At 37.3% G+C, this 108,617-nt stretch overlaps 1 protein-coding gene across 2 annotated transcripts; it reads right to left on the bottom strand.

Moving 5' to 3' along the window:
• Positions 1–2,529: 2,529 nt before the first annotated feature.
• Positions 2,530–74,209, bottom strand: LOC106075202 (uncharacterized). Of its 2 annotated transcripts, none has more exons than XM_056029954.1 (4): positions 73,776–74,209; positions 63,647–64,529; positions 4,230–5,147; positions 2,530–4,104 (listed from the first exon to the last, which is right to left on the bottom strand). In XM_056029954.1, the coding sequence occupies exons 2-3, from the start codon at positions 64,506–64,508 to the stop codon at positions 4,420–4,422; spliced, it is 1,590 nt and encodes a 529-aa protein (XP_055885929.1). In that variant the 5' UTR covers positions 64,509–64,529; positions 73,776–74,209; the 3' UTR covers positions 2,530–4,104; positions 4,230–4,419. The 2 variants fall into 2 exon arrangements, with proteins under 2 accessions (XP_055885929.1, XP_055885931.1); XM_056029956.1 differs by lacking the exon at positions 2,530–4,104 and adding an exon at positions 4,108–4,129.
• Positions 74,210–108,617: the final 34,408 nt, after the last annotated feature.

Below are 108,617 nucleotides of genomic sequence, written 5' to 3'. Positions count from 1 at the left end.
AGCCCACAGTTCATGATTTTTGGAAGGCTAGGGCGACATTCATTGCTCAGAAAATAATTTTACATTCTAACCCACCTTTCCCTTTCACCCCAACGACTTTCTTTCATTACCCTCTTGATCATTTCTGCTTCACATTTTTTCATTATCTCGCTCATTACGTCTGTCAGTGTATGCCAAGGTTACACTGGATAAGTCCCGGGTTAACAAGGTGCGAAGCAAACATTTCAGCACTTATCTTTAATGGAAAGGATGCGTTCAGGTCGAAGTTATTTCAGCACTTTATCTATGAGGAGTCTCTTTTAGACGTTCTTAATACTCTAATTCATTATCAGATTAATTTTCACACGACTTTTTCTTGTGTTTAAAGGGACAATTTCAGGTCAGAAATACCCAGGCAAATATCTCTGATCGGTTCAAACCATGTAGGTAGAAACTACTTTAGCTCTTTTAGTAGGAAGCTATCAGGTCAAACACTTGTCTTTGATTACAATATTATTGTGCAGCAATAAGGCCGTGCGGTTGAACTTAATAATGCAGTTTAAAATTACTTTAACATTTATAATCCTTAAGTCGATGAACAAAATGTTGCACGGAAAATGTAGATACTGGAGAGTGTTTACGACTTTGTCCAATTTAGAAAGCATGGATAACTTTGTCCTATTTTTTCAATCGGTCATTAGGAAGCAAAATTTAGTAAAAATTTAGTAATGACTTGAAGGTCTCCGATGCTTTAAGGGTTGTCCTGGCTAAAACAAACCAACAGCAGTTATTGATAAGGTTTGTATGTTTCCAACTTTTTTTTTACAGAAGAGTGCGTTCTTAACATTCCGCGTCGGGTGTTGACAAGTCAAGGCTAGAATATTGAACACAAATTAGCCCTTCCTGTACTGGGTATCTTCACTGGGTATTAATAGCTTATTAGTTAGGAAGGACTTTGAAACTTTTTACTAGACAAAGTGAGTTGATGTAAGCTTTGAAAATGTTGAAATTCAATTTATATAGATTATAGGCTGTGTTACTTATTGTTTAATAAGCATATATTTTTAGGAATATTTTTAGTAGTTTGTACTTTCGCTAAATGACATAATAAAGCCATAAACAATCTGCATTCTACTGGTATTAATACGCTGACCTCAAAGCCAACGAGACCCAGTGAGATGAGATAGGTTACGAGATCTGAATGGGACGGACAGACAAACCACACAAAACTAAAAGCGTGTTTTCCCCTTTCGGGGGCCGCTAATAAAATTGTAAAGTTTCTCTGTTCTTAGAGATTTTCATTCATGACGGAAAAAGCTCACTATATATGGTGTCTCCGGTGTACAGACTAAAGAACTTGTTGATACGCTATTCATTTTAAAAGGTCTAGGATAATGTTATAGGCACGTCTTAGCACTGCGGATCTTTCAGCTTCTACGTTTGCAGCTCAAATACATTTCAATAGAGACAAATATTTGATGTTCACTCTGTGACTTAAGACTTACTTAAACAAAAAAACAAACAAAAAAAAAAAAACGGACAACTAATTAGCCATTAAAATAAAGATCAAATTAGATCTCAATTTTTTTTTTGATTTGGTTGACAGCAATGAGGCTCAGTTTGGCGTCCTTGACATTGTTTCATTGATTGTGACAATCTCCAACACAGTCTAAGAAACATCGGTACAGGAGCTAGGACAGAATGTACCTATTATATAGATATATATAATTTTATTTTAGCTATTTCTATTTAAAACAAATTAGAATAAAATTATTTTGAAACTTTGAAAGCTGGAGACTATTAGATTCATTTCAACAACACATTTTTCTGCAGCTGTTCATTTTCGACTGACAGTTTAAACATGTTTTTGTAAGTATTTGTGTAGGCCTAAGTGTGTGTGTGTGTGTTTGTGTGTGTATTTATGTAAGTGTTTGTGTGTATTTGTGTGTTGTGTGTTTTTTGTTTTTGTAAGTATTTGTGTAGGCCTAAGTGTTTGTTGTGTGTGTTTGTATTTGTGGGTTTTTTTTTCTGACCAGCCGAAATAATTTGTTTTATATATGAATTTTATTACACTAATATTTGCACTGGGTTTTTGTGCCTCCTTATGTGGCTGGTGCATTTTATGCGCTATGTGAACCCGGAATGTTCGGCTGCACACTGGGTAGGCTATTCCAGCTGGAGCTAGTGTCTTTGGCCTTGCTTTTTTTCTCTGGCGCTTTTCTTCTGCCAGCGCTGATCTCTTCTCCTCAGCAATTTATTTGCCAGTTTTCACAGTGCGACGTCATGATGCCCTGTCATGTGCTTCTGTCGACCAGGTGTACCTCAGCCCCCTGGATGACATAAGTGGTCATCACCGAACCACGATGGACGAACTATATATATATATTGTGCGTCCTTAGGATTGTGTTCTCAATATTGAAAGACTGGCAGGGTTAGATCCCGGGACCATCGAGACAACAGCCCGGAGCGCATACCACACGATACTATATACTATTATGTCAGATGGTTGTTGAACACAATAATGACCGTTTCAATAATGACAACAATGGGTTGAAATGAAGGTTAGACTTTAATGAATTCATTCTGTCTACAATCTACTAAGATCGTCCACTCACAAGCTCATACCCCTAATAAACTGTTGTAATAGTTGGCAAAGAGTTAACAAATAATAAAAATGTAAAAACTGACAAAACAAATGTGTACAAAGTTGTACACCTAACTGTACACGTCACTACATTTGAATATCATTAGACTGACATCTCATTAGTAAATACGACATTGGCACATTATACACACACAGTCAATGGGAACTACAAAGACTTTGTGATCAGTTTTAAGTTTTGTAAGATTTTTTTGTAACATTAAATAGTTAACATTTGTCCAAGAAAGAAAATTAGAAACAGTGTAGAAGAAAGATAAAGAATGAGCAGGGCCGTAGCTAGGAATTTTGCATCGTTTGTGGGCCCATGGGGGGGGGGGGGTTGACCTCTTTGGGGCCCCTGCATTTTGTGTAATATTTAATTTTGTATGTAAAAAAACCCACTCATTTTCAAATTCCCAACTCCTCCCCCCACCCTAGCTACACCAATGCGAGAGAAAGACAAAAAAAAAAGAGAAGCGAAAAGACTTAGTGAGCGAACAAAAATAAAAAGAGTTTTAAATAGAAATCCAGAAATAAACAAAGATACATAGAAAGAGAGCGAGAAAGAAACAAAGAAAGAAACAAAGAAAGACAAAGAGTTTTGTCCATTAGAAGAAAAAAAAGGTGAAAGTAAACTATAAAGAAGTAAAAAAAAAACAATTGAATGCCTGAATATATCCGCCATATGTTGCCACCATTCAACAATTGACTGTGTCATGTCGTATTATTTTAAGGCAAATTCTGTCTTACAGCGATCGGGCCATTTTGTAGACTTAATAGTTTTAAAGAATAATTGGCAAAGTACATAAAAGACATTCTCTGAGAAATCAAGCCAAATTTACCAATTCAATGTAATCTAAACATTTTGAGAACCACTATTCTAGAACTGCTAGTTACGTCCTAATCACTTTTTGAAATTTTTCTAGTACAAGAAGAAAGTACACTTACGCATGTAGACCTCCTGATCAAAGGTCCTGGTCCTTACAGGTTGACACATAAATCTAGACACATAAATCTAGACTATTTAACAGTCAACTATTGTCGCATCATATTCAACAATAAATTGCCTTAGCTTTATTTCAAAGTGTCCAATAGCAGAAGGGAAAAAGAAAAACAGAGAAAAAGAAAAAAATGTACCATTAGAATGTGCGTGTTTGAGACAAGACTACCACTCTTTAATTAGAGAGAAGTCACCATGTGAGAGTACTAGAAATAAATAACATTGAAACACTGTGTTTAACGTATAGAAGCGTTGACGTCAGTTCATATATCGAAACAAATAAGATTTATAAATGTATTGAAATCACATGCTAGAACCTCAAAAAGTCTTTGACAGTCCCTTCAGCAACAAAAACTTAGGATCGAGCCAATGAGATAAATAAACAAGATTGGATAATTCAATTTAATTTAAAAAGCACACATCCAGTTGGATTATTGAAGAATTACTAACAGTATGCACCTGGGGGGATTAGCCCTGTATACACCTGGGGGGATTAGCCCTGTATACACCTGGAGGGATTATCCCTGTATACACCTGGAGGGATTAGCCCTGTATACACCTGGAGGGATTATCCCTGTATACACCTGGAGGGATTATCCCTGTATACACCTGGAGGGATTATCCCTAATCGATTGAATATTGTCACTATCAACAACATCGCAAGCGCGATGGTAAGACAAACATCTCTGTGATGGATGGCCAGATTTTGTTTCAGATGAAGGAGAAATTTAAAAAAAAATTGTGTACGAATAATGTTAATATAGTTTCAGAAAAAAGAAAATGATTTACGTTGAAATGATCATGACACTGAGTCAATGTCCTGGACCTTGTCCCGTATCATAGAACCACTTCTCAAATTGTTTTGAAGGATAAGGTCAAATTTTTTCTGAATGTCCAGTTTGTCGTCATCAAGAGCATGACAGAAAGATTTCTTTGACGGCTTGACATCGCAGGAGTTAGGTCGCTCGTCCTCACTGAGATCATTGTCAATTTCTTCGTCGGTCTCATCACAGCAGCGTGTGTCCATAGGCTCGTCGGATTTCATCCTGGACACTATCAGATCGTCGTTCAGCTCGCTGGTATTACCCGGACTGTGGCCGGGCGTGACATCCTGGCAATCGTCGCTCAAGCTTGCCATGGAGGAAGACGGCGACTGGAGGCCTCCGTTGTTGAAGCTGTCTCTCAGCGTCTTCTCTTGGACTTTTCTCAGCTCAATCTCAGCGATGGAGCCCGTCATCGTCTTGCTGAGGGGAAGCTTTTTGGCAGCCGTCACATCGTTTTTCAGTTCTTCCAAATCTCTCTTCAGCTTGGCACGACGGTTTTGAAACCACGTGATCACCTGAGCGTTGGTCAAGCCGAGGCTCGCGGCTATCTCGTCCCTGTCAGCTGGGGTCAGGTACTTCTGGTACAAGAAACGTTTCTCAAGTTCGTAAATCTGTTGATTGGTGAAGGCCGTCCTGGACTTTCTTCGCTTCTTCGGAGGCTGGTGCTTACCAAAAAGTGTCGCTTGATCTCTTCGTTTAGCATCTGGAGAAAAAATAAGTAAAAAAAATAATGAAATAAAACAAATACAAAACATATACACATCTTAGAAATTTTTTGCACTGTCTTTAATCTATAACAAAATAAAAAATTGTGACTTTGGCAGCACTCTTGTGTCCGGAATTTAATGTCAGTGATTGAACTCGTGATCACTAAAGCAATTGATTTTATCAAGGACATCATCACTACTAGAAAATAAAGGAAGTTGGTCACCTACCATTGTACTCTTGTGTACGCTACTGCATACACAAATATATTCTAGTTGACATCACATCTAGTATTTAACAGACTTTTTTTTTCCTTGCTCCTAGAAAATTGTGTGTCTGTGTGCGCACGTACGTGTGTGTGTGTGTGTGTGTGTGCTTGTGTGTGTATGTGAGAGACAGAGAGAGAGAGAGAGAAAGAGTCTATTGTATTTCTAAGTGCGATTTGAAATGGGATGAAATTTAAAAAAAAAAATGTTTATTAAGAATATATACATTTCTGCTACGCTAACATATTAATTAGTGGTTTCTTAGTTGGGTATTTTAAACATAGATTTAGATATTGACATTTGAAAGGCACTGATTTATAAAAAAACACTATTTGTTCATTTTTTTTTATTTTTTTTTGCAAGCTTTCTGTTTTAAGGATTTAAATTGATAAACTAGTTTTTAAACTTTGACAAAAAAGAAGAAAAAAGAGAATCTATGTACTTTTCCAAATAACTAAACCACTACAGATCTTTGTTTAATGTGTGTAAATGACCCTTACAACAAGCCAACATGTGTCTAAAATAAAAATTATGTGTTGTCCAAGTCACGTGCAGGTTTGCACATAAAGGAGAATCGAGTCGATTCTCTCCTAGTGATATAGGCGAGCTTTGATCAAATAACATATACAAAATGATACAGCATAAACTGTGAATATACTGTCGCCCACAAAGTGTCACGTCTGAATATGTCTGTCGCCCGGAGGATACGGTGATATAGACGAACATGATTCGTGGCAGTGCTTGTAATTACCCGGCACTGTTAATTGATTAATGTAAGCCATTGTAAGGGACATAGAGACAAAACATTAGATAGCGGATATCGACACGCGTCTCAGCCGGCTGGCGCGCGATAAAAGTATACCTGTTATGTTAATAATATGTTGGTAAAAAATCTTCGCTGAATATATTTGATCAGGTTGTTTCCCTTTTTTTTTGTTTCTCTGGGTTTTTTTTTTCCTCCCTTGCGGATCTCTTTATTTATTGCCCTTACCTACGTACACTAACACGCGCACACACACACGCACACCGAATCTCTGTTGACGTTGGTCATACGTTGGTGTAAATGAATGCTTGATGGTAGGGGCGTGCTATCTAATAGATATAGACATGGCGCCCTTTCATTGTTCACACCCCTGTAAACTAGAATGTGGTCTGCACTATACAAAGTCTCTATTCCTCGGTACGCTGTCTAAACCTCAAGCTGCTTCATGGTGTCACAGCGCGCTCGAGGACTCGAAGTCGTGATATTGTCACTAGAGAGATCAAAATCATTTACATACAAGAGTTCACACTCTCCGATAATTCTCGTTCTTTTGCATCCCATAATGTTATATCTTTTCTATTTCATAATGCTCTGTCTTTTCCATCCCATAATTCTTGATCTCTTTCATCCCATAATGCTCTTTATTTCCATCCCATAATGCTCTATCTTTTCCATTCCGTAATGCTCTGTATTTTCCATCCCATAATGCTCTTTATTCATTCCCATACTGCTCTATCTTTTCCATCCCAAGATGATTCCTTCCCTTTAAAAATCTCTATCTTCACATCCCATAGTGCTCTATCTTTATTCTTTACATCCCATAGTGCTCTATCTTACCATCCCCTAATTCTTTATCTTTTTCATCTCATAGTACTCCATCTTCTCCATCCCATAATGTTTTCTCTTTCAACAGTGTACTCAGCGTGCTTGTAAAGATGTTCGCATAACAATAAATGGTCGTCTGCCAAAATCACCGCCATTACTCGTCAATAGAACACGTGTTTCCGTAATTCTCTCTCTTATCAATCATAATTATCTTTCTGCCTAAAACTCTAATTCTTCTCCTAATGAAACCTCTTCCTCTACTTCGATGTCTTCGAATAGTTCTCCTTCTTTCCATCACTCTCCCTTCCTTCGTCATTCATACTTTATATTTTATTAAAAAAAAAAGGACACACTTTCCAATGACCATCAATAGCCGTTGTGCCTACAAACATGAAAGAAACACCAAGAAGACGGTACCGAAATTGAAACTACAATCATACTTAAAGAATGTTGATAGGCTATAGCAATGGATATTAGGCTTATGGCTTTACACTTTTTTCTTATCTTGGGCAATGCAGAAGAGGTTATGTGCCTCAGTCTTCAAACTAGTCATTATAGCGAATATTTATCTCTGTAGGCTGATTTTAACAGTTCTAGGGATGTTTTTAAATTTAATCCTTAAACCGGACGACAGATATAGTTTCTCTCTATTCAAAATAAGCTAAATCAAAAGTGGATGGGTACACACACAAAGCAGAAAGCACCATAATTCCTTTAGTCTTTGTTGTTTATATATTACATGATGAAGTCAGTGTTACGAAAAAAGGACATTTTGATCAAAAGAAACGCAAAACACCTGTGTACTAAGCGTGCTGGTAAAGTAGGTTCGCATAACAATAAATGGTCGTCTGCCACTTCACCGCCATTACGCGTCAATAGGACACGTGATCAGTTATGGCAGCTCTCGTTGACAACAGTGTTAGAGTCGTGAATTATTCATCACCACATAAAACTAAAGCGATCGAAATCTGACTTAGAGATGAGGATGTTACAGATGGAATACAAGATGTTTCTGGTGAATTACAAGATGATGTTTCAGGTGGAAAACAAGATGTTTCTGGTGAATTACAAGATGATGTTTCAGGTGGAAAACAAGATGTTTCTGGTGAATTACAAGATGATGTTTCAGGTGGAAAACAAGATGTTTCTGGTGAATTACAAGATGATGTTTCAGGTGGAAAACAAGATGTTTCTGGTGAATTACAAGATGATGTTTCAGGTGGAAAACAAGATGTTTCTGGTGGATTACAAGATGATGTTTCAGGTGGAAAACAAGATGTTTCTGGTGGATTACAAGATGATGTTTCAGGTGGAAAACAAGATGTTTCTGATGGATTACAAGATGATGTTTCAGGTGGAAAACAAGATGTTTCTGGTGGATTACAAGATGATGTTTCAGGTGGAAAACAAGATGTTTCTGGTGGATTACAAGATGATGTTTCAGACGGAATACAAAATGTTTTTAATGGATTACAAGATGTTTCTGATGGATTACAAGATGTTTGTAATGGAATACAAGATGTTTCAGATGGAATACAATGTTTCTGGTGGATTAAAAGATGTTTCTGGTGGAATAGAAGATGACTTTTCTAATAATGGAATAGAAGATGACTTTTCTAATAATGGAATAGAAGATAATATTTGTAATCCTGGAATGATGATTCTAATGATGTAATAGAAGATGATGTTTCTGATATTGAAGATAACTCGTCTGGTGAAATACAATTCTGAATTTATGTCTTTGTTAAATATGTGAAAGCGCTTAGAGAGAGAGAGAGTGTGAGAGAGAGAGAGAGAGAGAGAGAAGAGATAGAGAGAGAGAGTATCGTTGATTAACTGAACTCAATGCTTGTAATGTGCAAGTTTTATCTCCTCTTTTTCTATATAAAAACTTATTACCACTAATTGATTGATTAACTGATTGGTTAATTTTTTTTATTGATTCATGTGTTATCATCGACAATGAAGAATTGTTCGAACTTTCAACTTGATCCTAGAATGGGAAGTGGGAGAAAAAAGAAAGTAGAAGAGAATCTACCCAGACAGACAGACTTGGAGTGAGTTGATAGACGCTTTGTACAAAGACGCCGGCCCACGTTCTAGATTACTCCATGGGCAACACCCATATAGCTTACTGGCCAGAACCTGAGTAAGTTATCAGACGTGTACCGGTCCTCCTTTGTTCTAGACATGTCTATTGTCATGGGCGTATGGACGTCGTATGCTAATAAGGTTTTTGGAGAAATGGGACTAGCAGTTTATTAACATTAACTCAGAAAAAAGAATATTGACACGAATTTAAATAAAACACTATCAACATCCCACGTGATCGTCATTCATATTTTCATACGGTTCTAAAACATTTGGTCAAATATAAGCTTAATGATATTTTAAACCATCTGGTTAATTGTATGAATGTTCTAAATCAGCTGGTTAAATGTAATGGTGTTTTAAATCAGCTGGTTAAATGTAATGATGTTCTAAATCAGCTGGTTAAATGTAATGATGTTTTAAATCAGCTGGTTAAATGTAATGATGTTCTAAATCAGCTGGTTAAATGTAATGATGTTTTAAATCAGCTGGTTAAATTTAATGATGTTTTAAATCCACTGTTTGAATGTAATAGTAAGCTACTTTCTGAGACAGTGCCTGCTAATAGGTTTCTACACTCCTCTCTGTATGAAGCCTTCTACAATTGAGACAAGCCAGTCTTCTATATTTTGTCCTAACTTTCCAATTTTGAAATGTCTGCGTGTTTCCTAATCTTCTAACAGACAATTTGTAACAGACAATCTAACAGACCATCTTGTCCAGTTATAGAGCACACATAACAAAGACAAAAATAAATAAATAAAATTATACAATTAAACACAGCTGGGTTTTTTTTCTTTTTAATTTAAAATTCGTAATTCTGACGCAATTTCAGAAATGAAACAAAACAGTCAATGACTGACGCTAGTAAAGCGTGTCAAATACCTGGTCGAAAATTGTTCACTTGGAACTAGAAAACGAGATCAGTTTAACTGGGGTTTTAATGGCATCTAACTTTATAAAGTATTTGATGCATTACTGGCTGTTTGTATGATAGGAACAAGAACACGGTCAATACAAGTACATGAACAGTTTTGTAATAAAACTATAACTAACAAGTTAACAGCAGTATACACTATACTGTATTCCATAGATCATATTTGTACAGCTGACCTCATATCCCATAGTCGCACTTAGAACTTAAACTTGCTTACTCCAAGGGGAAATTTTATTTGGTCTTTTGGGAGGAAGACAACTGGACGGTGACATGCCCTTTGATGCTGTCGTCAGACAAAATGCTTTCTTTTGATATGTGGCCTAAACACAACAGGGACAGGCTCGTCACTCAGCGTCTAAACACAACAGGGACAGGCTCGTCACTCAGCGTCTAAACACAACAGGGACAGGCTCGTCACTCAGCGTCTAAACACAACAGGGACAGGCTCGTCACTCAGCGTCTAAACACAACAGGGACAGGCTCGTCACTCAGCGTCTAAACACAACAGGGACAGGCTCGTCACTCAGCGTCTAAACACAACAGGGACAGGCTCGTCACTCAGCGTCTAAACACAACAGGGACAGGCTCGTCACTCAGCGTCTAAACACAACAGGGACAGGCTCGTCACTCAGCGTCTAAACACAACAGGGACAGGCTCGTCACTCAGCGTCTAAACACAACAGGGACAGGCTCGTCACTCAGCGTCTAAACACAACAGGGACAGGCTCGTCACTCAGCGTCTAAACACAACAGGGACAGGCTCGTCACTCAGCGTCTAAACACAACAGGGACAGGCTCGTCACTCAGCGTCTAAACACAACAGGGACAGGCTCGTCACTCAGCGTCTAAACACAACAGGGACAGGCTCGTCACTCAGCGTCTAAACACAACAGGGACAGGCTCGTCACTCAGCGTCTAAACACAACAGGGACAGGCTCGTCACTCAGCGTCTAAACACAACAGGGACAGGCTCGTCACTCAGCGTCTAAACACAACAGGGACAGGCTCGTCACTCAGCGTCTAAACACAACAGGGACAGGCTCGTCACTCAGCGTCTAAACACAACAGGGACAGGCTCGTCACTCAGCGTCTAAACACAACAGGGACAGGCTCGTCACTCAGCGTCTAAACACTACAGGGACAGGCTCGTCACTCAGCGTCTAAACACTACAGGGACAGGCTCGTCACTCAGCGTCTAAACACAACAGGGACAGGCTCGTCACTCAGCGTCTAAACACAACAGGGACAGGCTCGTCACTCAGCGTCTAAACACTACAGGGACAGGCTCGTCACTCAGCGTCTAAACACTACAGGGACAGGCTCGTCACTCAGCGTCTAAACACAACAGGGACAGGCTCGTCACTCAGCGTCTAAACACAACAGGGACAGGCTCGTCACTCAGCGTCTAAACACAACAGGGACAGGCTCGTCACTCAGCGTCTAAACACAACAGGGACAGGCTCGTCACTCAGCGTCTAAACACAACAGAGACAGGCTCGTCACTCAGCGTCTAAACACTACAGGGACAGGCTCGTCACTCAGCGTCTAAACACAACAGGGACAGGCTCGTCACTCAGCGTCTAAACACAACAGGGACAGGCTCGTCACTCAGCGTCTAAACACAACAGGGACAGGCTCGTCACTCAGCGTCTAAACACAACAGGGACAGGCTCGTCACTCAGCGTCTAAACACAACAGGGACAGGCTCGTCACTCAGCGTCTAAACACAACAGGGACAGGCTCGTCACTCAGCGTCTAAACACAACAGGGACAGGCTCGTCACTCAGCGTCTAAACACAACAGGGACAGGCTCGTCACTCAGCGTCTAAACACAACAGGGACAGGCTCGTCACTCAGCGTCTAAACACAACAGGGACAGGCTCGTCACTCAGCGTCTAAACACAACAGAGACAGGCTCGTCACTCAGCGTCTAAACACTACAGGGACAGGCTCGTCACTCAGCGTCTAAACACAACAGGGACAGGCTCGTCACTCAGCGTCTAAACACAACAGGGACAGGCTCGTCACTCAGCGTCTAAACACAACAGGGACAGGCTCGTCACTCAGCGTCTAAACACAACAGGGACAGGCTCGTCACTCAGCGTCTAAACACAACAGGGACAGGCTCGTCACTCAGCGTCTAAACACAACAGGGACAGGCTCGTCACTCAGCGTCTAAACACAACAGGGACAGGCTCGTCACTCAGCGTCTAAACACAACAGGGACAGGCTCGTCACTCAGCGTCTAGTTAAAGTACCCCGACATGTTTTATGAATCAAAACCTGGGGAAAACACTGGGTCATGCTAACTCAAACGCGCAAGGGAAGGAGCCGAGGGCGGGGGGATGGGGCTAATGTTCACAGTGAACAGGACCGTATTTACCTAGAAGGCCCCAAGAAATATTTAACACTGGCATATAAAATCTGGACTTATAAAGGGCCACTTACGTTTCACATATCTTAAATGGCTCACAGAGGCTTCTTAAGTACTGACCATAGAAAGGGTTAATAATTATACATATATACAAACGCTCATGGTTTGAAACATATAATAATTTTCATTGTCAATGTAGATTTTAGCTTAATAAAGATTTTAAACTCTAATAAATTTCTAAAAGAGTCATCATTTTCATTTTAGAACCGTTAATAACCTGGATTTCAGGTTATCATCTATTGACACTATGCTGTCAACCAGGCCTGGTACAATTTAAAAATATTACACAAATGGGGACTTTAAACTACTGATTCTACGATTGATTATACATTCTTATTGGGATAAAGAAACATTTTGTTCCAGCAGTCCCTGAAATGAAGTGGACATTGACATTTCAATGTTTCTGTGCGTGAAAACATGACATTACACACATAGACATGCAACTCACACACATAGACATGCAACTCACACACATAGACATGCAACTCACACACACAGACCCACATGTGTGCTTGATCCTTACCATTGAATAATGAAGCATTATTGTTTGTATACAATCAAACATTCCCTACTGCTAAACAAACAATTTATATATATATATATATATATATATATATATATATATATATATATATCAATATCTCTATCTATCTATCTATCTATCTATCTATCTATCTATCTATCTATATATATATATATAAATTCCTGTATAATTTATGCAACTTTACTCTATTTTATTAAGGCAGAATCAATTGACAATTTACCAAACTGATAAAGTTTATCTAAAATACGAGAGGAGATAATAGATTTTTGCTAATGTTTATATAAGTTATGAAGAACAATAGAAGCCCAGTAATTCATACAGGCTTAAGGTTAAAGTTAGGAATAAGGGAAAAAGTCATGAACCAAACAAATCTAATTGTTGTTCAAGCTTTATTTAGATGGATTATTTTGTCATCAAAACAAAAAATTGGCCAATAAATGACTGAAGAAATATGATAATGAAGAAGATGCTAATCTGTTAATGACGTCAGAATCTATTGAATTATAAGATGAAAGAATAGGGGCGGTATCGTGGGGAGGTGGGGGTGTGGGGGGGAATGTCTTCATAAATGCAAATGCCTAGAGAAACGACAGCTATTGTTGTTGTTGTTGTTCCTCTTTAGAACCAATGGTGTTACATTGGTTAAAAATAACAAGACAATGTGATATAGAGGTCGTTTTGTAATGTAATGACCACTAATGTTTTTTTTAAGGGGAATGCGACTTTTCTTTTGTCTTTTCAACAGCTCAAGTTGGTGAGGGTTTGAACCCTGGTTTTCTCCCCCCCCCCCCCTCCAACCAGAAACGTCGTTGACTTCATTAAGGCTACTAACTAACTGGTTGAATTGAACGCGTCTTATCCCACGAATTGTCGAGAAAACAGTGTCCTGGTCCAATGTATTCCCTGGACAATGAAGGACATAATGCCACAAAGCTATTGGTGCATCATCAATCAGCGAGCTGGCCTCCTGAACTACGACCCCGAGGCGATTGCCAATCGGGGGGATTTACCTTTGCGCTCAATACCTGTCCATCGATGTTATTTACAGTGGGCAGATAACTGAGAACAAGATCAGACCTTCAATGAGTTATCTACTCCTACTGCCCCTAATTAATCATATAAATGCGTAGTTGAGAGTTCATTGTCTGTACACAAAGAAAAAAAAACTTGATTTAATGTGTGAACAAAAGAAATGAATACAATAGTCTACATTAAACTGAAACAAACTATACATATAAAACTGAAAAGTATACCAAACTCTGAGATGTTAATATTGAAAAATGAAAACCTACGGCGATACAATAGACACTTTTTTATTTTAGCTATTTATATAAATCTACAGCCGATACTAGTGTTCGCTTTAAGATTCTATATCGCAATTGTTAATATCGCTTGCAAAGACTTATATGTAGCTTACAAAAGCCCATACTGTTGGCTACAGTCATTTTGTTTTTATTCGAACGAAATCTTTTGTCAGCTTTTGAAATTATAAGTAGGAATTTAATTGGATCATTTATAGATGTCGTGACGAGATTAAAGCAAAACAATATTTTAAAATCCAATCCAATTTGTATATCTAAATTAATTCGTCTTGTTGTGAGAGCGGGGAGGGGGGGGGGGACAGATAGATCACTAAACTATAAAGTGACGCTGGCTATCTATTAGATCAATCGAAAGTGTGTCTGAAATAGACAGGAAAATAAAGTTGCTGGTTCAGATTATTAATGATTGCATGAATGATGAATCAACTAGACAAGGTCAAGACCAACCTGGTCTGTGAGTGGAACGCATCAAATAGTGTATTACTATCAAGACGTCTAGATAATTAAATAGATAAATGAAAATATGCATAATGTCTTAAAGTCATAATGAAACATTAAAGGGCTACGTTTGTTCCCGTGTTTCTGGTTGCAATAATATACAACGCATTCGAAATTACAAATCTTGCTGAGAAATGGACCTGCCATTTCAGTCCGGAAAGAAGGGAATTAGCTGTATTAAAACTTGACCACTTTTTTGGGGGGCAGGTTAAAGAGTTTGGTGGTTATGACAACCATCTAATCACTACGTAAGCTTTTGTGCGTTCACGTGGTAACAAATAAAATGATGTGGGTATAACTTTAATTACGGCGCAAGAAAATTATCAAGGTGTCAAACAATATACAGAATAGACTTGGCGACTAGGGGACTGTTTGTATTTAAAAGATAAGTGACATCTTCTATTTATTGAGATGGAGTTAAGGCTCGAGATAGTTGAAGTCGACTCCTATCTGTCCTACCATTAATATCTGATATAAAGACCAAGAGGTCAACTCCAGTGTGCACTGACACAAGGAGACAAAGCAAAGGAAAAAGGAGAAAACACACACACACACACACACACATACACACACACACACATACCAATATATTATTATTATATTTAATAACAAAAAAAAACACTCTTTGGACATTCATGTTTAGCATTTCAAATTGAGTCCATGGCAAACAAATGACATTTCTGACAGTGGCCTAGCCCTAGATCTTCACTTCATTTGATCATTACATCAAATATTAATACATTCATTTTACAATCTCATTTTAAACTAGAGACAAACAAGATGCACGGTGGGGGGAGGGGAAGGACACACACACACACACACACACACACACACTGGCGCTCGTGTTATTGACATTATCCATCTTAATATGTATATTTGTTTTTCGAAGGGATTAGTTTCTATTACTGATTAAGAACATCAATATGCAGTGTTCGGTCTCCCCCACGCCTCCTCCTCCTCGAACAAAAGTTCCCAAATTGTTTTTACGTCTCTAGTCTCCCCCCCCCTTTTTCGCCCATATTTCGCCCTCCCCTCCCCACTTCTCCTCTATCTCAATTCTTCACTAGTAGCGTCAGAGAATGTTGTCAAATCGAGTCTATGATTCATGCGTCAGCGTTGGACTTGACTCAGTGGGCTTACCTTTGAACTCTTGACAGCCTGGTATGCAACTTGAAAGAAACTCAACATCTACAGCAATTGCTCTCCCCTCTCCCCACCAGCCACCTTTCTTCACTTTTATCATCATCTGTAGTTCTATTGTATGTGTATGAACTGTGTATGATATATGTCGCAGTTTAGCTTGTCACTATCTAAATACTTCAAAAATATAACTCCTTTATTACTCATTCCAACCACACACACACACACAAATAGTAAAATTCGAACACACTTGTGCTTAATGTTCTCTTTATCCCCTCGAGAAACTTTTTAAAATGTTCCTGGGTTCGAATCCCTCCAGCCCTGTCAGCTTGGAGGAAACTTTGTCTGAACTAAACATAGGACACGATGACCTTCTGTACTTAGCATCTGTATCTACTTTTCAAACGATTTATACGACAGATTAGTTATAAGTGGAAACAGATTTTTTAGTGGTTTTTGTTGTTTTTGTTTTAAGGTGATTCGATTCATTTGTGTTGATGGAGACAGTCCTTATTAAATAACCCTTCTAATAAGGTCAGATAATGTCATCGTTTTTTTTTTTTTTTTTTTTTATAGATTTCATCGTATGAGAAAGAATTTTAAAAAAACGTAGAAAAATAAAAAGGGGGGCGGTCAGAAGAGGTATGACTACTGTTTATTGACGACTAGGGGGGCGGTCACAAGTGGTATGACTACTGTTTATTGACGACTAGGGGGGCGGTCATAAGTGGTATGACTACTGTTTATTGACGACTAGGGGGGGGGGCGGTAAGAAGTGGTAAGACTACTGTTTATTGACGACTAGGGGGCGGTCAGAAGTGGTAAGACTTTATTGACGACTAGGGGGGCGGTCAGAAGTGTTATGACTACTGTTTATTGACGACTAGGAGGGCGGTCAGAAGTGGTATGACTACTGTTTATTGACGACTAGGGGGCGGTCAGAAGTGGTATGACTACTGTTTATTGACGACTAGGGGGCGGTCAGAAGTGGTAAGACTACTGTTTATTGACGACTAGGGGGGCGGTCAGAAGTGGTATGACTACTGTTTATTGACGACTAGGAGGCGGTCAGAAGTGGTATGACTACTGTTTATTGACGACTAGGGGGCGGTCAGAAGTGGTAAGACTACTGTTTATTGACGACTAGGAGGGCGGTCAGAAGTGGTATGACTACTGTTTATTGACGACTAGGAGGGCGGTCAGAAGTGGTAAGACTACTGTTTATTGACGACTAGGAGGGCGGTCAGAAGGGGTAAGACTACTGATTATTGACGACTAGGAGGGCGGTCAGATGTGGTATGACTACTGTTTATTGACGACTAGGAGGGCGGTCAGAAGTGGTATGACTACTGTTTATTGACGACTAAGGGGCCGTCAGAAGTGGTATGACTACTGTTTATTGACGACTAATAAGTAGTCAAAATGAAGATTAAAGCCGATAGAAAAAAAGAACGAACATTAAAATTTGGTAGAAAGAAAGAAAATAAAAGTCGGTAAAATAACGAACATAAAAGTCGATAGAAATAAACATTACTCAGAAGAAATCCTTTCGTTTCACAAAACTAAAACATTGAATGTACAAAGATCATGAAAGCCAGGGCGGCCTTAGGCCACTGCAACCTATGCGGCCGCAGTGGCCACGCAATTTCAAAGGGCCCGTGCTAATTCTTGGTGTAAATTATTAAATGAAACCATTGTAGCTTATAACAGGGTTCCAGCCGCCTCCTGATTTTCCAGGAGCTCTTGGAAATGTCCTGAAATTGCAAAATCGAAAGATTATTGGAAATCTTCTGAAATTGTTGAAAATCTCCTGAAAACTCATAAAAATCTCCTAAATAAAAGTAGACAAAATTGTCATTTTGTGGTGTCCATCAATATGGAAAACTCCAATCCTACGAGCGATAAAAAAAATCATTGACAGCTTTCATTTAAGAAAAATGTAATGCAAAGAAATGTGTTTTCTAATACAAAATCTTAATTTTCATTTATTTTCCTTATCCCTACCCAGACTGGGCCCGAGCAATCCGGTTCTCATAGGGCTACGCAGTAGTTAGGGCCGGCCCTGATGAGAGCAACTGTTTACTAGAGTGTGACTAGAAAAGAGACAAAAAGCCTTGAGTGTAAACGGTCTTCTTCAATAAGACTTCTTAAAATTAGGAATGCAATTATTTGTTTAAATCTGGTGTTCAAATGACCTTTTGGCTAAAGGCATTCCCTCACATTTAGAACAACAATAAAAAAGCTTTTTTTTTTTCTAAGTGGAAAAATATTATATTTAATTACGTCGTCGTAGGGCCAGATTTGGCAACCCAAATTTAAGACCAGGATTAAAAACAATTAATGAATACATGAATGAATATAATACATAAGATGGAAAACATCATTTCTGAGATTTAATTCTAACCAACAAATTAAAAAAACAACCTAGTCACTGTTTCATATAGTCTAATGACACTATTTTTGGTTAGCAGTTTAATGATTTGACTTGGAAACGTGGACTTGGAATTACTTAATAATTTGACTTGGAAGTTCTCAAACGTGCCTTGAGAAATGGAGATTACATTTATTACATCTCAGTCTAATCTAATACAGGACAGAGGGGGATTTGAACTAAGGACCACCGCGACGACGGACCTAAGCGCATACTAGACAATTAATTACGAGAAATGCTAGGTTATACGAGAAATAGGTCTACTCATGTCCCGTCCAATGATTGTATTAAAATCAAAACATAACACATTTGGACAATCTGTTTAACTTTCTGGTAAAATGAAATAATGTTATAAAATGACAAAGTTAAAGTTACTTCTTGCCGTGTACCAGAACAAAGTGAACGCTAATTCTTGCAGTGTACCAAAACAAAAGTAAACGATAATTCTTGATATGTACCAGAACAACATGTGGCCAACCAATCAATTACTTTTCAAAGTTAATTTCAGGTATTCTTTCTACAAAAAAGGCTTAAAGTGATCTTAAATACAAGAATCGTGGTTTGATTGATTCAGTTTATTCAAACACATTTTCTCATTGGCGCAATCGGCCATTACATCCGCCTGCTAGATCTAAATCTAGGCTAGAAATAGATCTAATAAAAAATATTCAGTAGAAAATCTGTAGGCCTCTAGATCGAAAACCGTTTTTAGCGGCCCCTGAAAGGGGAAAAGACGCTATTAGTTTTGTATGTTCTGTGTGTCCGTCCCGTTTAGATCTCAGAAACTAGAATAGAAAATGAAAATCGGACATCATCATATTTTAGATCATTCAAAGTTCTGATGCAACGGCTACTTTTTTCTTTTCTGAAAGCGAAAAATCTAATTTTTTAAATCAATTATGCAAGCAGTTTTTTCATAAAAATACACCATTTTTACAACTATTCAATATTAATAGTAACAAACACACTGGAAGCTCTTTAGTAAAGGAAACAGGCATCTACAATTTATTCAACACATTTATGCAAATGGTTTTAGATTTTTTATTTAAAAAAATATTATGTCTTACAATTGTATTGCTAAGCTATGTACGTTCTGTCATACTAAATACTACATTTACAAAAAGAAAATGTTAAATTTTTTTAAACAAAATAATCTATTTAATATGCAAATAAGTTGGACATAAGTTTTCATATTATCACGTGACCTGCATAGCATGCGCATCTACATAGAACACAAAACTAGACCAATTTTTTTATTATTTTTTTTACGGAAATATTTTTTTTTCTTAAGGCTTTGAATAAGAGATTGTCCCTTTACAAAAAAATTAGATAAATTAGATACTCATTATAAGACATCAGTTAGGCCAGGTTCACATCTAACTTCACATTCACTTTGACCTATCCTTTGGCCTGCTGGACCGCTGGGGCACCACACAAGATCTGTCAACCTTCCTTCTCCATTCTTCTCTGTCATTTGCCTTTGATAGAATTTCATTATGATATTCTTTCTGAAAATATTGAAACCTGCTTTTTTACCTGCCTGGGTGGACCACTTCTGATAGAATTTAATACCGATATTCTACTGAAAATATTGAAACCTGCCTTTTTTCCAACCTGGGTGGACCACTTCGGGGACGGTTTTGAGTTTGTGGTTCCACTCAAACTGTCTTTGTAACCTTGTTTGTTTGTTTTTTTGTTGTTTTTTTTGGTCGCGTAAGTGCCACCTTTGTATTTATACTGTCACTATTTGATTTTAAAATTGTATATAGATGCTCTTATAGAACGCCCTTAGTGTTATCCATGAAATGAAATTATCTCCAAATCTCTGGGCACATCAAACCAGCACCGTATAATCGAGGCCTTTTGTTACATAGCTCCATATGACGTGAACACAAAAAAAAAATGGAGTTCGTTCGTGACTGCATGAAATGTTAAATACCGGAACGCTCGAGTGTCGATGACTCAGGTCAAATTTCTTTTTCTAGTGTTCGACTTTCAAGAAAGAAATTATTTTTAAAAGTTTGGTGTAACTTAATATTCAAGTATACGGTCGACTTTATTAAGAATCCTATTAAAAGACAGTAACAAAGATTTTTAAATAAAGGAACTGAATGGGGGCACTCGCTCGCATCCTTATCGCTTTGGAAATTGCTCTTTTAATGTAAAATATATGTCTCTTCCAAGCTGCTCCTCTGGGGTCTCTCTGTCTCTGTCTTTACCTCTCTACCTATCTTTCTTTCTCTCTCTCTCTCTCTTTTTCTCTACCACTTTCTCTCTCTCTCTCTACCTTTCTATATCTTTCTATCTCTCTCTACCTCTTTTTCTACCTCTCTATCTCTTTCGACCTCTCTTTCCACCTCTCTCCCTCTCTCTCTATCTCTCTGTCTACCTCTCCCTCTTTCTCTCTATCTCTCTGTCTATGTCTATCTACCCCTCTCTCCACTCTCTGTCTCTCTCTCTTTCTCTCAGTACCTCTGTCTCTATCCTTCTCCCCCTCTCTCTCTCTCTCTCTACCTCTTTCTTTATATCTCTATCTCTCTATCTAAATCTATCTCTTTCTCTCTCTACCCCCCCCCCTCTCTTTCTCTCTCGATCTCCAAACGCTATGTGATTCACTTTTAGTTTTCAATCCCTCATGCCGCCATTGAGAAGTACACACACACAAAAATCTGTGCATACTAAATGGCGCTTACCTAAGGGTGTCAAGGGGAGGAGTAGGGCGCGACGTCTCCTCCCCCCCCCTCCACTCAGACACACTTTTGTTCCCTAAACTTTTGCATTTTCTCTTCCACTGAGCTGCACTGGCCTATGTAGGAATGATGATCACTGGTACAGATAAGCTGCCAGGACTTAGACTCCCGCCAGTATTCAACTATTCTTCAAGGAAACAGAGGATCTCGACGACGAGATGTTTGTTCTTTCCTTCTGTCCAGTTTTTGTTTTGTTTCGATTTGTTTGTTATACTGAACTATATTTTTAACAATTATTTCTTCGCTATTATTTGCCTTTTATTTTGGTTCTTCCCATTCTTACTATTTCAGTACAAGTTTTATAGTGAAGGCGCAAGTTTCAAATCAATGACACTGTAAAGATTACTAGCACAGGGATCTGCTGTCAAACTAGATCTAAGACTAGATTCAATATCTTTGTCATTAAGTTAAACTAGATCTAAGACTAGATTCAATATCTTTGTCATTATGTTAAACTAGATCTAAGACTACATTCAATATCTTTGTCATTATGTTAAACTAGATCTAAGACTACATTCAATATCTTTGTCATTATGTTAAACTAGATCTACGACTCGATTCAATATCTTTGTCATTATGTTAAACTAGATCTACGACTCGATTCAATATCTTTGTCATTATGTTAAACTAGATCTAAGACTACATTCAATATCTTTGTCATTATGTTAAACTAGATCTAAGACTAGATTCAATATCTTTGTCATTATGTTAAACTAGATCTACGACTCGATTCAATATCTTTGTCATTATGTTAAACTAGATCTAAGACTAGATTCAATATCTTTGTCATTATGTTAAACTAGATCTACGACTCGATTCAATATCTTTGTCATTATGTTAAACTAGATCTACGACTCGATTCAATATCTTTGTCATTATGTTAAACTAGATCTAAGACTAGATTCAATATCTTTGTCATTATGTTAAACTAGATCTAAGACTAGATTCAATATCTTTGTCATTATGTTAAACTAGATCTAAGACTAGATTCAATATCTTTGTCATTATGTTAAACTAGATCTACGACTCGATTCAATATCTTTGTCATTATGTTAAACTAGATCTAAGACTAGATTCAATATCTTTGTCATTATGTTAAACTAAATCTACGACTCGATTCAATATCTTTGTCATTATGGTAAACTAGACGTATAACTATGTTCAATAACTTGATCTGCTGTGGTGAAAAACTGCGCCCCTTGTGACGTGCCACAATGAACATACACACACACACACCAAACACATTTTGTGTAGTTTTGAAGTGGGTCTAATCGCGTTTTTGCCTGTGTGTGTAAGTGTGTGAACATGTGTGTGTGTGTGTGTGTGCAACATGGTATGATTGATGGGTTTCGGCGCCCCCTTGAAGAAATGTTAAAAGACAATGAGGTCACGCCTGGGTCGCTTTCACCGTTCACGCTTCATTTTCGGTTTAAACTACTAACTCCTCTCTCCCCAGCCCTCTCTGTTTCCGGTCACTATTCCCCATTGAAAGTTAATTTTAAAACAAGCAAAATAAAAAAAAAAAAAAAAAAGCTTATATTAAGTATATTAATTAGTTTGGATCAGTCATGTAACTAAAAGTGTAATAGAACTAGACTAACAATCATAAATCTGTGCGATTAGAAATATTTTACTAATTATTTTTGTTTAGTTATCTATTGTTTCTATTTCATGTTAGTGTTCACTAAGCCTCATTCGACGACCTGTAAAGGGGACTAATTCAAGTTATACAACCACTTCAATTACTTTCCCTTGTTTAAGATACCAAACAAAAAATATCAAACATAATGATTAATACCACTAGTTAATTAACTTATTGGTTTTGTTTTTATTTATTTATTCTTGTGTTGTCTCGTAAAAGAAATAATTGTGCAAAAATTTCAACTTAAATCCGAGATTGGGTGTAGGAGAAATAACGTGCACAAACCTTGTACCAGACAGACAGAAGGCACAATTTCAAATAAGATTGTGCCATTTTTTTTATTTAACAAAAATAATCGTAATCATAGGTGTAATAGTGTAGTAATAATAATGTGTTTTTTTAACTTATTTTTGTACTCACTATGGGATTCCAGCCTTCTGACTAGTGATTGAACTTGTGACCAATCTATACTCAAAGCTTTCTTAATGTACCGGTATATTTTTTAAAAAAATAAAGAAGAAAAACCTAGACTACGTAAATCAATAGGGTAGGAAACAATTTTCTTTTTATTATTATTTCAAAAGGTGGTCCATTAGAACTTGAAGATTAGTGTGTCGATACATTCAAAGACGACGACCTTATTTCTAAACCAAATAGTGAGAAAGACACCCTCGGACCGCGGTGATTGTCTGTGAGTATGAAAGTAGAGAAAAGGCTAGGAACTCCTTGTTGCAGAGTCAGTGCATTGTGTCCCCTTAGCTTCCCACATCAGTGTTTAATCTTATCGTATTGGTTGAAGCGTCTTACTATGAAATGTATACTTTTATTGTGAAGAGTTCTTCCGTGAATTTATTCTTTACAATTTTACTGCCTACACCAAAACGAGATCAAATAGATGACCAAGACAAGAGAGGCGAGACGTACTCTGCACAGGGCGTTAGAGGACCAGACGCTACCGACCGTAGTTTGAAACGCCAAGTCAATTTTTACCCTATAATAACTTGTTTTAATCCAATATAATTACCAGTGTGAACCGGGAGGATTACTTTTATTAGCGCCCTAACGACCTGTAAGATACGGTTTTATAATCTTCGACTTCAAGTATTTCTATGTGGTGATATTTTCTTCGCCCTCAAAATATTTTAAGTTACCGCAACTATTTAGAGAAAAAATAAAGGGGGGGGGGGGGGTGAATAAAAACACTTTTAAAATGTATAAAAGATTTTTTTTTCTATAAACGGCACACTACAAGCTGAACCAACCCATCTGTAAATCTAAGTGTGGTTAACCGCGGTTATCTGCCCAGTCATCTGAATAATGTCCCCCTTCTCCTAGCAACAATATGTTATGCGTTTAGTTGTTGTTTTTTTTAAACGCGCCCATCTATCCGAGAGAGTGAACTGGTTGAGATGATGTATGCTCATAAATTCTGCTAATCAGATCTTCAGACCAAGCAGATAGAGCGTAGATTCGAACACACTTCCACTTGAAATGTAATAAATCTAAATTTATATTAAAAGAGAAAAAAAAAAGAGGAACAAAGAGATAAAGATGAAAATAGAAACTAGGTTCTAGACAAGTCACATGATCAGTGAGAGCTTCATTATCGCCTAGAGATCTTTGTCGCCTGCTTCATAGCTTTATTTGCACCAGTTTTATATTTCTGGAGCGTAAGAGTGCCTTTGTAGGGGTGTTCGATACTTTTTTTTTTTAATTACTGGTTACTTCAACGAGTTGTTTACAGCCCGTACCTGTTGGGCTCAAATATGCGCCCGTGCTACGCTCTTCTTAATCCAGATCAGATTTGACCTGTGTATTTTTTTTTAGAGGAAAAAATGATTTTTAACTGTTAAGTCCTCAGTGCCGATTCAAAACATCTAATTGAAAGGGGCGCTTAATCCACCACCGTAGATATCGTCTGCAATAACGACTTGGTAAAAGACGGCAATGTGTAGTCTCCCCTGTTCCCCTTACCTTTTGTATTCTTCCGCTTGCTACGGACCCAGGCCCAGGGCACCAGTTTGTGTCCATTCCTTTAGATTTGGCCTGTTTAATAGTAATACGACAGTTAGGGTCATTTCTCACTTTCGAACAGCATAGTCTCACCAGCTGAACTGACCCCTTGCATTTACATAATTTTTCTAAAGTGAATTTTTTTTTAAAGTGATTAAATCCTGTAAGTAAAAATAACCAGCAGTTTAAAGTGATTTAATACTGTAAGTAAAAATAACCAGCAGTTTAAAGTGATTAGAATCTTTGAAAGTGAATTAGATATACAGTTGCAAGAACTTCTAAGCTGTGAAGAAAACAATTACTTTAAGAGAAACAATGTACAACGAATTGTTACAGAAATGCATAAAGGAATCCCTTGTCTGGATATAGATCTAGTAACTATTAAATTGCTCTAATAAACTTTGCATTCATGTTCTTCTCTCTATCCTATTATCTTGACTTGATTTTTCTATTCCCGGTAGTTTTGTTTTAATTAACATTTGCCGTCCGCTTTTCTGCTGGTTCCATTCTCGTTTAATTGATATCAAACCAATCTCATCCACCACCAATATGTCATGGCATCCAAACCTATTCTTAACAACGATATTCAGGGTGTCATCCCATCCAAACAACGCTATCAAGGATGTCAGGATGTGGTTGCATCCAAACCATTTGCAAACGATGCTATGGAGAATACCAAAGAATGCAATCTAGGATGTCATTGTTTCTAAACGTCACCATATGGCATTGTATCCAAACAAACTTATCCAAGATACCATCGTATCCAAACAAACCTATCCAAGATGCCATTGTATCCAAACAAACCTATCCAAGATACCATCGTATCCAAACAAACCTATCCAAGATGCCATTGTATCCAAACAAACCTATCCAAGATGCCATTGTATCCAAACAAACCTATCCTGGATGGCATTGTATCCAAAAAAAAAAAAAAATTTCCCGTGATGTCATCGAATCTAAAACAACGCAATCCAGGATGTCATCAAGTCCTGAGTTCAAACCAAAAAAAAAACCCTAAAAACTTTTTCATCGACAGGATTTTGTTATCTGGCCAGCAGGAGCACGCCCCTCCTGCTCTTCATGGGACCAGGAGCACGCTCCTCCATCTCTTCATGGGACCAGCTAACACAAGCAGGACAAGACGCACGTGCACGGATGAGTTCATTAGTCTATTGAATTCAGTACCAGATAAGATGTGCCTGCGTCAGTGGTAGATAGTGAGACTCCACATGTTTCTCACAGATTCACTTTTTTCTCTTCTTTACTTACACATTTTTTTTTCTGTTTCACTTTACAATTTAAAAAAAAAAACGGGGGGGGGGGTTCTTTATTTTTATTTTTTTTATTTTCCTTTCTCCTATTTCCAGTTTCAAGTGATAGAAAGCTTGCCAGTGACTGCAAAGCTGAAAGCTGGCTTTACATTGAACTAGAGAGAGGACTGATGCTGTTGTTGTCTAGGGAGATCGTGTTGCCGCTGCTGTACGATGGCTAGAGAAAAGATAACCGGATGCTTCATTGGCTCATAATGAAATGATTTTTTGTCAAACGTTTTTATTACTTCAAAGGTTTCTTCCCCCCCCCCCCCCCTTTTTTTTTTAAAAGTCACCATACTTTAGTTCATATAATCTGAACACTTTTTTTTTTCCATCTTTTAAATAGAACTAAGAAGTGTATGTACTGTGTACACATTAGTCAATCAATAATTTATCTGAATAACTGCAATTATTCATGCGAACATTGAAAAGGCTACAATTCCTTTGGAATGTTCCGATACTTGCTGCTAGGTCCAGAATTCTAGTCTACACTACTCTCTGTATGTTAATAATTCTGGATCTATATCACCAAATTAGAATTGTAAAAGCGCTGAGTAGATTTATACATGGGCGTAACCAGGATTTTTGTTGTGGGGGGAGGTGCAGGAGTCTTCCTTTTTTTAAATCTATTATTAATTATCCATTAGTTATTAAGATCAAAGTGATGGACCTTATAAAAAATGTCATCAGCTTCATAAAAAAGGGATTTATTTTTAAAATTACATTTGGCTTACTTGATTTTGTTTTACTAATGGTTGCGTCAATTTTCTATGAACTCACAATGTGTATTTGTTATTCAATAACTGAAACAGCAGAGGAGTCGATGATGTTTTGGAAGAAGGAGGGCCATCCATACCAAACAAAAGAATCGCCACACTATATATGTTTCAATTCTGTTGGTTGGTTTACACTTACAAACCCGAAGCAAAGAAATACTTTTCAAGTTCGCCTTTAAAAAAAAATGACGCGAAAGAAAACACACACACACTCACTCACTCACTCACTCACTCTCTCTCTCTCTCTCTCTCTTGTTTAAGAAGGGGAGAGAGGGTTACAAAGTAGAAAAGTACATGGTCAATATCTGTGTCACTCATCCAGCCCATCAGTGCTCACTTTCACTTGGACCTCATCACGCCGCCTCGTAAAACAAGATTAGCGAGCCTCGATTAGACATGTGTGCAATCTGTAACCTTAAGACCGGCACCGAGTATTCCCAGAGCGATCGTAACCCATCATGTGACTTGTGGTGACACAAGTGATTTGTTCTCATTTATCTAGCCAGCTACCGAGGAGTGCTCCTCTGTAAGTAACTAACATGTCTCTCATCAACTCTTTCACACACACTCTCTCTCCTATCTGACCCTCCCTATCTCTACACCTCTGTCCATTTTTGTGTCTTTCTCCTCCCATTTCTCTTTCTCCCCTCCCACTATAAAAAGACAATAGTTTGTAAGATGCTCCAAATTCCCCGATACATGTTAACTCCTCCTTCGTCTTCGTTGTTGAAGATGTGCGCAATGTCGAAAGTCCGACTTCGCTTGGAAGATGTGCGCAATGTCGAAAGTCCGACTTCGCTTGGAAGATGTGCGCAATGTCGAAAGTCCGACTTCGCTTGGAAGATGTGCGCAATGTCGAAAGTCCGACTTCGCTTGGAAGATGTGCGCAATGTCGAAAGTCCGACTTCGCTTGGAAGATGTGCGCAATGTCGAAAGTCTGACTTCGCTTGGAAAAGCCCATTCCACTCAAGGCAATGGCAGGCTGGGCCTAATGCATTATTGTCTGTCCCAATGTATCAATAAGTTGCTAAAACGTTCAAAACTTATTTAAAAAAAAGATGTAAGTAATTTAGCTACAGTTGACTGTTTTGCTCTAGTCTTTGTAGCTATCATTCTTTCTTAGCCCAATAAGATTGTTCAACAATTGTATTTTCCGAGGTCCGATTCGTGCATTCAGTTTCTTTTCACCATTAGTACTTGAGGAATGTTTGGTCTGATTCCTCACAGTCTTGCAATCTTGTATTGTTATTATTGTATGGGTCAGGTTTTTACTAAATAACACAATGACCTTCCTACTAAATAATTCATCAATGTTTACGCAGTCTAAGACAGTGGAGTTTGTATTACATAACAAGGATGCAAGAACATGTTTTTGGCCCCGATAGGAATGCTATTCTTTTTTATTACAATAAAGCTCCACAAATCCACATGAAAATAACATATGGCATGAGGGCGCAGTGGCTGAGTGATAAAGCGCTTGGCTTCCGAACCTGGGGTTCTGGGTTGGAATCTCGGTGAAGTCTGGGATTTTGAATTTCGGGATTTTTAGGGCGCCCTTGTGTCCACCCAACTCTAATGGGTACCTGACTTTAGTTGGGGAAAGTAAAGGCAGTTGGTCGTTTGACCTAACATCATCTGCCCCAAAGGTCACAAGGTCTGAAAGTGGAAACTTACTAACTCTTGGTAACATATGGCATCTCTTAAAGGTTCAAGGTGTAACGGACCCTTTAAAAACATTTGAATAATTTACTCGCTCGTCTCGGCCTTAGAACGTCCTTTTGCTAAGACAGGCGCATGCGCATTGACCCGAAACTTTAGCCACCTGTGATGATGTTGAAGATTTCATAAGGAATTTATTATTGAATATGATGCCAAACTAGAGAAAGTTTTCTGCTTATCAGATTGTGCCAACGTTTCACCAAAACACAATAAGTTAGCCGAGGTTCGCTGCATGAGATGATGAGAATCAAATAACCAGATGTCTACAAGTTCAATGCCATATACTAGTGTCTATTCAATCTTGATAACTTGGTTATTTCATAAAACGCACGAAGCTTAGCTTAAAGAATGTTAACAATAGATTGGCTATTGGACATTATCTTGCTGCAGCGATTTTAAGCTAGACGTTTCTTGCTGTGAAAACAAACTTTAGAATTTTAATGACTAAAGTGAGGATGTGGAAGTGATAGAGCGAATAATTTCTAATCGAGCGCCATGAATTCAAATCCTGTAGGAGAATGGGATTTTGTTTTGAATGTTTCAGCATGAGCCTCTAATGCTGAGAGATATAAAGTCGGTTGTGCTGGTCATGCTGTACTCTCGTCAACTCAAGCGTACAGTGATTTTTGCATCTCATTTTCCTGGCTTACTTTGTCACGAGGGAAATGTTCGTTTCTTCAGATCAGCTTTTAATTGATAAGAATAGCAATTGAATATCGATGAGTTGATTCTATAAATATAATATTTGAAACCAATATAGGCTAAACGTGTAACGTGTTTTTTTAAAATATCTGTACGACTATTTGATTGCATAACTGATTTTGTTTATATATATATATATATATAAAGTGTAAGCGATCCGTTTATAACTTCATAAAAAAGAGGACTAAACTCTAAACATCTCTTATTACTCTGTTCCCCCCAATCCATGTCACATTTAGGTCACGTTGAAGTACCACGAGGGGATGTTCCTTGCGTCCTTCTTCCACCGGTGTTCCTAACTCTTTTTTTTCCGTGAGATCTCCACGAGAGAGTCTAGATTTCTCATCACTTTACTTTGTAATCAACACCTCCGGAAGCTTAAACATGTTTTATGAGCATTTCGTTGGCGAGAAGGGAACACGGGGGGGGGGAACCTACGCGAACTGGAACCGTGTATTATTTAGCTTGAGATAGTGATACACTTGATGTACGACGTAGCCAACACTTTGAAATGGGCCAATAGAGGATCAGCATAAAATTCAGACAACCGTGTTATTTGCATGAAATGAGTGCGGGAGGGAGTGGGGAGGTAAGAGCAGAATCGATTGAACGAAGAGTGTACAATTGCAGTAAAGGCAGCACAGGAGAAGTTACACTGTCAAACATTTTGTAAAGTCAGGAGGGGAGGCCACCCAACAAGCCCCCCTCCCCCCCCCCCCTCCGCGTTCCTCGATACAGCAGTGAGAGTAAAGATGTGCAACGAAAAAGAGGCAGTGAACTTATTACCCTGGTGATAATGAATGCAGTTAATTAAGAGTGCTTGACCACTGGTCTTAGGTCTGCCACTGTCGACATGTCAAACAACCCCATCCTAAGCCGGTACGATTTATTGGACACAAATTACCATGCGCAGCGAACAGAGAAAAGGTTCCCTTGGTCAATGTCTGTCCGTCCGTCCGTCCGGTTTAGATCTCGTAAACTATATAAGATAGTGAATATCCGATATCATAATATTTTAGTCCATTCAAAGTTCTGATGCAACGGCTACTTTTTTCTTTTCTAAAAGCGAAAAATCAAATTTTCTAAATCACTTATGCAAGCAGTTTTTTCATAAGAATACACCACTTTAACAACTATTCACTATTAATAGTAATAAACACGGGAGGCTCTTTAGTAGGGGACGAAAAACCATACCATATTTCTAACATATTTATGCAAATGGTTATATATTTTTTGTTAAAAAAAATATATATTACATTTGTATTGCTACGTTATGTAAGTTCTGTCGTACTAACTACTACATTTACCCAAAAATAATGTTTACTTTTTATAACAGAAAAAAAAATCTATTTAGTATGCATATAAGTTGGACATAATTTAAAAGAACAATTAATAAGTAGGTTTTCATGTTATCGCGTGAACTGCAGTGTCATCACATAGCCATAGAACACTTAACTAAAGGAATTTTAATTTTTTTAACAGGATTAACTCATTACAAAACAATTAGATCAATTAGATATTCATTATAAGACATCCGTTAGGCCAGGTTAGTATTTAACTTCACATTCACTTTCACCTATCCTTTGGTCTGCTGGACCGCTGGGGCACCACACAAGATCTGCCAACCTTCTTTCTCCATTCTTCTCTGCCATTTGTCTTTGTTAGAATTTAATTCTGATGTTCTTTCTGAAAATATTGATGCCTGCCTTTTTACCTTCCTAGGTGGACCACTTCGGGGCCGATTTTTTGAGTTTGTGTTTCCACACAAACTGTCTTTGTAACCTTGTTTTATATTTTGCTTTTTGTTTTTAAATAACTCATTTGTTCTTACTTCATGAGAACTACGCCACTGACTACAAAGTATTTCCAACCTTCTGCATTGCATTGTAGACTTAGACATTCCAAACTTACTTTGGTGATTTGTATCAACGTATAGAATGTATATGTAACTTGAAGAAACGAGAGATCACAAATGGAAGAATTAGTAAATAAGAATAGACATAGCTTCAGGTTTTAGCTTCTCCAGCAGAAATTGAACACAAAAGATATGGAAAGAAAATATTGTCTTCTGACACCAAAAACAAAATATCAAGATGGAGAAGCTAAAGCTTGTAGGAAAGTGAAACCCAATTTGCTGCACCTGTGTAGAAAGATAAGTCTTCAGGCACTTCTCCTTATTTCACGACTTGGTTAAGAGTCTGCGTAATAAACATTATTTGAGAACTCCTTTAAGTTGCCTCGGTGAAGGAGGAGTTAACTCACATGTAGATAAATAGTCTTCAAGTATATGCATTCCAGATTCACTCACTTTATACAAAAAAAAAATCTGTTTTTCAAATAATTGCAACGTGTGAAACTGATGCAACCAAAGCCTCGCTGTTGGCTACGTTAATTCTCTAATACATCTAACGATTTTCAAATGTGAAGTATGATCATTAAAAAAACGTGAAGTTTTGTAGTTTTCTTTTCTCTTTACAATTGATAAAATGACAAATAAGAAACTTCCAAGTGCCTACTGATTTTTTTTTTCACACACAAAAAAAAAAAAAAAAAAAGCTCTTGCCACATGAGTATCATCGTACCATTGATTGCCTTTTTTTTTTAATTTTGTTTTTACAAGTTTCGGATGTGCCTTCAGAAATGACCTAACCCTAAATCTCCTCCTAAAGGTTGGCAGTTGATGATGCAGGGGCGGATCGAACTCGGAACCATCAGGTGATAGTCAGAAGCACACAACTGCACACCATGCAGCCATGCCAGGAAACCGAGCATTCCCATAACTGTCCTAACAGCAACTATAATTACAATTCAAGAAGCTTCATTGAACATTGAATTAAGTTTCCCAGTACAAGCAAGTGAGGACACAGCGTCACTCCATGACGCAGCGCAAATAATTTCTTTTACTAAATGTTGGGTTGTTTTTTTTTACTTGTGTCATTATGCCCCCCCCCCCATTTTTTTTTAAATTCTCACCTCCAACCCTTTCCCCTTCCTTTATTTAGTAATAAGGAAATTACTTCGCATAAGAAACATACGAAGGTTGGGAGGGGGGGGGGGAGGCTTCACTCTTGGTGCTCTCCCCTGTCTTTTATTATTTATAGACTGATGGTATCTTGGCTTTCGAACACTAGAATAAAATAAAAGGCTTTTGTGGGCAATGCTTATCATTGGGGTCGAGGGGGTGGCTGCTGGCTATAGAGTATGACGGTAATGAAACACCTGGTAATTATCAAACATGTGGACTGTGTCATGGCAAGGGGGAGGGAAGAGAGACACACAGGAGCTCCTCTTTAGCAAAGTGATTCTCAAACTGCTAGAAAACAAGTAGTTATAACTGTATTGGCAGAGAGATAGAGTTAATCGTGAGTAGGACCTACTGCAACACGTAACACTAGCCAGTTTACGTGCTGTATGGCAGTCAGTTGGGTCAACTGGACAAGGGACAGTACTAGTATGGACATTACATGCAAAAAATCACCCGTGGTTGGTCATGATCCAAAGAGAGACAGAGCGTGTAAGGCAGTTTAGTTTAGGACAGCAAGGCGGTAAGGACAGTGCAGTAAAATGTGAGTTCTTGAGAAAGTAACAGCACGAGACCATGGTAGACAGATAGACTAGTACAGTTTAGTCCGGCAGTTCGGTTATGTACAGCTAAGCATTCGTAGTTAGTGTGTCGTGTAGCCAATAGTGTAGTGCCGTATTGGCTGTTATTGATTAGATATTAAAGTACTACCATAGACTTATATATACTACATCTAGACTGTACATGGATACTTTTAACACTACATCTAGACTGTACATGGATATTTTTAACACTACAAAAAATGTCGTGAAAATTTTGTTTAAAGTTGAAACAAGGCGTTGTTTTGTAAAGTAGTCATGAGAAGTAAAGTTGTTGTTTTTTTTCAACCCTAACCTATGTAACATATAATTTAATTTTTATATCTAGATCTAGTAATTGAACATCAAAAATAAGAGTACTATCGTCTCATAATTATTACTTTGCAATTTTTTAGATACATAATCTATAAAGATCTAGATAATCAATCTATTTAAATGTAGATAAGATGATTAAAATCAACAGACATGAATTATTTCGATCTAGGTTTTTTGAATCATTATCTCAATAGAAACTAACAGGAAATGGCTTTGTTTCATAAATTATCGTGAATATATAGTTCTGTGATTAATAGCCCATTCTAAAGAAAATCCGAGAAATGCTTTTGCATTATTTCTAAACTTTGAAAACTAAGACAGAAAAGATTGATTGGGGCGACTTCCCTTAGAGCTTGAAAAAGAGTTTACGTACATAAAAATCTATATATATATAGGTCTGTGAATCGATCAATCGCGGATAAGATTTCCAGTCTAGTATAATATATAAGTCTATGAGTACTACATTATTTTGGAACTCTTGTTGTCAGGTTCTTGAGTTAGATGTGTTGTATTGAGCAGTGTTTATAGAAGGTCTGATTAGGAGAGAATCATAACAATATATATACATACTGGAGTGAGTCTGTGGTGAAGGCTAATATGGCACATAAAACCAAACAAATAATTAAAACTTAAGCAAAAACTTTAGAGAGAAGAAACTGCATGACGTCAATTGTCTTAAGATTTAGTCCACAAACTAAAGGTGCGGCATACTTCACACCGCTTTGAGACTCGCTGAACATTTAACACCTCTTTATAAAAACGATATGGTAAGATAGCTTGTCAATCTAGATGTGAGACTAGCAATACGACTCTCTTAACTTTTAAACGGCCCCGCTATCTTGATCTATTTTCAGACTCTCACTGACACGGAGAAACGGAGAGATGATGTTGAATGCAGTTTTATGCATCGCTAATTATTGCCCCCCTCCCCTCCTCCATTTCAAGTCTCACTGGTGAAATGTAATCTCCCTTCTTTTATTTCGCCCAAACACAAACGCAAATCAAAGAGTAGAAATAATCATAATTTTAATCATAAAAAGCTTATAAGAAGAGAAAAAAAAAGTCATTTCAATAATAAAAAAAAAAGAATGTAAATGGATAGGGAAAATATAAGAGAATGGGATATTACGCAGAGAAGTCAGAGAATAAAATCGCGACTTGAAAATTGTTTAAATATTATTTACCTGGAGATTTGTTGGTGGTGTATTTTTGTTAACTTTTATCTATATGTGTACGTCATTTTCAAATAATGTTTCCTACAGTTATGGTAATTAGTTTTAATGTACTTATTAGAGAAGCGAGTAACTGTTCCGATTGTCGGTTATAGGAAGATTCACAGAAAGAAACTTAACGCTTCAGAATTTAAGTTTTTAATAATCAAACAGTTACCAATACTTGTCTGTAAAATCAACTTGGTGTTTTAGTATATTAGTGTCTGCCTAGTTTAAATTGTAGATGCGCCCTCTATATGCAGCTAGCAGATGAGTTATTTGTACTGTAACACCAGGCTATACATTCAGGATATACATCCAGAGTTAAACGGTATAAAAACTTACAGGAGGAAGAATAGTGAGAGTTAAGGAAAAGTGAGTGAGAGAGAGGGAGAGAGAAAGAGAGAGAGAGAGTTGATGGATGCAGCTGAGGAGACCTCCTGAAGGCAGAACATAATTAACTCATCTCACTCCGCTCAGCCGACAATCTCACCCGGGACGTCCCGAGCTTCACACACGAAACATCTTTCAGCGCGCATATCTTATAGTCTCATCCGCGTCATTTGCTACATTTTCCAAGCCTGATCTTATAGATTCACCCCACCCCCGTCATTTAGTAAACTTTCCTAGCCTGATCTTATAGAGTCCAGTGATTCCCAAAAGTGGTCTTTATAGACCCCAGGGGTTTACGAAAGTGAAAAAATAAATTGGGGGTCTACTATAATATAGTAGTATACTCTGGTCTGTAACTATATTTTTCACATCCCATTTATGTAATTATTTCATACACTAATATATGGTTTGTACCTTAGTTATGCCTTTAAATATTTATTATTATTTTACTAATGTTTAACAAAAAGAATTGTAGACTGTACAGCGTTGATTATTTAAAAATGGGCTTCATATGACAATATGAAACTAATTACGCTGGAAGATCATTTGAGACGATGCCACCCTGATAAAAAAAAAGCAGATTTTAACAACTTTCAAACTCTCAAAGATAAAGTTCAGAATAGACCCACAAAATCTCTCTTCAACATCAAATAGAGAACATGATAGTTTGTGAGCGTGTTACAAATTCTTTTTACTTATAAGCCAAAGCCAAATACGGAAAACATTACAGATAAAACATTGATTTTACCAGCCGTTGAAGTAGATTTAAAAACTGTTTTACACAAACCTACATCTAATATTATAAAATGAATTTCTTTAAGCAACAATACAGTTCAAGGGCACATCGGTAAAAAACCTTCTTATGTAATTTTTTGTAAACGACATATACAGTTTGGGATCAGCGGCGTCACAGGCTCTGACAGTGTATAGCGCTGTGTGCTGCAAGCTGGCTTAGGGTCACCGCTCCTTATTTTTCCCCAGGGTTGAAGCACAAAAACTTTCCCATGTTTGGATATAACTTCAAGGCAGCAGAGGTTTGAATTCAGTTCTCCTTCTGTTAGGAGGGTTGCAAGCTATGGCTAATGAGTCCTTCCTGCCCAAAGATTACTGGTTTAAGCACCAATTACTTGCCTTCGCCCCTACTGTTATTGAAAACAGTTCCACGGTACAAATATTTGAGCCAGACATGAAAGATCAAGAAATACACAAGAAACTGCTCCTTACGAAAACTTTTACAATGATACTTAAGGCAAATTAATTAATTAATTAATATTTATACAATACAATATAAATTAAGCAAGATGTCTACCGAAAACCAGAAAACAAGGCAAGGGGTCTATGGGACAAAAAAGTTTGGGAACCACTGGTATAGATCCCCCCCCCCTCCCGTCGTTTAGTAAGTTTTCCTAGCATCTTTCACCTTCTCTTCCCCTTTTCCTTTTTTTCCGGTCCAGTTTCATCAGATTAAAAACCGTGTCTTGATTGTAAACTGCTGCTGGGAAAACAAGCTTATTAAAAACTGATAATTAATTACTTGAGTGAGCAGTAGGTCATGTTGACAGAAATACCTCACTCCCTCTATCCCCCTCCCTTTTTTTTTCTCCACCGTACCAACGAAATCCTGCTCTGTTCACACACTCTTTTATTCACGCACTCCCACACTTACTCAGTCACAAACACACACGTACAGTCCATCCCAGCCCTCTCCACCCTAGTCTCATTTTAACTAGACACACACACACATATTTTCATGCATCATTTGCACTTTCAACTCTAACCTTCACTTGCCTCCGCCTTCTCTTCCCTTCCCAATTGATCATTTAAACCACAAACCCAGCTATCTTTCTGGATAGTCTTTTTTTCTAACTAAAAAAAAGAAAAACCACAAAAAAAAAACTACAAAAAAAAAAAAAAAAAGATGAACTGACCATAATAAAAAAAAGGACTACAAAATTTGAAGAAATCTTTTCTGACAACTTAACAACGTCTTCACGCGCCTGCGTGCAGTGATGAGTGTACTCACCCTGCTTTGTTTATGTCCGCGCGCAACGAGGGAGATGAGTCGAAGGTGGTTAGGGCAACAAAAAAAAAGGAGTCCGGGCTGGGGGGGGGGGGGGGGCTGCATGAAATGAAAGGTAAACACCCCCAGATGCCAGAGATGGAAACATATCTTTTGATTTGTGGACGTCTTCGCTTTCTGTCCCCCCATTAATTACCCCAGTCGTTAAGTGTTTAAGTTGCTGGGGGAGGAAGAGATGGAGGAGAGGGGAGATGTTGGTGGAGGGCTGGAAATTAAAGGATGCTAAAATGTAGCTAGAGGAACTCAAACGAGGCTCCGCTGTTGAGTATCTCTCCCAAGAAATGTTTCGAGTTAGACGGCTTGGATTTTGATGTGACAGGGTTTGTTTCCAGAAAAAAAAATGCAATTGGTTATTGATTTATAGAAAGCCATCCTCTTAAAATGTTGCAAGGACGTCATTAAAATGAACATATGTGTCTAAAATGTCGGACTAAATCGACAAAATGCATAAGAAATGTGTTCACAAGTATACTCGTTTTAACTAGAAAAGATGTCTTTAAAAAAAAAAAGCATTTATGCTCAGCATATTACAAACATTAAGAATGAATGGTATTCCTGGCTTACTTTTGGATAATGCCCTGTCGCATTTGTCATAGCAGTGTTTCCCAAACTGTGTTCCGCGGAAACGTAATGTTCCGCGGCGCCTGAATAGGTGTTCCACAAACTACTGGAATATCTAACTTTTAGGCAACCATGTGAATTAATCTCACTAAAAAAAATAAACAAAGTGTTCCGCTAAATAGTCCGAATGTGCGAAGTGTTCCGTTAAATAGTCCGAATGTGCGAAGTGTTCCGTTAAAGAAAAAGTTTGTATATCTATCCATCCATAGTCACGAAGAATCTGCAGACTCTTTACATCTGGTGTTCCCTCGTATCGTCCTCCATGTTGATGCTACCTTTAGGACGCGTGATTCATTCTGTCGGAGGACCTGTCCCGCAAACCTCACGCGTGATTCATTCTGTCGGAGGACATGTCCCGCAAACCTCACGCGGGATTCACGCAAACCTCTTGCCACGCTAGATCGCATCCTAATTAAGTGGTCGAGTACCCGTTCGGTAAAGGATCTCGTTATTGGAAAAGAATTTTATATCTGGCCGTTTATTAGTGCCCATTGTTTAACCTTCTAATAATGAATATTCTGAATGCATTAAAATGTGTAGAAATGTTTCTGAATACTTCAATGTTAAAAAAAAAAGGGATTAATCTTTACATGTTGCTCTGAATGTATAAATATAAAAACAATATAAATAAATATATAAATTAAAAAAAGACCTGTTTTTAAATGTTACGCCAGACCAACTAAACATAGAACATGAGACATGATATACCCAACTAAACATTGGACATGGGTAATAATATACCAAAAATAAGCATTCACGCGCGTATCTAAATGTCTAAATGACGACTCCCAAGTGCTGTGGGAAAAAAAAAACGGATGCTTATTGCTCCAGTAGTATCCTCCCTCGCCCCCCCCCCCCCAAACTCCGTTGTGCCGCCCATTGGCGCAAATAATATGTTATTCTCATTGACTTTCTTTTTATCTCCCCCTCCCTCCCCCTCCTTTTCCGTGCTTTAAAGAAGATCCTTAAAAAGCGTCGGTGATGGATCCCCGTGACGTCGGTAGAGGGACAAACCGAGGGTTATATTTACGAGCGCGAGTTGAGCTCGAGAAGAATTCTTGCCCTGGTCTTTGAGGCATCAAAGCGAGCGCGCTAACTCAAGTTACCTGCAAAAGTAATCAGCCACCAAGTCGTGATAGAGTCTTTGGAGGGTTCGGTGGGGAGGAGGGGGAAAGAAGTAAAAGAGATGAATAATTTGTTGTTTTCACTCTGTGCTGGTCTTTGACTGAAGTTGTGAAGTGAGAATCATTTCAATTCATCTGGTACTGTGCAGATCCTACTTATGCATATTTATAAAGAACTATTTAAATATATATCCATTCATACTTTATCAAGACATCCAACCATCCGTCATGGCTATCTATCTATCTATCTATCTATCTATCTATCTATCTATCTATCTATCTATCTATCTATCTATCTATCATCTGACAAAAAATTAAATAAACCAATCTTCTACCCGACAGCCGTAGCATGAGAGTAGCAACTAGTAAATGAGTTTAGTTCTAACATGAAAGATGTTTCTGTCGTTGTTGTTGCTGTTATTGTCGTTGTTGATGATGATGATGAAGATTTAGCGTATTGATGCTTAAACAAACTCTACAGCGGATGACAGTGGCAGGGTTCGAACCCGGGACCATCATCCGGAGCTCATACGAACAAACGACCAGGCCACCAGCACATTAAATCCCTCCCCTCCCCCACACACACTTTTCCCCAAGTGCAACGCACTGGCTACTATCCTAGTTCACTGGCTCTGTATGTAATATAAACTACACGAATCTGTCCTGAAATAAAATCAGCACTAAATGGATTAAGATGCTGAGCTGTCGAAATGATAAATTCTGAACAGGGAAAGAAAAAAAAAAAAAAAAAGCCCTGCCTTGATTTGAATAGGGTTGAATATAAGGAAATAAAATAAAAACAAAGAATGCGCAGTTGGGGGTGCAACAATTCCAGAAGTCAAGAATGTATTACTTGATGTCCACATGACTAGTTACTTATCCCCGCTCTTGTTGATTTATTAGAAATCTGATAGCAGTACAAAGAACTCGAGGCTGTGTTTAGATGTTTCATTGGCAAGCCAGAAAAAAAGAATGGCAATAGATTGGGGGAAGGGGGAGGGGCGGATTGAAGTCCCTGTTGTATAGACCGCAACAGCTCGGGTTTAATCACATTATCCCGAATGATCTTTCTATCAGATAGGTTGAAGAAAGTATTTTTAAAATATGCTTTAAGAACTTTATGGAAACAAATGAAACGTACTCTAGTGGGAAGGCGGGAAGGGAAGCGAACGTTCTGCTAGTGTTCACGTCGCACGATAGCACCGACGGATGGGGGGGGGAATACAGCGGTGCGCATCTTTTGCGAAGGGATTATCATATTCCCCCTGCTGGGTCTCCCCATATCGCTAGCATCTTAGAGAGAGGGTTCTGCCAAGAGTGTAGTGCGTCTAGCTTTAACCAGCTTTCGGAGATTTGCCTTTTGATTCAGCTGACAATAGAGGATACTAAATCATAAGATGATAACATTCACTGTGAGTCAACCGAAACATCTTTCTATTCGGGACGCAACTCCTTCAAATAAAATGATCCCCCCAGAAGATGTCCTTTCATATGTATTGTACAAGAAACAGTTCCTGAAAACAAATGCTTAACAGCTCATTTCGACCCACTCGTTAAAATAGTTAAATATATATCTATCCACTTACAAAGACTATCTTTATTGGGATTGTTATCTAGTTATTTTAAACATCTCTTGTGTAAACTAACTAGATTCCCATTTATTTATTAAATCTTGAGTCCAACGACGAAATGCCCAAAAAGAGGATATTATATATTAAAATCTGAAACAGCTAGCCTACTACCTTCATTAATGGCGCAATTTTTTTAACTGTTTGTAACTTTGTATGTTACTTCTCAACGATTCATTTGTTCCCCCTAAGGTCGTACACTCTAAAATTCACCATTTTAACATCTATCAAAACTGTCTCCTGGCAACTATTTGTGGGGTCTGCGAAAGAATGTTGCCGAGTTGTAACGTATACGGCTGTGTACACTATCTTATTGGAATTCGGCTTCTCCGGTTTGCCAGCTTGTCATCGCAATGCAATACAATTTCTGTTTTGTCCTAAATGCCAGTTTTTTTCCCCCCTTTTACGTCTGCAATAACTGTGTCTTGACAGAGCTCTGTCTTTAGCTTGTCTAAGTTGAAGTCCCGTCTGCCATTTAGCATATTAGTCCGACTAATTTGTGAGAGGCAGGTCAACGCCGACAAAAAACCTTGACAACTTAAAGCGTTTTTAAAAATCTTTTAGGATAATGTGTTTGCCCAGTTTTTTGGTTTGTTTTTTGTGTTTTTTTTAAATGTAGATTCTGATCTCAATGTCGCCTGGAACAGATCTGAGAAATGTATTGATCTTTTGTTGTAGACCTAGGCAGTTATATATACATCCTTAAATATTTTTAAAATATTTTTTTTATTTTCCTGAAGAGAGTCTGTCAGTCAGTCAAATTACAGAATTTTAAAAAATTGGTTACCACATGAATCCAGTGTTTCTCAAACAGTAAAGGGCTACAACAAATTTTAAACAAACAGTAGCCCTACGAAATATATATATATATTTCAGAACAACTGTTGTTTTTTTTAAACTCTAGCCAGAACTAGCAGAAGATAGAAATCCAACGGAAGAATGGCGCAGTCGATATTTTACATCATTCCGTTTTCTAAATCCTGTGGACATAATTATTGGCATAATCAGAGAAGCAGAATCAAAGAAAAAAAAGCTTACTAAATAGTATAATACGATGTGAGAAGGGGGAGGGAGTTAAAAGTTATTGTCGTAAGGTGCACATACATAGAAAAACATTGGCCCATTTAAGCTCTCACTGATGACTAAATAATTAAATAAATGAACGAAGAATAAAAAAGATGTTTGCGAAACGAAAGTGAGAAATGTTATTAATGTTTCCTTCTATAACAAGAAAAAAAAAAAAACAAGTGTGAGAGAAAACTAAGGCTCTGTAAAAGAGAAGGTAACTCCAAGCACCAAGAGACAAGAACGAGAATGATAGAGGCGGGGCACTACTCGCCTGTGTAAATAAGGATGGTCTGGATCAAAGCCATTGTCAGGCATCCAGTAGAGAAAATTACACCAACTGGATGCTCTTCTCGACATCCACCGTAGGACTCTCTAGAACAAACATGTGTTCCAACAACACACAAAGGCAGCAGTTATGTGAGCGTGGAGCGTGTTGACCCAACCCTTCCCTAAAAAAAAAGAAACAGGGCTGAGAAGAGTCACCGACCGTTTCTAATTAACATGGCGCTAAATGGATGCCGACTCCTTTGGGAAGAAAAGTATCCGGAAAGAAAGAAAAGACAACAAAAAATATTAAAGAAGAAACAAAAAAATCTCTTTGAAGATATTTATGGTCGGGCACGAATAGAATGTCACAATTTATTTTGTCAGTTACCACATGAATCCAGTGTTTCTCAAACAGTAAAGGGCTACAACAAATTTTAAACAAACAGTAGCCCTACGAAATATATATATATATTTCAGAACAACTGTTTTTTTTTTTAAACTCTAGCCAGAACTAGCAGAAGATAGAAATCCAACATAAACAAAACTTATAGACCGGACGTGTAGGACTTAATCTTGTAGATAAGAAACCATAATGCAAAATTTTGTTGGCTTCTCATTTTTTTAAACGTGCACTTCATTAACAAAAGTTTTTCTTCGAGATTTGTGGAGACTTTGTACATAATATAATTCTTAACAAGGTTACAAAGACAGTTTGTGTGGAAACACGAACTCAAAATCGGCCCCCAAAGTGGTCCACCTAGGAAGGTAAAAAGGCAGGTATCAATATTTTCAGAAAGAACATCAGAATTAAATTATATCAAAGGCAAATGACATAGAAGAATGGAGAAGGAAGGTTGACAGATCTTGTGTGGTGCCCCAGCGGCCCAGCAGACCAAAGGATAGGTCAAAGTGAATGTGAAGTTAAATACTAACCTGGCCTAACGGATGTCTTATAATGAATATCTAATTGATCTAATTGTTTTGTTAAGGGTTAATCTCTTATTCAAATCCTCAAAAAAAAAAGAAAAAAACATTTCCGTAAAAAAAAAAAAATCCTTTCGTTAAGTTTTTATGTACATGTAGTACATGTCCTTCACGTGATAATATGAAAACCTACTAATTAATTGTTGTTTTAAATTATGTCCAACTTTTATGTATACTAAATATTTTTTTTTTATCTTAAAAAGATGTAAACATTATTTTTTGGTAAATGTAGTAGTTAGTAGGACAGAACTTACATAACGTAGCAATAGAAATGTAAAATATATCTTTTTAACAAAAAATATAAAACCATTTGCATAAATGTGTTACAAATATGGTACACGTTTATCTCCCCGACAAAAGAGCCTCAGTTGTTTGTTACTATTAATAGTGAATAGTTGTAAAAGTGGTGTAAAAGTGGTGTATTTAAAAAAAACAACTGCTTGCATAAGTGATTTAAAAAATTAGATTTTTCTCTTTTAGAAAAGAAAAAAGTAGCCGTTGCATCAGAACTTTGAATATTATGATGTCTGATTTTCACTATCTTTTCTGGTTTACGAGATCTAAACTGGACGGAGGAACGGACGGACATAAATTTCAAACTAAACTAATAGCGTCTTTTCCCCTTTCGGGGGTTGCTAAAAAATGTTTACAAATGTTTCATACCAGGAGAGAAAACTCTTTTCCTAACTTTTTATCGACTATTCCCTTCTGATTGAAATATTTCCAGATCACTATAATATATCCATTTCTAAAAAAAAAAAAAAAAAGAATTTTGAATGTATTTCCTTGACTTATAGTAGTCTCCCTTCAAAGACATACGTCCTAAACAGGGTACAAAGTCCGAACCACCGAGAAGACTTTTAACACCATAAACCACACAGCCCACAGACACACCGCTATGCTAAAATTTAGAGACATACTGATTATCATATAAAATTCTTTGAAAAAAAAATTTTTATCATTTAAATATTTTTTTAATAATTTTTATCTCAAATTTCGAACCATGCCCACAGTTGCATTGTTTTAATTAATGATCTCCCTTTATTGATTAAAATCATAATCAAATCTCTTGTTTTATTAATGAACACACGCCATTGTTGCAACACTCTGTAAATCTTAGAGCCTATTTGATATCACCGTGACAGGCTACGTAGGAAACCATTTCACCGAAAATTATTTTACTATCACAGAAATTCCCAAGCGGTTCGGCATTTGTGTTCAGCGTTCTGGACAGATTAATGCGCTGGTACCCTGCGCCCTCTGGCGCCCTCTGGCGGTCTACGCCACCCGGAATGCTCGTTCTTCTTTGGGCATTATTTATTGTACATCTTATTGGACATGGGTATGTGTATGTGTGTGTGTGTTGACACCTTCAGGGAGTGCAAGTTATATGACATCATCACCTAAACAATTTGAAAAAAAAAAGTTCTACCAATACCTGTAGTAATAGGCTAAAACTAACTAACTAATGATAATCACACACACACACACACTCGAACATACAGACGATACGTGAAAGAATTTCTTTGAAGACCTGATTGTTTTGTTTTGAAACGAAAGCACTGAGTCCCTGTAGGCAGTGACTTTTCGAGTTTCAAAAGTTGTATTTTACTGTTTTTTCCTTTTGTTGATGACAAAATGCTCTTACATGCCATTCGTGTTCCATGGTTACGTTAGATGGCCTTGCTACTTACACAGCCAAGAACTAGCCACACATTGTGATAGGAACCAACGACTGTTTATTTCTGGAACCAGTGAATCATTATTACTGTAACCGATCATTCAGCAACCAGTGAATGTTTATCAATGGAACCATTGAATTTTATTTATGGAGCCAGTGGACTCTTGTTTTGTGAGATCATATGGCTTCAAGAATCAAATCTGCATTTTTACGAGGAAATATTTCCTGACGATGCGAATGCACAGGAGACCGCTCTACGTGACACAGCGAAAATTAATCATCCATTTGACAGGCGGCTGACATGACATGCCATATGTGTCCAATGCTCATAGAGCTCAATCATTTCATATGCTGTCCAACCTTCATAAGTGACTCTGCTTTCGGTATTAGCCTAGGACTAGACCATGAACTCCTGCAGTACTTCTCTGGCGATCCCAGGGCGCTTATTTTGGAAAGGCATGGTCGGTCGTGAGTGGACATCTACCGCCACGAGTGTGGTTGTGTTGGCATTTGACCAGGGGCTAGATGTAGCCACCCACAGAGCCAGTCCACTCGCGGCCAATTAACAAGAGGTGTCAGACGAAATAATTAGTCTAATTTCCGCAAGCGATGGGCTTCAGGAGGGCACTGCGTGAGTAGATCCCTATGGGAAGGGAGGAGTACTGTGTGTTGCGATCGTCATAGTGACCTCTCGCGTTCGTGTTAAGCACGTGCCTACGGACGGAGACTGTAGAGTGCAGTCTATTGTGTTTAGTGTTTTGTAAGTAATCATGACGTCATCAACAACATTTGAAAAAAAAACACATCTACTTGAAAACAATGAGATCTTTCAGCGAAAACAAATAGATCTATCATCATCAAAAGATAGATCTGACATGAACAACAAATAGAACTAACATCATCAACCGATAGATCTAGCATCATTAACAGATAGATCTGATCAGGCATCAACATCAGATAGATGTAATGTCACTATAAACTAATTAACAAATGAGAAACCATCAAGTTTCATTGAGTTGAATTAGATCTACATACTTTCATCTAGGCAATCTCAACAAACTCCTGACAAAGTGATCAAAGTGAAGTGTAGGTCCTTCTAAAGACAGTTCATTTACGCAAATATTTGTTTTTCCTTTTAGCTTCCAGCGAGACGTCAATGGAGGCTTGTCATGTCTTCTACTGGGCAGCGAGTTTATTCCTATGTTATATCAGGAAGTTGTTCCGCCACCTGGGGCCAGATGCACCAGCAGCAGTGCAACCTGGACGTGACATTAAATCAGTGTCACATGTAAATATGCATGTAAAATGAAAGCTCATTTCTCCCTAATTGCAATAAAATTGGGACAAAATGTCACGTGTGTCCTTGTTAGACTAAATATACGAGGTACGTGATGTGTATACTATTCTAGCTTTCGATACAATGAAAAATTCATTGTATTTTGTAGTACAAATATTTTTAAAGAATATTTTCAAGACGCTTGAATGGTCCAGGAAAAAAAATACGATGAAGTCTTGAATAGAACTAATGCGTCCAATGAAGTGTTTGACTCAAACATGCTCTGTGGTGTTTGATACAATGATGTGTTTAATAAGTCTAAAGAACTTGATAAAGTGTTTGATAGACCTAAAACGTATCTGACCTATATAAGAATTCAAAGCACAAAACAGTTGCTTTATACGTCTCTTCTATAACACTTTTATAACTTGTACAAACAATGTAGTGAAGGACAACTCTCCTAACACTTGTATGACTTGTACAAACAATGTAGTGAAGGACAACTCTCATAACACTTTTATAACATGTACAAACAATGTAGTGAAGGACAACTCTTCTAACACTTTTATAACATGTACAAACAATGTAGTGAAGGACAAATCTTCTAACACTTTTATAACTTGTACAAACAATGTAGTAAAGGACAACTCTCCTAACTCCTGTCTTTTGAATTGACATTGATGGTGTCAGTAACAGCGTCAGAGTTAGCAGCAGTTTGTCCTGAAGGTGTCAACTAGTTTTAGATAATCTACTACATAAGCATATTATACAGATCAACTCAGGCGCCTGTATGCCCTCACCGTCATAGAGGAAAGCAGTTGGCAGGAGAAGGCCTCGGAAAAGAGACAGATGGAGAGGGACACACACTCCTAGAGGACAGGTTCAGAGACGTAAACAAAGACTTAAAGGGACAACAACAACTTAGTCTTTTATTAGACGTGGACAAATATGCAGGTAACTACTGGGTTTCTGTAGCAGGGTCGGCCCTAGCAGTAGCGGGGCCCTATGCGAAATTGATTGCGCGGGGCCCAGTCTGTGTAGCGATACGGATAATAAATGAAAATTAAGATTTTGTACTAGAAAATAAATTCGTCTTTGCATTTGATTCATTCTTGACTACGAACAAAATCACAATATAAAAAAACAACATCGCTTTTGATTTTTTTTGAAAGAGATCGAATTAGATTTATATTTATATGCCAGTGATTCTTATAGTAAAAAAAAAAAAGTAATGGAACTTCCGGTTTGGGTTAAAATTAGTTCCATTATAACATTTTTATTAAATGAAGGCTGACAATGCCTTTTTATATTATATCGCGCTTAGGATTGGCATTTTAAATATTGAATGACACCCCGAAAAGACAATATTGTCTATTTTTCCTAAACATTTTCATGAGTTTTCAGGAGGTTTAGAATTAGCGCGGGGCCTATGAAAGTGCGGGGCCCACTGACCGCCTAAGCCCGACCCTGTTCCGTAGCCATGAGAGAAGTATGTTTACAGTCTCCAAATCGAAGATATTGCCATTATTTGTATTTATCGTATTGTAACGTGGTATGTGTGGAATGAAAGGATGACTCTCTCCTCCTTCCTGTATTGTTTGCTGCCCCTGTGTACGACATTGTCAGCATTAAGTTCTGTTTCATGTGTGTGTGTTTACTTTTTTTGTTTCTGTACACACAATGTCACGCTTTAATTTTAAACCCCTCCCAGCTCTTGATTATCACGTGATACTCAGGATTGCAATATACTCTCAATTATACACAGTGAAACATATAATCTTATGTCTAATAAGTTACGTAAATATTAGTCTTCAATATTATTTCGTTTCATTTCGATAGCTATCAAAAAAGAATATTTGATTCAACTTTTTGATTCCAAGTGCCGGACTTGACATAGCTTAAGACCTAGTCACTTCTTATCACCTTTCCTAATCCGCTCCCTAACCCTGACTTAATCTTTAATCCTATTCTTCATCCCAACCACAACACTTCTATTTCTGGAGTTTAAACCCAACACCTTGTATCACTGAGTCACGTCGAGTCCAAATCATCCGATGAGGAATAATTTATAATAATGAACTCGGTCATTATGGTCGCTTTAATAGTTTCGTAGACATATCAGTTCATCTTTTTTTTTCTTTTAGAAATGAAATCAATGTCTCATTGTACTTCCATTGTTCTAAACAGCGTTTCTTAAATGACGTCCCCAAAGTAAAAATGAAATAAAAAAGATAAATATCTTTGAAAGTTATCTGGAAGATCTATTCTTCGCAGCAACCTTAAGGGTCTTTTGAAACCAGGACATCCTAAAGATGTAATTTAAACAATATATTTCTGTATAATTGTTTCAGATTAGTCAACTCACACTTTTATTCTGTTTTTGACAGATGCTGCATCGGAAATTGCTTTTCAAGAGATAATAAAATAGGGGAGATAATAGCTATAATGTTTAACGTACTATTTTTAGAACATAAAAAAAATGTTACCCCCTCCCAATCCATTTTTTTTTTTACCGTTTCGGTCACCTAGACGCTAAACAAACCATGCTATTTATAATAATGTAAGCAATATAGAAGTCTGTCTTCAGGGGTAGACATCATTATACATTCTTAGGCTTATAATAAAATGTTGCCTAAAACATGAATATTTTTAAAAATTTTATTTTATTTTTATTTTTTTTATTCTTGCCCAAAGCCAGATTTGCATTTGAGAGCCTCGGCTCAGCAACCACGTGACCATTAAGTTGCGGAAGGGGAGGGTGACGATTGAATTGATTGGACAGATTATTAGTCTTTACTAATACTGAGGCCATTTGTAAATGGAATATAGAGAAATCGGATGCAGTTTTAAGCCAGTTTTTATTTAAGGCAATTTAAGGTGTTCAATCCTTTTTTTTTCACAGTTATTTGATAGTAAAAATAAACACAATACAGATCTTAAGTAAATACATGCCAACACACACACACACACACACATGTTAGTGAGACACATACTCTTTTGTAAATGAGCTGGCCGGTTCTGATAGCGTACATTTTATATTTCAAGACTTCATACATCTTATGAGACCATTTGTACACCACAGATTATTGGATTGTGCTTATTGTTAATGTCACTTGGGGACTTCACTGTGTCTAGATATCAAATTGCTCCTGTTCAATATATTTGTGCAAGATCAATGTATCTAAATCAATGCTAATGATATTGTGAGCCTGAAATTACTTGCATGTGGCTATCATCGATTTACAAGCGCTGGAGAATGTGTCGGAGCTGGAGGTTCCTTCAGAAGTTCGAAGATCATGACCTGAGACCAACCGTCATAGAAGGTCTGAACACTGACCTGCAACGTCGCAACCTGTGGGCAGTTAAGCCCAGTAGCTCGTTGTCGCGTCACAGGTCTGTATGAAATCACTGGACAAAACAAATTTTCAAAGTAAACAAAGATAACATATTGACATGTCGTGTCCGGCCTTATTCTCTTATCTTGTGTTTACCAGGTCCTAGGCACAGGATGCTTTGTTACTACATGACTCGGACCTGTATACACAACAAACTTCCATGACGCCCACATCCGTGACCTACTTATTTTGCAGTGACACTCATCTCCATAGCCTATTGCTTACTATCGCTCGGACCTGTGTGGGGTACTGTCTACAAAAGCCATTATGACGTCACATGACCACATAATTACCCCGACGCCCCATTTAGTGACAAAATGCTAAACATAAATACTTTCGGCTATCGATCTGATGGGTACCTTCAAACAAAAAAAAAAGGCGCCGGTCAAGGGAAGGTAACTGCGTTGCACTGAGGCTGAAAACGAAAGTAGAGTGGCTATTGAGCTAGAGGGTAATTAACGTATTGCCTAACTGGGAGGGGGTGGGAAGGGTGGACGAGTGGTGCGCATCGAGACATGAATCTAATTGACGGATTGTTCACGTCCAACAAACGGACGTGTCCATCTCTTTCTGATTGGAAACGCTTGGGGCTGGGTGGGGGAAAATGTTGACGAAACGGAGGTTCAAAGACCAGCGGACCGGCGATCTTTCACTAACCCTGCTAAAATGGTAGACTGGTTCAATGGTATTACCCTTTTCATTGTAGGTGAGAACAGATGAACCGAGACTTATGCACGCTTGGACTGAGTTCATAATAGATGTGAGGGGGCAGGACATGTCTGAACAGTGCATCATGTACAACGTGTATATCAAAATGAATGTGTTAAAAATTTTTTGGAACTCTTACGAAGATCTAAGAACTTTAGGAATATAAATCACTCTCAAGTCACTTTAGACCATAAACAGAAATAAAGAAAAATATGTTAATAGATAATTTACAAATTTTTTATGAAGCATCGACTGTGACAATACGTTTTATTATTACTAAAGATACTGGTCCATTACGGACGTCTCAAGGAAGTCAATATTTACATATCAAGTAGATGGAACAAATCTGTTGAACTAAAGCGGGACTGTCTCAAACTCCTACAGTGTGGCCTTCAGTGCTGAGACATGTTTGCAAAGGGATGACTTGGAACATGGGACCATCATGGGACCATCATGCGGACCATCATGCGGACCATCATGCGGACAGTCGCATGCTACATGACTAGAGGCAGCTAGACTTTCAGAAACAAGATTTGCTTTCATGAAATTTGAATTCTGACAAAAAAAAAGTTTTATTGCCTTAAAAGTTGTCCGTTGAAACATTTGTTTTAAGTCAGCGTAGTTAGTAAATAATCTTTGAAGTGGGTCTGAAGGTCGCGCTAACCTTGCAAAACTATTATTTACTTTTTTTCACAGACACACACACACACAGCCACACAGTAACGGCAACACAAACACATACACGACTGCTTTGTTCTAAATTTTGGTCCGTTTGTCTTAGCCCCCGTCATAAAGAACAAACCTACACGGCAAGTTTCACCTTAGAAACAAACACAAAATATCGCAACACATAAAACACATTTTTAGTGTGGTGGCTGGGGGGGGGGGGGGATCTACGACAACACAGGAAGAAGCAGTTGTGGACAATCATCCAGGAGGGAGAGGGGGGAGCCACTTAACGAGTGGAAAGACACTTTAATTCCTATTAATTTGCATTCTTGGCAAAAACCACAGGAAAAAAAAAAGACTACGGTTTTTTATAGGTGGAGAGACTTGGGGGCTAGTTCAGAGATATATCGTGCTCCCATAGACAGGTACGTCTTGCTTTATGGCTCTCTCCTGGAGACCTCATTATGACAGAACTTAATGCCTCATTATTACATTCATACATTGCTTTTTTTTAGTTTCATTTTTTTTTAAATTCGTGCAAGGACAATGAAATCCTATGCATTAATTGTTTCATTTTGTTTGGGGGCCAAATGCAGCGGCAAATAGAGGAGTTGAGATGATGAAGTACAAACTAACAAATAGAGGAGTTGAGATGATGAAGTACAAACTAACAAATAGAGGAGTTGAGATGATGAAGTACAAACTAACAAATAGAGGAGTTGAGATGATGAAGTACAAACTAACAAATAGAGGAGTTGAGATGATGAAGTACAAACTAACAAATAGAGGAGTTGAGATGATGAAGTACAAACTAACAAATAGAGGAGTTGAGATGATGAAGTACAAACTAACAAATAGAGGAGTTGAGATGATGAAGTACAAACTAACAAATAGAGGAGTTGAGATGATGAAGTACAAACTAACAAATAGAGGAGTTGAGATGATGAAGTACAAACTAAATCTTTATGTTCTTCTTGTTCAGATTTAGAGTTAGCTTAGATTTTATGTCATAACTAAGCAGTGGCGTAGCTAGGGTTGGAGGGGGTTCAAGTTTGAAAATACCCCCCCCCCGGACCCCCACTTGAGAGAACCCCAAAATGATTGTCCTAAATTTGTTTCTACGTTAAATATTTCGCCCTTATCTTATGTCATGATGTCAAATGTCAAAATGCAGGGGCTCCTAAGGAGGTCAAGCCTCCCTGGTCCCCAAATCCTAGCTACGCTTCTGTAACTAAGAAGTATGGAAACATAGTAAACGAAGAAATTCTCTTTTAAAGTTTGTCGGTCACACAGTAGGAAATAATGTTCCTTTTTAAATGGATTTTGAAGCGACTTTAATACAGAAACATTCGAATATTTTTGTGATCATATTTAGCTCCATATTCGCTATTCTATGAGAGTTATGATTTCAAAAATACAAGTTATAAAAATTTCTAAACATAATATACTTATAGCAGTAGCGGCCATAGGGAGAGGAGTGGAGTAGCCGACCCAGGCCCCGCGCCTAAGGGGGCCCCGCGATCGGATATTTTATTGTCACAAACGTGATCACTACACATTTTCCAAATAAAATCCGATTGGACGTCGATGTTTATAAACAAAATAAACTCTTTGGATTGGTTGCTTCCGACTAAGTGTTTTATAGGCTACTAAGCAAAGACATCATGGGGCCATGGGAGTATTTTTTTTAACATTTTTAACTTCAAAGAAATTGTTTTATGTAGAACAATTACAATACAGTATATAGTGCACTTGCGCGGCTAATAGTAAGCCAACAGTATTTACATAAAGTTCTATGTTTTGTAACAAAAATATAGTCTACCTTTACGGCTAAGGGCCCCGCACAAGACACTCGCAAAGAGCCCCGCGCACTGCTAAGACCGCCCCTGACCTATAGTGTACATTATGTCGATATTCTTTATTTGTATGAAGCTGTTAAATAAAAAAAAAATATGTCGCCATCATGTCTTCTTTGTGTCGTCTTCATGTCTTCTTTGTGTCGTCTTCATGTCTTCTTTGTGTCGTCTTCATATCTTCTTTGTGTCGTCTTCATGTCTTCTTTGTGTCGCCATCATGTCTTCTTTGTGTCGCCATCATGTCTTCTTTGTGTCGTCTTCATGTCTTCTTTGTGTCGTCTTCATGTCTTCTTTGTGTCGCCATCATGTCTTCTTTGTGTCGTCTTCATGTCTTCTTTGTGTCGTCTTCATGTCTTCTTTGTGTCGTCTTCATGTCTTCTTTGTGTCGTCTTCATGTCTTCTTTGTGTCGCCATCATGTCTTCTTTGTGTCGCCATCATGTTTGATGTCTTCTTTGTGTCGTCTTCATGTCTTCTTTGTGTCGCCATCATGTCTTCTTTGTGTCGCCATCATGTTTCATGTCTTCTTTGTGTCGTCTTCATGTCTTCTTTGTGTCGTCTTCATGTCTTCTTTGTGTCGTCTTCATGTCTTCTTTGTGTCGTCTTCATGTCTTCTTTGTGTCGTCTTCATGTCTTCTTTGTGTCGCCATCATGTCTTCTTTGTGTCGCCATCATGTTTGATGTCTTCTTTGTGTCGTCTTCATGTCTTCTTTGTGTCGTCTTCATGTCTTCTTTGTGTCGCCATCATGTTTCATGTCTTCTTTGTGTCGTCTTCATGTCTTCTTTGTGTCGTCTTCATGTCTTCTTTGTGTCGCCATCATGTTTCATGTCTTCTTTGTGTCGTCTTCATGTCTTCTTTGTGTCGTCTTCATGTCTTCTTTGTGTCGCCATCATGTTTCATGTCTTCTTTGTGTCGTCTTCATGTCTTCTTTGTGTCGCCATCATGTCTTCTTTGTGTCGCCATCATGTTTCATGTCTTCTTTGTGTCGTCTTCATGTCTTCTTTGTGTCGTCTTCATGTCTTCTTTGTGTCGCCATCATGTTTCATGTCTTCTTTGTGTCGCCATCATGTCTTCTTTGTGTCGCCATCATGTTTCATGTCTCCTTTGTGTCGCCATCATGTCTTCTTTGTGTCGTCTTCATGTCTTCTTTGTGTCGTCTTCATGTCTTCTTTGTGTCGCCATCATGTCTTCTTTGTGTCGTCTTCATGTCTTCTTTGTGTCGTCTTCATGTCTTCTTTGTGTCGCCATCATGTTTCATGCCTTCTTTGTGTCGCCATCATGTCTTCTTTGTGTCGCCATCATGTTTCATGTCTTCTTTGTGTCGCCATCATGTCTTCTTTGTGTCGCCATCATGTCTTCTTTGTGTCGCCATCATGTTTCATGTCTTAATAGTGTTGTTATCTTGTTGAGTTGGATGTTTTGTAGGCCTTCAGTGTGTCTTCAAAAAGTCTGTATCGGGTCCTTAACCGGTCTTTAGTCTTCTATTTGTCAACGTGTCTTCATCGTGTCTTCAATATATCTCAACCAGACTTAATCCCATGTCTACATTATGTCTCAACCTGACTTAAGCCCATGTCTACATTATGTCTCAACTTGACTTAAGCCCATGTCTACATTATGTCTCAACCTGACTTAAGCCCATGTCTACATTATGTCTCAACCTGACTTAAGCCCATGTTATCAACGTTGTTTTTTTCCTCATGTATTCAAGATGATATTAAGCGTCAAATAATCACATGCACGTCTAGTCCTTTTTTTTAAATTTTATATTGAATTTTATATTTGCCTGACTTATTTATTTGTTCCTCAATGGGCCGTTACATAATAAATGGCGTGTCCCGCACGGTTAGCCTGGTATAGAAAAGAAAAATGGCGGGGTCTTAGTAGATCTATACGTGGCCTCTTGTCGCGAGTCTGACCCACCAGACAAAACAGTGTACACTGTTTTCATACAAGCCGGTGAGAGGGAGCTCTTGTTCACTTTCGCTGGCCTAGAGTTCCAAGAGCCGAAGGCTCAACTCTACCTGACAGTTTAAGAAGAAGAAGAAGTAGAAGAGGAAGAAGTAGAAGAAGAAGAAGTACAAGTTGACTGACTCTACGTCTTTCAAGTGTATCACCCGTCTCCAAATTGGAGCGTCTTTCCTGTGGAATAAAAAGTAACTAATATACTTTGACATACAAAAAAATAGTTCCCCTTTTAGACCTTGCGATATATATATAGGGCATCTGTTTCTGTGGGCCACGGTTAACGAGGGTGCCATGTGGCCAGCACAACGACCAACATTTATTTTTTCCCAATTAATGTCAGGTACCCATTAGAGCTAGGTGCAGTCAGAGGCGCCCAAAGATCCCGAGATTAAAAATCCCAGTCTTCACCAGGATTCGAACCCGGGAACCTCGATTTGGAAGCCAAGTGCTTTACCTTTCAGCCATCGCCTCCCAAACTTTGAAATGCTATTTATGTTTTTGTTTTGTTTTGTGTTTTTTGTTTCTTTTTGGTTTGTTCTTTGTGTCTGTCCTGTTTGTCCCTAGTGTTCGACAGTCTGACAGACTTCATGTCTGCATGCCCCTTTCTGTTTGCCTTGTTGTCTTCCAATGAAAAACGGAGCAGCTTGAGCAAGTTAACCTCAAGAGTTATGTGTCCAGGGATGAAGGAAAGTGAAAACGGGGATATCCAAATGGTTGTAATTCTGTTCAACGTGAAGCGAAGGAGTGAAAGCGGTGCGCGCATGAGTGCAATGATATTTATTATGTCTCTAGCTGGTTCTTTTATCATGCCCTTCATGACTATATATATATATATATATAGGTTGTGGGTTATGTGGTGGGTGGAGCCAGACGAAGGAATCCATCTTCTCTTTTTACGTCAAGTCCAGGTGTGCGGGAGGTTTGCTTTGAAGCTAGAGGAAGGACACCACAAAGCTATATTTCAAGATGACCATTGTAGGGAACCGAGAAACGGAACAAACTAATGGTCACATTTTTTAATCACTCGACCGCATCGCACGTGTGTAATTTATGCAATGAAAAAAAAAAAGTGGGCGTGGTCAGGTGCTTGCAGGCCAGGAAGTAATGGCTTATAAAGTGTATTATTTGTAGCAGAAACATGACGTAATTATTCTAGCAAATTTTTAGTCAAGACTAAGAGTAGCACGTAGTCGCAGTATAAACTCCAAACTAGCTTCATCTATGCAAATTAAAAAAAAAACATTTAGTTTTGTCTTGATAATTAATGGTTTTATATTCGGCTTGTCTTCGAGTCAGAAGATTAAGGAGGAGTGCAGGATTTCAGGTGGCTATGGAGTCCTAGGTGTAACCTACATATTTTGCCACATCCAACGCAAAAAGAAATTTTATATTTGTATTTAATCACTAATTTTTAATACTAAATAATTAAGAAATAAGTAAAATAGATGTTATATCTTACATATGTTAAGAGCCAAGTCCTGAAACAAATACAATCAAAATTTAGAACCATTTTAATTCAAACTTATGTTGAATGAACTCAATCATGCACAAGTTTATCAGAGCAAATCTAGATTCTGAAGTAATGATGTTTTGTCTCAGATAATTGAATAGAAATAAATTTTATTATTCCTAGACCAAACATCCTGCAAGAGGGCAGTGCTAGAACTCAGGACCAGCAAGATAACAGTCTGGAGCGCGTACCACTCGACCAGACAGCTTTGAGAACGAAATAAATAATACATCGTCTATGCTGGTTTTGTAAAAAAATAGATTAAAGGTGTATTTTTTCTTGGACGAGATCTTTAATCCATATTTCATGAAATATTTTTTTTCTTCATATTTGAGTTATCATCTGCAAATATCTAAGTGAAATAAAAGGTGCTACAATCGAAGCTATATCAATGTATCCATACACCTGATTGGCCAGACTTCAACAAGACAGCACGTGTCAGAATGATGAAGACCTCATTAAATAATGCAGCGGCTTGTGTTGATGTTAGTTTGTGTCTGCACAGAATTGGTGAACGTCTGTAATTAAAAACCATGCCACGATAACGTCACTGTTCCCGTCTCTTACACTCTTCTCTCTTGATAGAGTCTAGTCTTTGACGCTTGGTCATTTAGCAACGTCACTGTTCCCGTCTCTTACACTCTTCTCTCTTGATAGAGTCTAGTCTTTGACGCTTGGTCATTTAGCAACGTCACTGTTACCGTCTCTTACATTCTTCTCTCTTGATAGAGTCTAGTCTTTGACGCTTTGTCATTTAGCAACGTCACTGTTCCCGTCTCTTACACTCTTCTCTCTTGATAGAGTCTAGTCTTTGACGCTTGGTCATTTAGCAACGTCACTGTTCGTCTCTTACACTCTTCTCTCTTGATAGAGTCTAGTCTTTGACGCTTGGTCATTTAGCAACGTCACTGTTCCCGTCTCTTACACTCTTCTCTCTTGATAGAGTCTAGTCTTTGACGCTTGGTCATTTAGCAACGTCACTGTTCCCGTCTCTTACACTCTTCTCTCTTGATAGAGTCTAGTCTTTGACGCTTGGTCATTTAGCAACGTCACTGTTCCGTCTCTTACACTCTTCTCTCTTGATAGAGTCTAGTCTTTGACGCTTGGTCATTTAGCAACGTCACTGTTCCGTCTCTTACACTCTTCTCTCTTGATAGAGTCTAGTCTTTGACGCTTGGTCATTTAGCAACGTCACTGTTCCCGTCTCTTACACTCTTCTCTCTTGATAGAGTCTAGTCTTTGACGCTTGGTCATTTAGCAACGTCACTGTTCCCGTCTCTTACACTCTTCTCTCTTGATAGAGTCTAGTCTTTGACGCTTGGTCATTTAGCAACGTCACTGTTCCCGTCTCTTACACTCTTCTCTCGTGATAGAGTCTAGTCTTTGACGCTTGGTCATTTAGCAACTTTACGAAGAATGAAAACAAATCTAAATAAACCTTTTTACTTTTTGAAGATGACATAGCAGTCTTATTATTATTATTATTACTATTATGGATTTGGAAGAAGTTTATAAGGCATTAGTCGTCAATTGTTTTTCATTTGATATCTTCTGTTGATGTTAAGTAGGATGCTAAAACTAGATAGGCTTGGGTGGGGAGAGGTTTAGAGAGAAAGAGAGGGGGGGAAAGAAGAGAAAGAGGGATGTTGTAGGAGCGTTAACAAAATCCTTTAAGACAAGGACTTAATCAGTTTAAAGTTTTAAGACGTCACATTATTCATTAAGACCTAAATCAGTTTTAAATTTAAAGATATCAAATCAGAGCATAATTATGATTATTAGTTCAACAGCTAAAGACGTCACACCATGACGTTAATCAGTTCAACACTTAAGACGTCACACCATGACGTTAATCAGTTCAACACTTAAGACGTCACATTAAAACGTTAACAGAAAAAGCGTTCAGAAGCAACATTGAGGTTTTAGCACTGTAAGGTCGCCAGATGAAGAAATCACACGAGGACACATCGGGACGTCCACAGGAACAGAACTCAGGGACCCCAACGAGGTAACGTTAACAAGCGAACCATGTTAAGACGTCATTTTCGGGCGTTAACAAGCTCTGCACGTAAAGACGTCACATGAGGACGCTACAAAGTGAAACATGTTAATCCCACCCCACCACCATCAAGTAACGCTAATTTATGTCGCGTGCTATAAGAATATGAAAGTGAATCCGACATTTTACTTTTCTGTATGTGTCCGGCTCTAGTCCGCATTAGACGAATTTAATTGCAGTCATAATGCAGTCATTATTTCAGCTCCTCTCTCTACCCCCCCCCCCCCCAAACCGCTCCACTCGCTCTCTGTTCATTTTTGTTTTAAAGTATGCATATTTATTTAAAACAAACTCACCCCCCCCCCAAAAAAAAAGGGACATAATCTGAGCCAGGGGACAGATTCATCCGTGCGAAACTTTACAGGACAGTGCTCTTCACTGGTAATCCTAAACGATTATGAAAATGTGTGTTTAGAGTTAATTGCCCTTACCTTTGTCATAATGAGATGTTTCTGAAGTAAGAAATGGACGCACACACACACACACCCAACCCCCTACCCCGACACCCTCACCTGATGCATTTTTGCTCTAGCCAGGGACAATTTAGAAACCGTCACATCCGCTGATGTGTGGGAGTGAGGGGGTGTGGGGTGTTCTTTTTTTTCTGTAAGCAAGCTATTTAAATAACAAATGTCTTATTTAAAAAGCAAAAAAAAAAAAAAAAATGGAGGGGGCTGCTATTAACAACTTTCTTATCTTAAAATTTAAAATCTTCCTTAACATGTAAATCTTCTCTCCCCCTTTATTTCTCCGCTCTCTCTCTCTCTCTCTCTCTCTCTCTCTCTCTCGTGACCTGAATACTATTCGCTGAATAGTTTCCATGCTTATGTATAAATTGTATAAATACACTTTATGCGTTAGAATCTTCCCTGAGAGTCTTCAACTGAAGCCAAGTCAGGTCATTTATAAATTCCTGTATTCAACGCACAACATGCAGAGCAAGTACAAATGTGTACATAGGTTTATATTTTCATATTAATAGAGCTACAAAAATATTTTTTTATCTTTTATGCAGGCTTTTTAAAAATTACTATGTGCATGTGTGAGTGTTTGCGTGTTTAAAGGGGGGGGGGGGTTAGAAGTAAATATTACCAGCAAAACTTTGCCTATATGTTCACAAGATTGTAATCTTTATTCATTTGAAAATTATTTTTTTTTTTGAGATGAAAGAAAAACTAAAGTAACCTATTCAAACCTTCGTGTATTTCTATGACCGATGATTATCGAAAGTGTTATATGGCCAGTACAAGACCAACCGCCAAGTAAAGTCAGGTACCCATTAGATCTGGGTGGAATCAGGGGCGTTTTGAAAATCTCGACATGAACAAATCCCATAGATTCACATAGATTCGATCCTGAGACCCCTCGGTCAGGAAGCCAAGCGCTTTATCCCTCAGCAATCACGCCCCCCCCCCTCTCACTTCTTGTGCTATTTCATCACTTCACAAAGAGTCCGAACTATTTTGTTCCCTGCGCTCCCCCCAACCTAGATGTATTCACTAGGTCTCGTAGACTTTCTTTGACTACATTCTAACGTCACACACACACACATTTTTTTTTAAAGTAAAAATTTCAAAGTCACAATGCACGAATAAAACTGATTCTGATGTAGCACTGTGTTTCTCTGGGCTTGAAGTGAGCTACTTAAAACGACTTTGTTGATTCAATGTGGCCACCCATGAAACAAACATTCAAGAAAACGAGGAGCGAGATAGTTTGAAGGAGCGGAGGCAATGAGGTCTGTAAGAAACAGCAACAAGAAATAAATACATAAAAACACATACCGAGACACGTACACACAGATCTACAAAGACTAGAGCGAACACCGCACAAACACACAATCCCACACACACAGCCACACAAACCCACACACTGCCACGTGCATCAGAGCGCGTGGTTTAAAGACATCTTCTCATAAACTGCAGCTTTCAGTTCTCGTGTGTATAACGTTCGTACCACTGGACACCCGAGTTGAAAACTTGAACAAACAAAACCAGTTGATGGTTTGTCCTTCCAAAAAAAAAAAAAAGAAAAAGGCCGCCCCCCGTGGCCCTGGATTCGTCATTATCACCTCGGCAATAAGTGAACCATCTGTAGGTAGATGAGTGCTGCCCCTTCACTTCAGTGTTTCCACCGTATCCTCTGCCCCCCTAACCTCTATTTTCAAAGGCTGCTCGCCTACTAAGAAATAAAGTTCCTGGAAACTGGAGCCTGCTATCTCCGTATAAAGGTGGATTAGCACTCAATTCAAAGCGGGCACGTGAAACCAAATTTCGATAAATGTCTTTATGTAGGTGAAGGGGTGGGGGTGGGGAAGGGGGGTGGGGGTAGACGTGTTATGGAGAAGGCTTTAAAAGGTGGGGGGGGGGGAGTATTAGCGCTCAGATTGACGGTGTGGTGCCTGGTACGCGTGTGTGGGTTTCAATGAGTGTGTGTGTGTTGACGACTACTGTCAAGAAGCGAATGGAATGAAGAGCAGTCTATCTACTCATCTACACCAGGGCTTGTTGTCAGGCTTGTGAACTCGTATGAGTACAAAGTACACAGTCTGAACAGATCAGAGGCCTTGTCTATCGTAGTATTTTATAGCCCGCTAACAACTCGCGGGAAGGCGTATATCAAAGTACATCGGTATAGCAATTAACTAGCGGGGCGGGTACTGCGCTTCTTCTAGTCTCACTCACTTGTCTCAAAAATGGACAAAACAACGCGCTCCTTCTCCCCCCCCTGTCTCTCGCTTTCCATTCAATCTTTAGTATTCGCTAGGGTTTGTAAGCACATACAAGAATACATTCAAACAATCACTAAGAATACATTCAAACAATCACAAAGAATAAATTCAAACAACCAAACAAGCAACAATAAATTCAAACAACCACAGCAATGATAGTAAATTAAAATAATATGTTTAGTTATTATTTAATGCGTGAGTTGTTTTTTTTTAAATTATTAACACGTTGAGTCGTGTAGGTGAGGTTTACTTCTGTTGAAGAGGCTTTTAAAGCTTACACAATATTGGTGCAACAATAACGACATTCCAGCCCCCATTCAAATGGCAGCATTCCAATCACACATAGAAAACAAGCCGAGCTTGTTGGATCTCAGAACAGTGGACACCAGGTGGGAGGACGCTTCAGACATTGCAAAGACAGATCTTTATGGAGACAGCTTGCTGTCCAAAGCGCCGAACGGCGCGGGAGGACCTAAGTCTAAGTAAGTAAGCACTTGTTGATCGATCCTCGCTCGGTTGAATAATTTGTTAAGGAACTTTAATATTTACCTGAACTCAATTTGGAAACATTTTTGTGATGACGACAATGAGCGAAACCACTTCCAATCCAAACATTATTTCTATGTTCTAAATGTCATTGTACAAAGTCCTTTGAATGGGAACTAGTGTGTGTCCCTACAGTCTAGAAAAATGCAATGCTCACGTCGATTCGTTTTCTATTTCAGTTTTTGAGTAAAACCTTTGATTGGCTTGGAAGAAAGTCTTTGCAGTGTTAACTTCTCAAATGATAACGTTTAGACGCTTAATATTGCAGTTAGTGCATGAATTATGAGAACATTAGAGCAGAACTTTTGTTATGCTCTGTATTTATACTGGCTTTTTGAGGAACTTATAAGCTTCTTTCGTTATTTAGAGTAATACTAAATCTCTAGGTTATAGGGTAAAACATGGATGAATTTTGTAACAAAGTAAAAGGCCACACTTTTCCCTGATCGACTTGAAATGTCATTGTCTTAGTGTTCTAAAGAAAATTTCATCAAATCCATTTTCGGACATAAAAGTCGGAGCATTCAAGTCTAAATATAAATGTAAAATTTATTATAGTTTGCATTTATAGTGTAATAATTTATTATCAAACTAAAGTTTTACACTGCATTATTTTGGAGTAGGCTACATCTGGACTAAATCTGTCAGTTGTCTATTGAAGTTCAATGATATCATTCTTACTAAAAAAAATAGATTTTCTGGTCTATGTAGGGCCTACATAGGTGGACTATGTTTTAGTAGTGTGATAAAAGCTGAGTGTCTCACGGGAATAATGAAAAGAAAGTTTACATTAAGAGAGGAACGTCACTTAAAAAGTAGCTTTTTTTTTCGAGGTGGAATGGGGTGTAATATATCATTTTTAAAATAATGTAAAACATTGTCAATATGTACTAAATCAACATTTTTTGAGTAATCCAACTCTTGTATTAAAAGCTTCATCAGCAAATAATGAGTAAATACACCCAAACTTTATACATTATAATAATATGGCTCGTCTTTGAGTCCGAAGATCAATGAGGAGTTTAGTATTTCACGCTGCTACGCAGTCCCAGCTACGACCTACATATTTTGCCACATCCAACGCAGACGTGACCGTTTGACCGCCGATGATCGAATTAGATTCTCTTTTCGCCGTCCACGGTGTCATCTGCAGTGGATTTTATTTTGGTCTTAAATGAGTATACCGCGACCTTTGTAAGCGACCTCCAGCTGTCTCGTTCCATAGCCGCCTGCAACCAGGTGCTCTCTCCTATGTCAGCTAAGAGCAAGTTTGGGCTTAAGCCCGTCTCTAAAGCGTTTCTTGGCACCTCTGTTACGCCGACCAGCTTTCAGCTCACAAAAAAAGACTGCCTTAGGCCTAGGTAAGTTTCCCATACGCTCTTCCCAGCGGTATTCAAAATTAAAGTATTACAGTGCAATTTATAAATATTCGTGTCTTTCAATTTGTACTTTAACAATGTCTAAAAAAGAAAGATTTCAATTGCTCGTCCAAAATCTACTCTCACATTTTATTTATTTATTTTATTTTCGCTCTTGCAAATAAATACGAGAGTTGTAGTTTTGGTTTTATTAAAATAGCACTTTTTTTTTAGGAAGACTTATGTAAATTAATTTATTATTCAAGAAGAAAAAAAAAGAAATTGTGCGGAAATCTGTTTAGTTATTTTTTATTTTTTAGTGGTTTTTTTTTTTTTACAAATTATTTACACATTTATTGCGGTGAGCCGTGTAAGGGATTTTACTTTTGGCGAAAAGGCTTGTAGCGCTTATATAATATTGGTGCGCAAATGTTTAATTAGGCCTATCAGTTCATTAAAGCAGTCTCATGTATACAAATAAATGTTTTAGTCTAGTGCTGTAAGCCTGTGGCGTCAGCGATAAGACAGCGGTGTCAAGTTTATTTTTATTATGACGTCACTCGAAACACTTTAATTCATAAAAAGATGTGTAGCCAAAATTAATTTTACGACAATGAAGATTTTGAAACAAATATAACGGGCGACCTCGAGTTTTCCCTATGTGACCTATGAGCTGAGAATTTGTTTCATATTTATATACACATACCTTGAAATTTTATGAAAATCGTTTTAAAAAATTATATAGATATAGATATAAGAACACATAAGAATGGCTCGTTTAAGAGTATAGGATTTAAAGAGTTTATAATTATACTATCTATTTAGTTATGACAATACCAAAAAGGCTCATTTTGAAGTTATAAAGAAAATCAACTAATTCACACTAGAACATTTAAAATAGTCTGCAAGACATCTACACACAGATTTGTTGCACCTGATGCCTCTTACATAGATAGATGTCAACTTTCTTATTGTTCTTTAACCTTTTAAGTACCAGTCTTTTTTATCAATAGAGATTTGTAGAGTTTATCAATTTTTAATTGTTATGGGTTCACTTAGAAATAGCGAAAAATTGTATTAGCAACTTAGCAAATGACAAAAATAAACGCTAAAAGTGCCGAAAGTCAGAGAAAGAATGTCTCTAAGCATACACAACTAATAAGTATATATATATTAAATGTTGAAAAGCGATGTAAGAGGAAAGTTAGCAATGTCACACTAATCTGGTGTAAGCAGACAGGAAGAATAGAACAAATATCTTACCGGATGTTCCAGATCCTTCAAGACCCTCAAATGTTTTACTTGTCATAGCCATCAGTGCGTCCAGAGGAGACACTGAATTGTTTTTCTTGGTGGGGGCAACATTGGTGGGTGGCGGGGGTGGATCATCGTCATCCACACTTATTTCTTCGTCCTCATCCTCGGAGGACGCCTCGCTGGCGGTCAGTATGGCTCCGTTGTTCGGGGTAAGCAACGCCCCTGTGGTAGGTGTGGAAGTCTCTCTCGAGCAAGGAGCATCCTCTTCTGAGTCCTTGGTGTCCCACGGTCGAACGATTTTCGTCCTGAGATTCAGAGGTTTTGTCTGAGGGCTCAACTGAAGCAAGCCTCTGTGTGAGAAATGGTGCAAAGGGGAAGTGAGTCCAGGCAGCAACGCTTTGCTGCGTCCGTTGGTGGGGGACTTCATGACTGGGCTGATGGTCAGGGCTGCCCGGAAAGTCTCTCTACTGTAATCGGACTTACAGCGGTTCAAAAGTTCTGATGTATCGTCTCTTCCGCCGTAGCCGTGTTTCGCTCGGACATTGTGGCTCAAATGCCGATGACCGCTATTATAAACGCTTCCGTTGTCCGAGCCTCTCGACAAAGACGACTTACACTTTGCCTGGAGTCCACCGATCCCGTTGTGGCAGCTGTTGTTCACCTGGTGTTGATGTTTATAACGGTCATCGGCACTGACCAGTTTGTCCGGCAAGGGGTCTTTATCAGCGGACCCTAGTATGTCCTTTATACAGAATGAAGTGAAAGGTTTGCACGGGTTTCTTGGGGGTTGGATTTGAACCATCGCGAGTCGCTTGATGGGTTCGTACTTGTCTCGACCATCGTCATCTTCTGACTTGGACATGGTCATTCTAGCGGCTATAGTCTTGACCTAAATTTAATGTACACAGAATAAATATTTAAAAAATAATACATTTCTACCTATTTTTATCAAACCTTAAGTTTTATAAACATGTATTAAAGGTCAAATCATAAACCCGCTAGTTTCTCCCGGTATTCAGATGCACTATTAGATTGCAGGTAAGTGATTCAACTAAGATTTGGCCAATAGAGACAACAAATGTAGAATGACTCAAAACGTTTGGAGGATATACAACTTGGAGCTATAACATTGGGAGCTACGTTCAATCAGTGAAATCAAACGATCAAATCAACATTCAACACACTGTTCTTTCCTAAAGTGATCTCAACCTTACCTTATTTGTTGTTGTTTTTGAAGTCTGAGATATGTAAACAAGTATGTATCGTAAGACAATAGAACTTGATCTTTTCTTTTTTTTTTTCAATGCTAAACAATAACATGTTAACAAAAGAAGTTTGTGTTTTTTGCATAGACTTGTAGACTGCCTCTGAGGTCCATTGTTTGGTAAGCGAAGCCAGTCTTAGGGCGACTTTGGATTTTTTTTTTCCAAACCAAAATGGCGCTGAATTTAAATTACAATAGTACAATAGTAATTTCCTTTTTTTTAAATCAAAGGAATAAGCAACAAGTTGCTTGATCCAAGATGGGGTGTCGGAGGAATAACTTATAAAAACTATCTACCAGACAGACACACAGAGTGAATTGATATAAACTTTGTAAAAAAAAACAACTCATGTGTGGTTGTCAGAAACTATGAATTACAAACCAATAAAACCCTACAACTCTCAATTCTGCTTCCTCCAATATAAAATACCTAAACTTATATAATCTTATATGATACAGACGCTACTTCAAAAAAGAAGATGATTAAGACCAAAATACTCACAATATATATTACATTTTGACAAATACAACATGAAATATACTTTAAAAACAAATATAAAAGCAAAAATAACTGTCCGTTACCATTGCTTGTTATAATATTTAGTACACACTTTATAAAGTACGTAGTTCGTCTTTTTTTTTTAAATGGTATATTTCTATTACCCATGCAGTTTTGAAACAAAATGTTTCCATTTCCGAAGGTCAAAAGTAGGAGTTGAACGGATTTTCAATAGCGCTTTTAGTTTTGAGATTGTCACATTAATTAACACTGTTGCTTGTACTGTTGCTTATAATCTATTCATTGGGATACCAAACATATTGCCGATATTTTTTTGTCCTTTTATAAGTCCAGATATATTATGTCAGTGCTAAATATTTCTTGGGGGGCTCAAAGCTATAGTTGCCTATAGATAAGTCCGGCCCTTCTAAAAATGAAAACACGGAATAGTACTTTTAGAAATAGATTAATTATAAAAACACAGAACCGTATATAAATAAATACATAGATCAATTTGTGTTTCAATTCTCGAGAACAAAAAGACCGTTTAAGACGGAAGGATGGGGCGGTGACGGTGAGGGTGGAGAAGGCGTAACACATCTGCTAATGTCTGTTTCTTATAGCCAGGCACTACGCCCAACAGCAGAGTTTCTCGCCAAGGCTTTACGGGAGGACTAATCCTTCCAGTCTTGTTACCAATTGGAGTTCATCTCAGGTTTCTTATAGCCTTCAATTAGTTACAGGTTACATAGTGTGTAACAAAATGTCCGAAAATGTAACTTGTTTGTAACATGTTACACACATTATCGGAAAATTGAATAAATGGCAAACAATGAGATTAAATTCATCAAATTACTTTTCTATTAATTCATACACACACATACAATGTAAAGAAACTACGCTTAATGTCCAGCAGTTTTTACCTGTCTGTAGGGTCAGCTGACCATTGTATTTTGTTTTCTTATTTTATCTGCATTGAGATTGAGACTAAGTTCTAGTAACTAAGTCAAGTTTTGTGAGTGTTCTTGTGTTCGTGAATTGTATGTGATTGTGTATGTGTGTGTCTATGTACTATTTTTTCCACTAATTAGAAAGAATCTGTTTGTTGTTTGCTTGTTTCTAAAGGAGTGTAAACTTTGTGTTTTTTTTTTTATTACTTTTTGTTTGATTGTGAGCTTTTTTTTCAACGCAAGATTTGTTTGTCTGCTGTTGTAAAGGCTAAAGCTTCATTGGACCAATGAAATCTGATGAAACACTGCAACGATACAAGTACCAAGTTTTGTTGACAAAGTGATTTGTTGTAGGTCTGGTAGTGTAGATACAATGAACCCTCCCGAGCAGTGTTTAAACAGTTACTTCAAGTCAGGACTAATTGGTTCCCATACATTTTTTAACATTTGTTTTTTTTTTAATTCTTCTAGAATGACTGCCCGTCTGTCGGTAATGTTCAGAGTAATTTAGTTAATTGTCTCTGATTGAAATTGTGATAATCTGTGTTCACCAACTGTTTATTTCTTTATTAATTTGTCAGATAAGGAATATTAAAATCTATTTGCATGAAAACATTCTCGGCAACTTAAAGTGCAAATATTACAATTATATACAAGATATGGATGCATTTATTTTTCTAATTTTTTATTAAATCTCTAAGGAAAAAAAAGATTTAATGTATTTTGGTGGACAAATCGGTCATGTTTTTGTGCTAAAATATCCATCGATCTTTAATTTAAAATTAAACTGTAACATAGACTCTTTGATTTAGTTAACATAGGGACTGATTATTTATTAGAAGTAATAAATAGATAATAATTTAATATCATTTGCTTATAATACAAATCCGTCTTGTCAGGAGCATTTAATTAAATCAGAATTTTTTTTTGTTTAAATAGAAACTGAATTATCCAGCCATTTGTTAATTTTTTTAAAGCCTTGTATTTACATCAAGTGTCAACATTAATGTCTTGTTGGTTCTAATCTTTTCATCGTTTGTTAATGTTTTTGTTAATGGTTTTGTATTGAGACCAATGAATTGCTCATGTTATAATGCCAATGGGCGCTAGAAGAAGAAATTTGGAACGAGCTTTCGTCCTTCGTATAAGGTATATAAATGTGTCTATGATAATTTCTACTTGTATTCTCTAGGCTACTGTTTGATCAATTTGACAGGTTCCAATCCATTAAAAATCATAATGGAAAAACGAATGAAAAATGCTTATAACTGACCGGGTTAGATTAGAGATGGATAACTGCATGGATCTCGTCTTGAGCTCATGGTACAATGTGTGTGGTGTATATCCTCTGCGCATTATGTGTACAACAGGATGAGGATGATAGATACATAAATTTTGTAACACGGTTATGGTTATTGAACAAGAATTAGGATTATTGATGAATTAGGTTAATATACAAATAAGAGTTACTAATGAAAAATAAATAAAAGGAGCTAGCTTTTTTTTCTCAAAAATTTAAGAAAAAACAAACTAGTTATTAAGAACATATCGATGCGTGACAAAAGTGAGTGTTCGATTCTGTCATCAATGTTACATTACGTTATCTCCCTTCTCTCGTTCATGCCTCACTACCTTTTATTGATTTTTTTTTTTCACAAACTATCTTTTAATATTTTCTATTCGGCCTCCGTCTGTAGCAGCCTGTCTCACATCGATGACGGGGATTGTATCTTCTTGCTATGTTGCTCTGACAACTACCTACTCGACCACCTCTTCTTAGCGGTGGCGTTAACTGTCATGTTGAATGTACTGCCTTTTTTTTTGTTCTAAAGGCCTGTCCTTGACGGTTTTGTCTTATCTCTGCCTCGCCTGGTGGTTGAATAGTAGTAACCATTAAAACTGGCTATATTAGATTAATCAAATCTTAATGTAGTAATAATAGTAACCATTAAAACTGGCTATATTAGATTAATCAAATCTTAATGTAGTAATAATAGTAACCATTAAAACTGGCTATATTAGATTAATCAAATCTTAATGTAGTAATAATAGTAACCATTAAAACTGGCTATATTAGATTAATCAAATCTTAATGTAGTAATAATAGTAACCATTAAAACTGGCTATATTAGATTAATCAAATCTTAATGTAGTAATAATAGTAACCAGTAAAACTGGCTATATTAGATTAATCAAATCTTAATGTAGTAATAATAGTAACCAGTAAAACTGGCTATATTAGATTAATCAAATCTTAATGTAGTAATAATAGTAACCAGTAAAACTGGCTATATTAGATTAATCAAATCTTAATGTAGTAATAATAGTAACCAGTAAAACTGGCTATATTAGATTAATCAAATCTTAATGTAGTAATAATAGTAACCAGTAAAACTGGCTATATTAGATTAATCAAATCTTAATGTTGTTTTTGATTTAAAATTGCCCATAAAAATTTGAGACTAAAAAGATAACTAACACATGATGGTTTTAGTTTAAGGTGCAGGCAAAAGTCGTTGAAGATAGACCTATCTACCAATAAAGTCGTTGAAGATAAACCTATCTACCAATAAAGTCGTTGAAGATATAGACCTATCTACCAATAAAGTCAGTCTAAAAAACGTTTTATTTTAAAACATTTCTTTAAGAATTTGTCAACATTAATTCTACGTATTTAAATATATTTAAACATTACTTCTTTGTATATACGTCTATATAAACATTTTTTCTTCCTATATATGTCTATATAAAACATAAACATTTGCTATACTGTACTGTACTGTAATGTGTATCAAAACATTACTTCTATATATGTTAGTCTATTTAAACATTAGAGAGATTCAGATGTCCCGTTCACAGTTGACGGAGCCAGGTAATTTCTAGAACATGTCTAGATGAAAACGTCATTCGCTAAACTAGATTGATGGCGATATTTTGTACGTGTCATGTTTCGCGAGTCACTTCAGATTCAGTAGGCCTACATTATGAGCTCGCGATTGTACAAAGAAGTTGACTGATATAATCAAAGTCATGTTATTAATGTAAGTCATTTAACAGATATAGTTGAAATTATTTGATTGATAGGCCTATAATTGAAGTCATTTGACTGGTATAAACGAAGCCATCTTTAGTTTGATTTAATTTAATTTTTTGGTTTTTTTAAACATGTTTTAGGTGTTCCTTGAGATTTGAAGATTATGCTCTAGCCCTAAACCTACCGCAAGACGGCGGGGGATGGCGGCTGGCAGTGTTTGAACTGGAACCTTCCAGACGACAGTCCAAGAGTTTATAGCAACGTAAGTCATTTATAATTTAAATTATTTGACTGATATTATTGAAACTATTTTACTAATATAATTTAAATTATTTGACTGATATTATTGAAACTATTTTACTAATATAATTTAAATTATTTGACTGATTATTTGAGTAATATAATTTACATTTATTGACTTCTATAATTTAAGTAACTCATTTATTCAAGTTGGAATTGTGGAAATTCCAAAATCAATTTATTTGTTTATTTATAAATGCTGATTTTTTTGTTTACGATCTATGGTTACGAGGGCAGGGCAGACAGGCATTTTGTCATCTGTTATGTTAAGAGTTGTCTGTTGAATTACTTTTTTTTTTCTATGCTCTATTGGACTCTCGCGGGACTATTAGGTAGACAAACAAATAGTCCGTGTCGTCTACGAAAGTTGAATCCTTATTTCCATTTGTCTTTTTTTATTGTGAAATGGAAATCAGCTGTTTCCATGGACATTTCAGAAGACCAGTTCTTGAGGCCAATAGAAGTACTGTCGGATAGTTCTCATTATACAAGACAAATCTTCTTGACAAGAATTGTGTAGGCACTTAGTATTCCAGAACCGCTAGGAGCTCTATAACTTAGTTCAGAATTGGCTCTTCTGACAGCTACGTGTATACATAGATTATGTTGGAAGAAGGAGATTTTAAAAAAATCATATTTTAGTCACTAGTGAGACTTCAGTCACTCAATGAACTAATAGCTTCATAAAGTAGGTGTATAAAGTACACACATAAATGGTAGCACTAGAAGACAAGATTTTATCGAGAGCAAAAAAAAATTAGGAATTAAAGATGAGGTACTATCAGGGGGCTGCCATAGGTGGAGTTAAATAGAGATGCTGAGACAGAAAAGAAAGGTATCATTTCAGTTTGAATTAGTAGGTGGCTTAAGTCATAAGTAACTTGTGTTATAGATGACAATTCTAATTATATAAAGATAAGAAACAACCATGCACTATTTTTTAAAATTGACTATTACCTTTTTATCTCTTAAAAACAAACATAATCTTGTCTAATACTGTAATACTTTTCATTTTACAAATCTTTGTGTCCGCTTTTCTTTCTAGTAATCCTCCCCCTCCATTCGTATATGACATAGGCCTCCTCTGTCGGACATTCTGTCCTATTGTTTGTAAGGATTAGATCGATATTTCATTTAAATACTTGCTCCAATTGTTAGTAATGATATCAACGTGACATATTCTCTCCTATAGTTAGGTTAGTATTGATCTATATCAAAGTGACATATTCTCTCCTATAGTTAGGTTAGTATTGATCTATATCAACGTGACATATTCTCTCCTATAGTTAGGTTAGTATTGATCTATATCAACGTGACATATTCTCTCCTATAGTTAGGTTAGTATTGATCTATATCAACGTGACATATTCTCTCCTATAGTTAGGTTAGTATTGATCTATATCAAAGGGACATATTCTCTCCTATAGTTAGGTTAGTATTGATCTATATCAACGTGACATATTCTCTCCTATAGTTAGGTTAGTATTGATCTATATCAACGTGACATATTCTCTCCTATAGTTAGGTTAGTATTGATCTATATCAACGTGACATATTCTCTCCTATAGTTAGGTTAGTATTGATCTATATCAACGTGACATATTCTCTCCTATAGTTAGGTTAGTATTGATCTATATCAACGTGACATATTCTCTCCTATAGTTAGGTTAGTATTGATCTATATCAACGTGACATATTCTCTCATATAGTTAGTATTGATCTATACCAAAGTAACGCCTGAAGGTACATACTGTCATACAATGCTAAGATTGAAAGCTAAAATAAAACGAATAAGTGTGTCAGTGTTGGAGCGGGCGTTGCTTGAGTCGGCGGCACATTGCTAACTAATGTGTCACGATGACAACCTCTCTATTCAACAATTTGATGGAAGACGAGGCTTATGTCAGTGAGATTCTAGGGTACGATCTCAGAACATCCCCCTCCTCTCTCTTGTTTTTCTCCAATATACAGACGTCTTCATTCGCTCCTCTGTTGGTGACAGGCCATCCTTTAATATGTGACACAATGATACATTCGACCACTTATCTCTAGTCCAAGAAGTATTGGCCTATAAGACTGTGACACAGAGACACCACGTGTAATGAAGCTAAGGAGATATCAATCAATGATGTGTCCTCAATAGATCCAATCTACACCTCAATCAATGATGTATCCGCAATAGATCCAATCTACAGGGAATGACACTCATGGCTCATGGTATATAAACACATATATATTTGTGTCTTTTTTTCAAAGCCATTACTTCTCCTTCTAAGTAAAAAAAAATGTTTCCTATGTCAGTGGCGTAGATTGGGTGGGGGAGAGGGATTCCAAATTCACCCACTTAAGGGGGTCCCCCAAATGGATGTTCTAATTTTTTTTAAAAAGATTCTTTTTTAAAATTTTACTAATATACTGTACCAATTGGAATTTAGACATATTTTTTATAATGTGCATTATCTCATGTCATGATGTCGAATGTCAAAATGCCGGGGCCCCTAAAATGACCAAGACCCCCGGGCAGCCAAATCACTAGCTACGCCACTGTTGTAGGTTAACTACTATGAAAGAAACCTCTCTGAACTCATTTCACTCTTTTAATAGGACATAATGACTTTCCGATTTCCTGGAAATTTTGTTTCCAAACGTATAAGTGACAATTAAAAAGATTTGAAAGTCGCTCTATTCGTTCTCTCGGATATATTAGTGCCTTATGTCGCTCTATTCGTTCTCTCGGATATATTAGTGCCTTATGTCGCTCTATTCGATCTTTCGGGATTAGTGCATTATGTCGCTCTATTCGTTCTCTCGGGATATATAAGTGCCTTATGTCGCTCTATTCGTTCTCTAGGGATATATTAGTGCCTTATGTCGCTCTATTCGTTCTCCTGGGATATATTAGTGCCTTATGTCGCTCTATTCGATCTCTCGGGATATATTAGTGCCTTATGTCGCTCTATTCGTTCTCTTGGGATATATTAGTGCCTTATGTCGCTCTATTCGATCTCTCGGGATATATTAGTGCCTTATGTCGCTCTATTTGATCTCTCGGGATTAGTGCCTTATGTCGCTCTATTCGATCTCTCGGGATTTATTAGTGCCTTATGTCGCTCTATTCGTTCTCTCGGGATATATTAGTGCCTTATGTCGCTCTATTCGTTCTCTCGGGATATATAAGTGCCTTATGTCGCTCTATTCGATCTCTCGGGATATATTAGTGCCTTATGTCGCTCTATTCGTTCTCTTGGGATATATTAGTGCCTTATGTCGCTCTATTCGATCTCTCGGGATATATTAGTGCCTTATGTCGCTCTATTCGTTCTCTTGGGATATATTAGTGCCTTATGTCGCTCTATTCGATCTCTCGGGATATATTAGTGCCTTATGTCGCTCTATTTGATCTCTCGGGATTAGTGCCTTATGTCGCTCTATTCGATCTCTCGGGATTTATTAGTGCCTTATGTCGCTCTATTCGTTCTCTCGGGATATATTAGTGCCTTATGTCGCTCTATTCGTTCTCTCGGGATATATAAGTGCCTTATGTCGCTCTATTCGATCTCTCGGGATATATTAGTGCCTTATGTCGCTCTATTCGTTCTCTCGGGATTAGTGCCTTATGTCGCTCTATTCGATCTCTCGGGATATATTGGTGCCTTATGTCGCTCTATTCGTTCTCTCGGGATATATTAGTGCCTTATGTCGCTCTATTCGTTCTCTCGGATATATTAGTGCCTTATGTCGAGACTCTTCTGGTGTCAACTTTGGAACGAAACACTGGACTTTTTTCTTCTATTTAAATCAGCACGAAATGACCTAAAGTTCATTTATTTTAATAATTTGTCAACAAAATGTCTATGCCCTTTTTTAATTTTTAAATTAAAGTATGCGTTAATGAAAAGTACTTTAAAAATGTTACGTTGTATTTTCTGTAGCGTACTCAGTGTCACGATCGTGATCAAATATTGGAATCAAACTTCTCTTCAGCAGCTTATCAAAAAGGCGGTAGGCTATAGTGAGATAACACTGATTACCGCGTTAGTACTAAGTCTACCAATCCATAGATAAACTATAAGAAACAAACAAATCACCTGGTACTGGTCCTCTTCTGGTTAGCTCCTCATTTGACGAATGTCAGAACTAAACACCGGCACAATGATGTAAGTATTCCTCCAAATATACAACAACTACAAACAAAACAAGAAATGTCCTCAGGCACAATGCGCGACGAGCAGTACTAGCAATATCCTCCGGCTTTACGTGGGGCGAAATAGAGAAGGACACATCGTTGCTCACCCTGGATAGTATGAATAGGACAAGATCCAATGTGCAATCAGAGGGCCCACGTTCACGCGGACTATCCAACTGTCAAGTTGTACTCTTTATTTATCCCTTCCAGGTTAATGTTTTCTTTCTTCTCTGGCTGTTTCATCCCCCGATACCTGCCCAGTAGTAAACAAACGACACGCGGGGAACAGCAGCCGACTAGACTTTTTTTTTTCTTTTTGTTTGTCTCGCCGAGCGAGTTTCGCTTCTGGTGTGCGCCCCCTCCGCGCTTAGACAGTTTCTGCCGTCAAAAAGAGGAGGAGTCGAAATGTCAAATTAACAGTGTTGCTGGGCGGAGCTACGTTGACGTCCACCAATGGCTAACCAAGTTCTACAGTACTCAGAGCCCGTAATGTTTTTCATTTCGTTGTCCACCCCCCTTCCCGCCTCCCCCCCTATTTCCTAATGAAGCCAGTTTGATCCAATGTCCACCCGCTCACACCAAATTTAAATCGTATTAATGGCGAACTGTTTTCACCAGATAACGAAAATAAATGGCTAATTGTCCAGTCGTCCAGTTCGCGAGCCAATTGTCCATAGAATTCTTTGGATTGAAGAGAATATCTATTAGTAGTTTGATTCTAGTAACGGAACAAAAAACATGAAAAATGTATTTATTGTAAAGTATTTAAAATTTAAATAGATGTGTATATTTCACTTTATTACACGGTCTCGCTAATGTAAATTGATCACATTGTTAAGTATTTTCTAACATCCTATGGCTATGGTTGATACATTTCTATGCAGGCCTACGAAACGTCGAAAGATTGGGATGCGTGGTCGAGAGGCTTGGGGTCTTGGCTACCCATCAAGAGGGCTTTAGTTCGACACCCGACTCGAGCAGAGTTGTGTTTACAGAACGCCTAACGGCAGGAAGGAAAAACTCAAAATTCCCCCCTCTCCCCATCGGTCCACAAAAGAGATTGGACCATAGCGCTCTGTGCATGCTGTAAGCATGAAAATTGCGGTATAAAAAAGCTATTCCTTTTTTTTTCTGTATTCGCTGGTAGTGCGAACATTATAACAACTTACGTAATACGTGTAATGACTAAAAGCTTTATAATGAGGTTATATTATTTGGGTAAGGGATTGTCATAACAACAACTAAAATTGGGGGAAGCTGTCATAGAAAAGAGGTGGGGGCACCGTGGGGTGGGGTTCGTAAAGAGGGTAACATGGGAGAGTAGATGTAGACAGCTTGGAGGTAAGCAACAACCTTTTTACCTACTCTATCTTGTATTCTAAACCACCTTCACTAGACTGTATATTAGAGGACCAGGCATAGGGTTGTGGAGGCGCGGCGGCTGAGTGGTAAAGCTCTCGACTCTGAACAAGGGTTCCCGGGTTCAAATCCTGGTGAAGATTGTGATTTTTAATTACAAACATCAGTAGCAAAGAAACTACTTTAGATAGTCTGTAAACAATGGGAAACGTTTGACCAAGGGGAACTTTACTTTGTTAAGGTAGTAACTTTTACCAAGGGGAACTTTACTTTGTTAAGGTAGTAACTTTTACCAAGGGGAACTTTACTTTGTTAAGGTAGTAACTTTTACCAAGGGGAACTTTACTTTGTTAAGGTAGTAACTTTTACCAAGGGGAACTTAACTTTGTTAAGGTAGTAACTTTTACCAAGGGGAACTTTACTTTGTTAAGGTAGTAACTTTTACCAAGGGGAACTTTACTTTATTAAGGTAGTAACTTTTACCAAGGGGAACTTTACTTTATTAAGGTAGTAACTTTTACCAAGGGGAACTTTACTTTATTAAGGTAGTAACTTTTTACCATGGAGAACATCTGCCGAGGCAATGACTAGATTTGATCTGTCGAGGCAATGACTAGAGTTGATCTGCTGAGGCAATGACTAGAGTTGATCTGCTGAGGCAATGACTAGAGTTGATCTGCTGAGGCAATGACTAGAGTTGATCTGCCGAGGCAATGACTAGAGTTGCCGAGGTAATGACTAGAGTTGATCTGCCGAGGCAATGACTAGAGTTGCCGAGGTAATGACTAGAGTTGATCTGCCGAGGCAATGACTAGAGTTGATCTGTCGAGGCAATGACTAGAGTTGATCTGCCGAGGTAATGACTAGAGTTGATCTGCCGAGGTAATGACTAGAGTCGATCTGCCGAGGTAATGACTAGAGTTGATATGCCGAGGCAATGAGTAGAGTTGATCTGCCGAGACAATGACTAGAGAGTTTCTTAAATTCCTTATCTCCGTATCCCCCTTCCAAGTTCCAATTCCATATTATTTCAAACGATACTAACCTATAGAATATATTATCAACTTAACAATGCGAAACTCGATGAAACCACTAGCCATCAATACAACTGTAGGAAAAGTGACAGTTTGATGTGTAAACAGACCTAAAGTAGTTTTTTTTTTTTTAAATTCTAAGTCCCTTCTATTTCTTGCCAGCGACGCAGCGAACATTTCGAGAACACTTGGTCTGTGAATCGACTATGTTTTATTCCGAGAGTTTCTATAGCACTATGTTTCTTCAATATAACGCTAAACTGAGACTGCCTCCTCACAGAACTTGGAAGATTCTTATCTGGGCTAATCCCTAGAACATAACTTGCTTTCAATCAGGTAGCGGGGATGTATCTCACCCGATCTATCGGAATAGACGAACCCCAGAAACCACGAACAATTAGCCCTGATCGTCAAGATTGCACCCGGTGCCAAATAGCTTTCTGTCCGTGGTGTTGAATGTGTTTCCCAAACGTACCTTAAGTCTAGCCACCAAACATTTTAGGGACTTCAACAGATCTTACAAACATAACGCCCAGTTAGTAATAAATATTCTCCACAGAATAATAAAAAAAAAGTTATAAATGAAGCTTAAGCTGTTTTTTTACCAGAAGATTTCCATCGCAGCATTAAGTCTTGAGCCTCAGAATTTGAATAAAGTAAACACCATTTAACTAACCGTCAAATCTCTTCCATAGACTGGAACTAATCCAACCGCTTCTTTCCCACTGAATCAAAAATAATAATTTAAAAAAATAATAATACAAAAAATAAAAATACCGTGAGAGAAAAAACCCAAGCCTGTGATTTGAACCGTGTATAAGCCTTAGACTTGGCCAATAGATATACAGGAGACTATATTGTAAAAATGTCTACTGCAGAATACAATGAAATGTTCGATATAAAATCTGTCGTGATAACAAGATACACATACAAGGATAACAAGGTTGAAACTATCTTTTGACCGACTTTACAAGGAACTATATTGTTGAGTTATAATACCAGGAATTCTACAAACCGTCAAGTGAAGTGATCTAGAGCCTATATTACTAGCAAGTGATGTAGATTTAAGAATAGTGACTCTACGGTTTAATATATAAACTTGATTTTTTTTTTTTTTTTTTTTTGCACTTTCATTTGCTAAAGTAATAGAAGAGATAACAGTGCTTCTTCCCAGGCTTCATGGAACATTTGAGAAAGCAAGAGATGCAACGAACTCCAAAGACAACTTGCAAGAGCCCGTCTTCTTCTTTCTTACTTCTTCCCTTCTCTCTATCAATACTTTTGACTTTTCCTTTCTTTTCATCTTGTCTAGTCTTTATTTGTTTCTCAGTTCTTTTCTTTCTTCTTAACACTTTATTTTTGTGGACATATTTCTGTTTCTCTCTCTCTCTCTCTCTCTCTCACTCTCTGCCAAGATGGACAGATCAACAAAGCATCTAATGAAATAGACAAGTATCTTATCTTATCTTATATAATATATATAATACAGACGTTACTTCAAAAAAGAAGATGATTACGTCCTACGCGTCATGCATTTAGTCATGCATATTAACCAATGACTTAAATTCTGCCAAGTCACTGGTTTTGCTGGCTAGCTCAGGCAACCCATTCCATGCTCTAATAGCACTAGGGAAGAAGGAGTATTTGTACAAATTTGTCCTAGCATATGGGACGAGGAATGTGCCCTTATCTTTGTGTCTTTCAGAGTATTTTATTAAATTTTGTTTTTGTATTTGAAGATTATGGTTTAGTGTTTTATGTATAATTGCTACTTTACTTTTGAGTCTTCTGTCCTGAAGGCTTTCTAAATTTAGTGATTTTACTAAAGGTGTTACTCTAATCAAATGGGAATATTCGTTTGTTATGAATCTCACTGCTCTATTTTGTGTCTGTTCCAGTTTCTTAATGTTTTCTTGAGTTCAGGGGTCCCAAACAGAGGATGCATATTCTATTATTGGCCTAACCAAGGTTAAATAACATTTTAGTTTTATGTTCTTATTTGATTTATGGAAATTTCTTTTAATAAACCCTTTGATTTTTTTTTTATAGCTTCATCAATATGTGGATTCCATGACGAGTATTTTGCGTTTTTAGTCTGTGTTAGTAGTGTATCATGAATAAAATAAGTGGAATTAATTTGTTTTAGTTTTTTTGTTGTAATAACTGGGTGGAAAGACATGCTCCAATTTGATTCCCATTTCTGTTATTCATCTAATTCTCTTTGTAAAATTTCTGTATCTTGTGTTGTTTTTATTGTTCTATATATATGCAATCGTCTGCGAATAATCTGACTTTTGTTCCGGAACTAATGTTCACAAAGCAACAAGCTTAAAATCGTGACAGAGTTGAGGTCCATGTCTATCTCCTCCAAGTATCGTTCTCGACTAGATACCAGATGTTTCTAACAGTTGACTTCATTAGAGTCACCAATTTCATAAGTGTAAGGGTTAAGACAGATCTAAATTCTTCAATGTTTCAAACTTGTATCATTGTATTTTTTTGTTTTTACTCAAATTTAAGGTAAAGACATTATGAAATAAACAAAGAAAACAATTTTATTGTACAGTTATACCTTGACGACTAGGTCTCGTGGTGTGGCAATAAAGCTAAGATATGGACATTCGAAAACAACCAAAAAAAAAAAAAAAAAGCCTTAAAAATTTCTTCAGTTTTATAGATTTTGATCTTCAGTCAAGTGGTCAGATCACTAGGGACTAGCTCAAAGGACTTATGAAGATGGGGCCAGATCAATGACAGAGATAGCAGACAATAAGTATAGAAGAATGAAATCCCCACTCCACGCCCCAGTGGGACAACTCATCACTATCCACCCAGCAAATGGGAGGGGACAGGGAGGAGGGGTGACTTGACAGGTCCAGAAGACCAGTGTCCTTAGAATCCAATCGAACGATGGCGGAGACGGGTAGCTAATGGAGACGGGAAGAGTGGGGGGGCGCCACTGGTCAGTTCGTTATAGATTGCGCTATAACATCATCGTTTACGATTTAGCTGCCCCGACGTCTGTGTTATATATTTAACACCGTTGGGTTTTCCTCACCATCTTCCAAATCTCGCTCTAAGTCCTCGTCTGCCCAGAAGCCGCTAGTGGATGTGATCAGCAAAGATGGACCTCCCTTCTGAGACACCAGAGGTGTAAATGGACGAGGGCGCGCAGGTCATCTATCGCCCGGTTTGATTGATTTGCTGGGTCAATTACCTTTGGCGTTTTTTTTTTTCTGAAGGTGTCCTCTCTCAAGCCGACGCCGAGTGTAATGTACTTGTAATCTCAAACTACTCAGCTCATTAGGAAATAATTGTTTCCATCGAGTTCGGATTGTTTCGTTGAACAACTTTCTGAAAAAAAAAAAAAAAAAAAAACTTTTTGTTTTGTCACATTTTGTGTGCTGTAAACATTCTTAAGTTTAGGACCCGGAACCGCACTTTTTGATAAGTTAGCTTTAATATTTAGTGTTGGTCGACTCATTTCAACTTGCAAACTGCACATTTTAAAGACAAATGAAAATAAAACCAAATGAAGAGTCGTAAGAATCGTTCAGGGTGCCTTGATTGACTATCAGAGCGCAACGACCTACCAACTCTCTCTTTTTAAAATAGCTAAATTATTAAAATACCCCTTTTAGACAATGCGGCAGATGATGTAAAGGTTATCTGTTTCTATGGCTGACGGTTAACAAGGGTTTCATGTAGCCAGCACAACGACCAACCGCTTTACTTTTTTATTTTTTATTATATTATATTATATTATATTATATTATATTATATTATATTATATTATATTATATTATATTATATTATATTTACCTTTACCCAGTGGCGTAACTAAGGGGGGGGGGGAGGGGGGGGAGAATTTTAAAATCCCCCCGGGCCCCCACCTAGGGGGGGCCCCCAAATGGGTGTCCGAAATTTATTTGTAAATACATAAATTTAATATATTTGATTGACAAATAGTGTCACGGGTGTCTTTTTTTTTTTCAACATTTATGGATTAAATTTATCACAAGGACTAAACCTAGATTTAGGTCTATTAGTACGTTGACTTTGTTGACATTTTAAAAATATTTTTTTCCCACAGAAATCAAAGTTTTTTTTAAAGTTAGTTTTACATTTTAAACTTTGTTGCCAGGAATAAAACTGCATGATATACAGCGAATTCCAGGTATCTTGTTACCTTTACTAATAATATATCTAAATGGCGAGTATTTTATGGCTACACTAATCAACCTTTAAGCAAAATTTACAGAATCGAGTATAACAGATCCAAAAGTTATTCTTAATAATGCTTTATTCGGGTTTGGCGTCTATAATTTCAGAATTTAGCTTCATACTCGAGTTATTTCCCCTCTATTCATCTTTCCTCAATTCAATGGAAACTCTCTTTTTATTTCCATCTAATCCTTTTGCTTTCGCACAAAACATAAACTACCAACAATAACGTAATATCATATAATATTAGCACATCCTTCCTTTTGAAGTTATTATCACACCCTTCTATTTAAAGTTCTTAAGAGTGATATCTACTAGCAAGGCCGGCCCTAGCATTTGCAGGGCCCTATGCGAAACGGATGTCAATATTATTTTTGTTTAATTAGAAAATAGGCATACTTTCGTCTTTGCAATAAATTTTTATCAAATAAAATCTCGCAATGCCACTTTTTATTTATAGGCACCCCAAAATGTCAATTTCGTCTATTGTTCAGGAGATTTGAATAAATTAAAAAAAAATTCAGGACTTTATCGTATATTTCGCCTTTTCGTGAGATTTCTTGGAGGGCCTGAAAAATCAGGAGGTCGCGAAAACCCTGTTATTTTATATACATTATAATGGTTTAATTTAATAATGTACACTTGGAATTAGCGCGGGGCCTATGAAAGCGCGGGCCCACTACGACCGCATAGGCTGCAGTGGCTAAGGCCGGCCCTGTTTACTAGGAACTTTAACAATTCGTCCACTTCTGGTTGTCTTGACTGGCACAACAAGTTCTCTAGACGTTGGTCTATAACTGTCAGTTTCGTTTGTTCCAACAGTTTGCAGTTCATTGTCTCCATCGGTATAATAGTACCCAGAGATGTCTTCATCGAAACTCTTATTAAAAAAGCGTTGATTTCTTCTGTATGTTTTTCCGTTTGTCTTTATGATGTAAGATCTGGGTGCTGAATGTTTTTTTATGACAACTGCTTTCTGACATGTTTGACCTAGACGAACTCTCCGACAGAATAATCTTTAGGTAGTCTTGCTTTTGCATTGTATTTCACTTTGCTTTTCATCTGTCGTTTGTTGAGTAATGTCTCTGCATTTTCAGCTACCGATGGTTTCAATAGTTTGTGATCAGTTGGAATGATTCCCTGAGTCTTCTACTCGTCAGCACTTGTGATGGTGAATACGGCAGTCCGCTTATCGGAGTATTTCTATACTCGAGCATAACGAGATATGGATCTTTCCCACTTTTGTATGCTCTGAATCCTTTTGCTTGCGTAGAAAACATAAACAACCAACAATGACATAATACCATATAATATTAGCACAGAATCTTCTTCATGCAGTGGAAAATTAAGATTTTTTTGCCTATCTTGAATTCTGGTCAAAGCTCTTGCGCCCAATTACTATAGTTCAAAAGAAACTACAAAAGTCTGGACTGCATATACGGGAAGCTGCTAAAGAAATTAGCAAGATAATGCACTGTAGATACCTCAGAATATGCATTTTGTTGGCTTTCAATACCAGAAATAGTGCTCGGCGGTGGGGCTTCGCCCCGCACTGGGGGAGCGCTGCGAGCTCCCCCAGTTCCCCTTGCTAGCAAGGGCGGGGAGTCTACAATAAACAATAAACGTCTTCCGAAAGGGTCAGAATGTAATAAAGATTAATTATGTACACACAAACACACACACATATATATTTTTTTTCTGCCGGGGGTGGGAGGGGCGGGGAGGAATCCCCCCAAACCCCCCCCCCACCCGAAAAAAAATCCTGGCTACGCCCATGATCGATGTAGTTGATGTTATAGGTGTCTTTGCTGCACAGAATTCACGACGTGAAGCGATATCAATTTAGATTTGTCACTTGTGCATTATTTAACTAATAAACAAAGGTATTATTCATTAAAAGAGTCTTGATTACTTTTTGTTAAGTTTACTGATATACTGAACCAATTTGATTTGGGGCTAATATATTTTTGCGTACATTATCCCATGTCATATGTCCAATGTCAAAATGCAAGGGGCCCCCAAAGAGGTCAATCCCCCCGGGCCCCCAAATCCCTAGTTACGCCCCTGCCTTTACCTATCCATTAGTCTGTTGGACCGTTGGGGCACCAAGCAAGATTCGTCAACCGTCTTTCTCCATTCCTCCCTGTCTTTTGCCTTGTTTAGAACCTCTTTCAATGGCAGGCCCGTCCATTCTTTTATGATGATAACTGAGTTGGTTATTAAACTTCATGTTGCTTTCGGTTTATTGATAGTTTGTCTAAACTTTGCATTTATTTTTACGTAAATCTAATCTAGATCTAGAAGTAGACTAGATTTTAAGAGCTCTAGACCAGAAGTTTCGGTAGATCTAGATCTAGTTCTAGATGTCTATATAATGAAAATATATTGTATCTTTGGCTGAGTGGCTAACGTCGATGGTACATGACGGTTCTGTAGTTCGAGTTCGTACCCGGCCTGAGGAAAAAAAATAGAAATTAACTTTTAACTTTAAATATTTTATTTGATTTAAGTTGTGTAATAATATGTTTGTAGGCCTACAATGTTTTTCTTCTTCTCGTTTTGATTTTCATGTTCAACATATAGATCTGCCAAAACCAGGTCAAACACTCTGTACTCTGTCTGAGCCTTTGGACTGGAAGACAATGTCAATGACGTGATGAAGAAACAGAATATGACAAACGTAAGAGAAACTAAAACAGATCAAGATTTAATTTTACAGCCTGAGCGTACTCCACAGATATTTAGAACAAATGTTTACAATATGATTTGATTCTATATATACCAGCGGCCCCTTCAGAAATGAAGATTCTTTCGTCCCCAGAGGATGGCAGCGGGCAGGGTTCGAACTTGAGACTGTTGTGCTATCAGTCCGAGTGCACCCTACACGACCAGGAAGCCTGCAATAATATGTAAACAAATGATATTATTTCAATACTTCTCAGGCTGTACCTTCAATATATAACAGATGTCTTCTTGCTAGACACAAGTAGATCTATCCGCTATGCAACTGTTATGACCTCTTGGTAAAACCAATATAGGCTACTGTCTTTTACTTTAAACTAAATGTTAGTATAAAGTCATGGGTGTTCGTCTGACACCACCAGCCGTGCTAATGCCCGGTGCGATCAGGAGGTCAGACCTACACCTGTTTCAGGGGAACTCAATTAAGATTTATTGAGTTTTGCGTCATTCATGCTTGTAGGTCTTCCAAAACGTATAATTGATATAACCAGCAATATATGTACTTCTAGAGATCGGTATTTGTGTAACGACCCCAGAGGAGGTCACGGGGAAAGACAATATTCATTATTTATGTTTTGATATTTCAAAATGTCCAGTTCCCTCCTCCAAAGCCGGCTAGGATGAATAATGCCAGAACTCGGTGTCATCACTAAGAATAGAATGGAAACTGGAAACCTATTGGAGGAACATTAATGAGGAGGGAGGGAGCCTCGAAAATGATGAACAGGCCACATTCTTGTTCGCGATGATAATGACCACTGCTGTGTGGAAGAGGATGGGGAACCAGAAACTAATGGCGGGGGGGGGGGGGGGGAGACACCGGTCCGTGAGATCTCCATCAAATTCGATTTGTGAACAGTGCCACTTTTTTCGGTCCATTGTTCCCCGAGTAGGACCAGAGCTAATGCGTTCTCTTTGGGCATTACGCGACAAGCTTTGACAGTTGGGATTTCCGATTCTAAAATATTAGCTCTCTCAGCGTATGGGAGGACAGAGCATTCAAGGGAAGTAAATAATGTGTGATCGTCGTCTTGGCAAGATTTATCGACCCTTGGGCACCCCCCCCCCCCCTGGTAGTTTTCGCTAAGGTAGTCCTCAGTCAGTTCAGTTATCAATTACACAGAGACGTGGAGAGGTGTCGTCTACAATATTGTCACACTTTATGGTAGACATGCTCTTGCGAATGGTCAGCTCAACAGGGGACATTAACGGACGATTAGATGTGTGTGTGTGTAAAAATATTAAAGATCTGTTGCTCCCTTAATGTAATGTTGATCTGCTTCGGACTGTTCTCCGTACGTTTTGTGTCTAGACCTCGAACACTTAAACAATGTTTTTGTTTCTTCGAATTCATTGTCATTATAGTCGGACTGTAATTTACCCGTAACATTGATTCTAACTTCATTATGCTACGAGTACTCTTCATTGCTACTCAGTCTAATGACTCAATATCCAATTATAGTCTAGTTTAGGTGGAGAAAGGACATTATTCGTCTTTACGAAATAAATATTTTAATCCTTGAAGTAAAAATCATAAGAACATTGAACAAACACTATGCTTCAAGCACTCATACATTTAATAAACGAATCATACACGTGAACTTAACATACAGCTTGAAACTGACTTGACTGAAACGTCCCTGGTAGAAGAAAGTCTCTTAAGCTGAAAATGTTGAAGCGGGAACTAAATACGAATGTCTCCTATCTTGTGTTCAAAGCTTCTGTCTCGTATACACTTTGTACACGTTTGTTGTTTTCACTTCCCATTCTAGGATTCAAGTTGAAACTTCGCACAATGGACATCATTCACCAATCGTAAACAAACAACATTTGGTCTCGTTATAATATTGATAAAACAACGAAAAAAACTGTCATGTGATAGCCATTGTGTATTACGTAAATTGTATGGATTAGATACAGAATCACGTGGCTAAATGTTGTTTGTTTACGATTGGTGAATGAGGTCCATTATTCACCGTCGAAGACAATACATAAATCAATTTTAAAAAACACTATTAAGTTAATTAATTAGCGGTAATTAAATAATTTGTTTTATATTTTAAAAAAGTGAAATAAAATTTGCAGCATTTGAGATAAATGGTAGTAATTGTGCGGTTCTTCCCCTTTTATACGCTCTTTTTTTTTTTTTTTTTTTTTTTTTTTAAATAGCACTTTTATAGTTCGCTTGTTCCTATTATCTCCCCTTACACTATTTACTCGTCTGTGTAGAAACTCGAAGCTATAAGAATCGAAAGTGTAAAAAAAATATTTGTCTACACACAAGTCTGCAAATCTTGACACGCACACCAGGTGACATTACCCCGTATGGATGGAGATTAGCAACCATTGCTAGACCTAGACCCCTTGTCAAACGGCAAAGTGAGATCGGAACAAGAGTATAGGATATGTGAGAGAGATTGTTTTGTGTGTGTGGGGGGGGGTGGGGGCGAATTCCAACCATATTTACAGCACTCTGTTTCTTATATGTTTGGATTTTCGCAATCCATTTTTTTTTTCGTTTATACTCATCACAGTCTCTTTTTGGTCTATATCCCATATGTATGGTCACTTCAACACAAAACACTTATGTAGATTAAGTTATATCTTAAAAGTGTTTGTTGTTCTGTTATATTTCGTGCAAAAATGTTTTTTAAAAAATCAGTCAAAGGCGTACCGAAAGTGCAAGGCACCCAGGGCAACGAGGGCTGTCTGCGCTTCTCCTCCCAGCAGTGTAAGAACAGTCATCAGTCAGCAATACAAAACTTACTTATAATACAAAACTTACTTATAATAAAAAAAAACTTACTAATAATACAAAACTTACTTATAATACAAAACTTACTTATAATACAAAACCTACTAATAAATCAAAACTTACTTATAATACAAAACTTACTTATAATACAAAACTTACCTATAATACAAAACATAATAATAATACAAAACCTACTAATAATACAAAACCTACTAATAATACACAACGTACTTATAATACACAACTTACTTATAATACACAACTTACTTATAATACAAAACTTTCTATGATGTTAACGAAGTTATCGAATGCATGATCTTTTGTGTAGTGTTTTGCTACGTATTTAGGCGTTCCCTGAGTTCTAAAGAGTGCCACATTCTTTAATTAAAGTTTTGCCACTGCCCTTCTATCTCAATGACTAGTAGGCATGTCACAACGATTAGAGCCATCGGGAATATCCTTTCGCTTAGGTTTTAACCAGTTCAGCCTCTAGACTCTGTAGCTAACACTAACGACAAAGTGCCCACTCTAAAAATGTCTTTTAAAAAATGATTGGAAACGGAAAGAAAATGTTCCTTCTACTAATCTTGACACTGGTGTGAAATCGCTGGTAATATTTCATGATATAATTTTTGATTCTAACTCTCCGAACTGTCGAAATGAAATTAAGAATGCACCATATAGCACAGCAGACGTCAGCATCCTAATACCCCTCCTTCCCTCCCTTTTTGTTTCTCATCTTCCAATCGATCATCTCTCCCACAGATGGGGCCTAACACCTCGGAGCCTCTCCGTGAGACCGGCACTCCGGACAATGATATTTTAATGAAATATTAATGGACAATAACTTTTCTGGACGTCCGAGTCTCTACGGGGCTGTGGCGGGCCTCGGACGTCTGTCAGCAAGACACGGCAAACTTTTGGAGTCAATTTTGGCGCAAACTGGTAATGGCGAGTGCGCTTGATTACATTCAGTGATACATAGCCCACAGTTTGTACTACAGATAAACTAGTACTAGTAATACTGAGCTATACACGAGGACTGTATCCACTATGCTAGCTGTGTAACCATTAGTGATTCCAGGCGTCGTACTTCTGTCTAACAAATTAGCTTATGATTTAATATTTCTTATATTGCTAAGCTATCATAACTATACAAAATACGTTTTCTTCATTACTTTTTGACCAAACTCAGAAAGTTTAATACGATTGATTAAAGGGCTTTCTGTTTTCAATTTAACATTTACAAAAAAACAAAAAACAAAAATCCAGATATCCCTGCCATGAAATAAAATCATCAACTATTAATTAAACTTTTATATTAATAAATAATACTAATATTAAACTCTTTTCGGTTGTTCAGAATCATTGCATTTTCATTTTCATTCACTTTTCGTAGAGGAACCTTCCTAGCTCATCGTTAAGCAATGCCGACTAGCTTCATGTTTATATAAGAAGCTTACTAAATTCCTTCTCATATGTAGCATGCTAGTAAACACCTCACCCAGTCATTAGGTCAATACTGGTCTACTTGTAAGGTAAACGAGGGTGTCATATAGCAATGCAATACTAACCGCTTTTTTTTTGTCCCAATTAAAGTCAGGTACCCGAGTTGGGTAGACTCAGTGACGTCAAAAATATTCAATTCTACAGCATTTCAAACTCCAGACCCATGGGTCTGAAAGCCATGCGCTTTACCTCAAGAACACCCACCCCCACTTTACGTTAGCTAGTAATCAATCATAAGGCATTGTCTTCAATTCCGAAGATTAAGGATGAGTACAGTAGTTCACGTGACCACGTAAACTCAGTTGCAATCTGCACAAACTTGTCACACCTGATGCACTGGCCAGTCTGTCACCAATACTGTTTGTTGAAAATGAATATACTTTTTACTGACTCGACCACTTAGTGAGGTGACCAAGCGGCGCAGGAGGTTTGCAGGGGGCATGGTTCAACAGAATGTCTCGCGCCCTCAGATGACAATAACATAGAGGATGAAACGAAAGTAGCGTAAACAGGGGCGGCCTTATATAACATGGCGCCGCATCTTCATGGAGGATCTGAGGGCATCAGACACGAGTTGAAAAGAGGCTCCAAACATTGAAGGAGACAATGTAGCGAGGGAGGATATAAGCGTAAGTAGGATAATTCCTTCTTTGAACCAGCCAGAGTTTATCATTCACTTACTTTGACTTTCCCACATCAGTATGGTATCTTTATTTTGAATTGGTCATTCCGTTATTTACTTTGAATTTGTCTTTTTTGATATATATCGTTCCAAATTAGTGCAATATCTTTACTATGAATTGGTCATTCTTTTATTGAAGTTCATTCATCATTTACAAAGCTTCTATCAACTCACTCTGCCTGTCTATCTGTCTTTCTGGTAAAAGTTTGTATACGTTATTTCTCCCACACCCGATCAAGCTGAAATTTTGCACAATTATTAATTCTACCTGACAACATAAGAATCAATTTAAAAAATAACCAATTAGTTAATTAAATATTGGTAATACATCATTTTGTTTGCTATCTCGATCAAAGGATAGAAATTGTAATTGAATGAAATGGTGGTATAAGCTGAATTAGTCCTTTTTAAAGATCTTTGTCAGAGTCTTAGTGAACATAAGCCTGAAAAATAGGACGAGACTATAGAAACAAGAGATAACTATACCACCCTCCAATCTCATAAGCTCTCCACTAGCACAGTGGATATCGTGTTGGCTTAAGAAGCATGAGAAGGCTTGAGCCATGAGTTCGAATTCAGGTCGTTACCCATTTTTTAAAATATTTTTATAAATGCTTTTTTATTGTTAATCTTTATCTATTACAAATTTAATTACGTGACTGATCAAATCAAACTAATTGATACAAGTACGCTTAATGTAATCTTCGTTTTTTTAAAACATAAATACTTATATTTTCTTAACTACAGTAGTACAAAATCTGTACTTTAAATTGGTCATTTCTCCACTATCCGTATTGCGTTTTCAGTTTGATCTCCTCATATCATATTTTAAATAAGAGATTACTCTCAGTAAGTTCGTATTCTATATGAGAAATAAACAAACACTGGTTTGTCTAGCATACTTGACCCCTTTACAAACTCACCCAAACTGAATTACACACACATATGTCACATGACTTTGTATTCTATCTTTGGACATACTAGAAACAGCTGTCACTTTCTGAAAACAAAAATACTAGCTAAGTGGATTTAAGTCCTTCGTCGCCTATCTTAACATAACAGCAAGTTTCTGAACGGTGAAACTATGACTGTAATCGCTTCTCTCACTTTAGTTTCACTGACTTTATTGTGTAACTCTAATAAGATCATCAGGAGATAGGGTTGTCCTGCGTTCACCTCTGATGATTACCTGTGTTCTAGTCATTGATCTTTTTCCAATGAGAGTGTCAAGTTCAAGAAAGGGGAGAGAATTAATGAGCGAGAGTTGTACAGCTGTGCTCATTTGTCTCCCTTATATTCTTTCCAACACGGCCTGTAATGGAGCTACCTAGCAAGTACATCTAATTTGAGAAGTGAATTCCCAGTAATTCTAGTTGTCTTGTAAGTTGGCCGGCCCAAAATACAAAAACTCACTTTGTGTTTTTTTAATGATGATTTCACGTTGTTTCAAAAAGAAAAGAGGGAGGGGGAGGCATCTAAATTACGGGGGCGCTGATGTCATGCTAGCGTAAACAAACACAAAATTGTAAAGAAGACAAGCAATTTTTTAAATTCAATTTTCTAATTTAAAAAAAAAAGAATATCACATAAATACATTTCACAAAAGTTTTTTTTTTTTTTTTTTTTTTTACACTACCTCTATTCAACTCGTAACTTCGTGGGAACTTCCTAAAACCTGGAAGCTTCTGGGTGGGCAAAACCTGGACACTGATCTTGAAAACAGCTCTAACGATTTTCCTAGATATTTGACAGTTGATGTATATCGTTTGGAAAAGGATTACTTACTCGTTGGCCAAACTGGAAAAACTCTAGTTTGACTGTGGAAAAAAAATCTAGTTTGACTGTGGAAAAACTTTAGTTTGGCTGTTATATATTTTGTAAAGTAAAAAAAATAAATAATTTAAATTTGGCTAGAGATGATAAATCTAATAACTTGGTCTGACTAAATGATTGTTTGAAGCCTTTGAGGCTTGAATTCAAACACTACAAGAGATATGGAAAGGGAGAGATAATTTTAAAAATATGTATATTGTCATTTAAACAATCTAGGCTTAAACTGATACACTTGCCCTCACTGTAAATTATTGTCTTATTTCTGTTTGAAAAGCTAACTTTAGAGGTGTTATTTGGTGCGCACCACCTCCCTTTTAATAACCTCTACCTGTTTATAGTGATCTTTATCACCATGCTGTTGTTTACCTCTTTGTATATAAGCACGCCATTTAATTGAAGACTCGACTACTCTCATCCAACACACTAGCATGCCTAAATGAGTTGTCCTTAGATCTTATTTGGGTCAGTGGGGGCAGTTACTGCTGCGTATCGCAGAGTTCGCATGACATTGTTGACCTCTGCCCCCTACTCTTGAATTTGTTGACTCAACTATTACCTCTCGAACCCATCCTGTAAAAACTATGATGTCACCTTTTATTTCTAATCGTTGTTATTAGCATGTAATGTGTTCACACTCTGATGATAAGAAGAGATTGCTGGATCAAAGCCGATGAAAAATGTCTTTACATAAATAAACATTCTGGTTTTATTTATTACCTTTCTCATTTGTTTTCTTGTTTACCTTCCCTAAAGCTAGGCTTATACAACTGTACCTTAGTCACTTTGTAATTCATTTTCAAGCAGATATTGAATAAAGTATGTAATGATAGTTTTCGATAAATATCAATAATATAGTGTAATGACATGATATGTACTATTTTAGTGAACTCTCTATAACATTCTGAAGCAGTAACTTATTCAACTATTGACTGAGACATTCATGGCTTGGGGAAGGGGGTACTACATGAAACCTTCTATCAGTGGCTGCCCAATTGTGATATATCTGTTTATCCTTCTATCTTTTAATATACATGTAACTTGCAATACTAGAATACTTTCCATTATTATTCTTATATAAAATAACATATACCGATAGTCACTCACTAACCATGATTGAGATTCAACAGATGGAACCTATAGTCATTGTAGCCTCCGAAACGAGAATTTTCTATTCTGGTAGGACTATAGCAGTACCACCCATTGACAGGATGCAAGAATCATCTTGTTGATCTTAAGAAATCGCGAGGCCTCGATATGTAATGAATACATGAAAGAGTAATTTGTTATAGCCTGGTTGACGTCTGCTATCACACTTATTGATCCTGAAGTACGATTTGATCATGTTGATCTTCAATTCTCAATTTTTTTTCTCGTTTATTTTATCCTTTTGGATTCTTGATCCGCTCCTGACAGCCCCTCTCCATTGTGTGGGGCGCGAGTCAACGGGTAGATTGGTCTCTGGTGTTTGGTCCTTATTATTACTAATACTATTATCAAGGGTGTTGGTCAACATATTTTCCAACAGTGTATGGCGCTACCCCTCCCTTATCAATAGTGTATGGCAATACCCCTCCCTTATCAATAGTGTATGGCGCTACCCCTCCTACCAAAAGTGTATGGCGCTACCCCTCCCTTATCAATAGTGTATGGCAATACCCCTCCCTTATCAATAGTGTATGGCGCTACCCCTCCCCTACCAATAGTGTATGGCGCTACCCCTCCCCTACCAATAGTGTATGGCGCTACCCCTCCCTTATCAATAGTGTATGGCGCTACCCCTCCCCTACCAATAGTGTATGGCGCTACCCCTCCCCTACCAATAGTGTATGGCAATACCCCTCCCCTACCAATAGTGTATGGAGCTACCCCTCCCCTACCAATAGTGTATGGCGCTACCCCTCCCCTAGCAACAGTGTATGGCGCTACCCCTCCTACCAACAGTGTATGGCGCTACCCCTCCCCTACCAATAGTGTATGGCGCTACCCCTCCCCTACCAATAGTGTATGGCGCTACCCCTCCCCTACCAATAGTGTATGGCGCTACCCCTCCCCTACCAATAGTGTATGGCGCTACCCCTCCCCTACCAAAAGTGTATGGCGCTACCCCTCCCCTACCTTCGATTCTCAAAACGTTAACGTTCTTAGACTAAAATTTTAATTCGAAGGTATCGAAATTCCTGGGAGATCGATTCTGACCAGAAAATCGGAGGTTAAAAGGCACTCAACTCGAACAGATGAAGTTTTATCTAGACTAATCTAGAGACTAGAGTGAAATTAACATTAAACATAAACCAGCATATAAAATGGCTATGTTGGCAATAGATGTTTAGTCTAACGTGTGTTTATCTTTTATAAATGTGTAGCCTTAACTAACCCCATTCCGCCTCTTAACGCAGGACAATCTAATATTCATAGATTCCCTTGTTGTTCTTTTTTTCTCACCTAAATTATCCTCCTGCCAACTACAAACTGTTTCTAACTATGAAAAATGTGGGTCTAGTGTAACAGCTCCTTCTCAACACCGAGAATAGAAATACTTCTCTGTCTCGAGATAAGAATTCTGAGCTCCCGGCGAGCCCCCCAAACCCATCCGCCATTAGGGTAGGTCTTAAAACGACAAACAGTAAAAACGTAGACGAGAATCTAAAAGAGGTCTCCGCGTGGATCCAATTTGGCAATGATAATACGTCTTTTGATGCCAGGGCTTTGGCGACAAGTGCAACCAAATATTGAAAACATGTTCTTTTTAATGCCAAGCCAGGAAGACCAAGAGGCTGCTACATAAATTACAGAAATAGAGGAGGATAGGGAGGGATTTTGACAAGAGAGGATAAAATAAATTTCAATTGTGGGGCAAACGCGCGCTTAAATGGAGGAAACTCGGGGAGGAAAAAAGGATGGAGAGATAGGAGTAGGGGAGAGACCCAAGAAACAAATAAAGGATTTTGAAGTCTGCTTTGGAAAAAAAAATACATCGTTTCCATCTATTAGAACCACTTGGCATCGCGCATGTACCATTTCCTTTCAAAAGTCTGGAACAATTAGAGCACTGAGGTGCATTTATGTTCGCTGCTTAAAAGTCCATGCTGAGATTCCGGTTCCATCTTTGATCAATGATAGTTGGGCTGTGGGCGATGAGCTGTTGTTTAGAGTTGGGCGGAAATGTCCGTGTAGTTATTAGACTACCATGTCTTTAAGCCTGTACAATTCCCTTAAGTGTATTGCTTAATTGTGTACAAGCAAATATTTGGCTATCAGTATCAGTCATGATCTGTATTGGTTGCAACCATCTTACATGGTACAAAACAGGTAGCCCTATATGCTAACATATAGCATTAAAAATCTTTATCAATAACAACCAATTATACGATACAATTACTTAATTTGGTTAATTATATATTATACTAGACATATGTTACCCGCGACCCGCGGGTCTTTATTTGCGCATTACTTTCGATATAGTCACTGAGAGTGTTTTGTAAACAATTAAACGAAATAATAATGTAATAAGTAAAGCGAATGTGTCAATGTAAAAATAGTGTGAATGAAGCTATCAAATCAAAATAGCTAATAGGCTTAAATTCATTTTTTTTCTTCAAATTAAAACATTTGCTTGTAGGCCTACATATATTTGATTAAAATTTGAGATGAATAGACACAATTTTGTATGTTCATGTGTATAAAGTATAAAGTAGATCTTGAGGTAGACATAGATCTAAATCTACACTAATCTAGAGTTAAAAATTGGCTTTTATAGAGTTCATTCTGTGCTGCGCATGCGTGAACTTTTTTTAATGAATGAATATAGGCCTATCTCAACACGGCTACGCAGCTTTAGCGAACAGCGAACGAATGTATTAAAAATGCTTTAGAAAAAAAAAATTGAATGTTAATTTGATTAAAATATGAAATGAATGGACAATAATTAGTATGTTTATTAGTATGTTTATGTGTTAAAGCATAAAACTATCTTTGCGAAAAAAAGTTTTATCATCTTAGAGTTCAATAAGAGTTTTAGACCTAGGAATAGGAATAGACTCAGTAGAGAGATGTGTTAATGTGTAACCATTTGGTAATGTCTAATGAAAGAATGATCGCCAGGAAATCTGTAGTCACAGATATCAGGAACTAATTTATGTAAAAAATGCTTTTGAATAATCTAGTGGATTGGATTTAGATGTATGTTAAACGTAGCTAATGATCCTTTCACGTTATTTCTCTTTCGTTACGAAAATAAAATTAGTTTTGCGAAAATGGGTTTACCCGAAGTCTATACATATTATCTATTAAAAACGAAAAGAGAGATAGCTTTGTTACATGAATGGGATTATAAAGTGAACAATTAAACGAAATAATTTTTAGTAGCCTACGCGATTCATGAATGAATATAAATCTAGGCCTATCTCAACTCGGCTTCGCAGCTTTCGTAAACGAATGTAGCTTTAGAAAACCAAATTTGAATGTTTATTTGATCAAAATATGAAATGAATGGACTTTAATTAATTAATTTTATAATATAATGAAATCAATGGATCTTCTTTTGTATTTTCATGTGTCAAAGTAAAAAACTATCTGCGCAAATTGTATTTCTTAAAATTAGATCTAGGTCTAAATCCTTTCTATCTTTTCTCATGTCAACATTGTAGACATGGCCTAGATCCATAAAATACTATAGCTGTAATAGAGTCGGACAACTTTTTTTTTTTTGAGGGTCTTAAGTTTGTTTTAGGGCTACAATACATACACTACGGTCTAAGTTAGTACCCAAGGAACATTCCTGCCTAGTTTTATCAAGATTGGTCAAGCGGTTTTGATGTCTATAAGTAACATACATACATACATACATACATATATACATACATACATATATACATACATACATACATTCATACATACATACACTTCACATTCTACTTTACAATATATATTATATTATATTATATTATATTATATTATATTATATTATATTATATTATATTATATTATATTATATTATATTATATTATATTATATTATATTATATTATATTATATTATATTATATTATATTATATTATATTATATTATATTATATTATATTATATTATATTATTGTTATGACTTTGCCATGCGCACCGCCATCCAAGATAGTGCAGAAAGAAGGTGCGCACTATCAGTGACCAGACAATTCGGATGTTGACATAAGAGACTAAGTAGAGAGCCAATATGGAGATGCTGTGCTCAAGGCAGATGTCCTTTGTGTTTGTCATGTTTCTATGTAAATAAACGTCTATGTCCTCGTTGAGCTGCCTCCCTTAAGCTATTATATTATATTATATTATATTATATTATATTATATTTGCCCGTTATGATTGTTCCAATTATTATCTCCTTTAAAAATTTGGTCTGGCTGAAGTTTTAGAAATTCTAAATCTTCAACATGACTTTGTAAAAAAAAATAATCGAAGTTACTGATCCTTTAGTATCTTATCATATCTTATCTTATATAATACAGACGTTACTTCAAAAAAGAAGATGATTGCGTCCTACGCGTCATGCATTTAGTCATGCATATTCATAGGCGTAGCCAGGATTTTTTTTCAGGGGGGGGGGGGTTTGGGGGGGATTTTTTCTCACTCCCCCCCCCAAGCCCCCCCCCCCCCCACACACACACACGAAAAAAAAATATATTTATTTATGTGTGTGTGTGTGTACATCATCTTTATTACATTCTGACCCTTCATTCTTTCGGAAGACGTTTATTGTGCCCTAGAATAGGTTCTTCCTGGAGTTAGTGAAAAAATTGTAGATTCCCCTCCTTTGCCAGCAAAGGTGTCTGGGGGAGCGCTAGGAGCTCCCCAATCGCGGGGGGAGCCCCGCCGCCAAACGCGATTTCTGGTATTGAAAGCCAACGCTACGCTCAAATAATTTTAGTGTTTGATTTGCTTTTTTTATATTGAAGAGGTATTTTTAAGCATCAAACCCCTCAAGGGGGGGGGGGGTTAAACTCAAAACCTCTTTTGGCAACGCTCGTAGCATTTTGAATGCTTAATTTGCTTTTTTTTCTTACACTGAAGATGTATTTTTTAGCTTCAAACCCCGCTGGCGTGGGGTTTAAACTCAAAACCCCTTTGGCTACGCTCATAGATTTTAGAGTGAGTAATTTGCTTTTTTTTATATAATGAAGAGGTATTTTTTAGCTTCAAACTCCACTGGAGGGGAGTTTAAACTCAAAACCCCTTTGACTACACTCATAACATTTTGAGTGTATAATTTGCTTTGTTTTTATTATTAAAGAGGTATTTTTTACCTTCAAACCCTGCTGAAGGGGGGTTTAAACTCAAAACTGAGTCAAAACCCATTAAGCTACGCTCATAACATTTTGAGTGCGTAATTAGCTTTTTTTTATATTGAAGAGGTATTTTATCGTAAATTGTGCTTTTGGAATTTGGGGATTGTCGTTTGCATTTTTTGTTTGTTTTGTTTTATAGAAGAGTGGGATTTAACTGATTTAACTGGTAGGGGTTTTTAAACTCAAACCCCCTGGTAGGGGGTTTTAAACTCAAAACCCCCTGGTAGGGTGTTATAAACTCGACCCCCCTGGTAAGGGGTTTTAAACTCATAATCCCCTTGGTTGTGATGGGGCAAGTGATGGTTTAGTATTAAAATCTCACCTAAAATAAACAAAATCAAAGCGGAAGGGGGATGGGGGTTTGAACCCCAAGAACCCCCCCCTGGCTACGCCCATGTGCATATTAACCAATGACTTAAATTCTGCCACGTCACTGGTTTTCCTGGCTAGCTCAGGCAACCCATTCCATGCTCTAATAGCACTAGGGAAGAAGGAGTATTTGTACAAATTTGTCCTAGCATATGGGACGAGGAATGTGCCTTTATCTTTGTGTCTTTCAGAGTATTTTATTAAATTTTGTTTTTTGTATTTGAAGATTATGGTTCAGTGTTTTATGCATGATTGCTACTTTACTTTTGAGCCTTCTGTCCTGAAGGCTTTCTAAATTTAGTGATTTTACTAAAGGTGTTACTCTAGTCAAATGTGAATATTCGTTTGTTATGAATCTCACTGCTCTATTTTGTGTCTGTTCCAGTTTCTTAATGTTTTCTTGAGTTGAGGGGTCCCAAACGGAGGATGCATATTCTATTATTGGCCTAACCAAGGTTAAATAACATTTTAGTTTTATGTTCTTATTTGATTTATAGAAATTTCTTTTAATAAATCCTAATGCTTTGTTTGATTTTTTTGTAGTTTCATCAATATGTGGATTCCATGACAGTTTTTCATTTATTATAACACCTAGGTATTTTGCGTTTTTAGTCTGTGTTACTGGTTTGCCATGAATAAGATAAGTGGAATTAATTTGTTTTAGTTTTTTTGTTACTCTTAACAACTGACATTTTTCTTTGTGGAAAGACATGCTCCAATTTGATTCCCATTTCTGTAATTCATCTAATTCTCTTTGTAAAATATCTGTGTCTTGTGTTGTTTTTATTGTTCTATATATTATGCAATCGTCTGCAAATAATCTGACTTTTGTTCCTGAAGTAATGCAATTTGGTAAATCATTTATGTAAATTAAAAATAGTAGTGGACCCAAGACTGTTCCTTGAGGCACACCTGAGTTTACTGTTATCGGTGTTGATTTAGAGCCATTTATTATTCCAGTTTGTTCTCTCCCTATCAGAAAATCTTTAATCCACTGATGCAGTGGAATATGCCGAAATATTTTAATTTTTTAAGCAAATTATGGTGGTGAACTTTGTCAAAAGCCTTAGTAAAATCTAGTAAGATAGCATCTATTTGTTCACTATTATCTAAACCTTTTGAAAAATCATCAATTAGTCCTATTAGTTGTGTTTCACATGATCTATATTTCCTAAAGCCATGTTGGTATGGTGTTGGTATGGTGTAAGTGGTTTATGATGTTGCTACATATTATGTGTTCTAGGATTTTACATGTGATGCTGGTAAGTGATACTGGTCTGTAGTTTCCTGGGTCAGATTTTTCTCCTTTTTTAAATAGGGGGGTGACATTAGCTTCTTTCCAGTCCTTTGGTACTCTGCCCTGGTTAAGTGAAGCCTGAAAGAGTATTTTGAACACTGGGGCTAGCTCATTGCTTAGTTCTTTGAGTAATCTAGCTGGAATACCATCAGGTCCAGACGCTTTATTTGGTTTGGTGTAGTTTGGTATAGTAGCATGGTTAAATAAATAAATAGATGTTCAGAAACATTTGGCATACAGTCTCACTCTTAAGAGGGGGGGGGGATTAGGGCTGGGTAAAAATGTTCTTTTTCTTTTTAAATCATTCATAAATTATTAAGAGCATATTGATTACTATAAGTCATTGCGATAAATGGTCTATAAAAAAACAACTTTTCTTATGTTAATTGTTTAAAATCAGCATAGTCTACATTTTATAAGCTAAACTTTTTTGATAACCCCAACTTTTTAATAGTCTAAACGTAATAGTCTAGAGTTATTAAATAGAACATCAACCTCGAAATATTAAAAGCTATATGTTAAAAAGAAAACATATCTTCAGCGTTACGAAAAAAATAATAAACTTATATCAAAGGTATTAGAATGATGACATTAATAGCAGTCAGCACTTAGCTACTTGGCTGCTGGGACCAACATGAATGTTTCCTGATTAGATTCCACTTGATATGTTGCCTCGTCTTTTCAAGAATATTATTTCTGGTTGGGTGGCGCTCGTATATAATAAAACGTCGAAGCATCGCACTGAACACACATTTTAATGCGCCCAACGAGTGGACGATTGCTACAAAGACAAGAATCATAACAGATTAAAAGTTTTCCAAGTGGTTATCTTAAAGGTTCCAGGGTTCGAATCACTTAATAGTTCCTTTTCTCGTCCTCAGCCCAAAACAAGAAATAAACACAAATATTTAAAGCGGAGATTCAGTTAAATCAAGTTTTGAGGAGGAAAAAAAAACACAAGAACTAACCTAGACAATTTTTCTGGATGAGATTAAAACAAATAGAGGGGAAGGGGAAGTTACTCAGGATAAGATAAAATAGTTGAGATTTGTTCAGACATTTTATTTTATATAAGTATATATTATCCAATTTTAGGGAAAACTTTCCCGCGTATGGGGTAACGATGTCAGAAATCACGTGCTTGTTGCCTTAAAAATACTTGTACAAAATAAGCTGCCAGTTTGCATTACTCATTGAATACAAATTATAAACAACGAAAATAAAAAATAATATTTAAAAAAAACAAGGAGATATAATTTGTGTAGCAATTTCAGGCATTTAGCTTTCTCAATACGCTATGATCCTATGATCACGTGTCTGAACCAGAAGTGCGTATCTGTGTGAATGTTACAGTGATCTTTTTTTTTTTTTTGAATGTATTTATATGAAAAAAAGTTGAACATTGATTATTGTGTGCAAAACAAATCATAAATGTCAAACCATAAATTTCCCTATGTGGACAATTACTTAGTAATTCTTTTCCAAAAGATATACATAAATCGTAACATTTCCAGGAAAATTGTTAGAGCTGTTTTCGAGATCCGTGTTCTTGTTTCGTGTTCTGCACATGTTATACCGACGAAGAATTTGCAGGAGAATAAGAGAAACAGTAAAAAAGGAATGTAAAAAAAAATGTTACAGGCCGTTGGGGTATAAGCTTGTAGGAAATACTTACATATACTTGTATGAAATACCTACATATACTTGTATGAAATACTCACATATACTTGTATAAAATATTTACATATACTTGTATGAAATACTTACATAAACTTGTATGAAATACTTACATATACTTGTATGAAATACTTATATATACTTGTATGAAATACTTACATATACTAGTATGAAATACTTACATATACTCGTATGAAATACTTACATATACTTGTATGAAATACGTACATATACTTGTATGAAATACTTACATATACTTGTATTAAATACTTACATATACTTGTATAAAATACTTACATGTTACATGTTTCACTTCTTCCTTCAGACTTGAAGACGTCCTAGCCCAATTCTGCCGTGTCGTTTTTCTTAACCAAAAGATCTATAAATGAAAGAAACAGCACAATAAGACATTTATATAAAAAAAACAACGCAATCATAATATTTAACATTGAAATACAAAATTGTCCAAAATCTAGGAAGCATTAAGAAGAAAATTGAAACATTTATTTATATCTTTATTTTAAATGTAAACTATTTTCAGATGAAGGAATGGGTTGCCTGAGTCAGCCAGGAAAACCAGTGACTTAGCAGAATTTGGGTCATTAGTTAATATGCATGACTAAACGCGTAGGACGTAATCATCTCCTTTTTTGAAGTAACGTCTGTATTACATAAGATAAGATAATAATTAACTAAACCTGAACTGACCTGAAGTACTGTCCAGAATTGCACAGTTCACAGCAGCACTTGCTAACCCAAACAATCTGGAAAAACAAAGTCATAGCCATCGACACTAACATCAGACTGATGCGCTCCTTGCTCATGGCCACAGTCTTGCTTTGATTCACCAATGAGACACCGATTACAAAAACTCCTTTGCTCCCGTGTCTACTGAATCATTAATCACAGTTCAACTAAAAGATATACATGTCACTTTTATGTGAATCCAGTGTGAATGTATTCTATAGTTATATTTTTGTTTTGTTTTGTTTGTTTGTTTTTTGTGTCTTGCAAAAATTGTAAGACAAATTTCCTTATGGATAATAAAGATTATCATTATTATATTATTATGAACTGAAGAACTAAAGAGGAGGATCCTTATTATGGAAATGAGATACTAGAGAAGGGTTCTAGGTATCACCTACAAAGACCGCATCACAAACAAAACAGGCTCACAAAGGAACTTGGCCCTCACGATGACCTGCCAATCATTGTCAACAAAAAAAAAAAACGCAAACTGAAACTTGATGGCCATATCAAAAGATTCTCGGGGCTCGTGAAGACCTTCCTACAGGGAACAGTATCAAGAAGAAGAGGAGACAGAGAAAGCGATAGGAAGACAAAATAAAATAATGGACAGACCTGTCATTGAATGAGATTTCATGCAGGGCAAAAGACAGGAATGAAAAAAGACTGTCGACAGATCATGTGTGGTGCCCCAACGGTTCAACTGACTAAGGAATGGAGGAAGACGGTCGGCAGATCATGTGTGGTGCCCCAACAGTTCAACAGACTAAGGAATAGGGGGAATGTGAATGTGAAGGATTTTTTTTTAAAATCCTAAATAGAAACGCAATTCTTACCCTCTGATTTTTTCAAAATTTATTCTATTGAATATACAATTTGAATACCCGATTAGTAAAACATTTTTTTTAAATTCAGTTTAAATCTTAAATAAGTAAGTAAATTTGTTTTGTTTTGCAATATTGTTTTGCTTTTGGTTGGACCATGGAGGGGGTGACATCTGAACAGGTAATGTAGACGGCCAGAAGACTATCACATCTTTACAGATATCTTTAAATTAAAAATAGAAATTATTTTAAGCACTCACTATAATCTATAACGTTACTGAAAAATGTAAAAAATAAAATCAGAATTTGACCAAACGAAACAAAAAATGGAGGGTAGAGAAAGGACTGAGTTCAATTTGTGTTTGGGTCATTTCCTTGGATATAGTTCTGACGTAAATGGCCCATCAAAGTCTCCAGGTTTCTTGTAAAATATACTTTTTAGAGGTCATAAAGCCAGATAAAGCCATTTATTGAAATCATTAAAGTCAAGGAGATAGACAGACAGAAGAGAGAGAGAGAGAGAGAGAGACTCACAACTGGTACGCGACTGGCTTATCTTAATTCACTAACAGAAACAAGTAACACAAAAAAAATAGACCTATCTATAAGCTAGCAACTACCACCAAGAAGACAGCATCTATATTTTTAATTTTAAAAAGTTCCTTTGAAGACGATTCCACACTGGGCTTGCATGTGATAGGCTAATCTTCATTGCTCGCTCCTTCAGGGCCCCAAAAACCGTCTTCTATCGGAGGAAAACCACTGCAATCTTCAGCTCGAAAATGTTGTTAACAGTGAGAGAAAATTTGCTCGACGCCAGCCCTCTTCATTGGCCACAAGGAACTGACAAGGAGAAGTGACGTCACTTAGGGGACAAAACTAAATGTAGCTTTTTTTTTTTCATTTGACTTGGAGTCCGAGAGAGTTTTTTTTTGTTTTTACATATATAAGTGCCATTATTTTTTCCCTATGACTTAAGTGGAACGGTGTGTATGTGTGTGTGTGTGTGTGTGTCCTGGCGATTGAGTGCAGAGCTTGTTGCCAGCGTCGTATCTTTATGAGAGTCTGTAAACGGCATGACCTCCTCATCCACTTGAAGTCTTTCTTTTGAAGATGATGTGAAAAGAACGTGTTATCTCCCCTAAGAGGAGCAGTTGCTTTTTTTTTTTCATCAACTTCTTCATCTTCATCAACTCCTCCTCCCGTCTCCTTTTTTTTGCCCCCATTTCTTTCTATGATAAATGTATCTGGAATCAGAACTTATCCAAAAATTTTGCGGTGATACTGTGATAAGTTTGATACAGCTGAACAATCACAGAGATGAACGTAGCAAGGATTACAGCATAGACACTCTCACACACACACTCATATACAGACATACTCACGTGACTACGTGAAAATGGCTGGTAATTTATTTTTATTGAAGAGGTTGGCGGGAAGGTGAAGGCATGTTTTGTGCCTAACGTTTTAAAACATATTTTTTTATATATTTTATGTGCGAGTGATAAGAATGTTATTCCGAGTAGATATTCAGCCATTTATGTGATTTTTTGATGGCAGAGGGCGCTGTAGTAGGCAGCATATCTTGTGTGTATATGTGTCAGTGCTGAGGTTGTCATTAATCAGGTGTAATTGAATTGGACGTGGCATACAGAGAACGGAAACACAGCATTGTCAGTAGTATCATCGTCATCATCATCAATGTCGTTATCTCTCTTCCTCTCTCTGTCACTCTCCCTCTCTCCCCTGTCTTTATTGGTTTAAGTGTGTGTGTGTTAAAATCGTAAATGTCACTGCTTTAAATTTAGCTTTCAATAGTTTGTTTGTGTGTGTGAATAGTTCAAGATAGTTGTGTGTGTGAATATTTCAAGATAGTGTTTATGTTTGTGTGTTTGAAAGTTCAAGATAGTGTGTGGCAGTGGCGTAACTAGGAATGTGGAAGGTGCCCCTGCATTTTGACATTCGACGTAATATTTAATGTAAAAACACATTTCGAACATTCATTTGTCCCCCCCCCCTTCCCCACATAAGTGTGGGGGCCTGGAGGATTTTCAAATTCGGAACCCCTCCCCATTCTAGCTACGCCACTGGTGTGTGAATGTGTGTGGGAATTATAACGATCAAAATAGATTTATTAGATAGTTTTTTTTTTCATAAAAACATCAACTGTCAAATTTCATTAGAGCCGTTTTCAAGAGCCATGTCCACCCAAATTCCAATGTCCATTGTTTGGAAAATAGGTATTCGATTACGTGATCAGAATATCAAACCTAAACAAGAACATTATGTGGTCGATTTCTATAATATCAATCACTTCGTGGCCAAGGAGTAAAGCGCTTGATTTCCAAAACGAGGGAATTTTGAGATTAAGATCTTTTCGGGACGTGACGGACGTCCATGAATCCTCCCACCTCTCTGCGTACCTGACAACTTTTGGAGAAATGAAAGATGGTTGGTTGTTGTGCTGGTCACATGACATCCTGTTAACAATAGGCCATCAAAATAGATGACAACTAGAAACACGATTTTTTCTTTCTGTATTGGTCTCGTAATACTATTGTGATATCCAGACAGACGCATCTTTACAGTGGCAAACACTTTATAATAGACAAACTCAGCAAGAACAAATGGCGAACGTTTAAGTTGCGTTAACCACTCAAGACATTTCAAAACGCGCTTTCCAGACTTAGAACTCCCACCACGACAGCTTTCAATAATTCCATCTCGTTGTTTGAGCGCCAACAAGCAGCCGACTGTTTCCTGAGACAAACTTGTGCTGTTAGCGTAACCTCCAGGCTGATTAGACTGTAGACTAGATGGCCACACAATAGTTGACTGTCTCAGTTCAAAACTCCGTGACGAAGTTGTTGTTCAATTCTTTATTTCTGGATCCTTTGCTAAGAGTTAGGGTTTAAAGGTCAAAGGTTGAAGTTTTCGACTTGTGTCTTTCGTCTTAGCATCTTATTCATTTCCGGTTTTGTTATTCTATTTGTAGGATGATTAAACAATAGAATATTTTTGTTGAAGACATTTTCATATGTCGATAAAATACTTGGAAGTCTGTGTAAAGAAAAGTCAAGTTCTCATTTGAGCGGTCCATAAAAATAGATAAATTTAAGCTTAACTGTTGATGCTAGAGATTAACATGGGGGGTATAGTCTTATAGGTAGGTCATGGTCTTGATTTTCTTTTACTCAAGGGTCAAATAAAAATCGAGAGTTGAACTTCTGGGGGCCACCACCGCAAACTTTATACCAGCTTCCGAATGCTGAACATTTTTTTTTTAAATCTAAAGACGTTATAACCAAAAACACAACAATACTACAGTAATTCAACATTTAGTTGTTGTTGTTGTTGTTTTTAAATAAATAATATACAAAATAAGTCAATAATTGAACTAGCAGATTTTTATTTAAAAATCATAAGGTACAAAAAATGAAAACGAAAAAGCATACCATTATTGAAGTATTCATTGTAAACAATGTCTCTATATGGCCAATACACAGAATAGTAATACTAATAATAATAAAAACATTAAGTTAAAATATATTTTAAAAATTGCATTTTAGTGAGATACTCGTTGGAGTGAGGGAAAATAAGCATTGCACTTCAGGAATGTCCAACATTTTTTGTGTTGCCTCCCACCGAGTTCAATAAAAGTCCCTTTCAATACACTTTCTTTTGCACCTAAAACATTGGCCTTCATATCTTTCCTATCCACACACACACGTATTCCTTTTAGTACGAACACATCGTTTCCCTCTGCCTACATCTCACAAATATCTTTATTCCTTTAGATAAATATGTTTTTCTAAAAAGGATTCCTTCCTATTAACAAAATCTTCAAAATCTGCCTGTCACTATCAGCGCCCCTCGGTTCACCCGCTGCGGCGGGAGTGGGCGCACCACTCCTCAACCCCGACAAAACAGTTTTCTCTTATAGTTTCCAGTCGCCTCTCTAACCACTCTAAATAAGAACGAAGAGAAAAAAAAACAGAAAGGAAAGACTTATCTGTCAGGTGAATCGGTTGGCAGTGCCGTATCATACGTCTGCTCACATCGTCCAATCAAAACAAGGGGCGGGTGGATCCCAACATTGGACTAGTGTATTCCCCACCTTTCCCCTTCTTATATTTAACATCACTGTTCGGACCAGCATGTACTTTCCATTAGATAAACTTCAAAGCGGCCTTATTATTGATGGCGCACATAGAGAGGTGCTTTGGGGGTGAAGAGGATGCCAGGGTGAGGCAGGGATGATCTCAACTTCGTGGGAATATTGAAACTTTTTACAAATATAAAACTTGAAACTGTTTCATTTGGGATGTATATGCTGGTTACGAAAACATTATTTATGATCCCGATTTAAGCCACTAAATGCTACTCAATCGTCACCTGTTACTAGCATGACCACGCTCTTTCTGTTCTAGCAGTGAGCAGTATATTTGCCTTTATCCCTAGAAACTGTTATTCACCTAATTTAAGGCTAAACTTTTAGGATACATCTACTTCCTGTTTCATTGTTGTCATTGGTTACAACGCTAAAAAAAAACATTTTTAAAAAAATTTACAAAAATGAAAACTTGGAGAGATTTTGAACTAGCGACAACGTAAGTCAAGTGAGTCAAATAAGTCAAGTAAGTCAAATAAGTCAAGTAAGTCAAATAAGTCAGTAAGTCAAATAAGTCAAGTATCAAAGACACTGTATCGAGAGGTTAGTGTTGCCAACTAAAATGTGTAAGCCTACCAAAAATACTCCATCATTAAGAAATGGAAACATTGTGACTTTATTAACGAGTAGTTTATAAGCAAAGAAAGTTTATGCCAGTTAAGAGTTCATAGTGGACATTCCAATTAGTTGATATGTACAGAGTGACTATCTCGAAAATGATGTCATAAAAGATTTTCAAATATCAAAGTTTGAAAAGAAACATCAGATTTTTACATTTGTACAAAATAATATATGTAATATTATTTGTAATGAAACATCAAGATTATCACGTTTTCCAAAATAGACACTGAAAAGATGGTATCTAACGAGAAAGTAAAAAAAAAAACATTGAATAAAAAGATCCAAGATTCTTTTATTATGAAATGACAAAAAAATTCGGATAAAATTTAATGTAATGAAACTGTTGAGAATCGAACCAAAGTCGCTTGCATAAACACTGTTTCTATATCCGCGCTTCCACCAAAAGAGCCCTGCCTGAAGTTCTTACCTCCCAGAAGAAATGTTTGCCACCAGGTAAAGGGTAGGGACTGGGGGGAGAGGAAGAAGGACGGCGTGCACGCCATTGAAACTAATCTGTCTGTTAGGATGTCGTCATAATCAACTCCTTCAGAATGCTCTTGAAGTCTGCATCCACTGAGTGATGAGCCCAACCTGGAGATCACATCCGCGTTAAAAAAATAGTACGATGTTCCATTCCAGTAAGTCTTTATGACAACCCACTGCCTCCCTCCTCTCAGTGCATTCCTCATCTCACTTCACCTCCTCTCTCCTCATTCTCCTTTCCCTCAATACTCTTATGTCAAAAGGAGGGACGCTGTATTTTATTTACTGGCCCAGAAAGTCAGGCCGCGAGATGCGCAAAAGGGAGAGAAGCAAAGGTGAGCTAACTGACAAGGGAAACTACTCGCATATGTTTTTGCAATAGCTATTAAACGCTAAACGATTATCGAGACCAAGACTGAGACGTTGCTCTCCCCCAAGGCAGGAGTATCATTGCAACCAAATTAGCTCTAAACGAGACAGTTGAAATTGTGGGTGATTGATGGTAACGACAGACTTTTTTTGTGGAAACTTTCTTCAAAAATAATAATCATAAAAAAACGTGAAAGTCTTTTTTTAAATATAATAAAGAAAGAGAAGGGACGGGAGTGGTGGGGGGTCGGTGAAATGTAGATGAAAGTTAATAAGTGAAGAAGTGGATATTTTTATGAGTTTTTCCATAACTTCGCTCAGGGTGGGAGGGTCAGAACTAGCTCTTTAAGCTGCCTGGACCAAAGGTTTATTGAGTTTAAAGTAAGAGTACTTGATGGTTTGGTGGAATGGATGGGAGGGTAGAACTTTGTGCGGTGGATGTTTGGGGTATAAGTTCCTTTCCTGTCCAACTTGCAGACGTTGTCATTACTTATCTTCCAGTTTCAACAAATTTAAACGAATGTTTTCGATCAATATCGTACACCTCAGTAGGCTGAGTAGGCTCTAGGATTGAACTCTCCGGCACTGGACAAGTTAGGTAACACCAGAGATAGAAATAAAGCAACACGGGCACGTAGACGTAACATTGAGACTTGAATCCAGAGGAAGTGACGACATCTGTAGTCACGTGATTAGGCTTAACTCAGTTGTTTGCAAAAACTAATAAACTAATAAAACTAATAAAAATCTCCTGAAAAATTGACAAAATTGTCAATTTTGGGTTGCTTATCCTACGCGCGATAAAAAAAAACGGCATTGTCTGCTTTCCTTTAATAAAAATTTATTGCAAAGATGAATGTATTTTCTAATACAAATTTTAACATTATACTTATCTCAGCCCAGACTGGGCCTCGCGCAATCCCTTTCGCATAGGCCTCGCAATTGTTAGGGCCTGCTTCCCTTCCCTTCTGCATTTGAACAATTTCGTGTTTGCCGTTCGCACCAGGAATTACATCACAATTTATTGCCAACTGAAAAGTTTGACCTATAATAAATTAGATTTCGATCTATGTTCCTTAATACGATGTATTGTCAAACTAACTGTTTTCTTAGAGCTTTTTCAATGATGTTCAAGTTTATGTTGTGAGTCCAATTTATTTAATGTACTGCAAGCTCGGGCGACTAATACAGCGTCACTTAAAAAAAAGGTAAAAAAGAAACAACTTCGCGTTGTATCAAAGCCAAGTGAATGTCTAACAGAGCTGACATATGCACATACTTTCATGATATACCATAAAATACCATATTATTCGCAGATAATTTTTAGTTTGAGAAAAAAAATCTTAGTAATCTCTCAAAATAGATTCACGTAATTCTATAACTTAAAAGTTAAACAAAATATTATTATCTTCGTAAAGAAAAAAATATATTCTTATGCCACTGCCGAGTTTTTCTACTATACTTATTTCTCAAAAGATACGAGAGACATTAAGAAAAAAAAAACTCTTTTAACGTTCAGTTTTCTTGCGTTCCCTGTTGTGTACCCCCTTTTTTGTGTTCCTTGTACAATGTTCCCTGTTTGGTGTTCCCTGATTGTGTGTTTCTGCTAATTTCTATCTCCTCCTTTAGAGAATCCTTGAGCTTCCTGCGAGGATATGCCTCTTTAACAACCAGCAGCTGCTTTGAATTGTTCGGTCTGGGCAAACACTCTTCTGTGG

Source organism: Biomphalaria glabrata, chromosome 1 (genome assembly GCF_947242115.1).
Source record: "Biomphalaria glabrata chromosome 1, xgBioGlab47.1, whole genome shotgun sequence".
In the NCBI taxonomy this organism is placed as follows: Eukaryota; Metazoa; Mollusca; class Gastropoda; family Planorbidae; genus Biomphalaria; species Biomphalaria glabrata.
The sequence above is the reverse complement of the archived record's forward strand: the minus strand, read 5'-3'. Positions and strand labels throughout refer to the sequence as shown.

What these genes read in the sequence shown, in the direction of transcription:
- LOC106075202 (XM_056029954.1), bottom strand. Translation starts at nt 64,508, where the DNA reads ATGACCATGTCCAAGTCAGAAGATGACGATGGTCGAGACAAGTACGAA. An exon ending in TGAAGGATCTGGAACATCCG is followed by an intron (nt 5,148 to 63,646) that starts GTAAGATATTTG and finishes TTTTTTCTCCAG; the next exon opens with ATGCTAAACGAAGAGATCAA.